Raw genomic sequence first — 137,536 nt, forward strand, 5'->3', positions numbered from 1 at the left:
GTATATTAAAACCTATACATACTATACTATGCATTCCTTCTTTTATTACGAATTTTTGAACTTTGCACGAATTTATGACGCACCCGATATTTACAGACGTGGGTATAAACAAGGTATATTTAATCTATAATAAGGCTTGTTTGAGCGCTTCACTTTTTACTTGGAAAACTGAATTATGTGTATTCAACTTAAACATTTAGTAAAAAACAACATAGTAAAAAACAACAAAGAACAACAAACAACATAGTAAAAAACAAACATAGTAAAAAACAACATAGTAAACAACAAACAACAACAAACAACATAGTAAAAAACAACAAAGGTAGCTCTGCTATTTTCTCACATTTTGTTATAGGGTGGCGCAGGAAAACAGAAAATTTCGAAATACAGTAAGACCCCGCTTAACGCGAGGGATACGTTCCATCAAAGTAGAGCGTAATGCGAAACAGCGCTAAACGACGCTATCTTTACATGTAAATATTGGGGTTAGAGGAAGATGGCTAGGAAATTGGTTAGGTATTAAATTTAAAAAGTATGTTTTTTTAATAAAAATAAAAGCAAACATTTATTTATTAAAGCCCAAATTAATACCACATTATTATTTCTTGCAAAAATAAAAACAAAATATAAATAACAAAACGAATATTCTTAAAAAAAACAAATAAAATTCTCAGTCAGTCATATTTAGTTAGCCTTCCGCGTTTTCAGTGTTCTGCCTTTTTGTGACAAAAGCATCTAATGTTGTTTGCCTTTTTCTTTTGCGTTGTTCTCTTAAAAGTTCTTCATAAACGGATAGAGCATCTCTAACACCACGCCTTACTTTTGAGCTCCTGTCAAAATTCGGATCATTTTCAATGAATTGATCCATTATTTCAGTTATGGTAGACAAACTCCTTTTTACAAACGCCATCGAAAGTTCTTTTTGCTCTTCTTCTGAATCACTGCTGTCAACATTTTTGTTTTCTTCTTGTTCAGTTAATTCCTTGAGCTCATCATTAGAAAGACTAGCCGCTGCTTCTTGAATTATTTCTTTGACATCTTCCACATTTACCCCTTCAAAATATGTCTGTACAATACCGCACCAAACAAGAAATACAAGTACACTCTTTCGGATATGTATTTGAAACCTATCGCTGCATAATATTTCGGGGAATCCCCGTATGCTGCGAGCGATTTCGTGGAATCCCCGGGTTGAAATAATAGAGCGCTAAACCGAAACAGCGCTAAACGAAACAGCGTTAAGCGGGGTCTTACTGTAACGTCATTTTCCCGAATAAATTCATAAAAATAGTAATTTACTAACGAAAGTACATGTATTCAGCATGCCATTTATGTTTTTACAATCAAAATGTCCAAAAGTGTCTCTTTACTTTTTAAAGATGACATCGGAAAGATGTGCTCCCATTCGGCGTTCACGCTCTAACAGCCTGTTATGAAAACTCTGGAATGTGCGGTGTAGCAAATCTTTGGGAATGGCAGTGATTTCTTTTTCAATGTTCTCCTTCAGTTCATGGATTGCTGCAGGACGTGTACGGTACACTTTGCCTTTAAGATATCTTCACAGTAAGAAGTCGCACCACTAAGATGTCACCGTTACGTAACATCTTATGCATGCTGTCCGTTCGACAGCATGCATCTTCGCTAGGGATTACCGCCAGCTGTTTGGAAGACGCATTATTTCACGTAACGGTGACATTGAATGGCCTGGGTAACATCTTAGTGGTGATGATCCACTAAGATGTCACCGTTACGTAACATCTTAGTGGATCATCACCACTAAGATGTTACCCAGGCCATTCAATGTCACCGTTACGTGAAATAATGCGTCTTCCAAACAGCTGGCGGTAATCCCTAGCGAAGATGCATGCTGTCGAACGGAGCGGCGAGGACTTCTCTCGATTGCAGCTCTAAACAGCTGCAATGTTCTCTGGGGTACGTACCGGTGGAATGCCACCTGGTGGTTTCGTTTTCAAGGCAGATCCTGTTTCTTCAAATTAAGCACCCACATTGCAATCGCATGCGCAGATGAGACACGTTCATGACGTCCAAGCTGGTAATACTGTTAACATCTCTGCGCGGCAGTCGCGCTATCACCATTTTTATAAAACGCTCCCACAGCTACTGCACGTTCCGCACCAATCCAATGATCCATGATTACTAAATGGCATCGCGCTCAGAACAATTGTGCAAAGTTTCGAACAACTGCCGGCTCTACAGTGCTGCCAACTGTAACGTTCAAAATTTCCCGTTTCCCTGCGCCATCCTGTATTTGTTATTTGGATCTCTCATTTTGCTATTTGTTTTTGAGGGATATATGTTAAAGGTAATATTTTTGTGCTGCTATTGCGGTCTGACCTTTATGAACATAAATCCACATTATCCCCATACCTTCGTATTAATCACTTTCGATACATTTCAGAGTGCATGGACCAAAATGAGCTATTGACTCGATATATGTCACGTGATCTCACATATAACAGTAATTTTGTGTAACAAAAAATACAGATAGTTAAAACCTTTTTTTTATATTTCACACGTATGTAAGTGTGGGTCTTTTGCTGTTTTAGTTCTTGCTGCAGAATTTGTAATTTTTTTCCCTCTAAATGGCAGATTGTAAACAATTACAAATGTAACCCAGTCCATTAATCTACACAAGGCCGGATGCGGTGGTCTCTCAATTATGGAGGCATATAATAGGTAGGCCACCATCGCCTTTCATATGAAGGCAGATGGACAGTTACATGCATGCCTTCTCCGGGATTCGAACCCAGGCCCTACGGCATCGCAGTCGGCTTCCCTGACCACTGTACCGACTGGGCTGCTGCAGAATTTTTAAATAGGATAAACCATTTTGGTATATGCCGAATTTCATAGCAGAATATTTATAATCTGCCTTTCTGTTTGAGACAAACATATATTTTAACAAAATAAAGATTAAAGAGAAGCAAGCTAGTCTTAAAATTCATAATAGGAAAAATTCAACTTCGGATATGTGCTGGTTTTATAGACAAGCTTCTACATTTCGTGGGTAGAAGAAGCGGGTTATTTTTTTGGAATGAAAAAAATGTATTTGATTGGATCACCTTAAATGAAATGCAAAATACTCTTATATTGTTTACCTAGTGACGAAAATCTGGAGATTAAAAATAGTTTATGTACTTGAGATATTAGCGTTATCTTTTGGTCGCACTCTAAAATTAATTTAACCATTACATCGTCTCTCAAAACTCATATTTGCTATCTCTTTCCCCCTCCAAAGCTAAACATTTTGCCCCACGTACCTGGATTTTAATGAACTTGAAACAGTTACTTGCAATGCTTGTGATTTTTCTATGAACTCAGCAAAACATAATTTATGTTATTTATTATAATTAGAACGGAACACTTCTAGATTAGAAACATTCAATGATGAATAGTTAATGCGTAGAAACACCGTTTAATATGTAAACAAAACCAAACCAGAAGCTCGCCTACGACAGCGGCTATGAAAACATGGACTTTATAAGAAATAGACTAACCCAAACGGGTTTTCTCCCTCGTCTGTGGCATTGCCGGCTGTCACCTTGATCACATCCGGAGAAGTAGGGACGACTTGCAGAAATTTAACAGTGGTTGCCTATTGCTGAGTGTATAATTGTCAAGAATAATAATAATAACTTGATTTCGCACTAAATGAATTTAAGATCTTACAATATTATATAAATATTTACATACGTTTGGTGCGGCCGATTACAACCAAAAAGGGATGGGCTCAGTTATATATTATAGCGGTTCTATATACAAAATGTCAACGTTCTGAGGCTGCTCGTTTTTGAGTTATGTGAGATACATACATACGTATATACGTACGTGTATACGTACGTACATACGGCTCAGATGCCACGATAAAATATCTTCTGAATCCATTTTAAATCAGTTATATAATTCGTTTGGGGAAAAAGAGGCCTTTATTCTGCCCTTACGTACAGATGCCATGGGAAAACATCGTTAAATTGCATTAGATAGCGCTCAAAATGTATATTTTCGTTAAAATATAGTACACGGAATTTTTCGTGATTGCAATACTTCCTTTCCTTCGTACAAGGAAGTAAAAGAGATGGAGGGGGAGAGTTCTATGTCTCCCATTCTACTGGGCCTATTAATGAAACTTAACTTGCGTTTTTCATATCCCGAAAGCGGGATTTAGTAAACATATTAGATTTATATATATAAGTGTTTAAACATAAGTATTTTGAAGCAAAATTGGAATTTCTCTGAAATGACATACCAACTTTTTTTTTTCATGTTTCGATTCTACGACTCATATTATGCTCAAATCTTAATTTTTATAAAATTTCCTGAGAAACGTATGGAGAAAATTAAAAATGTATCGCCTTGCACTTAGTATTTTAGTTTGAATCAAGAATAATTCACTTAACGAAATTCTTAATTTATAGTAACCTATTTTCCTTTATCTTTCTTCATGATCAGAAAAAAAAGCGCATCTTTCATTCTTTCAAATAATTTTAACAAAGTGTGTATGGTAGTACAATTTTTGAGACAGATCGTTAATAATACTAACAACAGAATAAATATTACTTTGTTTTTGGTTGCTATGGGTTACCAGTTTGGTTTGGTTTATTAGATTACGACAAAGCACTCCAGGGCTATCTGCCTTAACCTTTTGAAGACGGGATGGCCATTATAGTGGCCATAGAGTCCTCTCTTTGAAAAGACGGGGTTGTCCACTTTAATGGCCACGTCTTTTTCCCCCATTTTACAGGCTGAAAAGTGGGGTGAAATGTCAAATTTGACGTCCCTGGGGTTTTAACCACTTATCTCTTTCAAAGGTCTTCCTTTTGCGACATAGATGCATCCCTCTGAGAATCCATTAAACTACACACAAGAATCTTTGTTGCAAATAGGAGGTGATTTCTTAAAGGGGGAAAAGCATTCGGTTCAAGATTCCCCGTCCTTTGGTAGCTTTTACTGCTACCAAAGCCCCGGCCTCATAAGCTTAAGGGAGGGATGCCTCCGTGGAGGACGTTTCGTATACACGTTACACATGGGGAAAACCACGAAAACACCCATGCAGCCAGCCCGTTCACGGGATTCGAACCTCGGACCGAACTACCAGTGTCAGTGTCGTTACTGCTCGGCCGCTGGTGGGCCCTATGGGTTACCAGACTGGCAGCCTTGAGTTGTAGTAGGCAAGTTGCCACAGTACTCCCCCTCCAGTGCTAACGATAATCTTACAAATACTTTGGATTGATGTGAACTCGACGACCCGAGCATGTTCTTGTCGTAGCATCTGATAAGTCGGAAGCCGTGGGTTTTGTCGAAGGTTTGCTTTGAAGTCCGTTGGAGATAGATGTACGGAATCCCCAGACAAATGGAGATTAGTACCATATACCAGACTGGCAGCGTTGAGTTGTAGTAGGCAAGTTGCCACATTGTGTAAAGCATATTTGGCGTTATTATCGCTTATAACAAACATGCCAAGTTTCAAAACTTGCCAATACATTAATTCCCGTATATCTTAGGAAATTTTATTTAAAAAAACTTCAAATACATCTGCTTTAAGGCGATAGTAAAAACAATTACAGGTTATAATTCAAAAATGTTTTCGAAAAATTTGTAAAAATTACTTAAAACCTACAAATTAAAAAAATATATCATGACATATCTGCGAATGTTATTAGGATTGAACCTGAATTTCGAAACCTGAAAGAAGGAATCAAGTAAATTTAATAAAAAACGGGATATTAATAAATATGTACCAAATTCAATTGATACTGAGGAGCTAAATTTTAGGAACTAATTTTTAAAAAACTACTTGTGCGATTTTTAGAAACATTGGCACTTGGGCATAATCTGAGTCGTAGAATTGAAGTATGGAAAAACTTTTTCTGATGTTAGAACAATGCTATAACTTAAAAACCTTTGAGATTTTCATATAAATGCGTGCTAGAGATGAAGTATGCAAATTTGTTTTATGACGTGGTTATTAGTGGTTACTTTGCACTGATGGAAGACGTCGAATTTGGGCAAGAATCCCAAGAAGCCATGAATCCATCTTGCCTTACTCTTACCGTGTAGGGGTCTGATTGGAGTATCATGATATGGGTAATGTTCTGCTGGCATGGAAGTGTTGCCCTGGTGTACCTCGAGAATAGACAAACATTCATGAGATACCTAGATATACTGGCAGATCAAGTGCACCCTGCCACGATGCATTTTTACCCTGATGGCGACGTATACTTCATAGGCAATAGTGCAACTATGCATCATGCCAGAAGTGTTCAAAATTGGTTAGCTGAACATCTATCTGACTTCCAACACCTACTCTGGCCAGCGCATAGCCCGGATTGTAATCCCATAGAAAATGGTGGAAAGACGCTACCGACAGCACTCTCCTCTTCCATCTGATTTACAAGATCTAAGAAGCTGCATAGCTAATGCATGGTATTCTCTGGACGTAAATGCATTCCAGAAGCATGTAGACTCGATGCCCACACGAATCAGAGCAGTTATCTGTGAAAAAGAGGGTCCAATAAAATATTGATCTTGGTTTCCTAATTCATTGACCAGAGTGTGTATAAATCTAATATAGTGTCTAAGTTGCGCATTAGAGACATAAAAAAACCTCGAGTTAAAAGTTCGTCAATAGGCCCTATAGAACAGGACATATATCCTTTGTCAGAAAAGTTTCAGGATGAAGGTCGTAAAAGGTAGAAAATTGCATTTACCAAGTAATTGTCCTAGCTGGTATCAAAGTCGCTCCCTTGGCTATCTATACACAACTGCTAAATTGATGAAATTAGACGCATAGTTATCTCGAATATCTTCCTCTCCTTTCTTGTACTGGTCCGAGGTTTCGCCCTCGAATCATTTTAGTTGCTGAACAAGTGACCACGATCTGTTAGGAAAGTTTTCAGTGACTGTATAGAGCACTTTCAGCCATGTGGATTACTACGTCCAGGTTTAATTACCCCCGAATGGTAAGTAACGCACTGGTGCTCAAAGTCGTTTATAATATATTATTTGATCTACAATATCCAGCTTTGGTTTAGACTGAAATGTTATCTAGTAAGACTTCCCGCTAGAACTGCAAGGGCGGTTCACGGAATTGCTCCAAGAACTACGCAAATACGCAATAGGAATGGAAGTGGGATTGAGTTAATTATAAATTTTAGATATTGATTTTTTAATCCCATGCATATAAGATATCTCATAAGGTGCCAATACCTAATAGACGCATTGATACCTCCCTCCCACTTAAGGGAAGATATTTGCTGCACTGAGGTTGTGATCAACTGAGATCGTTGTTTAATGTGCAGCAGCCATGAGAGCAATTTCGTGTATTTTAATTATTCCCCACATTTTTAATGCTTTTACCATTAAAGTTAACACAAAGATTGCATTTGATTGGGTCTTTTGGCCAATGACAACGGTCAGATTCGTTTCTGAGGAGACTACAAGTTTATATGGGTATTTGCCGACTCTAAGAATTTATCGATACTTGCTTATACTCTTCTCTGTAGATTGCTAACCATCGCAAACCACCGCGTGTGTCACTACCATCATGAATAGGAACAATATTACAGAGCCTTGGCTCAATCTCTGAGCCCTGGAGGTGGTAGTCTTTCGTTATGTTATGTCTCACTATGGTCATTTGAAAGCTGCTTCAACTTTTCAGTAAATCAACTATTTCCACTGGAGAACTGGTTGTTGCGACTGCTGATTATATGCAGCTACTACAGTGAAGCAAATTCACCTTGAGAATCTTTGATGTGATCCTGATGCGAATATGTTTTGCTGCCTATTCTCAGCTGTAAACTTGACGCAATATTAATATTAATATAATCTTAATATTGCGTTTTATAGCCCAAGCGGTCCTAAGACCGTACAGGTTGGAATACATAATGCCACCGATTTCCAGAAAGTGGTTTCAGCGAGTGGCTATTTATGTTCTAGCAGCTTCTCTATTGCTGGTAGGAAACAAACTGCTGTGATCTTGATGTTGTTCCAGCAGGAGCTGAATTTAGTTTCTTTAATTTGTCTTTCATAAGCTGCGAGTACATTTTAAAAATATTCTATGTGGAATTGGCATAATGTGCCATCTGAGGAAGCTTGCGCCTTGTGTCACAATGCTATCATCACTTTTCCTCAGTTGTAAGAAGAGGAGATCCCCATAATTCACAGCCATATTCTTTGCGAACTTTGAGGGTCCCTCATAGGATATTTTGAATCTTCGTTACAAAATTATTTATAATAAATATATTTATAACAAAGACAATTTATAACAAATATATTTGAATTTTTGTTATAAACTCCTGCCCAGCCAAGTGTCCGGACTAGACAGGGCTATTAGATTGGACTAGGCAGGACGATTAGATTGAGTAGATAAATGTCCGGATTCGTAATGATTGATTTATGGTCACTCTGAGAACGTATATCTCTCACTGACTAGGCCTGAATTTGAGCTTTAATATTGATTTTGACAAGCGTCAGGTGAGGCCAAACTGTAGCCCTTGGAATTTCGAAGGTCAGAGGTGAATCCATGCAGTTGATGATTACCAGCCACCGAGATGCCTCGTAGGCCATTAATGATTCTGCTCGATGGCTTTGGTCTCTCTGCACCCCACAGATGACTTGCTGCTTTGTAATTCTCAGTCAAAATGCTGTAGCGTTGAACTTATTAAGTCTAGTTCAGTTAATTGAGATGCTATATCTGCCTTCACGGGGAAATAAACGGAGATGAATGCGTAGTAGATTATGGAGAGAAGAATTCTCACCATGTGCTCAGTGCTATGGAGAAGAATACAGGTTATTTCCCCACTGCAGAGAATTGCAGCTTTCAGTGATGCGAAGTTTCTGCAGCAAGGGGAAGCATTCCTTTTGCTATATACAGCTTCTGCATCCCAGACATTTCGATATGAGGCTGAGTGACAATATGATATAAATATAAATATTTAGTTTGGCAGCATGTAACCTGACCAGACTACATTGCAGAGTTCTGTGGCGCTCCCGACTGCGCTGCTATGGCTGAAGTAGGAAAATGCATGCTTATTGTTGCTGTCAATGTGTAACGGTCTCCTTTCTGAATGTACGAATATCTCCATAAGTGAGACAAGCACTCGATGTAGCTGAATGACTGGTGCTATAATTATTGCCTTTTGTGCTAGCTAACTGAATTTGTGCAATTGGCCTGCAATCCAGTAAGGGATTTTTTATCTTGCAATTAGTGGCATCTGCTGCACCTAGGATATGCCAGAGTAGATTTGCAAGAGCAACTGTGGTGTTCCAGTTCTTGCCGGTTGTAACACAATTTGACGCTGCTTAAAATACGAAAAGCATAGGAGCTAACGTTGAGGTAGGTCCGAGCATTCGAAATGACCTTTTTTGTACCGGGAAAGGCTACTTACTACCCAATTGCTCGTTGCAGCTTAACTATAATATCGTAAAATATAGGATAGATTGAACAGACTAAGCAACAATGAATACTGAAGACTTTCCTTACGAATTGATATGATTAGCACAGATACAAGTTTTAAACAAAGAAAACTAACCAAAGCTTTCTTTCGTAAAAATATAAAACGGTCTAAGTTCCAGGTGTTATTTTTTGTAGTTGCTATATAAATGATTGCTATATAAATGAAATATTAATGAAAATAAAATATAAATGAAACTTTATTTTCAGCTACGTTTTGAGGTAAATTTTCTATCGGTTATTTACGTCTCTAAAATTCTATTTTATTTCGGTTATCACATCTCTAAATTATCAATGCGATTGTATCAAGCGGCACCATTGACTTGTACATTTGACTTTAAAAGTGAAATTTATTCTTATCATATGCATGCGTGTTATCTTCGCATTTTAATTTATCTATTAAAAATGTTGCATAAAACGATTTTGTTCGATAAAAATACATTCGAACTGAAACCGTAATTCTTTTCTTCCAATTACAGTTCTTGCCCCTCAGTTCGAAGTCTAGTCAGATAAATAGCAGCGGAAAGGGTACAATGGGAACAAATGCACCTGAGAAAATCTGTTGCAATTTAATATTTTCGTGCTATCAAGAAAATTTAGGCTACCTGAAGAGAGCTCTTAAATGTCGGTAAGTTAATATTAATTTCTAATTTTAGAAAGAAAATAATTTAGACGAATTATTATGATCCATTCTTATTCGGAGTAAATGTGTTGTGTTGTTGTGACTAATCTCACTGTCTGATCTCTTCAGAACAAATTCACGAAATTCTTCGTGGTGAAGGGTACACGATTACGCCTGTAGTTGGCAAAAGGTCTAGGCACCATATAGGTGGTAGCAAAATTTGCCAGATCCAACACTATTTTGAGCGACAGCACGCCAGAGGCTGAGTTCGAGTTCTTCCATTCCTCTTACCGTGTTACTAAACCACACGAGAGGATTTTCGGCGAGCCATATTTCGAATACTTTTGGCTCTCATATATTTAGGGTGTCTCCCATGCAGGAAGGACACTGTAGTTTACAAGCATCCATGCCTTTTCAGCGATTTGTACCCGGGCCTTTCGGTATGCCAGTCAGAGTCATTAACCATAATTTCATTTGGCTGGTATTTGGAGCAAATAAAATGCATGGATTGCTTAATTAGTGATGATTTAAGTAGGAATGTTCAACATTGAAGTATCAAACATATCTCATCAAAATAGTTTCCGAATTCTAAGGTAAACTTCTTTGAAGTAGGTATTTTGAATTCTGCGAAGCAAAATATTTTAAAAGTTACTAAATCAATATTCTATATGAATTGTATATATCTATATTTACATGTATTGTAATATTAGAATATTACATTTTATATATATGATATATATATATATAAATTCAAGATGTAATAATGTATGTAAAACAGACAGGATTCTATAATTCAGGATGTAATAATACGTTAATATGTATATATTGCCTTCTTCAAGCGACGGTTTCCTACCCCATTTCCTTCTCTCACGGGGAGTGTTTTTTCAATTTGATGGAACTTTCAAGAAACATTTTCAGTTTAAATCATTATTATTTTTTTAAGTACAAATGCTTTCAAAGAAGCATTTTAAATAAACATATAAAATGTAATATTCTAATATTACAAAAATTTAAACAATGAAGTTTTAAACTTCTTAGAATGTATATTTTTAGTTGTGAGATGCTTGGATCCAACGACTTAAACTGTCAGCATTTTGATGGTGTTTTCCCTTTCTATGTGCAACTTCTTAGTTAAAAGGTTGTAAGATATGCTAATCGTAATAGTCTAGGATTATAGTCCTAGTGTTTTTATCCAACCATACTAGACGATTATGGATCAGTTTGAAGAATAGACTTATGAGTTCGATCTAGGTAGAATTTTAATTTTTGTACTGCAAAGATAATGGCAATACACTCCCTTTCGGTTGTACTGTACTTTTGTTCAGTAGGTGAAAACGTTTTGCTAAGAAATATTATTGGATGTTCTTCGCATTCAGCATTTATCTCTGATAAAACAAGGCCAATGCCAATATTCGAAGCGTCGCACGGAACGATAAATGCCTGAGAAAAGTTTGGACTGTATAAGATTGGATTTTGTGTTAACCGTTTTTTGAGTTCATCAAAAGCGTTTTGGCAGTCATCGGTCCAGTTTATGGTTGAGCTGCAACATTTTCCTTTTAATAAAGCTATCAGTGGTGCAGAAAGCACAAAACATTCAGAAATATACCTTCGATAATACCCAGCAAGTCCTAAAAATGACCAGACCTGTGTTTTCGTGGTACATTTAGGGAAGTCCTTTATGGCTTGGATTTTTATTTATGCTGGTCTTCTTTGACCTTGTCCTACTACATGACCTACATATTTGACAGTCGTATGAGTAAACTGACATTTTGAAGGCTTAATATGCAGTTTAGCAATTTTCATCTTCTCCAAAATAATTTCTAAGTGCTTCAAATGTTCTTCCCAGGTTTGCGAGTATAATGCAACATCGTCAATATAGAGTACAGCAAATTCTTCACAGTTTCTTAATAATTGTACCATCAAGCGGCTAAAATCGTATGGTGCATTTTTTAGCCCGAAAGGTAACCTTAAGGGTTCAAATGTTCCAAAAACTTGTCAAAAAAGCAGCTGGGCTCGTTTAGTTAGTGGGATCTGCCAGTAAACTCGAGTAAGATCTAGAACGGTTATATATCTGGCAGATAACACCTTGTTCCACTAAATGTTCAATGTTTGGTAAGGAAAATATTGTGTCCTAGTTACCTTATTCAAGCGACGGCAATCAATGCATGGTCTTGCCTCTTTTCCAGGGACTTCAATGAGTATGAGTCAGAGGTAAAATCCGATTCACCTGGTTCTATTACTTTGAGTTTTATCATCTTTCCTAAATCAGTTTTTAAAATCTCGGTTTGTCTGGCAGACATCCGATAAGTTTTTGCGCATATTGGTCTTTTTGCTCCGCTATGTTATGTTAGACAAAAGACTATATCATGTTAAGGTCAGTACATCCTGGTTCATTAGAGATAATACAGGAATACGTGTACATCAACTGCTTTAAATGTTTTCGTTGGTTTTAGTGAATTCAACTGGATGCCTTGCAAAACTTCGGACATTTCAGTATCTGCGCTATAATTTAGACTCAGTATTTCATTTTCGTAGCCGTTTATCCTGTCTTCTAAACATAGCAAGTTTATATTTTCTGCTCGTTGAAAATACGGTTTCAGCATATTAATGTGGTACACCTGAGTTTTATTATTGTCGGGAACTCGATTACATAATTTGTCTCTGATAATTGTTGAATTATTTTTCCACGACCTACCCATTTAACTAATAGTTTGTTTGGCTTTGTTGTAAAGAGAGAAGTAGAGGGCGCTGCTTGGCAGTAGCGTAATGCATGTAAGTAGAAACAAAATGTCGTTTGATTAGGCAACATGATTTCTGTGAAGGTAGTCCACCTAACAATAGGACAGTTGTAAATATGTAAATATAATGGATAATAAATAGTATTAGAAAAACTGAACCACCGGATGTTTTGTGATTGCTCTACGGGCCGCCATGGATAAATGCTGTCTCGTCGCAGGCTTCGATGGAGCTACAACTAGAACTAAGTGTCCTTCTTGAAATTTACGTTCTACGGCTTTGCGATCCTACCAGAATTTTTGCCTTTCTTTGGCTTCTTTCATATGCTGGATATATATAATCGAATGAGGAATGTTCTTGACATTTCCTCATTCGATTCATTAGTTCAAAAATATAGTCCACTACTATATTCTCTTCCTCTTCTTTACCAGATAATGTTTCATACAATAGCATAATTGGAGTTCTTAAGTTTCTGCCATGAACAAATTCTGCGGGTGAGAAACCGACTCGAAGAATTTACATAAGACATAAGACTCGAAGAATTCTTTTTAAAGTTCTATGCATCCTCTCTACAGGATTGCTTTGTGGGTAATAAACAGAACTTCGCACAACTTTAATTCCGAATTTTTCTAGGAAATTCGATGTCAGCGTACTCGTAAAAGATGTGGATTGATCGGTTTGGACCTCCTTTGGAAATTCCATTCGACTGAATATTTGAAGAAAACATAAACAATCAGGGTTGAACAAAGATTTGCGACAGAAACTGCATTCGGATATTTTGAAGACATGCAGATTGTCTCAGATTCTCTTAATTCCCAAAAAGGGTGGCTGACCTTAAATGGCCTACGATCACCTTAAATGGCAGTAGACAAAAAATCGCACCACAGCTTAACTACCTGGGGTTAATTTTTGATGAAAAATTAAACTGGATCCACCACGTGATAGAGACGAAAAACGGACTGCAATAATAACTGCCAAGCTCAGACAGATGCAGGGCTATCGTTGGGGACTGAACCCACATATATTAAAAACTATGTATCTAACAGTAATCGAAAAGATTGCAACCTATGCAGCAGTAGTCTGGGCTATTCCAATGCAGGGATGAAAAGTAAAGCACCTGCAAAGCGTGCAACGTCCCTTTACATTGGCCATGACGAGGGCATATCGTACCACCTCAACCAACGCACTCAGCGTCCTTGCCAGCGTCCACTACATCTCAAAGCCCTGCACGAAGCTACCATACAGAAGGTAAAGCAGCTACAGCAAGCCGCCTTTCTGGATGAAATAAATTACTCCCCAACGGATTATGAGAGACTACTGCAACATCTAGAACTACACCCATCTCAGCAGGGACAGGGTGTCAATATCTACCTAAAAGAAGACAGACACCCACCTGCCACTGCTCTCAAGATTTTTACAGACGGTTCCAAATTAGATAACAGCGCGCTGGTAGCTTACAACAACGATGCAAAAAATTTTCAATGGAAGGGACGTATGCACGATAACAATAGTGTGTTCCAGGCCGAAGGTACAGCGCTGGCAAAGGCCATAGCCTACGTCAATACTACTGGAGTCACCACTGCCACTGTTATCACAGACAGCCTCTCTGTTCTACATTCCACCAAAAATGTGAAACAGGCCTCTATGATCATAAACAAGATACAACAAACTCTTCGCGAAAGTTTTCATAAAAAATCCACCTAGTAGGGACAAAAGAACACGCGGGGGATGCAGAAAATGAAGTTGCAGACGCACTGGTTAAGGAAGCAGCGAATAATAAGGATGCTGAACAACTCAATATAGACTGGCCACTCTCCCACTTGAAGCGAGTAATTAACTTACAAATTCTCTCCAAGTGGCAAGAAGAATAGAACACTGATAGAACCGGTAGAAGGACGCACTATCACATGTTTTATGTAAATCCTGCACGACAAGTCACTAGCTCGCAACTATTCAGATTTATCTCAGGGCACGGACCCTTTCCTGTCTTTTTCCAACGCACACGGATATATGCATCTGTGGTGAGACGGGAACGCCCGAACAATATCTAACTACATGCCCTCTGACAAGAGAGTATCACATAAAAATGCCCACAACAAATGTTCAAGCCTTCGTAAAGTATTTAGTTAAGCAAAAACATCTCGTAAGGAAAATTATGAAAATGATGGACTTATTATTCAACAATGGGATTAACTTATGTCAGGTGACATAATTACCCAAGATATCTAATTGCTATAAGTTAAAATAATATCTCCACGGTAGTGACTTAATGTGACGGATGTTGTCTTAACACTTCAGCAAGTACAGTGCTATCCAGTTATAGTATAGACTTGTATACAATAGAATTTCACAAAAGTAAGGGGTAGTGCAGAGGGTATTTTGGCTACACGGGACATTATGTACGTATGGACAGCCAATACAAAGTGTAAATTATGTAATCCAATTTACAACAACGGTAAATGTCTTAAACCATATGTACAGTAAATGCAATGTGCACCTAAAATTTAACAAGAGTATACCATAATCATGCAGTAAGCGCATGTGATGTACTGCACACAGTGGTAATTTAGTATATGTATAATCTTGTGTATGAAATATTGTAATATTAATGAATACACCATATGCCATCTAATGAAATGAATAGTTTATCAATTCTAACAAACGTATATCTAACGTAATGTGGATAGCGCATCTAATGGTCTAACACATGAGTCTTTATTGTCAAATAAATATAAATCTAATGTGAACTGCACACCTAATAGCATTATAAACTAGCATTTCATGTAATCTGTTTGGAATTCTTCTGTAACACAAAATGGATTGTATATGTGTACATAAATTCAGAATACTCAGCATATCTACTATAATGTATAAAAGGATATTAACCATGGCAGTGAACCCCATCGGATGCTCTGGATAATGGTGGACGTGGTGCTGTACTGATTAACCACTATGGTAAAGGAACAGTGTCCACGTTTTCCGTCACTCACTCACTCACTCTCCCTAAGACCGAAGAACTTCGGGGTTAAATACCGCTGTTCTTCATTGTGTATTCAGACGTGATTCTAAAACTACGTTCTGGCTGGAAGTGTAAGTTGAAGTTATAAATCGATAGGAAAGGAACTTTAACTCAAAATGTAACTGTTAATAAAATTACCACAATCCTTACAGCTTCTAATACTCTTTTGATGAAGTATTCACTCTTCACTTTATCTATGATGGCTCTAATTCTTTTGGTACCGTAATAATTTATGAGGGAATTGTAAGAGAAAGATTACGACTGTTGTCGGGAGATGTTTGCTCCTGGAATTCAGGAAGTAGCTCGAGGTATTTATATAAAGTCTGACCCAAGAGGTCATCATTCGTGAATATTGCTGCTTTTCTATCACTTCTCTCGTAAGATTGCCTAACCCTGAAGCGTTTCCTCTTTTTATTGACACTAGAATTCTTCTAATTTCTGAGTTTAAAAAGTGTATGTTAGTTTTGTGGGCCAAGAGGTGTTCTCGGGGTTTCTCGGATTTTTGCCTCTTGTTCTGAGTCTTCTTGTGCGTTATCTTGGTGATATTGTTTACTAAATATTAAATTTTTGATGGAAAAAACGATAACGATATAAGATTTACTTTTCTGTTATAGCAAATAAAATTTGATGCACAGAAAAGAGATAACCGAATTATTCTGGTTTTTTATATATCCGGATCCGCTGTGGTGAAGGCTAATCCTAACATTTGACCTTCTACTCTACATGCATATAAGGAAGAGAAAATTAAAATTAAAAAAATTAAAATTGAAACTGACAAATTCAACTTCATATTGATCATTTATATCTATATATAATGCATCTTAACCTAAGCTTGCATTTCGTCTAGATTTAGACATACGTATATTTGTTTTAGAAAATTAATAAAATTTACTTATATTCTTTTAAATAAAATTATATTTTCTCTTTCAGTGAATAATGTCTGGCAAAAGAGCGAATCACAGTAAAAAGGTAATTTCCGTTTATTTTGGATAAAATATGTGATATTATTAGAAAAAATATCTAAAATCTCGAATAATAATATTTCCCGCATAATTAATTTTAGTTCTTCTAAAATTAGCTATATGTGATATTCTTATTCAACAACATTATTTGTCTTATTTCAGTTTAATAATATGTAATATTTCCGCTTGCAAAGCAAAATCAGGTATTTCTTCCTTACCTGTATGCTGGATCTATGAATTTTATACATTCGCTCAAATTAAGAATTTTTTAAAAACAATTCAAGGAAATTTCAAATTAGGTTTCAGTTATGCAATTAATAAGCATAACTTTACCGTAGTGAAATTGCAAATTTCTCTCCTTCCATAAGTTATTTATAATATTGTAATGAATATTATCTAGGAAATTTAAGAAAATGATATTTAAGCTATTTGCTGAATATTCATTTCACGATTTTCTTTCCAAATTTGCAGTTTTCTGTATAGAATGCAATAGACTTATTATGTCATAATTATAATTAATAATTTTTGTGCGTTGTAATTACTTAAAATAATTTCCAACAGAATTATTTCAGTGTTCAAGTGCAAAATATTTCGAGTGTAGGTATCTATGCATGTGCAGAGGTTCGCCAAAATTTCCTTTTGAATCCATTTTACAATCCGTTTTGGAAAGAAGAATCTTTTAATTTGTCTTTTGTCCGTACGTACGCATATCACCTCCCCAAAAAAGAGTCAAAGGTATTTTGGGAACGGTGAAAATGGATATTTCCATTGAACTATGACACCCAAAACTTTTCGTAATTATAATACTTCTTTGCCTCGTTCAAGGGAGTAAAAAATCGATGTATCAAGCACGCAGTAAACAACGTTTGATTGTTGTTCTTGCATGTAATGCAAACGACAGTGATAAACATCGTCCCTTGGGTGATCGTTACGTGCAAAAACTCTTTTCTTTTAAGAACATAAATATAATTTTACCTTGCATATTTTCTTCTCATAAGAAGTTTCGATCAGGAATTCATCATTTCGTAAATGGTTTTAATGGTCTAAATGTTAAGGTTCATCCGCCCCCCTCCAAATTCAAAAAGTCTTCAACATTTGGATAAAGACATTATTTTTCTTATGAACAAGTGTTATCTCAAGCGATCTGTGAAGGTTGTCTTTCGTGCTGCTGAAACACAGACGGAAATGTCAGTTATCCTGATGACAAGTTAGATGGAAACAACAATACCATTTCACCAGATAAATGGTATACTGTACAAGACATTGAAAGCCTTAGGGCAAGACGATGTTGCCCTGTGTGCTCTAGTGGAATGTGATGTACAAGCAAGTACTGTCTGAGGTGCAAGAAGTCTCATCAGAAGAAATTGTCGAGGACAGTATCATTCTGCCCACCCACCAAGAAGTGTTACACGCCTTGGACACTTTAGAACGTTTTGTTTCAACATCCGATTGACCGCTAATTTTACGAAAGCCATAGGTACGGTTGACCGTGAAGTCTTCAAGCATTTACGTTCCTCTCTGAGACAGAGCAATATATAGAAAAGCTTCTTCAGTAAAACATGTAACATTTTCTTAGCTACAGTACAGTAATGAGATACATTCCGATGACCTCGTTGATCACGTGACTTATGTAAACCTTTTGTAAACAAACAATGCAGATGACCTCAGGTGACTTATGTACAGCTAATGCAAACAAGCAAAGTCATTCTTCCTCTTCTTCTCTTGCGGAATGTATCTCATTAATGTAATATTATAGAGTTTCTGTTCTGACATACGTAATATACCCTACTACGTGTGCATATATATACTGTATGGTTCCTGCGTAGATCAAGCTGTTTTTCAAAATTAAAATTAGAGTCCTCAGTTAACAGGAATTGTTTAAACACCAGCTCTTGATTTTTCGGTCGCTTGGGATTTATATTAACGAGCGTCTATTGTAAATAACCGCTAGTAGTGCATATTCAACGGTCACACAAGTAGAACCTTCTATTTATTTAAGAGTTAAATAAAAGAGTAATTTTAACCTTCTTAAGGCTTGATCATTTCTTTTAGACTAAAGCAATAACTCGCTTCCAGCGTAGTAGGGTCTTCAGGACTTTGACGCAAGCTTATAGACACTGTAGTACTCTACAAATGTTTTACCCCAAATGTACTCTTATGGTCACTGGAGGCTCTACCACAACACGAATTACCCTATACACAATAAGTATAAAAAATAATACTCAAATTAAATGATTTTATTTTTTTAACTGAGTGAGTTATAAAATAAATAAAGTAAGATTAGACAGCCTGTAGAATCATTAGATTATTTTGAAGCAGAAGACATGAAAATGAGCAAATCCGTCGCCGAGACTTGGACCTGGACCTCTCAAATACGCGCCGAGTGTGCTAACCGTTGCACCACAAAGTCATGCGGAAAGAAGGGAGAAAATACCTTATATACTCCCCCTTTTAAAGAGCGACTGGGAATTAGGGGACCCAATCGTCACATCCTGGATTTGAAGAATCATCATCCACCACCTTTAGTTTAGTTCTGGTTAACCTGGTTAATCACCTGTTTAGTTCTGGCGCCATTGTAGAGTCATAAGGCTATTTTGATGCTGGAGTAGTGAAACATGTGCAGTGCCGTCGCCGGGACTCGAACCTGGACCTCTCGAATAAGTACCGAGTGTGCTATCATTACATCACAAAGCCATGCAGAAAGGAGGGAAAACATACCTTCTAAGTCACCTTCAACTTGAAAGGTCAACTTAAGATTAGCTTGCAAATTTATTTAATTCAAGATGGGGAATCTTAATAACACAAGAGCTAGTATTTAAAAAAACAGTCAAATTTCCCCAAGTAACAATTAAATTTGATTTGGTAAAACGTAGGCGCGGATTCGATTGATAAATTTAGGTCAATAATAATCCTAAGAGAACCATTTTGGCTGGACAGATCCTGTAGAATCTAATTTTACTCCAAACTTCTTTTGCTTCCCAATCTTAGTTTCAAGCCTGAGACCTTTTGTTGCTAAATTTATGCATTTCTTGGTAAAGCAGTTGAGGCGAAAGAAGAAAACAGAAGTAATTTTTAACAAATTAATTAAATTGATTAATTTTAGACTAACTTTACAACTCTCATCCACTCATTGTGCATTGGGTTGTCTGAAAGGTCATAGCTATGCTCTTCAGTGCTTATGCTACCTATGCTTCTTCTTCTTTTTCTATGCTTTTCAAAGGTCCTTTATTTATATAAAGAACAATGATCAAACAATAGTATACCCTGTTTTGTTATACAACGTTTTGCTTCTTTTAATGAGCTTCTTAAATCTCTGACCGGAAGGGCCGTATATATGCGGCCTATAATATTTTTGTAATAGCTTTACGAGCGTATATATACGTGTATATTGAAATCGGTCCAAGAAATTAAGACAACATATGAAAAGTACATAAATACAAATTTAAAATAGTAGAGACATTTTGGAATTAAAATAGAGAAATTCTTTCTCGTGGCAGTTATAGAAAATTTGGGCTTTCTTAGTGAAATCCCGTGACTGTTTTAATTCCTTATTTGCAAAAGAATCTAACTTTGTCATCGAAAAGTTGAATAAAGCTCTGATATACGGCCTCACCTGAAATGAAGAAAGAAATTTTATAGACAGCGAAGTGAAAAGCGAAACAAGTGAGGGCTCTGGATCAGGCAAGTATGATTACACGGCAACTCTTTTCATCTAAAATAGAATAATTTTTATCAGTGATCAAAATTTTGTGTGGTCTTGTTTCCAAGCTCCTACCACCAAGCACCAACAAGTCATCAACAAGTCAGTTCCAAGCACCAACAAATCATCAACAAGGTCAGTTCCAAGCACCAACAAGTCATCAACAAGTCAGTTCCAAGCACCAACAAGTCATCAACAAGTCAGTTCCAAACACCAACAAGTCATCAAGTCATCAACAAGTCAGTTCCAAGCACCAACAAGTCATCAACAAGTCAGTTCCAAGCACCAACAAGTCAGTTCGAATGTGAGCTGTTACCAGTTTCAACGATTCCATCTTACAGAAACTTCCAGACCTCACTAATCGCACAGGAACTGCTTTCCTTCCCGATAAATAACGCGAGACCACACACATGTCTGATGACATGACAAAAGTTATTGGATTTTGGGGGAAAAGTGTTGCCACGAGTGTTCTAGTTCCCTGAACTTGCGGCCTTAGATTTTCGCTCTCTTCAGAATTTCGTTTGGGATGAGGCCGTAATTCAGAGATGCCGTAAATCAACACCTTATTCAGTTTTTTGTTGGTAAAGCTAGGTTCTTTTGTGAATGAGAAACCAGGAAGCGAGTTAAAAGAAGGCAAACATTTATGGAACAACTCAGGGCAATATACTATCGTTGTTCTTTATGTAAATAATTGGATCTTTGAAAAACATGGAAAAAATGCGCCATGATTTTTCAGACCATTTATGTTTGTAACTATATCTTTAAGTAATTAACGCTATATATTAAATTCCTCTTAGACGCCGAAATCCGAGATTTTGAAGTATATTATTAACTCTCTGCATACTGGTGAGCATTCCCATATGCTCTATTTCGTGAACAAGGCAGAAGATATATTCGAGATTAAATTCGTCAACAGAAGAAGCTCACAGTGGAAAGAAAAAGATATCAGTCTCTTTAGGGTAAGTTTTTATTATTAGTAATAATCCCAAAATCCGTGGAATGTTTACATAGCACAAAAATGTGCAGTAATGAAATTAGCTTAATTTTATATCAGTCATCAAATTCTAGTTATTCATTAAATTCTAATTGTTTATAGTAGCTTATATATTCGTCGACAAAATGTAAAATAAAAGAAAGTAGTAATCATTTAGAGTATCTACACGCAGATTACTTCTTAAAGTAGTAATCGTTTAGAGCATCTACACGCAGATTACTTCTTAAAGTAGTAATTGTTTAGAGCATCTACACGCAGATTACTTCTTAGCGTATACCATTTTGGATCTTGTAGAGAGATAAGTTACTATGCTAAAATATTTACTTTTGTATAACGTTACTGACTCTTGTATGATGTCAGCACGACACAGCAGGTTTAGTAACAGAACGTAAGAAACTTAAAAGAGGAAATTTATCAATTTATTTAATTGCAATTAATTTTAAAAGCATAAATTGCATTAGATTTTTATAATAAAAATTGAGTATTTACGCCAAAGCTATGTACGCAATATTGACTTTTCAAAACAAAACAAAAGAAAAATTAGATCAGATAAAAAAACATCTGAAAGATTTAAGGTTTTATATTAAGCTCATACGGGCGTTTTTTTCATTGACATGTTTCGAGAGCATTTGGGCTAATGCTACATTCGGCTAAAATATTTAAAAACAGCATATCTTTAGAATTTCCGATAGACATTCTCGCTCGCGGGAGATAAAAATGTTTATTCCCAGTAGTGTTGCCACTGCTCGCTTTAAAAACGCTCTAGTTTTAATCAGAAATTCCTTTCCGAGATTTTTAAATAAAAGGTGTTTTTTTTTAAATATGAAATAGAAAAATAAAACAAATTGAAAATTCGGATTCCAGGTGCCCATGTTCGAGGAGAGGTCTACATTATTTATGTATATTCTTCATTATTTTAGTTTCTTTAAAAATATAATACGAGGCTACACTATTCGGTGGCAACAATCTGAAAAGTGATGCAGCCGAACGATATAATATATATAATGATTCGACGCAAAATGCTGCTTTAAAGATTAATAGCCTTTTTGGGTTAACGCCTATTTGGTCAAAAATTTCCGTGACGAGATAAGCCAAAAACATTCTGCTATTCTGAAAATTGTTGTAACGTTTCGTATTCTATGGAAACATAAAATGTAGGAAGCGGCTGAAGGCTTTATGTGAATCATCACAATGCCTTGTAAGTGTACCACACAAACTGACAAATGGTGTAAAGGACTCTTCAGCTCAAATATAATTTAACAGAAGGAACCCCTCGGGCTTACAGAATATAGCCAGCCGCTCGTGCGTACAGAATATAGCCAGCCGCTCGTGCTTACAGAATATAGCCAGCCGCTCGTCTTTACAGAATATAGCCAGTAGCTCGTGCTTACAGAATATAGCCAGCCACTCCTCTTTACAGAATATAGCCAGCCGCTCGTGCTTACAGAATATAGCAAGCCACTCGTCTTTACAGAATATAGCTAGCCGCTCGTGCTTACAGAATATAACCAGCCGCTCGTGCTTGCAGAATATAGCCAGCCGCTTGTCTTTACAGAATATAGCCAGCCGCTCGTGCTTGCAGAATATAGCCAGTCGCTCATGCTTACAGAATATAGCAAGCCACTCGTCTTTACAGAATATAGCCAACCGCTCGTCTTTAAAGAATATAACCAGCCGCTCGTGCTTGCAGAATATAGCCAGTCGCTTGTCTTTACAGAATATAGCTATCCGCTCGTGCTTACAGAATATAACCAGCCGCTCGTGCTTGCAGAATATAGCCAGCCGCTTGTCTTTACAGAATATAGCCAGCCACTCGTGCTTACAGAATATAGCCAGCCGCTCGTGCTTACAGAATATAGCCAGCCGCTCGTGCTTACAGAATATAGCCAGCTGCTCGTGCTTACAGAATATAACCAGCCGCTCGTGCTTGCAGAATATAGCCAGACGCTTGCCTTTACAGAATATAGCAAGCCACTCGTGCTTACAGAATATAGCCAGCAGTTTATGGCTTAAATCAAAGATATTGGATTGGCTTAAGTAAGCAAACAAAGTTTGCCTAACCGCTACATAATTAAAATCACCCGCAAGTTGGTTCTGACCTAAAGCTCGGCGCGCGCCACCAAATAGCCCCAACTAAATAGCCCTGAAAAATAACTCACGACAAAACAGCATGTGAGAGAATAGAAAAAATGTGATGAGTACACTACACGACTTCCTTGCAAGGTATGTTAAATTATACCCATCTTTTGCTGCATTTCATTTAAACTTATATCCTCGAATTTCATTAGAGATATAGTTAGTTCTCGTTAACTCAGTACTCACTCCACGGCAGGGCAAAAATATATAAAACCTCAAAATACCTTTGTAGTGTTCCTTTCCTTTTATCTAATAACTAAGTGTTGAGGCACCTAATGAAAAGCTAAGCGAATTATCTCTTAAGGGGGCTCATACACATTAAACCCCTTATGATCTTCGAATATAAGACTGTTGCAAGAATTGAGATATTTTATTTATTTTAAAAACAATTACTTTCAGCTTTTTACAGCTGACTACATAACATAGCTGCTTTGGAAAATAATAACCGAAACGTTTCTGTTGCCACAAATATTTTTGAAATTTAAACCGCTTTGTGACATAATTTTTCGTCCTGTTTCCACCTTCAGCTCATGATATTTTAAGAATGTCTAATTGTACATAATTGAAATTTAATGGAATTTTTGTATGGGAATTATTTGCTAACTAAACCAAAAATCTGATAAATATTTTAATATTAAAAAAAAATTATGCACGAAAACATTACAGTTTTTTTAAATAAAATACATTTTATAAACTCAACTCCAAATAAAATAAAAAAAAAAATTAACATGAAATTCTTAGACGTTTTGTTTCACAGTAGTTTCCAAATGTTATAAAAGCTATATATTAAATATGGAATTAAATTATATAACAGAATATTTTAAACTGTGCCCGTAAGGTGGAAACATGACGAAAAAGTTTGTCACAAAGCGGATTAAATTGTAAAAATATTTGTGGCAACACAACCTTTCTGATTACTATTTCAGAAAGCAGCTATATTATGTAGTCAGCTGTAAACGGTTGGTAGTAATTGCTTTTAAAATAAATAAGTTATCCCAATTCTTGCAACAGTCACCTATTCGAACATCTTATGGGTTTTAGGGTGTATCAGTCTCCTTTTTCAGAAATAGAAACGTGAACCCACAAAGTGTTAATTACCCTTTATTGCTGAAAATAAAGATATACAGTCGGTTCAGGACGTACAGCAAAGCCTCCACTGGGGTTTAAACTCAAAAGTGTAAGAAATAAGAACTTAACTAATGACTAACTAAAGAGATTTAGCCGAAGCTAAGACAAGTCTAAACTAGTTTACCTCTAAAATATCGAATTGTCTAACGAAGCTATCAAGGGCCTGCAATATGGCAGAGCATAGTAACTGCTTAGACAGACGTGGCCAAAAGGCAAACGCGAGCTAGTCAAAAACTCTGCTACTCTCTCTTGCAATCAGTGGAACTTTGACTTTAATACTGCTCCTTCTCATTAATTTTAATGCGATTCTAAAAACTTATTCTGGTAAGGAATTTGTAAGCTGAAACTAGGACAGATAGGAAAGGTGCATAAAAATAACTGTTATAAACTGAGGATAAACATTTATCAAAAATTGAAAAATATAGAAATATATAAAACACCAAATATACTTGAAACAATTTAGAAAATAAAACAATTTTTACAATTAAAATTAGAGTTTCTACGCAAAAACAAGCAATTAGGCCAACGGGCAAGAGGGCATACTTTTCGGTGCACAAAACCGAATGCTTACTTTTCGTCCCACTCGGCAAAAAGACACTGAAGCTGCAGAAGCTGACTTAATTCACTATTCTACTAAGTTTTAAATGTAAACAAATATCGCAGCTATGGTAAAAAATATTAGGATTAGCCGCACTTAACCCTCGCACCGCGTACTTTTTTTATATCAAAATAGGTTAAAAAATTGCGTAATTTTTATTACATATTTCAAATCTGCATACATTTTTGAGTTAAAATATATAAAAATTATTTTGTAAAAGAGTTTTTTTTCAATATAGCATTAGCTCATAGAAAAAGGTTGTCAGAATACTGAAATTGAAGAATAATGATATAAAAGGAAAATTTTGAAAATTAATATTGGTTAAATTGTGATTTATTTTATTAAAATACAAAGGTAAAACATATATACTAATGAAAATATTTGCATAATGTAATATTTTGCATATCAATTTTGCACCACTGTCGAACGTTTTCAGTGGTTTCAGTGGTGTCGAATGGTTTCACCACTGTCGAACGTAACTGTCGAAATTGAATTTTTAGATTCATCACTATCTGCAGAGTCATCCGAGAAATTCTCACCAGTTTCGATAATATAACTATCTTCAATATACTTGAAATCAGTGTCAGAACTATTATCAGTGTCGGAAATATCGTCAGGAATATAGGTTAAATCAACTCACGAAACGCTTCCTGCCAGACATCTTTGAGCTCTGAAAAGCGCGCGCAAAATGCTACATTACGTATTCTTGTATATTCGGCAGAAATGTAGACAAGTAACGCCATCTGTTAGCCCACATCTAAATAAACAATTAAACATTACCGAAAAGCCGAAAGGAAACCTTGAACTTGGAAAGAGCGGCAAAAATAGTTAAATAGACGGCAAAAATTCATCCCCGCGGAAATTGCGGGTTGCGCAAATTTTGCCACTTTTACGTTGCCAGTGGACATCGCGGGATGCGCTGCGAGAGGGTTAAACAACTTTTAAATTGTTGATAATCCTACAGCTATTGCATGCAGATTAACTAAAGGCATAAAAACGTAACCAGAAGATAAGAACAACACAGCTGAATCATTTTAAAAGCAAAAATTACACAATTTAATAACAATAAAAAAAACAGAGTATGCATATATATATATATTTACATACTCTTGGTGCGGCCGATTGCAACCAAAAAGGGAGGTGCACAACAACGTTACAGCAGTCCTATATACAGAATTTTAACGCTGAGGACACTCGTTTTTGAGTTATGCGAGATACATACATACACATGTACGTACGTATGTACTCGGCACAAAAAATCTCTTCTGAATCCATTTTATATCAGTTTTATAATTCGTTTTAGATACGACAGTAAATGTACACCATTTTGTCCATTCATCTACTCATTTCTATCCAAATAATTTCTCAAAAATTTAAACACAACCAAACAATTTTATTCTACCGAAATAATTTTATACAGCTGTTGCCACTCAAAGCAAAACTAAAAGGAAATTAATATCACACTGGTTGAATGTATATGAACTATGCTATACTTAACATACTGTCACCTTTTGATAAAGGTTATCAAAACAAATATTTAATTAAACTAAAATTTAACCTAAAAGTCCATTTTGAATTTCACTTAAAAGTCTATTTTAAAGTTCAAAGTCCTTGAATTTAGAAGGCTATAGCTCGACCATTTCTAGTAACTTTCTCTTTCCATATCTCTTGAAGACTCGTAGGGATATTTTCTTTTTCTTTATCTGCCTTTTGACCTTTTGAGGATTTCCTTCAGATTCTGGTTGTACTTCCAGTGGATATAAGCGTTGAATTGGTCTTAGAATCTCTCCATTCGATGGCTTAACTTTAACCAGTCTGACGTTATTGGCTTTAATTATATCTTCTTTTAACGACTCCTCGAACACATTATTATATGGATGATATTTTCCTTCCATTTTTAACTTAGTTGTTGTTTTTTCTAGTCTTCTTTCAGCTATATATTTATACTCAGGAATATTTTTGTCATGTACCCATGGCAATTTCACTTCATATCTTCCCTCCTCATCTTTTCTTAAATTTGCCATAAAATGATCGTTTACGACCTTATCAATTTCACTTCTAGATCTAGGGATCTGTAATGCCAATGGCTTCTAATTCCCAAAGGTTTCTGATATCGTGATTGTGAATTAAGAGGTAACAACAGCAGCGATAGAATTTTCACCTCCAGTTGTTGGCGATTTACCCATAAAAACCCATCCGAGCAGTGTTTCCATGGCAAAAATGCCTATACTTAATTTCTGTATTTTTCCTGTATAAATATTTCCTGCAAAGTCTGAGCCTATCAAAAGATCAATCTGCGGGTTGACACAATCAACACCTGTGATATAAATTCCCTTTTTACCTAATTCTGATATCCAAGGTCCTTTCTGTAGACTAGGTACAGATCCACAAATTATAGGCTGATGTAACACAGGAATCTTGCAGCTATAACCAGTATGCAGATTCTCAACAGTTATTTTATATTTATTATGATTCATATCAGATGTCCTTCCTCCAGGCAAAACATGTGTTAATTTTTATGAGCTTCTGATCTTATTCCTAAGGATTCTACTGTTGATTTTAAAACATAGGAATATTCATATCCAGTATCGATCAACGCTCGAAGATGAAGTTTCTTTCCTTCATGAATGGCAACCACTAAAGTTTAAAGCAAAACTCTTCCTGAATTGCCTGTTGAAGAAAGAGTGCTAATTTCACAATTTTCTTGATTGCACTCGACAGGAACTTTTGATTTCTGCTTAAATTCTGGACAACAAACAATGTATCGCTTCCTACCACAAAACATGCATAGAACTTTACTTTTACAATTTTTAGCTCGATGGTTTGTTTTCAAACACGTAAAGCAACATTTTTTCTGTTTCATAATTTTCAATTTTTCATCATGACTTAAATTTTGTGCTTTATAGCAATCTTTGCTTTGATGAGATTTTTCACAGAAAATACAATTTACAACATTATTGTTATTTATTAACAGTAGTTAATTACTACTGCAATAAATAACAGTTGTTATTTATTGCAGTAGATATAGTAATATCTTCCCTATCCTAATGAACTTTTCTATAGGGATCTCTTTGCTTCATACCTGACTTTTCTAGAGTTATTCTTTCTTCCCCTTCGACCTCAGCCCTTAGAAAATTTAAAAGTTGGCTCAGTCTTACACTATATGATTTCTCTTCATTTACTGAGTTTCTCAACCAAACTCCCAATACGTCTTCTGGAATACACGACTCCACAAGCGTGAAGAGCATTGCAGAACATTTGTCTGAGGTCATCCCAATGGATTGTGATGATCTGAGGTGGGATTCAAGTTTGTCATATAATTGAGTCATACTAAGCCTTGATTTGGTAGCATTTTTAACAACTAAACTCACGAACATAGCATTCCACTAACAATTCCTCACTGCCAAATCTTGCTTTGAGGCTTTCAATCGCTTTTGTACAATTTTCTGCCGTAGGTGGATAGCTATCGATGATCTCTTCCGCTCTTGTACCTGGCTACATACACTGTATTAAATATCGGAATTTGTCTTCCAATTCCATTTCTTTAAGATCGTGAATTCTTTTAAACTGACTCCAGAAACACAATCATTCTTTAACTTCACCACTAAATTTCATTAGTTCAAGTTTGGGAAGTTTTATTCTTGATTTTTCATTACTTAATATATTCCTGTTTGGTTGTAATTTACTTTCTATAAAGAATTGACGCAAACTATAGCTTTATCAAATTTGACTTTATATTCTTTTACAGATTCAAAGGTGCTACTTTGGTAGACGGTTGCACGGATTTTTGGCGATTTACGTTGGCGCAATTGTTGGCGCGATTTTTACAATCGTCAGCCATCTTGAAAAACGCTGTTTTTACGCATAGTAAAGTATTCGAAACTTAAAAAAAAATAAATATCGTTAAAAGTAATGGATTAATTTTTTGTTGAAAATGTCGTTTTTTAAGACGGCAGGCAAGTGTAAATAAATACATTTACTATGAGTATAAAATACTAAAGTAAGGCTATTATTATTTTCATATAGCAAAAAAGAGAATAAAAACACCGCTATAAAACATTATGCCAACGTTTAATTAGATTAAAATATTACTGAAATTGAATATCGAATTAAAAACCATCCTACCAACATTTAAAAGAATTCGAATATTATTAAATTCAAATACTTTAAAATACGTTATATAAAATATAATTAACATTAAAACATATGTGACAATAATTATCTCAGCAATTTTTGAAAATAGTGTATTAATTTTTTTAACAAAAATTGAAGTATACAATTATAAAATAAAAGAAAAATATGTACTTACATTTTTTTGAGTAATTTAACTTCTTGTTTATTGAAAAGTATCACAAAAAAAATCGAAATCATAATTGAATGGGCTCTTTTAACCATCTTCATCTGTTATCGACATATCTCGCACTTCATTGAAGAAGCAATTAGCGAAATTTCCTCCAAAAATTTAAAATAAATTTCCTCTGACGCTATTAACAATTTAAAAATAAATCTTTGATTATGAAAGACAGGTTGGCCAAAATATGGTCTCAAAGGGCAATTTTTTTATTCTAATACCAATAATTCTTGGTAATTACCAATAACAAGATTGATCTTCGAAACGGAGATATCCATTCCATTTGAAATCTGAGGAATTCGAAGAGATGAATAATAAAATTTTAAAATGGCGCGGTAATGCACAAAATATTCAGTAACCAATCAAGGAACTGATTACGTCACGCATAGAATTAAAATTATTTAAATAATCATTCATAATAAAGTCATTTTTAAAACAAATGCAAAATTAAATTGTACTTTAATACTTAACAGCCATAAATAATGTTTAAAACATTAGATTAAATTTATTGATATTAATAAAACCAATTACTTTTTAAGTAAGGTGACGTCATTGATTACATCATCCACAACACAAAATTATATAAAATATTATAAACAACAAAATTTTTATTTCAAATAAAAATATAAAGTTAAATTGATTTTTAATATTTAGAAGCCATAAATAATGTTTGAAACACGGAAGTTATGCATAATAAAACGCATTATTTTGTTAATAAAATGACAAAGTATCGGTTACCCTAAATAACTTATCCAGCAATGGGTTTACCATAAGTTGTATTACTCTCCAAAAGAAAAATCGCCAAAAAAAAACGCCAAAATCCGTGCAACCGTCTACCAAAGTAGCACCACCCTCAGTACGTGATTAAATATAAGAGGTGAGTACTTTATCTAAGAAATACTTAATTGAATTTTTGTGTTTGGTTTGCAATGGAGCATCTTATTAAGAAGTGAGCTCCGTTACGAACATCGGTGCTACTTTGGTAGACAATTGCACGGATTTTTGGCGATTTACGTTGGCGCAATTATTGGCGCGATTTTTACAATCGTCAGCCATCTTGAAAAATGCTGTTTTTACGCATAGTAAAGTATTCGAAACTTAAAAAAAAAAAGTAATATCGTTAAAAGTAATGGATTAATTTTTTGTTGAAAATGTCGTTTTTTAAGATGGCAGGCAAGTGTAAATAAATACATTTACTATGAGTATAAAATACTAAAGTAAGGCTATTATTACTTTCATATAGCAAAAAAGAGAATAAAAACACCGGTATAAAAACATTGTGCCAACGTTTAATTAGATTAAAATATTACTGAAATTGAATATCGAATTAAAAACCATTCTACCAACATTTAAAAGAATTAGAATATCATTAAATTCAAATACTTTAAAATACGTTATATAGAATATAATTAACATTAAAACATATGGACAATATTCTCAGTAATTTTTGAAAATAGTGTATTAATTTTTTAAACAGTATACAATTATAAAATAAAAGAAAAATATGTCCTTAAATTTTTTTTAGTCATTTAACATGCTGTTTATTGATAAGTACCACAAAAAAATCGGAATCATAATTTAGATAACATTTTTGAAGGTATCTTTGAAGGAATTCGAAGATATGAATTAAATTTTAAAACCGCGCAGAAATGCACATATTGTCAGTAACCAATCAGGGAGCTGATTACAGCTCGTTAATGCACAAATATTCTATAACCAGTCAGAGAGCTTATTACATCACGCCTAGAATTAAAAATATTTAAAAATTCATACATAATAAAACCATTTTTTAAAAAAATGCAAAATTAAATTGTATTTTAATATTTAAGAGCCATAAATAATGTTTAAAACATTAGATTAAATTTATACATATTAAAACCAATTACTTTTAAAGTAAGGTGACGTCATTGATTACATCATCCACAACATAAAATTTCATAAAATACGATAAACAATAAAATTTTTATTTCAAATAAAAGTGCAAAATTAAATTGATTTTTAATATTTAGAAGCCATAAATAATATTTAAAACACGGAATTTATGCACAATAAAACACATTATTTTTTAAATAAATTGACAACAAAGTATCGGTTACCATAAATAACAATGCAGCAATGGGTTTACCATAAGTTGTATTACTCGCCAAAAGAAAATCGCCAAAAAATCGCCAAAATCCGTGCAACCGTCTACCAAAGTAGCACCCTGAGGGTCACCAAATATTAGATACAGTAAATGTACACCATTTTGTCCATTCATCAACTCATTTCTACCTAAATAATCTCTCAATTTAAACAAAACCAAACAAGTTTATTCTACCAAAATAATTTTTACAGCTGTTGCCACTCAAAGCAAAACTAAAAGGAAATTAATATTACACTGGTTGAATGTACTACATGAACTATGCTATATTTAACAATTCGGTTGGTTAAAAGAGTCCTTTATTCTGTCCTTGCTCACAGATGTGACGCAAAAACATTTTAAATTTGCATTCGATAGCGGACAAAATGAATATTTTCGTCGTAATATGATACCTGGAATTTTTCGTGATTACAGTACTTCATTTACTTCATACAAGGAAGTAAAAAGATTATGAAATCGAAAACGAATGATTGACGATTTTAAATGATATTGAACTCTTATTAAATTCCATTCAAATTTTTAATTCTATAGAATATATGCTATAGAATGCCATTTTCTGACCCCACTAATTTATTTGATTTAAAGTATTAAATTCTAAATCGGAAAATTATTATATACTGAAATCAAATGGTTTATATTTTTGAATAATATTACATTATTATTAAATCTCTCCTAATTTCTTAATTTGTTAATTAATATTGTTAAATATAATACTTACGAAAATTGTTTGTAATAATAATAACATGCTTTCAGGCACTGGATGCATTATTTGGACGATTCGAAAGGGAACCCAATTACGAAACACAATGTAAAGTCAGAGCGAGGGCAAATTTGAGTGGTTTATGCAAAAGAGGTCTATTAGAATACCGTGGAATACTGCAAGATAAAGCCACTAAGATAAGACGATACAGGATTCTGAAACGCGTTGAAGGAAGTGAGTTCTACTTTAATACACATACATACAAGTATATATATATATAAAGGTAAAAGATATAAAATTCTTTTTTCTTGAATTCTTACTTTAAAAAAAAAAAAAATAAAGCACTCACAAATCATCACATGACGATGACATCGTAGACATGCGTTTTCAGTTTCTAAAAATTCGCGTATTCACATAATGATTTGCGATCGCAAGAAGGGATCAATTAACTAATAGATTTTGCTGAAAAATGAGAAGGAAATTTAAGAATTCAGAAACCGAAAATGGGTCAAAAAATAATGCTAATTACACTGGTGTGCAAAAATTAAGGACGAGACGGTTTTTTTTTCAATATAACTTTGTACAAAAGCTTTCCAAGTCAACACATTTAATACCGTAAGATCCCCAATACGTAAGGACATGAGTAATGTAAGCAACACTTACTGAAAGAGAAATCAGAGGGATAAAAAGAAGCTTTATTGAAAAAGTAGCAGGAAGCGCAATGCGACTGAAGGCCGAAACATCTCTGTGATGGGTGTCCAGCCAGAAATATCCGGTCCTTAATAGGGGATAATGATCTCCCTTGACTGCTAGGCAGGCTTCACAGCGTCTGCCCGTGCTGAGAATGAGGGTGTCAATGAGTTGTTGAGGCATTGCTGCCCATTCGTCTTGCAGCGCCAATCGAAGCTCCGGAATCGTTACTGGTGGTAAGGTACGAGCTGCCAAGCGTTTGCCTAGAAAATCCCATACATGCTCGATGGGATTGAGATCCGGAGATCGTGCCGGCCAATCCATACGTTCAATATCCTCACTCTCTAAGAGCTGTTCGGCAGCTACTGTGCGATTACATGATGCATTGTCGTCCATGAAAAGGAACTGCGGACCCATAGCGCCTCTAAAAAGACGCACATATGGAAGAAGAATCTCGTTACAATAACGGGTCCCGTTGACTGAACCTGCGTCGAAGATGTAAAGGTCTGTACGACTACCAAGCATGATGCCTCCCCAAACGAGAACACCGCCACCTCCCTACCTGTCCCTTTCAATGATGTTCGAGGGATGATTGCGGCTTCCCCACTCTCTCCAGATGAGTATGCGATGAGAATCGCTACTCAGACTGAATCTGCTCTCACCTGTAAAGAGTACTCGTCCCCATTCATTGTCTCTCCAATTCCGGTGTTCCCGGCACCACAGAGAACGCCTTCTCCGATGGGCAGGCGTTAGAGGTACACACCGTACAGGGCGTCGTGCAAACAGACCACCACCGTGCAGTCTTCTGGCCACGGTAAAACGCGATATCGGTCGTCCAGTCGCCTGTGTCGTGTGTCTAGCGATTTCTCCCACTGTCTTCCTCCTGTTTCTTCTGGCCTGTAAGGCAATATACCGGTCATCTGCGGGTGTGGTTCCTCGTGGACGACCACTACTAAACCCCCGGATAGCTGTTCCTGTAGTTTGAAATTGTCCCCAAAGTCGTGAAACGATGCTGTGAGCAATTCCGAACTCTGCAGCCACACTTGTCACACTGCGGCCTTCCTCCAACTTCCCAATGATTTGACCTCGGGTAAAAGCATCCAGATGTCGTCTAACAGATTGATTATTCACCATTTCTCGCTGAGGCAGCAACTCGGTGTGATTTTAACTGCTATACGGCGTGCAATCTCTTTGCCAGAAATACTGATCTTACACCGACAACATGCTTTATACTACTCAGACACTCCCCCATTACGTCTACCTGCATATCTGCGCATGTGCTACCGTACATCACCTTACTTAATCTCCTGATTGGTCTTTCTGTCCGCTCTGCCTCTTCGTTCAGCTGATATGCTAATTTTTCGACTTCGTCCTTAATTTTTGGACACCAGTGTATAATAGCTTATAGAATTTTGAACTTACATAGTGAAAAGTTGTTCATTATAAAGTTTTACTGGTAAATGTTTCGTGAAAAATGTAGTCTAAAAAATTAGAAGAACGAAAATGAGTAATTGCATGTAGTATCAAAATTGTTTAATTTATTATCAAATTATAAAATTCTGTTAACTTCTCAAAGTAGCATCAATTTTCTACTTATTCGCGCGTTTTCGCCCGCGATGGTTTCGTCTGCAACCGTATAAATCAGTAATTACATCTTATACGTAAATGTGTTATTAAAAATATACACGTTTCAAATTTGATGATGTTTACATATTTACATATGTGGGCTGATGTATCCAATTAGCGTCTTTGAATCTCAAAGTTTGCTTCTGAATTTTTCAGCAAAACATTAATAGCTAATTCAAAACATGAAAAAATAAAAATATTCCTTCTTGCTCTCACAAATCATTATGCGAATCTGCATTTTCAACTTTAAAGCCTGAAAAACGCGTGTGTGCGATGTTATCGTCATGCGGTGATTTGTAGATGCTTTTATCTACCATGGTATTTTGGATTACGATGTTCTTAAAATGCGAAGATTTTTAACCGCTTTATTTTCGACGGCGATATGTAAGCACGATTGTAAATTATTTATTGTTATTAGACAAAATATCTATTGAGAAAATGGCAACAGCTAATTTCTGAATGTCGTTCTATTTATAATTTTAAAAATATATATTGAGATGATGTACGCTTGAAATGTTTAACGGTACGATGCAGTAAGTACGTTTGTTATGTTATGTACGTTTACGTTTACGAATACGTTACATGTAAGTTATTAAGATTTATCTTTAAATAAATGTTTGTTTGTCTTCGAATGTAAGCACGACTGTAAATTATTTATTGTTATTAGACAAAATATCTATTGAGAAAATGGCAACAGCTAATTTCTGAATGTCGTTCTATTTATAATTTTAAAAATATATATTGAGATGATGTACGCTTGAAATGTTTAACGGTACAATGCAGTAAGTATGTTTGTTATGTTATGTACTTTTACGAATACGTTACGTGTAAGTTATTAAGATTTATCTTTGAATAAATGTTTGTTTGTCTTCGAATGTAAGCACGATTGTAAATTATTTATTGTTATTAGACAAAATATCTATTGAGAAAATGGCAACAGCTAATTTCTGAATGTCGTTCTATTTATAATTTTAAAAATATATATTGAGATGATGTACGCTTGAAATGTTTAACGGTACAATGCAGTAAGTATGTTTGTTATGTTATGTACTTTTACGAATACGTTACGTGTAAGCTATTAAGATTTATCTTTAAATAAATGTTTGTTTGTCTTTTACAACCATTTTATGAGTGATTAATTTAACTACAAAAGGAAGTTAACAGATGTTACAGAACTGCGATGCTTTCTCCTTGTTTTCTTTTCTCCCAAAATGTTTTGTACGACGACATTTTCGTCTTGCTTTGTTTTCTCCGCGGCGTTTTCATGCGCGACGGTTTCGCCTGCAATCGTATAAATCAGTATTCCATCTTGTATGCAAATGGATTATTAAAAATATGTATGTTGCAAATTTGATGATGTTTACATATTTACGATGTTGGCTGATAGAGGTATTTTACTAGCGTATTATCTTATCTTATTAGGCGTACCTTATGTGCGTTTCGCAATAACGAGTTAATCAGCCACCTTCACTGTTACTATTATTCCACAAACATTTTGACATAAAACGACAGGAATCTAGTTGTCAACACAAAAGTTACATTTAACTGAAAAGTGTAAACTTCTCCTTACTCAAATGAGATTTTTATTTATCACAGGTATAAACTCTAAAACAATGAAAAAAGTGTCTCCTTCTACAACGAGTGGATCTCTTTCTCTAAACGTTGTACGCACTGCGAAATCCAGCTTGCAGGTAAGCTAAAATACTGAAAAAATTATCTTAATTTTAATCACGTATGTATAATGAATTAAAAAAATGGTACTTTTCCGTTTCGCCGGCGCAAATATCGCCAAGCAGACTTTATTGGCGACAACATACATTATACACACAAAAAATATTAAAAAAATGTTAGTCCTAAGAATTCTTTTTTTGAAGGCATAAACATTTTAATATCGCTTAAAATTTTATAAAAAGCCAATAAATAAAGACAATAAATTTATAAAAAGACATTAATTTAAGAATTTACTATGCTTTCATGGTTCAACATCCCGTTTCGCCGGTTCATATCACGTGATCCCAAGCGATCTCATCTCACGTATACTACTCTACAAAAATATAATGCTCTCAGTAATTATCTACATTAATTTCAAGTTAAATCTTAATTTGGAACACAAGTTTAAATGCAAGAAATACTTCAATTCGTACGAATAGCTTACTCAGAAATTATGTAAAACTGCAGTGCTTTACTTCGCTAATGCATTCTCATTAGAATGGATGAATTTAACCCTTGACTTTACCTTTTCTATATTTTCGGTTTCGGGTAAGCGCTGTGATTGCATCCTAATTGATTTAATTGCCGAAAATGGCCTTAGACATAAAACTGAACTATTTGAATGAGGCGTAAAAGGTTACCAGCGAGAATATTCCGTTTGGCATCGGTTGTACCATTATTGGCGACTTTATCGCTTGCGCCGGTAAAACGGAAAAGTACCAAAAAAATTATCACATATTAAACACTGGTTACAATTCTATTTGCTTTGATGGATGACGATACTGAACATGCTGGTTTTTTAATTGCCCGGCGTTTCAAAAGCCCGTTCATTGCGAATTCGTCACAGATTATCATAACTTTAGTCAAAGAGAAAAACCTGAGAAAATCACCTTTCTCGGGTTAATGTTGTAAAGTTATTAGGTTTTTTTATGGTTGGAGACGTGAAAAATGAGCTATGCCTTCATTAAGACTCGAACCTGAGCTTCTCGAATACGTGCTGGGCGTGCTACCGTTATACGACGACAGCTTGCAGGAAGAAGAGAGAAAATACCTTACAGACTCTCTCTTTTAAAGAGTGACTGGAGATTAGGGGATCCAATTTCGAAATCATGTCAGCGGCGAATTATTGTCCACCACCTTTAATTTTCGGCGCAAATGAAGAGTCACTAGGTTATTTTGAAACAGAGGACAGGAAAAATAGCGATGCCTTCACCGGGACTCGAACTTGACTTTTGAATATGTGCCGACTATGCTACCTTTACACCACGAAGACATACTGGAAGGCGGAAGAAAATACCTTACTTCGCCATTAGAGGGCGACTGGGGATTAAAGGACCCTATCGTTAAATCTTGTTGGTGATGAGTTATCGTCCGCCAACTTTTAATTCCTGCGCAACTGTAGAGTCATTATTTTTTTATGCTGGAGACGTGAAAATTTAACAATACCCTTGCCGGGGCTCGAGCCTAGGCCTCTCGAATACGCGCCGAGTGTGCTACCGTTACACCACGAAAGCTTGCTGGAAGGAGGGAGAATATACTTTATAATGTCATATAATGTAATCACAAAATCTGAACCATGATTGCGGTGAATATCTGGATCACAAAATCTGAACCATGATTGTGGATATCTGAATCACAAAAGCTGAACCATGATTGCTGATATCTGGATCCCATAATCTGAACGATGATTGTGGATATCTGAATCACAAAATCTGAACCATGATTGCTGATATCTGGATCACAAAATCTGAACCATGATTGTGGATATCTGAATCACAAAAGCTGACCCATGATTGTGGATATCTGGATCACAAAATCTGAACCATGATTGTAGATATCTGAATCACAAAATCTGAACCATGATTTCTGATATCTGAATCACAAAATCTGAACCATGATTGTGGATAACTGGATAACAAAATCTGACCCATGATTGTGGATATCTGGATCACAAAATCTGAACCATGACTGTGGAAGTTCGTTGACTAAACGTAATTTTTTCCGTTTTTCCCGTATTTTAAACGTGGGGTATACGATATGTTGTAAAAGAGTGTAGAATCACTAGAATTTATTTCGATGTCAGGAAAGGGAAGGCATTCGCAGTGCCCTCACCAGAATGCGAACTCCAGATCTCTCGAAAACGCGTTGAATGTGCTTCCAGTTACACCACGAAGGAATGCGAAAAGGTGCGACCATGGGACATTCCCCCCGAGTGTTCTTCCTCAAAATTGGGGTGGAAATAGAAGTCCAACCTCCTTGAGGCCCTGACAACATGAAATTCTTGGACAAGAAAACAACAACTTAAAAAATTATATCACAGTTTTGGGCTTTGTCATTTGTTTATAGTATTATATAAAGAATAACGATAACATAGTAATTGCAGTAATAGATATTTTCTTACGGAAAGAAACCTGGAACCATTTTCCCGTTAGTTGAATTTTAACTTGAGGCCGCTATTTCACTGATGATGGAAAAAGTTGCAATAAGATAAAATAGCCACTTGACTCATATTTTTTTTACATGTAACCGCGTTGAAGAAAATACCCAGAAAGTCTAATTATGTTTTAAACTAATCATGTTATGAACTGTATAGAGTTGGCTCTTTGACTTTTGGGAAACATTTCGAGACTCTGAAAGGAGCTAAACGATTTACTGCTCTGTCCAGTAAGAAACAGGTATCCTAAGAAGGGAGTAAAAGACACTTTTATTAAAAAATCAAGTAGTTTAACATGAGGCACTTCTTGTGCTTTGAAAACTAACCAGGATTTATGGCGTCGGAAATGTAAATTTTTGAGTTGTACATTTCAAATTCCAAAAGAATAAGTACAGGGTTTAGCAAACTCATAACTGTAGATTGAGTATTATAATCCTTTTAACTTATACTCAGAAGTTACTAAAATGTGGACTTTTGAATAAAGTTTTGAGCCGTACATTCCATTTTCCAAAAGATTGAGCAGAGAATCTATCAAACTCATAATTGTAGATCAATTAAGTATTATATTCTTTTTTAACTTACAAATAGAAGTTACTCAAAATTGTGATACTTTTGAGCAAATGTTTTAGTTGTACATTTCGCATTCCAAAGGATTAAGCAGAGAATTTAGCAAACTTATTACTATAGATTAATTGAGTATTATATTCATTTTAACTTACCTTTATAGATTTCATTGCTTCTTTCATGAATACGTAGTTTACGAATCTACTAATCCAAACATTTCATGTATCACTGAGAAACTATTAATTATATGTAGAATTAATTTAAATTATGCCTTTATGTTACAAAATAAAATTGATGATGCTACAGGAATATGGGAACTTTCGGATTGTTTGCACTTCCATAAAACGTCACCACTACATTGCTGACTTTGTGTATTGGAGGAAAACGTTTGTCAGCTGTCGTGTGAACTCACGATTATATTGTTACGAATTTAGTATTTAAAAAGCTAATGTTAGTTCAATTATAAATTAAATGGTTTTATTTCTCGCGCAGTGCAGCGCGTGACGAATATTAAAAGAAAGCTAAGCCGGAAAATTGAAAATACAAGAGCGCGTGCATTAAATAAATAAATATCTCTTTTTGATTTCGAGAAAGTACTGGAAAGTTCTAGCGCGTGATTTTAAAATCTTATAAAAGGAGGAAAACATCTCAGTTTGTAGTTAGTTGCTTAGTTTGTTGTGGTTTAGAAAACTGCTCTTGTTGATTGTAGCGAATTCGCGGATTAGCGTTCTTTAGCTGTTTTGAATTATGTTCTATTGGACATTTGAGTAGTTAAAAGATAACTACTGTGAGATATTGTAATACTGCATGATAATTTGAGAAAATTTAAGCATTTTTGTTGTGATAATAATAAATTTTTGTTCATTTTTCATCAGACTTGTGCATTCATTTCATAACGAACCCGTACGCACGCAACAATATTTTCTTTAATAAATAGCAACAAAGAGCATTTCCTAATAAACAAGAGATTTTATGACGAAAGATAAAATTATAGAGCCGACATTTGCATTTTTAAACCCAGTGAAAAAAACAACTTCCCCTCGGGGGGGGGGCACTGACTACAGTTGCAATTTATATAAGTTGTAGGCACGTTTTGAGATTAGGTTTTCGAAAGCAGTGGTTTTAATAGATATTTATTAGCAATATTAAGCTTAAACAACAAGATATTATAATTTCAACCTAACTCCTAGAGGGAAACTGCAAAATGAGTTATATAAGGAGATTAATTTTATCATCAATTATACTTCTTTTTGCAGCAACCAGTCGGTCATCCATGTGTTTACATCTATCAAGCTGAGAGTGAAATGCAGAAGAGTGAAAGTCAATCAAGCGAAATAACAGAAAATGTAAGTCTTACCTCGTATATTCTGAAGCTAAATTTATAGCAACTATTGAATTTTTATACAAAGACATCCCTTAAAGTGAATTTTTCACATAGCCATTAGCTTTAAACATTTTAACAGCCTCTAAAATTAAGCAAACACACCAACCATGTTTTTGAAATGAGACTCTATCGATTTTGAGAGCGATCAGACACAGGTCACCGTTTTACTACAGCAGTGGTATTCAAACTTTATAGACTCTCAGAACCCTTAGAACTATAAATTTTTGTTTTCGTAGAATCCCACAATACCATTAGAAACATATATCTTAAAATAATATTTGAAGTCGATCAATATATTATATGGTAAGTGAGTATGTGATAGGTGTAAGCTCACGACTTTGAAACGCGTAGTCACTGCAAGATAGATTTTTTAATATGGTAAATAGCAACAAAAAGATAAATTTTTCAACACAGTTGGAATGTGTCTGACTGGGGCTGGGGCAATATCATGTTTACTGATGAGTCGAGATTTGCTCTGGAGCCAGATGACAAGCGTATAACGATATGGCGTGAACAACGAACACGCAATCAATCCCAGAACATCACCGAACATCACGCATTCCGAGGCGGAAGCATTATGGTGTGGGCAGGGATTTCATTAGGATACCGCACCGACCTGCACATTTTTAAACGGGGCTCTTTGACGGCTGTCCGGTATCGAGATGAAGTCCTAGAAACCATTGTGAAATTGTACGCTGGAGCAGTTGGCCTTACTTTTGTTTTAATGGACGATAACGCACATCCCCATAGAGCTGACATCGGCGATGACTACCTGGAGAGTGAAGGGATTGCGCGTATGGCATGGCCAGCATATTCGTCCGACCTTAATCCCATTGAAAATCTTTGGGATGCTCTCGGCCGGGCTGTATCTTTACGTTTCCCACCTCCAGCCACTCTTATTGAGCTGGAAACTACTCTACAAGAAGAATGGCGATTGCTTAATTCTGCGGTGGTTGACCACCTAATTGAAAGCATGGTCACAAGATGTAAACTTTGTATACAGATGAGGGGGGATCACATCCCTATTAATGTCCTTTTTTTCACTTTATACATAATTCTGTTTAAGTCTCCAGTATGTCATTATCTGATAACTACAAAAATTAATTATTGTTTTTATTTCTGTATATAATTATTGATTTTGTTTTATGCATAAGTATATATGCTACTTTCCTGCCGAATTTTGTGTCAGTCAAAGCAGTATTTGTTGGTTTTTTTTTGCATTTTACATCTTTGTGCTTAACTTTTGGAAGTGAGTGTATATTAGATTCATTTATAGCATTGTTCTAGCATAAGTACGTATTTTGACACAAAATCGGACTTTTACTGAAACAACATACCAATTTCTTTCAATATTTGGATTCTACGACTCGAATTATGCCAAAGTGTCAAGTTTTGTAAAAATCGTCCGAGAAGTTTTTAAAAAATTAACTCTCAAAATTTTAGCACCTCCATGTTAATTGAATTTGGTATATATTTATTAATGTCTGATTTTTAATTAAACTTATTTGATTCTTCCTTTCAGATTTCGAAATTTAGGGTCATTCCAAATAAAATTCGCCCATTTTTTATGAACTGACGTCATATACGAGCATTTTAACTAACGAGCTCTTTCACAGAACGAATTAAATTTGTATCTCAAAGTGCCATTGCATACGTTTTGCTGCAACAGTTCTGTAAATTTGGGGACATTTTTGTGTGAATGAACATTTGTGCGGTTGAGCATAATGTAAAATGGATCTCGTTTAGTAATGTAAATTCTAAGGAAAAACTATACTTTACTGTACTTGTTTTCTTTTAATGAAAGGCTAGAATAAAAAAATTATTATATGTGATTAGCTCGTTAAGTGAGTACTCGTTAAAGTCATGCATGATTCAAAAGCAAATGAACTAAAAATACAGGAGGGAAAAGAAATATACTGTTGACAAACAATCTTAGGTGACAAACATCAATTATTCTGAATGCTTTTGACAAACCGTCCGTTCTCCTCTGCGTAATGAGACCTGTTTAACGTTTTTCATAAATACTATTTCTTTAAAACGTAAGCAAATTTAATGGTAGCTGCAATAAACGTTTTGATGCAAATGTGTGGCATCTCGTTTATGCATTAATAAGTAACAGTATTGAAGAAATTCTCAGATTTGTTGTCTAATGTTCCAATATTTATTGTTCCGCGAAATAAATGGTCAAGAACGTGTCTTAGTATACTGGAGCAAATGTCTATATAAACCGGAGTGCCAGTGTCAACAGGACAGAGTTGTTCACAATAGTTAAAGTCGTAGAACATTTCCATCGTTATCCCTCCGACAGAAAATTCCTGCCCCGCTTAGATCATACATCCTTGACTTGGCTTTTAAATTTCCAAGATACTGAATGCCCAAACAGCCAGATGGATACAGAGACTCCAAGAATATCACATAAATATCTGTCTTGGGAAAGGATCGTTGCATGGAAACATCAAACTCTTTCCAGAAGACCCTGTCCGGAAAGTTTCTGATATTGTTCGAGGGACATTATACAAATGTTCCAGAGCAAAATACAAGCTGGTAAAATTAGTGGTCGTATGTCAAGTTATGAATTCAACGTCGTCGGACCAAGGCCTATGGAGTGACTAAGAAGTCGGGAAAGACTAATTGGAAGACGGCGACATTAACCCATAACAGATTTAATGAAATCTTAAATTTAACATCAAACAGGAACATCAAACAGGAAATCATCAAACAGGAAATCTACATGGCAGAACATTTCGATCTATGGTCCTACGACGAAACAACATTGCGCTCTCTGGCATTTATTCTATATTCGAAACATCGTCTTGTGCCGAATGTTTGAGTTTGATGATGGAAAGGCATTCCGAAGGCACCTGACACTTCCAAGATTCTACATCCCTGCCGTCCTTAAAGAATTACACAGCAGTCCAAAAGGACGTCACTTCGGAATAATGACGATGCTACACAGAGTTCGAGAGAGTTTCTGCCGGAGTAATGTAAGGGATGACGTGCAAAAGTGGTGCCGATCTTGCGATGCCTGTGCGAGTCGGAAAGGTCCGAAGAAACATAGCCAAGGGAAGCTGCAACGTTACAATATAGGACGCCTTTTGAAAGTATTGCTTTTGACATCCTGGGACTTCTGCCACAAACAAAATGCTAGTGGCAACAAATACATCCTCTTTGTCATTGATTACTTCGCCAAGTGGCCTGAAGGTATCCTAGAGTGTTAGCTACCAAGAGGTATCCTAGAGCCTGAAGCTACCAAGAGGCTGTATCTGTAGCACAGGCGATGATGCAACATTGGATTTCTAGGTTCGAAGCGTCTCTTCAGTTATATTCCTAGGAAGAAAGAAATTTTTTCTCGGCTGTAATTAAAGAGCTCTGCAAGGCTACTCGGAATCGACAAAACTCACATATCCTGATTCAGACGGCATGGTAGAGATATTTAATAGAACCATCCTTAACAACCTCTCGCTGCTGATTTTCAAAAACCAAAAGCACTGGGACAAGAAATTATCAATATTTTTGCTGTCCTGTGGCAGTGCTGTCCACAAGACTACTGGGTATTCCTATCGCAGATGATCTTTGGTTGTATAGTACGTCTGAATGGCGAATTCTTGTTTGGTTATTCTCCGGATGCACTTTCATCTCCTGAAGCGTACATCCAAGATCTCTAGGCAAGTTTTGAAGCGATACAGAATTTTGCAAGAGAGCGAGTCAACTTGACCTTTCGGCGGAGAAGATGAAGACCCGCTATGACACTGGAGCTACAGGACATCGAATTAACCAACGTGGCAAGGTGTGGTTATGAAGTCCGATTCGAAGGAAAGGATTCTGTCCTAAATTACATCCCCCCGAGGGGTTGACTCAGGAGAATGCCTGGGAAGTACTAGTTAGGATCTGTACCTAGGCAGTTTCAACCAATGGGGTATATAATTTGGCTTCACAGGACTAGAACCCGAGTATTGTACTCAGGTTGGTTCAGGCTTGGCAGGGACCGTACTGGTACTGTCGTGTCTGTTCCTTCGGCTGCGGTGGGGCTAGATCAGAGATCGTTGACCTAATTTTCAGGGGGGTTTGACCCCATTCAGTTCTCGTGACGGGGAGTGACTGAGTGGACAGAGCACTCATATCTACGATTGTTTGGCCGATGGAGTGGTGCCCGGAGGCAAACTAAGTTCTTTTCATATCTGCTGCTTTCATATCATGCTTCGTTCTGTCCACTGCTTTGTATAAAGCCGGGCGGCGACTGCAAGGGTTGCGCCCGCGAGGATGAGGGACCATAGATATCTGTATGTGTCCGCAAGTCAGACCTGGGCCGAAGGTCTATGTTGTCTGGTGCGTCTGTCTGTCTTAAACTACAGTCACCGCGAGGCTGAAAACAAACAGGCTGAACGACGTCGTAGTTTGGAACCGTACGTCATCGAATTCTAAGCCTAAAGTCGTTCGTTACGATAGGCTAGATCATTACTATGGCCATAGTACATAGTGTACATAATGTAAATAGTATAAGAGCATGTGTGTACTCCTTTATTGAATTAGTGTTTAATGTGTTTTATGTTATTTAGTGAAATTATTGTTTTAGTCTTGCATTAATTTTCCCTGGTTGAAACTATGGCTTTCTATCCAGCCATTGTACTCAGCGGAACAGAGAGACCTTGGGAAGAGGAAAACATTACGAATTTCGTACATGGATAGACAATTTTTGCGAAATTACATGTAAAATTGCTGTATTTTTCTGTATAATGTAACATGAAAAGCTTGAGAGAGAAGATGATCTGCCGGAAAAGTATGCATACAGAGGGAAGACTTTTTTAACATTGAGTAAATGGCTATATCGGCAAGATATCTCCAAGCTACGGAGGATTTTACGAGCAGATTTTGTCTTCAAATTTGGCGACAGATTGCCAAAAGTCGCCGAACTTGCAATCATTTGCGACCATTTTTTGTCCGGTCCCCGTATAACATTATGAGTACTGTAACTGAATAACTGTAATTGATCCCCTATGTAACTGTAACCGTAATTCAGAGAGTGCATCAGTAGGATTTGTTTAGTTCAGCTTGAGTTCGGAATAATTAGACATCTCTGTGAAAGCTTTGCCCTTTGAATGAGCTTTGCTTTGGTTTATGTTTTAACGTTCTTAGTAGTTTGAATGGCCATTATTATTTTTGAATAGATTTCTGGATTAAAAAAATATATATCATATTCATTAATTCAGTATTTAAAATTTGATGATAATAATGTGAACGTGTTTTAAAAACCTCTTAGTATTTAATGCGAAATCCTCAAATGGCTTAATAATTAATATGCTTAATATTCACACATTCAAAATTTCAGAATTGCTGAAATTTCCTTAACACTTTAAAATATATCTTTCAGTACTCATTGCAATACCCTCAAATGGCTTGCGCCAGTTCACCTTCTGGAAGTGACATCCCAACCTCTCTAGTATCTGACCACACCAGAGAGGCACCAAACGTAAGTATTAATTATGTATTTATACAAAGTTATAAAATGACATTATGGTTTGTGGATAATATTCTGGTTTCATAATTCTGTATGGTATTCATTCATTCAACATTTAATACTTGCTTTCAAAAGATTCGAATGTTTATTAAGAAATATTTTTTAGTATTCATTGGAATTCTCTCAAATGGCTTGGGACACTTCTCCTTTTAGAAGTGAAATCGTAACCTCTCTAGTACCTGACCACACCAGAGAGGCAGCCAACGTAAGTTTTAATTATGTATTTATATAAAGCTGTAGGGTTTATATTTATTTTAACTAACATTTATTTTAAGTTTAAACTATCTTTCCTGTCAAGCCTTACTTTCCCCTGGAATTGCCAATGCCAGAGTATGTAAATTTTAGTAGAACGCGCAAAGATTCAAATTATCAGCGGAAGTATTCTGAGTTAAATAGAAAGGAAACGAGTTCGAAAGTGGGCTTTCTTGCTTCACGAGTGTGGAGGTGGCTAGTTAGAAATTGAAGAATCACGCGTTTCGGCCCGTGTGCTTGCCTCGACAAATTGTTAATCTTTCAACGTAATATTCAGAGTTTGCTGAATTATCAGCGGTATTTTAGAACGCGGTGAGGTTAGTTACGTTTAGAGAGCCTCGTAGTTAGTCACTTGTTAGTATCTCTTTTTAGTTTCTTATTTTTATTTTATCGCCGGGTCGGCGTAGTTTATGAGCGTCAAGAGCACGCATTTGTAACTTCTAAAGTTGAATAAAAGGGATTTAAACCCTTCTCAAGACTTTGGTCTATTTCCTGTTCTCAGCCGTCACCACTTTGTTGCGTGCAGGTTGGAAGCGCGCAACTTTACAAAGTTATAAAATGACATTATGGTTTTTGGATAATATTCCGGTTTAATAGTTCTGTATGGTACTCATTCATTCAACATTTAATACTTGCTTTCAAAAGATTCGAATGTTTATTAAGAAATATTTTTTAGTATTCACTGGAATCCTCTCAAACGGCTTGGGACACTTCTCCTTTTAGAAGTGAAATCGTAACCTCTCTAGTACCTGACCACACCAGAGAGGCACCCAACGTAAGTTTTAATTATTTATTTATAAAGTTATAAAATGACATTATGATTTTTGGATAGTATTCTGGTTTAATAATTCTGTACGGTATTCATTCATTCAACATTTAATACTTGCTGAAAATGTTTTCAAAAGATTCGAATGTTTATTAAGAACTATTTTTTAGTACCTATTGGGATCCTCTCAAACGGCTTGGGGCAGTTCTCCTTCCAGAAGTGATATCCTAACCTCTCTCGTGTCTGACCATACCAGAGACGCATTCAACGTAAGTTTCAATTATTTATTTATATAAAGTTATAAAATGACTATTAAGGTTTCTGGATAGCTTTGTGGTTTTATATTTATGAGTGGCATTAATTATTTAACATTCAAATCTTTCTAAAAATGTATTCAACAATTAAAATAAATTTTAGAATTCATTGGGATGCGCTCAAACGGATTTGGCCAGTTCTCCTTCTGGCAGTGAATTCCTACAACAAAATACTGATTTTGACCAGTTTTTACCCTCTCCATTATCTGACGGAACCAGGGAGGCATTCAATGTAAGTGTCAAATTTGTATTTAGATAACGTTATAAGATGACCATTATGGTTTCTGGATAGGTTTGTGGTTTAATAATTATGCATGGATTTCTTTAAGTGAACATTTAAAACTGCCGCCCAAAAGAGATAGCACTTAGTTACTCTGACTGCCGTTTCATTGGGCCTGGATTCGAATCCCGGAGAAGGCATGTGTTTTTGTAAGTGGATAGTGTCTTTCGGTCATGGGGACGCTTTTAATAATTGGCGAACCGAAACATCTCGCCTGGACTGGTGTTAGGGGATGAGGCATAAGAGAACTTCAAATCCGCCATCCGGTGTGTACTTCCTTAAAATTGCGGGAGAGGGAATTGGGCAGAATCGCATTGGCACCTATATGGCGCGCAAGTGTCTTTATATATTTTTCCTCAGACGATTTGTTGACATTTATAAATCTAAAAATGATTATTCATAAATTAATAACTATGTACTTGCATATATAAAATACTTTTGAAAGCTATAAGAATAATTTTCTCCTCATTAATTGCTACGATATACCAACGGTTATGAAATTATTACTTTGCTTGGAAAATATTACTTATAGAAACCAGTATCTTAAAATTGCCTCTGGTATAAGAAATCACAGGTTCTTTAGGTACCAGTTTTTAAATAACAGTGGGATGGGACCGATCAGTAGCACATCAAAGTGAGTTTCACAATTGATGTTCCAAATTCAAATGATTTGAACTTTCTTTTGAAAATGAAGTCATTTGATTTTCCAAATTATGTTATTTTGGAATTCTTGGGTCCATGAACGATGTACTTATGTATCGTTTAATGATATCAGTGTAAAGGAAGTATTTGACGAATAATAAAAAAAAAAGAACTGATGTCATTTTTTTTCAATTTAAATTGATCCTGATTAAACAAGTGCCTTCACATTTGCTGTCGCAACTTAAATCGCATTTGTACAGTACATAAAAACTGTGTTCCGTTAAGTTAACTTTCAACGAAAAAGATTAGTTAGGTAAAACTCAGATTAAGAAAATTTGTGCAAGTTAAACAAACTTAAATGGCGTCCAGAGTAAAAGGATAAAATGAAACTAATGTTAATTGAAAGGAATTTTATTAGTGCTTAATAAGTGTATAACGCCATTATTTTTTTTAAAACAAATTGGTGATTTTTTACTTGGGACAATGACTGATAAAACTCTTTAAAAGTTTCGCGGTGAGAAGCCCGGAGTTTTTCAATGTCGCTCATAAGTGTCCTCTGCTTTCTTCACTTGAGTCAATCTCCATCTTAAAGTCAAGCAGTTCATTTAGCTTCCTGTAGTTTAAAAGCGTTTTTCCTTCTTCTTCAGTAGCGTTGTCACCCTGTCGGTTGGTTTGAAAGATAATCCAGATCTTCAGTCGTCATTTCACTATCATTATCATTCTCGATTAATTCTTTGACTTCAACTTCTTGCATATCTGAAAATCCTTCGCCGAAAATTGCTTTTACAATTCGTATGATTTCTTTAACTTCATTTTTAGTCGATAGAAGTCCTTTAAAATTATTGATAACTTTTGGCCAGAGTTGGTGGCAGTAAACATTCAATACTGATGAATGAACGTTGAAACGCGTATGAATGAAAGTCTAGCTTTGGATAAATTAAATGGAAGCAATTAAGATAACGTATATAAACGAAATCGCGCCATGCTCGGTAAGGGTTACTGTAGTATCTAAAAATCAAGCACGCTAAGTTAATAGTTATTATAATCACGGATGCTCATTGTAGATGCGCATTTATTGTATTTACAAATGGATTTCTTAATATTTGTCTTTATTTTTATTTTTTTTTTTTTTTCAGATTTCACCATTACCAGATCTGGAAGATTTTGGTAAGTAAACTTTTAATATTTTAGTGTGAATTTGAATTTAAATAAAATTTAGTTTCGCATGTGAAACCTTTGTCCTTTCTAATGTCTCAGCTAATTCAGATAGTCGTGCATTGATAAATGATTTAACACATTAGTCACCATGGAGGTCACCGGTAACCGATGACTGGTTATTTCAGTAGCGTCGGTCATAGGTGACCGGTAGTAGTAGATTGATCATTGAACTGTAGTTCAGGACTGCCAACAACATTCTGTGCGTTTTACTATATAAAGAGGACGTGATCTTTTCGCCTCTGAATATTACTTGAAAGAATATAATATGTGCACATTTATGAAAGAATGAGTGTGAAAAGAATTGCGAATATTTGAAATAAATATATAAATAATTATAATACAAAAGATCAATATAATAAAAAAATTGCAAAATTTTAGATTTTTAACTGTTGCCAAAAGTGTTTGTTAAGGTTTTTTACGTTCTCGTTGGGCACGCAGTCTACCAGGCTGTTGTTACACTCGCTCCTACTAACCAATTTTTTTTGGCTTTTTAACTTTTTTCAAGCTTCATTTTCTTTACACTTACCCTATATGCAATTCAAGAGCAAAATTACAAAAATTTTAAAAATAGCATAGCAATATACATTTAGAATAGCTGCAGGACTGGGAATGTCGGAGAAGGCCCACCACCGTCGAAATATCTATCTCGAACATGGAGTTAAGAAAGGAAGGAGTGGTCAAATCGGCATTAGATGTGAAGCACTGTTCCGAAGCTTCGGTCACCAGATGGGGTGTTATTTGTTTACATTCAGAAGCTCGCTTGACAGCGCTCTGATAGAATTTCGACACACGACAGTTCCATACAAATCGAAAAACCTGACAATTCCGCATAAAAGAAACATTCCTAGTATGATGGATAATAACAATTTGTATAGTTTAGCGACATTTACGCAAAAACCACATCTTGGTTATTTTTCGATAACTAACAATAGCGATTTTGATTATGAATTTGTTTCATAAAATTCTCAGCTATTGAACTATAAAAATATAGATTTTAGCAAAAAAGTTATGCTTAAAGAATGAAAAATACCTCACCGTACTTTTAAAATTGTATACATTTTTCGATACCCTTAATACGGTATTCGCTACTTTTATTTTATGTTTCAAATAAAATTAATTTTTTTTTCATATCCACATATTATTGTAACATGTACTTTTTAAATTTAGTGTAAATTAGTTTACTCGAAAAATATAGTGAATGCACAGAAATTAAAGATTTCCACATGCCGGAAATGAAAAATATGAAATATGTATGCGTATTTATGCATGTGCTTCCAAAAAGCATGTATCTGCCTTTAACAAAATAAGTAAATATTTATTAAATTATTTATAAATGTATTTGAAATGAAGGATTTATTCATTCATAAATAACTGTGAAAGTTACTGTGAAGAAATCTAATTATTAAATGTATCTAAATTTATAATGATTATAAATATTATCTAAATATATAATAACCTTAACATTGAATTGTAAACATAAATTGACATCCTGTTGACAAATACATTATAAAACTAGTTAAGCAAGAATTGTTCGTAATGGAAAGCAATCTGTTAAAAGGTATTGTAAAGCAAATGCTATGAGATGCGTATTTAAAAAAGTAATAAAGAAGAGTTTTGGAATATGTATTGTTGAAATTAAGGGTAAAAAAATCTAATAAGTATAATTAAAAGAATTATTCCCCTTACATTTTATAATAAGTCAGTTACAAGTTTTAAGTAATATTTAAAAAATAATCCTTACTGTATTCCCTTTCAGAAATATTCAGAGAAAATTAAGTACTATTTAAAGTATTTCGTTATTAAATTAACAGGTGCTCTAATTTGAAATGGACCGAATAGAGCATTAATTATAAACTGACTTATAGTTTTCGATTTAAAAGATACCTGAGAAGCTAAAAAATCATGTCATATTTGAGAAAGCATTTTAGGAAGAATCTCTATAAATAAAAAAGAAATAATGCATAATTTTAAATATGCAATAAACTTTGATCTTAATTTTTGTAATCCTTAACCGAATCAAATCGAATTACCTTAATTTTTTTTTCTAATGTAATTAACGAAAACTTGTGAAAATATTTCAAATTAAACCATTCTGAGCAAACTGTTCTGTGAAAAGTATAGCATTTAATTCAGTTCAGAATGAAATGTTGTTTAAAAATGTATTCTTTTCATATACTTAGGACTCTGAAGTATTATAGGAAAAGAAAATATATACATTTATATGCATATTTACGAAGTATTTACAAAATATTTACATCCGATCGTGTCAAAACCCATTGAACTCAATGGTAAATTACCCAATGTTTTGGTCACCAAAGAAATGATCGCCAGTGCTTCAAATCAGGGTATGGGGAAACCGGTTTAGGGCCACGCCATCTAACTTTCTACCTCCATGATCTCGAAATAGTAGTGGAAGGGGCTGTACTTGCGTGAAAACAACAGGTAGGAAAGCTCCTGGCGCCATCTGTTGACAAAATGTGCAAAAAAAACTATGAAAAATTTCCTTAAAACTGAAGGCAAAATACAGCTTAGAATTGAGTTCGTTTGCAAATTTATGCAAACTACGCTAACTTTCGTTACGTCATTATCTCCAATATTTGTTCTTCAGTTTGCTGTTTTAGTTAATATTACTTCTTCAATACGTAGTTATCTTGAATGTGTACGGAGCTTTCTTAATTTTTAGGCTATTAGTCTAAAAAAAAAAAGATTTTGCGTTATTTGGCTTTATTTTACTAATTCTCTTTTCACTTAGTACGTTGCCATTCGGGAGAATGTAAGATATTTATCTTTCAAATTTAATCTGCCTGTTACTGATGAACAAACTAAGCTATTTAAAAGTAATAGATGTAGATCCTGAATATAGTATAGCATAAAATAATATTTTTCCACTTTGTAATATGATTGATTTAAGCAAAATGCATTTAGTTTATGATATAGCTATAGAATACTATTAGGCATTTTTATAAAATTACATTGCATATATTTTCACTTTTTAAATATATCGAAGATATATAACGTTCCTATAGTCTAAATGCCCATAGTCATTTAATGTCCTATAACATGTTTCTTTATTCCAAGTCACCATCCCTATCGATAATCTCTACTGATGAATTACAATAAAATTTAAATGTGTCCTTTTGAGCGATCATTAAAATCTGATGATCTGAAAAAGTTTCTGTAATACCTTACAAAATTCCCCTTTCTTTAACTTCTTAGTTTACTTCTGTTTTGCTGCTGTTCGCCGCAGGCATTGCTACAAAATCATCGCGGACAAAATCGTCGTGGAGAAAACAACACAAAGAAAAAACACCGTAGAACAAAATATCGTGGAAGAAAAGTCAGAAAGAAGAAAACATCGTCGTCGAATATCAAACTATTCAAAAACATCTCGATTTTAAAACATCGTCGTAAAATACAGCGTGTCTCAAAAGTTCGGTGCTAAGCTTACCATGCTGGTCTGTCATATCATACGACAGTCAAGATTTACATAGGAACTCGTGTCCGAAAATGCGAACGGCGACAGCTAGAGGGCATTGTTCGCAAGCATAGAGGGGAAGAAAGAAAGATATCGAAAGCGGTATTAATATGACATTTATTGCAGAACACGGTTAAATCATATAAAAGATCTTCAACATTCCTTCCATTCGCCAAATTCCATGTTTCCTAACATCGACGCATGGGTTCACAGACCCGTTCAAAGTGGACAGGTGTGTCACGGACAGCTGCCGCGATCCTGGCGGCGAGATCCATGTCCGATGTTGTGGTCATGAGCAGCACAATTTCCGATCAATGAGCAGCACGATTTCCGATCAATGAGCAGCACGGTTTCCGAAGGAAACACTCCACTGTTCACCAATTGCACCGTATTCCGGAGTTAATTTCCAAGGGCATGCAAGAAAATTCTATCACCGCTGCTCTGTTTCTCGATGTGGCCAAAGGTCGTGTCTGGCTTGGGGGTTCACTCCACAAACTCATTAACCTGGGAATACCAGGTTACCTCGCCAACATCTTAAGTTCTTACCTTATAGGTCGGCAATTTGTCGTTCGTGTCAACAACACAATATCCACCCCCAGACCTACCCAGGCTGGCGTCCCCCAGGGATCTCTTCTCGGGCCCCTTTTATTCAATCTTTATACGAGCGACATCCCACAGACACCATACACCACATTCGCACTCTATGCAGATGACACTGCGATTCTTTCACAAAGTGCATATTTTAGCTCAGTCATTACAACACTACAAAACCACATTCATGCACTGTAATCTTGGCTAATGGCCTGGAAGATACAAATTAATGTACAAAAATCGGATGCCATTCTGTTCACCAGAAGAAAAAAGGGCATCAACATGGATGTTTAGCTCCAAATGTTTGGAGAATCAATCCCCTGGACCAAGCACACCCACTACCTTGGCGTTATTTTAGATGACCAACTCACATGGACCCCAATCATTACACATATTATCTCTACGTTTCGAGTACGTAAGAGTACACTTTCCCCCTTAATTGCTCGGAACTCGGCGTTATCTCTAGAATGCAAGTTGCTGATCTATAAGACCATTTTGCGGCTTGTGCTTACTTATGCCTGCCCTGTTTGTGGATATGCCTGCCCTACGGCTATTAAAAAGATTCAAGTGTTACAAAATGTTGTTCTCCGTGAAGTGGCTAAAAACCGTTGGTTCATAAGAAACACGGCCATACACCGTGAGCTCAAAGTTTCTGAAATTCAAGTGTATTTTGCCAAACTGGCAAAAAAATTTATGATACCATTAGCAATGTGCATAATCCTGCTATCCCTATTCTTTACTATGACTTTGTAAGCAATGTAAATAAGAAACGGCCTCGTTCGGTACTCAGGCACCTCCCTTAAATTTTGTAAATAGTGTATATATTTACTTAAAAAAAAAAAAAAAAAAAAAAAAAAAAAACCTTAAAATATGCCAAAAAATAAAAAAAAAAAAAAAAATTCTTTACTCTTATTTTTTGTATTGTGCATTATTCTGTGTACCTATATTTAGCAGTACTTTTGTGTCTAGTATATATTATCTGTTGTACTCATGTGTCTATGTTTATAATACATGTTAACTGTGAAGCACTGATTTTGGTGATAAAAGGCATTACTTTTGCGCACTTACCTTGTACATCTCTTCACTTCCAAGCGTCTCGACCGGCTTAGCTATTGGATTCGTTCGGCTACAAAGACTGTTTCAGATTTTCTTTCACATCTTTACTGAACTCTTATGTGATTTTTATTGTCACTCATCCCCAAGTACTTTTGTGGACCGTGTTAAAAAAAATTTCGAACTTTCATGTGTTAGAAAATCGGCTACAATGTTATTCACGGGGTAGCGCCCTGCGCGGGAACCAGCATTGCAAGACGACGCCTTGCCTGAGCCGATGTTGTGGTCATCTCTATACCATAGACTTCATGTATCCCCGAAGGCATAAATCCAGGGGAGTCAGATCGTGGGAGCGTGGTGGCCATGCAGATGGTGCGCTTCTGCCAATCCATCAATCAAAATATGTTCTACCGAGGTGTTCCCGCATAGTGCTGCTAAAATGTGCAGGTGCTCCATCATGCTGAAACTAGATATTTCGGCGAGTAGCTGCTGGAATGTCAACGATCAGATCTGGCAAACATCGTTTCCACAAAATGTCCATAAAGAACTAAGTTAGTGAACAGGTTCATATTTCTTCTGCAACGCCCTCGCCTGAAGCGATCACACTTGCCCCACTCTCCCATAAGCCAGCAAACATTGCCCTCTGGCGGTTGTTGTTTGCATTTTCAGACACAAGCTCCTATGTAAATCTTGTTTGTCATGGTATGGCAGTGCGCCGCGAGCTGAACTTCCGTCCTTAGGATTACTATCGGAATAATATTCAGCCCGCGGAGAAATCTACCACCAGCGACCCACCGCCTCAGGAGAGGCCGGCAGATCATGCGAGCATTTATTGAACGAAATTCAAGATTACAAATACATATGTTCCATAATTAATACAATGTCATCTTTTGCCTTCCGGCTACATTAGGTTCATATTTATACAAAACTAATATACTAAATTTATGTACATGATTAAAAAGGGTGAGCATCCTTGCGGGTATACAACAATTGAAACAGACAAATTAAGCTGGCATTCACAAAGAGAATACAATGAGAATGAAAAACTAAATAATCAATCAATGTTAAAAATCAGAATGTCAAATCACAAAACATTGTACAGAGTTGCATGTACGACAGCATTATAATATAAATCAACGAGTTACACTGAGTGTTACTATAGTATTATCATCAAAAGACAGACAGTAAAAGAAAAACTATATGACCATGACAAGAGTTAAATTTGTAGTAATGTTAAATTTGTACAAAAGTTAAATTTATACTAGAAAATACATGATGAATATGCATAGTATAATGATGACACGCTGATTCATACAAACTGACAGAGGTAAAACAATGACATATCAAAACGTAGCAACTTATATAAATAGTCAGTGCCATATGACATACAGAATACAGAATGATGCATGAGCTATGTGATGCAATTCTGAAGAAGATAATGATTTACAATCAATTTGACGCAGAATGTTGCCATAGTACTATCAACTGAAACCAGTTAATAAAAGAATTCTTTATGTCTATACAAGGGTTCAAGTTGTGCAGAATATAACAATATATTATCAATGGACTTTTAATAAAATTGGCACTACATATGTAAGGATCTTAAGTTTTACTAACGTTTATTTTATTTTAAATCTTTACTACCACTTCTTATTTTCTACTTCCGGCCAGAATTATAAGCGTTAAGGTTTTTATGCAAAGTTTGTCTGGCGAACGCCAAGTATTTAAGTTGTGGCTTTTTGCCAAGCGAGAGAGAGGAAGCAGTGAGTCGAAGCAGGCCGCTTACCTTAGAAGTTACGCAGTTGCTGGTTGCCTTCCAGGCCAGAGGTTTTAATCCTCTTGATAAATTTTGAACGTATTGTAGTGTTCACAGTTCTCTGTACTACATACGCTTCCTGTTAATATAAGGCCAATCTTCCACGTTTATTATTTTAAAGTTAAATTAGAGTTTAGTTCTATTTTTATATTTTACGTTAGACCCCAAGTAGCGGGTCAGTGTATTCCGAAGTACGGAAGTTATTGTAAATAGAGAAAATAAAGGGTTTTGTATACACTTCTTGTGTATCCTGTTTACTTCCAACAGTTTTGAACATAGCTTTAGTAAGCTCTCTGTTCCGAGTCAGGTCCTTGCATGTTCCTGAAGAAGGTAAGAAGGAACATTGACCCTGATACATAAAGTAACATACTAATACAGATGAACTTTCATGAAAATGACTGAGTCACATTGAGATTTACCATTTGTTATTTATAGTCAGTGCTATGTAACACACGGGAATTGAAATAAAACATGAGTTCTGTTATATATTTCTGATTAACAACAGAGTAAAGCAGTGAAACATAAGTTTTATAAATCAGGCAGATCAAGAAAATACTTCATTCTATAAAGGTTTTGCCATGGTATGACAGACCAGCATGTTAAGTCAGGCAAAGATCTTTTGAGACACTATGTATATCGTGGTAACAAATGAAGCACGTACAAGTCATTGCATGACGATGACATCGCAGACAAATATTTTTTTTGTTTTAAAAGTTGAAAATGTACATTTGCATAATGATTTGTGAGCGCAAGAGGGAAGGAGTAATATTTTTACTTTGAATTAATTATTTTTTGCTTTAAACGCAAGAAGGAAACAAGCATTCAGAAACTGAAAATGAGAAGGAAAATTATTGTTAGGCATAGAATTTAAAGAATTATTTTAAACTTATAGAATTAACCATTATTTAATTAAGCTTTTTTATTAAGTTCTAGTGGTAGTTTTCATGAAAAATATAGCCTTAAAAAGATTAGAAAATTAAAGAGGAGCAACTACATAAAGTTACTTATATTAAAATTGTTTTAATTAATTTGTTCAGTTCAATTAAAATTGTTTAATTAATTAGTTCATTTCACGGTTTTGAGAGCAAAAGCTTCTTTTTTACGTTCTCAGCAAAAATTATTAATTAATTCAAAAATAGGAAAAATAGTGATAAAAATATTCCTCATTCCCTCTTGCGCTCACAAATCATTATACGAATATACATTTACAACTTTTAAAGCTTCAAAACCACATGTCTGCGATGTCGTCCCACGATGTTTTAAAACTCCGATGTTTTTGAACTGTTTTGTTTTCGACGAAGATGTTTTATACCGCCATGTTTTAAAACTGCGATGCTTTCTCCTTGCTTCCCTTTCTCCCACGATGCTTTCGTGGACTTCTTCACGACGATTTGTTGCGATAGTTTCCTTCGTAACCCTTTTTTTGTATGTTGATTTCTTATTTATGAGAACTTAATGATCCTTTCAGTAGACTCTTTATCAATAAAAATGGTGAGGGTTTCAGCATTATATTCAGTGTGCCTGCTTAATAAATTATCAACAACACTTATAATTTAAGTTTGAATTTTTCAAGATTTTGGTCTTTTGTTTCATTATCAAAGAATGTATTTATTTCTTTTTGGAACTGGAAAAATCAGTCATGATTTTAGGCAAAAAGTATTAATGGAATGCTTCGTTCTAAAAATTGTCAGAACGATAGAAAGATAATGGACTACCATGTTAAGAAATGTATAAGATCATCGACACATGTAATATCGATAAAAATAATAGTATTTTATCCATCCATCCATTTCTAGTTGAAAAAATAGATTTTGTTCCCTAAAAAATGATTTAATTTTTATAATTTTTTCTCCATTTTCGTCCAATTAAGCACCCAAAGTGTGCCCAGCTTACAAATTGTTGTTGCGATGATTTAAACTGTGTTAAGCGGTTTTCTTCAAATTCATTTTTGAGTTTATAATAAGAGAAACATTTCTTTTTTCTCTATATAAATATAACTTGATGGGTGGTTTTATGATTATTAAATCACAAACTGAAGATTACAGCAGTATTCATGAATATAGCAATTAAATTTTTAAACGTATCATTCACATTACTTACGAAGCTTTTTCCTTTAATAACGTCTTTCTAAATTGGAAAATTATTTTAATGAAGCACATACTTTTTTAATTATGATAGAAATAATTATTTTGAAAAACGTGCTGAAACTAAAAATGTTAGCAGTTTCTATAAATTTAAATCTACGTTTATTAGTTGTATAAAAAGAATTAAAAAAAAACAGTATTTTAAAAAGTAATATTTTCTTTCCTTTCAGGTGAATTAGAGATTCCAAGGCTGTGGGAGTTTATTTCAGAGACAGAGTTCCTGGAACACCCACAGCAATAAATTTGAAAATTTGAAACTGCAATTAAATCATTAATAATGTTATAGTAGATGCGAATTTTGAGAGTTAATCAATATGCTTAAAAATATGAAATAAAAATTGCGAAAGAGAAATGATGTTAACTTGGAGGACTCATGCTTTAATTTTCCTCATAGATTAAAAATATTATCATATTTGTTTTCGTTTTTACATCACAAATTAATGAAAATCTAACGAATCATGTCCTGAGACTGGACAAGACATAAGATGTTCTGAAGCATTGGATGACTTTTCCCGCAGGGTGCCGGCTAACAGAAATCAGTTAAAAACGACAGAAGTTGGCTGACACTTGCTATGCTAAGTTCATCGGATGACTGTTCCCGTAGGGTGCCGGCTAACAGAAATCAGTTAAAAACGACAGAAGTTGGCTGACATGTGCGATGCTAAGTTCATCGGATGACTGTTCCCGCAGGGTGCCGGCTAACAGAAATTAGTTAAAAACGACAGAAGTTGGCTGACACTTGCTATGCTAAGTTCATCGGATGACTGTTCCCGCAGGGTGCCGGCTAACAGAAATCAGTTAAAAACGACAGAAGTTGGCTGACATGTGCGATGCTAAGTTCATCGGATGACTGTTCCCGCAGGGTGCCGGCTAACAGAAATTAGTTAAAAACGACAGAAGTTGGCTGACACTTGCTATGCTAAGTTCATCGGATGACTGTTCCCGCAGGGTGCCGGCTAACAGAAATCAGTTAAAAACGACAGAAGTTGGCTGACACTTGCTATGCTAAGTTCATCGGATGACTGTTCCCGCAGGGTGCCGGCTAACAGAAATCAGTTAAAAACGACAGAAGGTGGCTGACACTTGCTATGCTAAGTTCATCGGATGACTGTTCCCGCTGGGTGCCGGCTAACAGAAATCAGTTAAAAACGACAGAAGTTGGCTGGCACGTGCGATGCTAAGTTGCCATGGAAACCAGCATCTGAAGAGTAAAGAAATAAAGTTATATAAAGGAATGACATTCCCTGCAAGATGCCAGCTAACAGAAGTCTGTGAAAAACGACCAGAAGTTGGCTGGAACATGCTGGAAACGAGCAGGCAAGCTGGTTGCTGCCGTGATTGAAAAAAACGTCAATACCTTTTCTCGGAGAAAGGTAGAGTAATCTCACTTTTCTCGAGAAAGTTGCCGGCTAGTTCAAGACTGTGAAAAATGTCCAGAAGTTGCTTGGGATGCGCGGTGCAGGGTTGCCATGGAAACGAGATGCACAATTGATTGCCACGTTGATTGAAGAATGGAACATTGACTTTTCTCGAGAAAAGTAGATTAATGTCACTTTTCTCGGGAAAGGTAGGGTAATCAGTAATCTGAGCGAAAATTGTTAAAGAGCCTTGAGCCTTGATCAATGATCGCTAAAATGAAGGGTCAATGACCGAAAAACAGAGGGGTGGAAGATGTCCGATCAGAAGACACTTGAGGGAGACCAATTCGTTATTCAAAAGGAGAAAGTGTTTAAATGGCTTTAAAACAATTACAAAGGTGAAAATCGAAAGTTTTTAGTTAGCTACAATTATGTTAATCTGATGATTAAGAAGAAAAAGTAAAGTACGCGAAGAGAAGTTAAGGAGACACACCGTCAGACTGGAGACAGATGAGACACACATGAAGGGCCACCTTCAAGCATAAGCACACATGAAGGGTCACCTTCAAGCATCTTCAAGCATAAGTATTAACTTTATGCTTTCGAGACAATGTATGAATCGGACTTCTTGTTCTTTTGAGATTAAGGATGAAAGTTTTGATTTTCGAAACTAATGGAGAAAAACAAGAAGATAATTGTGTTGTTGTATCTAAAACTTAATTAAATCGTTTATTTTATACATGAAGACCTCGCATTGAATATGCTAGGAAATGCTTAGTTATGGTAAAAATGATATAGGATCAGAATGAGAGAAGTTTGATATCTTTTAAAATTAACACTATAGTGTATTTTAAACTAAATTTCTTTGGAATTTTATTCAATCAATTCTTTTTTCAAGTGTTTGTTCTTGTTGTTGCGTGAATTCTTTTTTGGTCTGTTTTACGAAAGTTTGCTCTGGTTGTCTCACTTGTACTGCTTCTTTATGAAGTGACTTTATTGCAGTTGAAGCCAATTCCCCTTAAACTGGTTTAAGTAATCTTGACTCAGTTCAAGAATTGGATTGAAAATCTTATCCCGGATGTTCTTTACTCTTTTTAATTATATTATTTTATGGTACAGTGATATTTCATCTTCTCATAAACTAACATGTTCAGATTTATTTAAGTAACTATGAAAAAGATTTGTAACTATATTATTTACTATATTTTATATAAATAGGTATTTTCTGTCATCATATAGGCATAAATTAATACGACTGTAACGTGTTGAACTTTGATAGTCTAGTCAAAATTTCGATATTATTTTGTGATTGTTTTTATTTCAGAAAATGATAAAGAAGACAAATATGTAAATTATAAATATAGGAAACTTTGTATGGTATTTTGTAAACTAATAAAATAAATTTCATAACAGAAATACGGTTTGTTTTCTTTAGTTACTTTAACTGAAAACAGGTTTTACTGAACATAAAAATGTAGAGTTGAATGCTAACATACATTATTGTATAAGATAATATAACAAAGTCACCATGAAAGAAATTATGTCTGATTATATCAAAGTATTAACACATTAATGCATAGTTTTTCTAATCATTACAAATTTTGTGGCACGTTACGAGGTGTTTTTGAAGCATACATTAAAACATCATAAGATTTAAAAACAAATTAAGCCAAAATATTATTCAAAATTTGTTTAATTTATTGAAAAGTATAAATTTAGCTGTGTTGTTGCACATATAGAAAATTGCAGCTAGATTTGATAATCGATAATTCTCATATATTAAAATTTTATTTACTTTGATATCAACTTTGAAAGAAATATTGTCTACATTGCTTTCCCATAACAACTTATTAATTCACAAGAAATTATATTCTATAAGTCAGAATAATCATGCATTATAATCTGCGATTTGAGAATGCTATTGACCTACATATTGTTGCGTTTATCCCACTTCTGATACCAATTGTTACGTTATTTCTATACTCTTCTGACACCAATTTTTACGTTATTTTCTTCGTTCACGTTCGTACGGGGTTCGTAGATTTCGAGTGAATAACGACGACACTTGATGAAGTATCGAAACACACTTTATTTATCAATATTAATCATATAGCTTCAAAATCACTTTTACAGTCATCGAACTGTTATAAACACGCTGACACGTTCAGCGACACAGCCTTCACACTGTCAGGCAATAACTGTGGAGACAGCTTCACTGCAAAGCACCCGAGTACAGCTCTCAACTCTGCTTGGTCGTTCTCGGAACTCCACGTACTCTCGAGACTCTCGACGCGATGCACTCAACGATACACAAGAGTATAGGTCTGGACTCAGCACAGTCTAAGACAAAACTCGATGATGCACTAATTTGCGATGCACTAAAAGACTCTCTCGATGCACTCGACGACTAACTCAGCGCTAGACTTCGAGACACTCGCTCAATGACTGACTCGCTCAATGACTGACTATCACTAGACGAGGCACACACTCTGAGACACTCTTCCTGACTGCAGACCAGCACGGTTTATATAGCTTTCGGCTTGTATTCGGGAACATTCTGGACTAAACCGGTAAAAATTCGTTCCAGAAGGTTCTCCAATCATCCATGGTATATCGCCAATTTTGTCGCCAAATGTGGCAATCCTGCCTTTCCTTGCTATTTTATGGCAACCCTAAAACTGCTTAAAAAAGAACACTCATAGAGGCTATGATCCCAACTAGTAATTACACAGCTCTCTCAATATGACTGCATTCTGGAAATGATTGTGTGTCCTTGTGGCCGTCGTTCATACTCCTGTAACAAAACTTTCTCATATTCCATATAGACATGAGCAAAACTGCTCCTTTAAGGAATTAGATTGGAATCGTTCGCTCACTAAAGTGAACCAGTTCTTTTTAACGATTTACCGCTCATTAACAATGACTTTGATGAATGCGTTCGGAACAGGCATCAAGAGCATGAATCAAGAGCGGTGTGGAAATATGGGGAGAAAGCAGAAAGAATTGAACAAGGAGTGGGATCGCTGGAATCAACTCAAACAAACCGGTCTCTCCCCGGACGGTTTTCTTTCAACTGTCCTTTTGAGATTCCTTAAGGGATGTTGGAACCCAAAAATCTTAAAAAAATTGTGATTTCGGATTTCTGCACTTTCAGATTCTCTACACTTTTATCTTTCTAAAAACACCATTCTTTAATCTCTATGAAAATTAGAACTGTAAAAAATCTGGTTTTAATTTATCATCGACTGCTTTGATCAATGAGGATTTTTACATAAAAACGCGTTTTTCTCCAAACGTGGTTTTTTTTATACTCGATGTACCTTTTCTCAGGAATTAATGCTCACAGGTATCTAAGATTTTTATGGCTTATTTATTAGGTTTCCTAATATTTACTAAAATGTGCTTTTTATGAAAGCACATTTTAGTAAATATTACTAAGTATTTTACTATATTTTAGTAAATTAGTAATTACTATATTTTAGTAAATATTTACTAAGAAAAAAAAATTTAACCTTTTTTTTTGTGTGAGAAAGGTGCTAAATTTTACCATGTTTAACAAAACATTCTGTAAATTAGTCTAAAATTCAAAATTTTTCAAAAGCTCATTTCAGTATAATCAGATAGGTATACTTTAATTACACAAAAAAATTTCAAGCGTGTATCTACAGCAGATTTGAGAAAAGTTACATCGAAAATGGCCAATTTAACATTGTCGGTATAGGGGTTGCTGATAGTACTCCTTAAAAACCTTTCTGCATGGAACAACAATACAATTCTGCAATAAAAAGATGCTAAAGGTTAAAAAATAATGAAAACTAAACTCACTTTTGTTAAAGATTATTCTATTTTATTAAACACACACACACACACATAAACGCATACACATAAAAAATAGGTTAGAGACATTTCCGCTAAAATATTAAAGGAACGACTGCTAGGATTTACATTAACAGAAGTCAAATTTTTAGCATGCTTCCCATTCCAAATTTTTAGCATTCCCATGTTTTATTTTCTGGTAGACATGGGAGTTTCGTCCATATTCCCTATTTGGGAAAGTTCAAAAGAAGTCCTTTTTCTTACATCGATAATGTATTTTTGAAACTCCACAACCTTTGCTTCCAAATCAGATAGTAACTTTTGCACCAGTTTGGTGCGTTGGCCTAAACACAAACCACGGCGATTCATAAATTTAGTGCACCAATGTGTTGATGCACGAAACGTGTTTGGAACACCATACTTTTCTTCTTTTGCAAGCTTCATTGCTCGTAAACGTATGCCAGTTCTAGTGACAATGAAACCATTCTGCCAGCACTCTAAAACCCAAGCATACAAGTCATTTTCGAGTTCTGGAAAAGGAGCTTTTCCATGTCGCGACGCCTTTTTCTATTTCGGGATTTTTTATGGCCCCGCGTATAAGTCGACCTCCCACTTTGAAGTCTTTTTTTTTGTCCAAAATATCTCGACTTATACGCGGGTATATACGGTACTTAATTCAACCAAGTATTTATTATTTATGTCGATAAAACATTTCTTAAATCTACAACCTAATTCGAGAGTATTCGAAGGAACCACGTTACATCGAGTCCAACTTTAATCCAGACTAAAAGGCTGACGAAGAATTAAAACCTCGAGTGGAACAGAATCGCTTCAAGAAGAACGTCAACATCCTGTCCCCATTATAATGACGAATAGACATTAGAGGAGGTAGAAAATCATTAATACGTTTTCAAGTTAAACAAGCTTTACAAAAGCCTATATACACTGATGCAATATCACTTATGAAACAACAATATACAGATATAATGTACATGTAAAATCCATGTAAATAACATAATATTTAAGATACTAATCAATAATTACATCCATTTACAAACGACGATGTATTTTGTTACCGAAAGCTAATATGTTTCAGTTCTATTCCTAATTGTAACATCCTGACCACATAATCCAGAACCGAATCGACATTGTTAACAGATGTTATTATGGAATACGAAACCAAATTAAATAAAAATACTCAAGTAGTAAAACTAAAATACAGTCGTTGGAGATTTTATTACCACTTATAGTGTTGTATAGAAATGAATAATATAATAATGAATAATGCAAATATAGATAGAATATTGACATTTGAACGAAAGATTTTGAGAAGAGTTTTTGGAAGAGTAAGAGAAAATGTAGGATGGGGAATAAGATGTAAGTTTTAGCTACAGCAAAAATTTAGGGAACGAAATACTATAAAAATCACTAAAGCCTCTTAACTAAGATGCCTTCTAAAATTCCAATTAATAGACTTAATATACAGATATAGAGATTAATACCCAGGGAAGAAATTGACATTCCAAAAGCCTAAGGGAAACAGAAGCTTACGGACGAGGTGGCTAGACAATGTGGAAAAGTGATTAGAGAGCGTTGATGTCAATAGGTGGAAGACTGCAGTGTTGAATATGTCAAGATGACGGAAACTGACTGAGACAGCCTTGACCGAAAATTGACTGCAGATCGTAAGAAGAAGAATAAGACTACATTATCCTTCCCCTGGTGCATTTTGGTAATTCTTGCAAGATGGCATTTTAGATGTCCTGCGTCATCAGATTCTTGAGCTAAGCAACATCACCTCCTTAAAACTATACTAGTCCTCTGGGCATTTCGGTCTTCGTCTATTTAAACATTCACTTTCCAAATTAATTTCATCGATTTTGGAATAAATTGGCATCTACTAAGTCTATTAATTGGAATTTTAGAAGGCTTTCTTACCTCTACCCGATACGAAGCTTTTTAACGCACCAAGGCAGGCTTCACTAGCTAATCCATGAACGATATCAAAATGAACAGCTTTAACAGCAACATATATAAAAATACAAAGAAAACACCTATTAAAATTATTTGTTCTACCCAAAAAGGTTTTTGTGCTAAAAGGCCCATCAAAATCAACCGCTGTTTTATCAAATACCCTTGAAAGAGTCATTTGAGCTCATGGTTAAACCTACGATTATTTGCTAGATATAATTTGCATTTACCTTTAGACCAGTTACACATTTATGCAACAATTTTCTTATAACACTTCTTGTCCTGACCATCCGTAATCTTTGTTCTAATGAAAGAAAGAGTTCCTTTTGCACCTATGTAAAAATACAAAACACAATAATGATTAACAAGATATAAGAACATATGATTATTAGGTAGTAATATGGGCTGTTTCTGATGAAACCTCAGCGAAGAGTTTTTTAAGCGTCCACCAATTCTTAATATTCCTTCAGAGTCTGGAAATAGGCAAAAATTTACCAAGTTACTAGCATGTGGCAAGGGTTTCCCTTTTTTAAGCACTTTTCTTCAGGAAAGGCCTTTGCTTGAACTTTTTCTACATTGCGCATCAAGGCACGGGAAAATTCTTTATTTGAAAAACACAAACTTTTTCACAATGTTCTGCATTTTATACACGGCGTAAACAACAGGTAATCACTTTTTGAATTTAAAATTTGATGAATGATGAATATTTAATATATCAAAACTATTTAATCGTTGTACAAATTCATTAAATACAATGGCCACGTCACCACCTTCAACTGTTAATATGGAAATCAGACAATGCAGCAGCTGCAGCCAATGGATAATATTCTTTCTCAAACAGGCCTAATTGTTTTAATACTCTAGTGGCCATGCGTGAACTTCTACGTTTTGTGATTACTGGACCTAACAGATACAAAGAGTAAAAAACTCGAGCAATTTCGGGCAAAAACAACCGTTCCCTGGTATGCTTCTTGATCTTCATCACGGAACAACCGGTAAACACTTAAAAATCCATCGCGATTCTAATTATAACCGTGTGCAAACAACTAATTAAGAAAAGCAGAATTAGCAAACTATACAGAAATGGGTAATTTTATGAAATTTATTCCCTCGTTTTTTTGCAGAATATTTTTAACTTTGTAAAAAGAGTTAAAATACGTTAAAAAAACGATTTGGTCAGTAAAAATTGCAGTTCGAAATCTGCAATAATGTTAGCAAGAAAATGCCATTTCGAAGAAAAGCATGCAATACTGAAAGAAGAATTTACTGTAATAAGTAGAGTATTTTTATTTCCTTGTACTATGTAAAGGAACTATTGTAACTGCGAAAACCTTTGCCTATATTTCAAAGGAAATATCCACTTAAACTGATTTTTTTTAGCTTGACGTTTGTATTTACTCACAGTATAAAGGACGTTTTCCCCAAAACGGATTGCAAAATGGATTCAAAAGAGATTTTTTTTGGATATTTGTATGTCCGTATGCCGTACGTATGTATGTACCTCGCATAACTCAGAAACGATTAGCCGATGAACGTTGAAATTTTGTATTTGGGACTACTACAACATCCAGTTGCGCAACTCTGTCTTCAATTCCAATCGCCCATATCAATGTATATGTTACCGTGAAAGACCGAAATTGGAGAATGTCGACTTTCACTGGAGAATGTCAACATTCATCAAATACGTCTGTGAAAGATCGAATATTTCTTTACATTCTTGTACATTCAGACCCTCACCGGTGTATGTCGACAATCACAGATATGCTCTGGTTAAGTCGAAAAGAGAGGAATATATGTACACGCTGCCATTCCAAAAGGAAGTGTTCCACAAATAAATGCAGTTGTAAAAGCAAGGGCCTCTTGTGCAATTCAAAATGCCATAATAGTTTAAGTTGTTGCAATAAATAAGATTTGAATCACATAATTTGGTAAGTTTATAACTTCTATTATTTTCCTTTCTCATTTTGAATGTACTGTGTGTTTTAAGTTCTTATATTCTTAAGTTCTTATTCTGAGTCTCAAGTGCGTTTTTTCGTGAATGAATTACGGAGAAGGAAATATAATATTCTTATATGTTCAACATTCACTATTAGTACATGGTGAATGTCGACATTCACCGGTGTAAGTCAGAAATGAGAGTATTTGGAAAATATTTCGGACATACACCAAGCGACTATGTGAATGTTGACATTCACCGGTGAAAGTCGACATTCTCCAGATTTCGGTGTTTCACCGTAACATATATATGTAATAAATTCAAGAGCAGAAGCAATGACCAGGAAATTGGGGGCGAATGCAGATTAAATCTTCAGTTTTATTTTGAGCAACATGTTGCGGCGACAATCAAGTTGGCATATTAATTGGGCTTATTCCAAGAGATTTTACATTTTAGATAAATTTGCAATAAGAAAGAAAGAGCAGACAGACTTCAGTGCGGCCAGGCCAAAGCATATAAAGCAAGTTCAGGATGATTGTTGTTGAACTGTATTTTATGGTTTAAGTGACAAGAACTTGATATTAATAAATAAAGGTAACACACAAAATGCTAAAAAGACGCCCTTTGGACGTAATTAAAAATCTGAAGCATTTCAGTTTTTTTTTTTTTTTTTTTTTTTTTTTTTTAAAGGGGGACTTTGTCCCTGAAGGATTATTGTTTTCGTTTTGCGATTTTGCGTTGAATCACTATAAATGTCCTTTTCACTTTTTAAACTGTTGCCACCAAGTATTAGAGTCCTGCATCATTTTTGAAGAAATTAAATAATGAAAACTCTGCATAAGTGTATGTCTATTTCTCGCATTGTGATAAAACAACGGTACATAGAGCCATCGAATTTTGAATGACGTAATCCTACTGAGTATATGGAATGCGGAAGACCAAATTTGGAATTTGCTTTATTATCGATTTCATATTTTGTAAAACCTTAACGAAATTTTGAGTAACAAACTCAACGATTTCAAAGCGAGCAATGGCAACACTCTACGGGAGAAAAAGACCGTTTTATCTCCAGCGCGCGGAACTGTGTATCGGAAATTCTAAAGATAGGTTCATTTTAAAATTATTTTGCGACATTGCTATTGAGCTGAATTTTATAGTTTAAGTGCGAAGAACATGATACTTGATAAATAAAGGTAACACACAAAACGTTAAAAAAACTTTCCTTTGGACGTAATTCTTCTTGTGTTGGGTTTGATCTGCTACCAAAAAAGGAACCGACGCCTGGTTTAGGATAAATGAATATAAAAAATCTGAATTTTAGTGTTTCAACTAATTCTTTGAAAGAACCGCATTACAACTAGAACGCGACATCGTGAGAAGCAACGCAGATTCTTTCTCAATTTTCTTTCATAATTACTAATGCGACTTGCTGAAAACGTACAACCACGAAATGGTTTTTAGTTGAAATATATTTCCCTGATGTAGAACATCTGAGAGCTCACCATTAAACGAGTGGATCAAACTACAAAACACTGATAGTTCGACCTAAGTTCAAATCTCAACAAACAGGCTGCCTTAGTGGCATCTCTTTTTTTTTTCTACTTGTAGTGTGAATATGAACCAGCTTCCCTGCGAAAATCCTTCATGAAGGCATCTTGCACATTAAGCAAGCAACACTAACGTGCTTTGCTTTAATCAGTTAATAAACTGACTAGTGGGATACCTCAACTGCACAGCTAAAATAACTGTAAAATTCAAAATCTGAAGATACTGTACGGAATTCTTTTGTATCAATTACATTTAAGACTCGTCATTCTGTGCTCTTTTTCTCTAAATATCTTTTACATTGATTTAGTTACTACATTGGCATTAGTTACTAGATAGGCACTTATTTATTTCTAAACTCCGTATCCATAACAGACGAGTGAAAGCAAGTTCGAGCGGTGACCAGTTACCACATCGATATGAATAAGGAAAATGATAGTTTATAGATAGCTTCACCCTCAAATTATTATCGTTTTGGCTAATTATTCATACTGATAACTAACAACAGTTTGATTATTTCATATTTAAATTTAGAGCTATTAATTAAAATGGAATGAAGTCTGTGTCTTTATAAAACTCAGATTTAGATAAACTTGGTAAACATGTAAATTTACAGTATTTTAAAATAAAATTCTATTGTATTATTAGCCCAAAGGGAGGGGGGCATTTGCCCAGATGGAATATGAATTTCGTTTTGGCATTTTGCATTGGTTCACTATGAATGTCGGTTCACTTTCTAAACTGTTGCCACAAAATGTTAGAGTCCTGCATTATATTTAAAGAAATTAAATAATGAAGAATCTGCATAAATCTATGTCTGTTTCTCGCATTGTGATAAAACAACGGTACCTAGAGCCCTCAAATTTTGAATAAGGTACGTTTCCACCCGAATATGGGCATCTGGAAGTCCAAATTTGGAATTTGCTTTATTATCTATTTCATATTTTGTAAAACTTCAACGAGTTTTTGATTAACAAACTCAACGATTTAAAAGCGAGCAATGGCAACACTCTTACGGAGGGGAAAAAACCTTTTTATCTCCAGCGCGCGGGACGCATATTCACAAAGTCTACAGACCGTTTCTTCTACTGTTTGCTCGGATTGGTTAAAACAGGAAACGTAGGGTTACAGTATCTTGTACTTGGCGCCTTTTACTTCATCGCCTATATTATTTGTATATCAGCCTCGTGTACCGAAAAGAGTGCGAAAGCTAACGGCGAAACCGCAGCTCAACGGTAATGAGGATGGAAGTATTTCTGGGACTTCTAGATCGCCGGTTCTATACCCGCTTGTGAACTTTTACGAACTCTGCCCTGGACGGATTTGTTTTTATCCTCACTTTATTGAATGACTTTGTCATTATTGGTCTTTTTGCCTTCGGGTGCGGTGTTAAAAAACTTAACACCTTCATTTTCTCTATTTTTGTTAATGCTAATTTTTCTTATTTTTATCTACTGGTTTGTACTCTTTGTAGTAGGTACTAGTAGCAAGATTATGATCCAAGATTCCGACAAGCGTTTCAATAGAAACAGTGCATAATGGAATAAAATATAATTTTAGTTATACTTACTCATAATTTAGGCTAAACAAATAGGTATCCGACGCCCTTAAATGTTTATTGAATTGATTGATTGTATTGATTGTAAACACATTTTCTTGCAAAACAATTATTGTACTTTTAACAGTTTAAATTCAAATACAAATAAACTATTAATAAGATCAGTAGGTTATTTAAAATATATTCCACACGATTCCCCTCAGCTTTCATTCATAAAATAAAAAAATTATCGAATGATATAAAAGCTGTTTCTTCTCGCTGTAATGAAAACCTACAAGGTTTGTTTGGCGTTAATTACGACGCCTACAAGGCGATAACTCGCCAATATGACCGACAAGCAGATGTTTCATCCAATGAGAGCAGACCGTAGAAGAAATGGTCTGTAGGCTTTGTGAATATGCGTGCAGGACTGTGTATCGGAAATTCTAAAGATATGCACATTTTAAAATTATTTTGCGATATTGCTATTGAACTGAATTTTATGATTTAAGTGCGAAGAACATGATATTTAGTAAATAAAGGTAACACACAAAACGCTAAAAATCTCCTTTGGTCTTAATGTGAAATCTGAAAGCTTTTTAAATTTTCATTTATTATTATTATTATTTGAGTGAGAAGAAATATAAAAATCTTTTAAGCTGTACTAGCAAACGTTTTTACAAAAAATATTATATTTCTAAATAAATTGTTAAAATTTATACAGAAGTAGCCAACTAAATTTGCAATGAAGTACCATTGAAAAACTATGCAAATTTTGCTTACGTCATCGTCTGTCTTAACGGACTGTTGCATTTGCTGGGTAAAATAAAATGAACCACCTTTATTTTGTGAGGGATGTTTCCGATATTGAATAGAAGCAATCGGTTTAATTTGGATTAACAGGGGAGAAATTTTTACGTTTGAACGCTTGGAATCGCTTCGTTTATTGTAGTCGCCATTGATGACGTGAGTATTTTTTTATACTGGCAGTATTAGCTTTAGAAATTTGTACAAAATTTTGTGTTTTGAAAAGCCAAGCTTTGTTTATCCTACAACAATGTAGTTAATATAATTTTAAAGAAATTTTCGAAAGATTTAAAACGAAATGTTCTTCAACGCATAGTATTGAGTAAATAAATAATAGCACGTAATTAGTAATTATTATAATTATCTTAGATATATTGATTTGTAGTTTTACTTTCAATGCGACACGGGTTTTTTGTAAATTGATTTTATAATCTTGTTTAAGAGCTGTAAATTCTACCTGCAGTTGTTCGCTTATACTGCGCATATATTTCGTTATGCCTGTAAATTCAGAGTGATATCTCTGCCTTAAAGTGGCTTAAAACATTTTTCAGTCAGAAAATGTAGAAATCCATTCTTTCGAGAAACTGATTTTGCTTAAGTTTTAAGAATTTCTTTTCAAAATGGTTCTATTGCTAGATTTCTACCTGAACTTTCTCAATTCTTATATCGCTTTAAAACAGCATTTGGCGGTGAAAGTTAAAAAAAAAAAAAAAAAAAAAAAAAAAAAAAAAAAAAACCTTAAATATGGAACAATTCTGTAATGGTAAAAGCTTCTTTCTCTTTCACGTTCTTTCTAAAAATACGCGCATCAGAACATTAAATTAATGTCTACATTTTTGTAGCTATTTAATTTCTTGAAAGACTTCTTTGACAGTTTTTGAAATTTTTCAATTACGAGTATTACAAAATAGAAGTTTCTTAAAGCAAAACATGCAATCTGCGTTTACTGAAGCAGATTCTAAAACATCGTTTATGAAACATACTAGCATTGAGATCAAATTTAACGGTATAATTAAGACTTTAAATTTGAAGTTAATTTTTCAAATATAGTTTGGCAAAATAATAGAGTAATGCATCAAATATTCCGAATATCTTTCTGGAATCTTTAAATTAAAGCAAATATGCGCGGGTAACATAGATTAACATTAGCCATAGAATACGGCGTTTATACGTTAGAATAGTTTGTACGTTAGGCGTATATACGTTAGAATACGTATTTTGTTTTCTAGAAAATATGGCTTAATTTGATAGTCGTGTCCTAGGCGTACAGAAGTTACAACAAATGAGTTTTTTGTTTGTTAAATGAATCTTCTATTCATCGATCAAACTAAACTTTCGATATTTTTCAAATAAAATTTTTTAATTTTAAATATTAACATTCGAATGCAGCAAACTCTCCAAGATTTAGATGTCCCATCCGTGTTTTTATTAAATGCCTATACTTTTACTAATAAAACAAACCATTTTCTTTCAGCCCGCAATGCTTTCCTTGATTGCTTTATGTGCCCTCTTCTACCTTGCAGAAGGGAAGGCTTTACGTCAAAGGTTTGGTGAACCTGCAGGTAAATTACATTTTGTATCAGTCCATTGTCAAGTTAACTTTCTTAAAATACTGTTGCAATGAAATATTTAACAATACTCTAAATTTTATAAACATTCATAGTTTCCAACGCAATCTATCGTTTGCATAGGAATTTGATCTAGCTCCATATTTTTTCTCCTGAAACTAAAGTTAGCCTTTGTAATGGTTTGAAGTGTATCAACAATAGTTTTAATGCAATCGTTATTTCTCACGTTTTCGTTCTAAATAAAGTAAAAGAGCAAAAGTCGTAACTTTGTGTCTGATTATAATTATTGAAATTTATATTTGCGTACATATGTAATAAGCATCAAAACTGGGTATAATTAGACACTCGTTATCTTTCACCATTTAATAAAACGTTTAATATACTGCTTTCATAACCTATAGAGACAAATGAAAAATTTATCTGTTAATAATAAAATAACATCTTGGTTTCGATTAAGTTTGGGGGAAAAAAACCTATATACGTATAGAAAGAATTTGGGACGCACGTTAGCCAACCAGTGGCCAAGTACTGAATGCTAATAATTCATATGGGCTCAAATCTCGGCGAGTGGTTTGGTTTTTGGGGTTTCCTTTATGTGTCACTTGAATAAGAGTTGGTATCCTTTAGTCTGTGGTTTCCTCATGTGTAACGTGTATACTACCCAGTTCTCTTAGAAAGTCCTCTACGAAGGCATCTCCCCTCGTGTGCTTTCCCGTAATCTCAATGAATCAAGACCAAGCTTTTAAAGGTCTTGCACTCAGATATTCTCCCCTTAAGTAGATAGTTTTCTAGCTTTTGCCGTAGATAATCCTAATCTTGAAACTCATCTCTTCGAAGACTTAACAAGGTTTTAAGTATTCATTTGGAAATTTATTCAGCTTCTGTCTAAAATACCTCCTAGATTTAGTTTTATCTAATTATATCGAATACCAATGCTTTGAGATCTGTTTGTCATAGATATGTACATTTTAAATAAGTCAACGTCTGTAATATATCGCTTGTTAACCTAAACTACGAAACTTTTTTAAATATAATGTTCTGAGCTAAAAATAAACTATTGCTTTATGCGCGAGAAAACTGTACAGTTCTGAAGTACTTACTTTAATAGATCTTTTCACGAGAGTTTCTGCACAACAGAAATTTATCAACTGATAAAGGAATTCAATCAACTATTCACTGCCTAATAAAATGTTAAATTTGCACTATTTTCGAAGTTGGCGTGGTTTTTGATATTTCATGTTCTGTCTACGCTTACATGTCGTAGTATTAAGCGCTGTTCATGTGAAGTTTTGTAAGAATTTCGTTTTTCCAAAATTATTAGTTACCAGTGGCTTTAATATTTTCAGATGAGCCTTAATGTTTTATAAAATAACTTCGCTTTTCTAATGCAATTGAAGAAATCGTGTTCTTATGGTAAGGGAGTTTTTTGTCCTATAAACGTAAGCTGTAGTGTACAGTAGGAAACCTTATTTTATTTACAACCTCCTGAACGAATTATACTTCAAATTCGGTTATATCGCCTCGGAGAAAATGTTTTCCCTTCAAATGGAGAATATTACTCGTGAGTCTTCACGAAATATTCGCCAAAGGGTACTTACTACCCGTATTTGCATTGCTATGATATTATGCCACTAGCAGCATAATTTGTTTGCTGCGGCCGAGCGGTAAAGTCTCTGAACACTGGTAGTTCGGTTGAGGTTCGAATCCCGCGAAAGGGCTGGCTGCATTGGCATTTGCGTGTTTTTCCATGTGTAACGTGTATACGTGTCAGTTTTCCTTAAAAAGGTCTCCACGAAGGCATCTCTCTTCTTGGGCAGATAGCCCTCGAGCTTTTACCGTATAATACATATTAAACCAACCCAAAACATTTGTTTCGCCGTCCAAATCCTGTGCTTTATTTACCTGAATTTTTGTTCATTACCTATTCAAGACGGTGTAATAGAAATTGTATTATAATAGAAACTGTAAATCTTCGTAGAAATGACTACATATTCTACAAAATTGTACTAATCTCCCCTCTTGAATTCTGAAGGAATTAAATAAGCAGTTTTCGACACCCTTTGCTTTCGTGCTTCGTAAGCAGGTTTTTGTCCATTTCTGGCTTGTTAGGCCCTAGCATGTTACCGGAAGCTCTGTTTGGAACGCTAGGAATAAAAACTTCTCTTGAGTATTGTTTCAATCTATTTTTTTCGTTACGTGCAACTGAGTATATCTTATTAATACACTCACGTTTTATGGTAGAAAGCAAAAACTTTAAATTTCATGCACTGTTTGTTATGTATAAAGCAGGTCCCAAAAGTTAATCAGTGTTTTCAGAAGGATTAGAAAATTGATATCTTTAATTCATAAAATTAAAATTCGACTATAGTGAATGGGAAGCCCTACATCAAAGAAAGGCGCACGTGTTAAGAGTTGCTATGTCAGGATTATCTAGAATTCATGCTAAATCGCATGCCTCGCCCAGGGTCACGGGCTTATTCACAAAGCCTACAGACCGTTTCTTCTGCTGTTTGCTCCGATTGGTTAAAAGAGGTAGGGTTACAGAATCTAGTGCTTGGCGAGTTTTGGTTCATCCATTTTACAATTTGTATCTGAGCGTCGTGTACCAAAAAGTGAGCATAACTTACCGGAGAAACCGCAGCCCAGTGGTAACGAGCGCAAGAATAATTCAGACTTCTAGGTCGCTGGTTCTATCCCCGATCGTAGCTTTCATAAACTCTGCTCTATACGAATTTATCTTTATTTTAACTTTATTGAATGACTTTGTCATTATTTGTCTTTTCGCCTTCGGGTACGGTGTAAAAAATTAAACGCCTTTAATTTCTCAATTTTTGTTAATGTTAATTTTTCTTATTTTTATTTACTGGTTTGTACTCTTTGTAGTAGGTACCAGTAAGCAAGATTACGATCCAAGATCCCGAAAAGCGTTTCAATAGATATAGCGCATAATGGAATAAAATATAATTTTAGTTATACTTACTCGTAAAAAGAATAGGTATCCGACACCCTTAAATGTTTACTGAATGTTTTCATTTGGTTAATTTTTTAATATTTCTTTATTTGTATAAATTAATGCGCTATGAAAATTTACACGACACTCTTCCTAAGTGAAATAACGAAAAAGTGCATATGCTGTCTCGATATAAACACCTTTTCTTGTAAAACAATTACGTACTTTTGAAAGTTTAAATTCAAATACAAATAAACTATTAATAAGATCAGTAGGTTATTTAAGATATATTCCACACAATTCCTCTAAGCTTTCATTTATAAACTTAAAAAAATATTGAATGAAATAAACGCTGTTTCCGTTTGTTTGGCGTTAATTACCACGCCTACAGGGTGATAACTCGCCATTCCAAATATGACCGCCAAGCAGATGTTCCTCCAATGAGAGCAGCCCGTAGCGAAATTGTCTGTAGGTTTTGTGAATATGCGGGTCACGGTCAGCGGAATAATACAAATACAAACAAAATGCAATAGGCCCACCAGCGGCCGAGTGTTAAAGACTCTGAGCACTGGTAGTTCGGTCCGAGGTTCGAATCCCGCGAACGGGCTGGCTGCATGGGCATTTCCGTGGTTTTACCCATGTGTAACGTGGATACGAGCCAGTTTCCCTTAAAAAGACCTCCACGGGGCACCCCTCCCTTTCCGTGTAGTACCCAAGGGCGGAGCACGTAATAAGGAAATAAAACAAAATGCAATTAGTCTTTCTTTGCCTGCAGTGCACTTGAAAATTCTGCTCAGCACTAACTAATGTTAAGAATTTGAATTTTTGCATTTTTATTGAAGCATGCATCTTTACTGTTTAATATTGTATTTTATGCTTTCCTTTTCGTATTTCATTGTATGAAATGTTAGTCTTGCATAAAAAAATTAACAATCTAAATTTCATTCATTTTTAGTTAGCTTCATATATGTATATGAATAGCAGTATTTTAAAGAAATTCATATTCTTGTTTAAATTCTGACCATCTGACAAACTGCTCACCAGAAGTGTTTACGTTCTAATTATAGCAAATAAAAAGTAAAATTGTTAAAAATTATAAACCTTGTAAGGATTTACTTCGGATGTTTGAACCTTTTTAGATTTTTCCATTTGCTTTAATTTGCAACCCATTCTTTAAAACTAAATGTGTTCTTTCAAAATTACTGTTTACCTAAACCGTAAGCGAAACGGATGTTCCTTTAGTACCTTAGTTTCGTTAAAAATTTGTGCTCAAGTTAAAATTACAGCTTAGTTTCCATAGACCAAGCTCAAATACTTTAATTATACTTCCTTAGATGATCCTGGAATTGCTGCCTATAACGTGAATGATGGAATGAATTTCCTCTCTTCGTATTACCAAAATCAACACTTCCAGGATGCTTACTCCAATTCTGCTTCAAGACCACAGCATACATTTGAGCAGTATACTCCTCTTTTTAAAGGAAAACCTATAGTTATATCACCGCCTGAAGTGATGGCAAATACGCAAGGAATTAAGCCCGGACGGAAACCTAATAATTACGGTGGTATAATTGCAATCGAGACCAAAGATAAGACTAAACCCAGTAAATATGAAGATATAAGTCCATCTGAAGAATATTATGAAACCCCAATGATAATTGGTGGAAAAACGGATGAAAAACCTAGCAAATCTGCATATAGCGAACATTCTGAACTGAAAGAAAATCCAACCGGGAATGAAGTGAAATTCCATGACAATGAAGACGATGCTCATGTGATAATTGGATTTACCAAAACAAAGCCTATCAAACCCGAATTGGACGACTATAAAAAGGTTTCAGTCCCTCAGTCTTCCCACGAAGTGACTGATTACAGTAAGCCTGTTGTGGAAAAGAAACCTCTGAAAGTTCATAATGATCAGATTGTAGCTGAATTATCTAAAGATAAGGCAAAACCCAGTACGCTTGAGTATGGGAATCCATTTGAAGATTATGAAACCCCAGTCATAATCGGAAGCAAAAATAAAGAAAAACCTAACAAAGAGTATAATTATCAACAGCTCGAGTCGATGGAAACTCTAACAAAAAATAAAGAGGATGACTATGATGATGTGTCAGTCATAGATGCACTGACCAAAATAAAGAGTAGCAAACCCGAGAAAGACAACTATAAAGAGATCACGATCCCTGTTAAAACAGACTCTGACAAAAAGACTGGAAAGCCTAAATATGATGCGAAACCCAATGCGCTTGACTATGAAAGCCCATTTGAAGATTATGAAACCCCAGTCATAATCGGAAGCAAAAATAAAGAAAAACCTAACAAATCTGAGTATAATTATCAACAGCTCGCGTCAATGGAAACTCTAACAAAAAATAAAGAAAAAGAGGTTGACTATGATGTGTCTGTGATAGATGCACTGACCAAGATAAAGAGTAGCAAACCTCAGAAAAACAACTATAAAGAGATCACCGTGCCTGTTAAAACGGAATCTAACAAAAAGACTAAAAAGCCTAAACATGGCGTGGAACCCAATGCGCTTGATTATCAAAGCCCATTTGAAGATTATGAAACTCGAACTATTGTAGGCAAAGGTAAAGAAAAACCTAACTTATCTCAGTATAATTTTGAACAGCTTGCGGCGATGGAAACTTTAACCAAAAATAAAGCAAAAGATGAAAACTATGAGGATGTGTCTGTGATAGATGCACTTACCAAAATAAACAACGGTAAACCCGATAAAGATGACTACAAAAAGATCCCCGTTCATATTGAAGGTGGTTTCAATAAAAAAACCGAAAAGGGCAAAATTAAAGTGAAACCAACTACTCGTGATAACCAATATACTTTACTGCCGGCTGAAGTTCTGACCAAGGATAAGTCGAAAGATAAGACCAGCCCAATAAGAGATAAATCCAGCAATTACGAAGTTAAAGCAACTGATAAAAATATGGGATATGAAAACCCAACAGTTAATGCTGACGCCAAGACTAATAAAAATGCTGAAGAGAACTTTGAAAGTCCAGTAGTAGTTGAGGTTTTAAGTAAAAAGGAAGCAAAACCAATCAAATCAAACAGCTATGACTATGAATCTCCTGTGGTAGTTGAAGTATTGAAAAAGCAAAAAACGGACAAAACTGAAGTGATGAAAGATAAGGATAAGTTGAAGGAGGAAGATTATGAAAATTCTGCTGAGATGGTAAAGGATAAAACTTCTAACAAACCCGATGACGCCAAATACAAGAACTCGAAGCAGACAGAAACTCTAAATTTTAATGCAGAAAGAACCACCTTGGACAGGGAACGTAACGAAAGTCCAGTTGCATTAACTCCCGTTAAAAATAAAAAGCCTGAAAAAACCGACAAAAGTGAATACTACGAAAGACCCGCAATGGTAGAAGCTTTAACTAAAAAGGAAAAGCCTGACAAGCCCACGGACTACAACCAGAATCCCAATGTTGCAGAATCGTTTACCAAGAAGAAGCCGGATAACCTGGATGATAAATATGCTGAAAAATCCACACCAGGCAAAAGTAAGGTTAAAATTACGAAACCGGGAAGCACAGAGTACCGTTCAAATCTGCAGTTTTCAAGGGATCTGATCAAAGATGAGGAAAATGACCAAACACTAGGCAGCGAACACACGCCTGATGAAACGGAACTCGCGTTAAATCAGCTGAGTGACAGTGACGATACGAACTTGAATGTCTGGACTGCAGATGAAGACTCTAAGTTTACAGAATGTCTGGAGCAAAATGATCCTGAACTTAAAAATTTGTGCAGAGAAAACGAAAAGCTGTCAATACAAGAGAAAACTACCGAAGGATACAAAGATGTCTCGAGTTCAGCGCAGTTCTTGTCGAGAAGTTTCGTTTCCTCCCTTGATTCCGGTCTATGGTCCCTCTTGCCCAATTCCAAACCACCGAATAGGCGAAAGTTTAAGCAGTGCTTGACTCGAAAAAACGAAACCGGAAATTGCATGCCTGTTCAGTTCTGCTCTTCTCTAAACACTGCTGGCAATCTGGAAGAACTTTTTGGCAATGTCTGCATCATCGACGACATGTTTCTTGGTGTCTGCTGTCCTGCGTTTCCTGTAGAAAGGGTTGCTGTCCAGTGGGATGACTCTGAAGAACTGCAAAGCGACGACGAAGATCAATTCAACACATCCCAAGGTAAGTTTCTGAGCAAGAAGCATAAAATTTTGGTGCATAATAACCTGCTCTGATGAACTTCCAACTAATTAATGATATCTTTCAGAGTGTGGGGAAATATCTCGAGACGCTAAAAGGAAAGGGGCATGGCCATGGATGGTGAGTATCTGATCTAATTTACTGCTGTGCTGTTAGCCTACAATGATATTGGGGGAACTGAAAGTTATTGGTACTGGTAAAGACTTGCTAATATACCAATTTTGCTTTATTTCCCAGGCTCCTCTTATATCTGTTTCAACTGGTAAAATGTTTTGCGGCGGTGCTCTTATCAATGAGAAGTACATCCTTACTGCTGCCCACTGCACCACAAAGTAAGATTTTTATTTTATCCAAAGAATGGCTTAATGTTTAAGTACCTTTTTAATAAATTAAATCCTCTATGATACGCCTTCAGTGACTTTGAATAAAATATGCATTTGGACTTTGAATAAAATTGCTCTTACATTTATAATATCCCTGCTGGAGAGAAATTCGAGTGCAGAAAATTGCACTCGTGGGCATAATGAATTAAGACTTCCCACAGTTTGTGCTGTACGTGTTTTAAATTGCTCTGCTGCTTTTCTAGATTGAAATAAATTTTAGGCCTACTTAACAGGTAAGGCAGCGCTTTTAAAACCTTAAAGGTGAAATGTAAAACATTCAAATTACTTTGTACTGAATTTAAAATCGATATTCTCTTATCCCATTATTAACCGCGAGTAGGAAGACTAAATACTGGTAGGTGGATCTGAATTCAAATCGAGCGTACCAGAGACCGAGCGATAAAGTAGCTGAACAATGTTATTTCGATCTGGTTAGAATTCTGTATGGATATTTTCGTACTTTTCCCCATGTGTAAGATGGATACGAATCGGGTATCCTTAGAAAGTCTCCATGAAAACATGCCTTAGGCGGCTAGCCGTGGAGTGTTTTGCCAAAATTAAATAAGCCAGACTCGAAATCGCATTCGACAACCGAGCTGACTGCATAGTGGAGGGGGAACCACGAAAATGTCTATCCATAACATGAATAAGAGACCTTTGCCCCCCAAAGGCATCCCTTCCTTAAGCAGATGAACTTTGAGTGGTTTGCATAGTCTTGTAAATCAAATTCACTTACTAAAGTACTTTTAAATAGAATTATTTCATTGTTCACAGCTGCTCAATTTCTTAATTTTAAGTAAATTCTAATCAAGGAGCTTTGCAGTTGGAACCTTATGAACGTTCGTAACGAATTTTCAGCATTTCTCGGAACTGAAAACCCATCATTAGCATTTATGTTCAGTTTAAATTTTTCGTAAAATTGCTTTACTAGGAAATAGTAATTTATTACTCGAATAGCAATTTATTTCTTCGTGGTTGTAGTAAAATTGATAAGCCATTCGCTGAATGTGCTGATTATTAAGTAAAGCGTTTTAAATTAAATGTCCCTTTGGTACAGAAAAATGAACTGGTAATCTGCACAACAGAGGATACGTTCCTGCCAGCGGCCGACCGGTAAAATCACTGAACACTGGTAGTTCCTGGCTTCAAATCTAGGCGAACGGGCCAATTTCAATTAGAAAGTCCTCCACTAAGGCATATCTACCCTTTGGCACATAGCCTTGGTGTTCTTTGCCATAATAAAACTAAACCAAGCCTTAACCTTTCAGCAGACTATTTTGCCTGCTTTTCCCATGATGGCAATTTCATTATTGGAATATGCAAATTTGCGTCTATTTTCATCGCTTGTCTCGGACTCTAACGATGTCTGCTGTTCAATCAATCTGTTCTTCAGTCACTCGCTACACTGTCATTATATCGTTTAGGTACTGATGTATTTATTCGCATTTCGAATGCAACTTGGCCCACTAGTGGCCGAGCGGTAAAGTCACTGAACACTGGTAGGTCGGTCCGAGGTTCGAATCCCGCGAACGGGCTGGCTGCATGGGCGTTTTCGTGGTTTCCCCCATGTGTAACGTGTATACGAGCCAGTTTCCGTTAGAAAGTCCTCCACGAAGGCATCCCTCCCCTTAGGCAGATAGCCCTAGTGTGCTTTGCCATAAATAAACCAAACCTTAGAAATAAGAATGTTATCAGTTATGGAGCAGGTTTTTAAATTTTAAAATTTAAATGTCTTGCGTAAGCCAAGTAAAATTCCCAGTGACGTGATTAATATAGCGGAATTTAGAAGAACATTACTTATCTATTTTCAAGATGTTAAATTTCCTTTGGTACATCTTGACTTGAATCTTTTGCGTCATACTGATTGCTGATAATTTTAAAATTGTCCAAGATTGGAAGGCAGTTGTAAAGAACTAAATTTTTATTTTTTAAAATTACTAATTTTCGAATCTGATCTTGATAGAAGTATACCTTACTTTACATCTGTGACCACTTGGTTCGAAGGTGTATCTATCGTGAAGTCTCCGAGATTCGAATCTCGGCGAAGGAGCTGGCTGCATAAGCATTTTCATGGGTATCGCCATGTGTAACGTGGTTACGGGACTGTTCTTTGGAAATCTTCCACGAAGGCATCCCTTTCCTTAAAAAGGTAAGCCCTCGAATGCTTTGCCGTAATCAAATCAATCGAAGCGGTATCGTGTTAAAGAAACAAGTCTCTATAAAGAAGGACCGGTCCTTCTTTACTCCCTAGGAGTAAATTAAATTACTCCCTAGGAGTAAATTGTATAGAGGTGAAGTTCGGGAAATGGTAAATCTCTTGATAGCAAAAATCTTAACATTATCTACTTTTTATGTAGTTAACTTGAAATTTCTGCAGCTTTGGATTTTTCAGAAATTGAAACCCTTATCTTAACTTCTTACATATGCAAAATATAATGGTGTTTTTCGTATAAAATTTCTCAAAGCAAAATTTCTAGCAGGAGTTTTATATTGAAAAGTTCGTATTATTCGAGCATTGATTAAATGTTGGACAAATGCAATTGTGTATTTGAGTACTAATTAATATTTAATCAGTCTGGCAAATACAAAATATCTAGCTTGAGTCCTGTAGAATAACCTGCACACAAGTTGCTATTTAGTCACTTTAGTGATACTTATTCAACTTTTTTCAGAATTCCTCGGAACCAGATTCTGATAAGACTAGGACAGCGTGACTCCAATGATCATAGGTCCGCCGTTGATTTCAAAGTTGTGGAAATCAAGAGACATGCTGGTTATAATCCAAGAACACTCGAAAACGATATCGCTCTCCTGAAATTATCTCGACGCGTACCACTTGGACAGTTCAAAGGTATTGTGTGTCTTCCTCAAGAGGACAGTGAAAGTGATTACAGTGATCAGAGAGCAGTTCTTATCGGCTGGAATGGATTCTTCAGTAAGTTCGTTGATCTCTCACGTGTTTCAGCAGTTTAAAATGTTCGCTCGTAAGCGAATTATTTTCTCCAAAATGATCTTCAATTTTTTGCTAGTGTAATAACATTTAAAATGGTTCACGTAATTAAATTTAGTACTTGTTCTGTAAATGACATTGACTTTCAGATTTGTACCTTATTTTACTTCTAATTCTTGGTTACAATTTAGGTTACTTCTTTTTTATAACGGCCCCTAACCGTATTTGGCGATTTTACACTTGCGCCAAGCACGCTTGAAGCGCGAATGTTAAAATAACATAATATATAAATAACCCATGTCGTTTTCTAAGAATATTTTTAGATAATCCTCATTTTATCCAAGTTTTTAGTGAACTGCAGCATTTTGGTACACGTTTAGCTGTTTGTTACACCATTTCATGGACGTCAACTTCTCTGCCCAAGAATGCATAAATCTAACCAGCAGTAACTAACGATATTCCGGAGCCGCTGAACCAATTTTCAACATGAAGGCTCTTTTTTGTAATTTATGACATCAAAATGGTGTCTTCGTTAACACAGATATAACATGATAGTTCCACATCGTGGCCATTTTGGCATATTCGTGTGTCAGGTAAAGGAGCTCTTTCTAGAAAAAATGGCGTTCATTTCATTACTTGGTAAATTAGATTGTTAACGTCATATTCACAAGAAAAGCAATGAACGTTTTTAAATAAACTATGCAAATTCGAAAATTGTCAAAAATGAATATAACACGCGGAGAGAGCAAAATTACAATATACGATTACGTGGCGAGATACAAGAACGCGTAAAATATTTTGGCGAGATATCTCCTTTGATTGGCGATCCAGTCTCAAGAGCCGCTGCATCAAAGTACTCGAATTGGTCTTAAATTTCTGCAAAGAATTTTTGGTACTTTTCCGTTTCGCCGGCGCAAATCTCGCCAAGCAGACTTTATTGGCGACAACATACAGTATACACATAAAAAAATTTTAGTTCTAAGAATTCTTTTTTTTAAAGGCATAAACATTTTAATATCGCTTAAAACTTTAAAAGCCAATAAAGACGATAAATTTGTAAAAAGACTAATTTAAGAATTTTCTGTTTTCATGGTTCAACATCCTAATTCGCCGGTTCATATCACGTGACCCCAAGCGATCTCATCTCACGTAAACTACTCGACAAAAATCTAATGCTCTCAGTAATTATCTACATTAATTTCAAGTTAAATCTTAATTTGAAACACAAATTTAAATGAAAGAAATATTTCAATGCGTACGAATAGCTTACTCAGAAAATATGTAAAACTGCAGTGCTTTACTTCACTAATGCATTCTCATTAGAATTGGTGAATTTAACCCTTGACTTTCCTTTTCTATATTTTCGGCTTCGGGTAAGAACTGTGATAGCATCCTAATTGACCTAATTACCGAAAATGGCCTTAGACATAAAACTGAACTATCTGATAAAAATTCTATGTAATTATATGCCAGTATTGAAAGAAACAATCTGATAAGAAAAAGCTGCGACTTGTTTTGAAAATGAGGCGTAAAAGATTACCAGCGAGAATAATCCGTTTGGCATCGGTTGTACCATTATTGGCGACTTTATCGCTTGCGCCGGCAAAACGGAAAAGTACCGAATTTTTTCAATTCGTTAAATTTTCATTCGGATATAAATGCTTCACAATCTGAAATCTTCATCTGGTTAGAATTTTCATAATTGGTATTTAAATAATTTTGTTTACTGTTGTTAATGAGGAAAACTTAACAGCCGCTTTTGAAACAGAACGAGTTTTATATATGAATCCAGAGTATATCTGAATATTAATTTTCCATTGAAATTGTCACTAATCTAAAACATGAACCGGTGGAACGTTTAGCTCGATGTTAAACTGCTATAAGAGTTTGCTTAACAAATCTCGTGTAAGTAATCAAATCTTAAATCAGAGTCACGAAAAGGGTACGTTTTTAAAAGTCCATAATGTTAAATATTCAACCTTCATAAAATCTTCAGTAATATCAAACTCTTTAATTATCTTCAGCAAATGTTCCCGAGTTGCAATTATTTAACTGACATCTCATATCAACAGTATTTTAAATTATCGCTATACTCCAGCTAAAGACTGAAGCTAGGGCACACAGCCAGTTTATTGTAAAGAGAATAATTAAGATCCATGACTTGTGAATACACATGGCTGCAAACTAAAGTTCTTCTATAAGAGCACAATCCTAAGATTTGCAATAATCTGTTAATAATTGTTTTGGACATAAGTTTTGGGTCATTGATAGATATGTTAAAGTAATTATCATTATTTTCCAGATGAAAAGGCAAGGAAGACTGAGTTTTTGACGGTGATGTCGCAGAAGGCTTGCGCAGAAAAGCTGGGTTTTAGCGTTGCTGATTCTATTTTATGCACAGAAGCCCGAGAAGAAGATGAAAGAACATGCAACGTACGTAATTTTAACTAGTAATTTTCAAGTGCTAGTTAATTTAAACTTTTGTTAGGCACTTCCATTTAAAAATTTTTAAGAATTCGATTGTTAGTTTTCTCAATTACTTGATCATCAAAGGTTTTACATATGCTGCGCATTCTTAATTTAGTTTTCCTATTATGCAATGTCTGAGTAAGCAGCAAAAGAATTGTTTACAATTCTTGAACACTTCCTGTAGCAATACTGTACACATTCAAAATGAATGTTTCTGGTATTTTTGTCTCTGTCCATAGTTGTACGATTTTAAAAATCATTCAAATTGTTGATATGCTTTATCGAATCTCCTGAGGACTCCGCTTTAAATTTAAAATAAGAAATGTCTGTAATGTGCGTTAAGTCTCAATTCCCATAACATTATCTCCAGTTTGGAGACCATGAATATTCCAAATCTCCGTGAATTTCCTGTTTTTTCCAGTAAAATGGTATATAAAGTAGAATATCGCCTGTAAGTCTAGAAAATGAAAGATCTTTACTAGAAGTAAAATAACATCCTTAAAGTAACCATGAGTTTTACAATAAGATTTTAGTTAATCATATGCAGTAATATTTCTTAACACATTTGTAGAATGATGTATAACATTTCCTGACAAATTAATGTTGATAACTATTCTGGAGTTAAACTATGTTCCGATATACTGTGGGTAAAAAAAGTATTTTCACACCTACATTTTTGTTTGCAATTCATAAAAAGAAGCGTTAAGAAATAAAAATTGGTATTGCCAAATCAGAATAAGTTTAATCATCCAAAACAGAAAAATTACAATATAAATAACAATGCTTTTTTGTAACAAAATTAAAATATCTATCAAAAAAAGTATTTGCACACCTGCATGAATACAAAAGAAATAAAATATGTAAGCAAATTTCAAATAACTAATATTTAGTATGCATGCCTTTAGCATCCATTACTGCTTGTAATCTTGCTGGCATTGATTTAAATTTTCTGTAACAGTAGGATCAGTATTCGACCACTCTTCAATAAGGGCTTGTTTAAGGACAGATTTGCTTGAAATCTTCCTTTTTCTTATTTTTAAATCCAAAGAATTCCACAAATTTTCCAAAGGATTTAAGTCTGATTGTGGTAGAGTGGCAAATTTTCTGGATACATTATAAAGCAACCACACACGTGTTATACCGGCAGTGTGCTTAGTATTATTGTCTTGCTGAAAATAGTAAGAATTACTAATACCCAATTTTATTGCACTTTGTGGCAAATTATCTCGCAACACTTCTATATAGGTTCGAGCTGTCATATTCCCATCAATAAAACACAAATTACCAACTCCTTTGCTAGCCATGCACCCCCAAATCAACAGAACCTCCTCCATGTTTAACTATAGGTAACATATTTTTGGTATGAAAATCATTACAAGGTTTTCTCCAAACTAATTTCCTGCCATCTGATTTAAAGATGTTGAACTTACTCTCGTCGGAGAATGACATTTTTCCAGAAATCAATTGGCTTATTGATATATTCTTTAGCGAATTCATGTCTCTTCAGTCTGTTTCGTTCAGTTATGAAAGGTGTTTTCCTTGGTGATCTCTCATAAATGTGTGCATCGTGCAGGACATTTCGAACACTTTGGGCACAGATTTGAACTCCAGATGTTGAAGCGACATCGTTGGCTAAAGTAATTGCACTAACAAATGGATTTTTTATGCTTCTCTTATGATTTTTCGCTTCATTCGCAATGAAAGTTTCTTTGGGCGTCCAGAGCGGAAATTACTTGATGTAGATCCTCTTTCTTTATAACATACCAAATAGTAGAGAAGCAAACATTTACTTTTTTACCTATTTCTTGATAACTTAGGCCGTTTTCACGTAGAGAATTTTTTCTCGCAATGAAATCGACAATTCGGATTTCTTAGGTGTCATTACAATTTGAATCGGCAATCAACTGATAACGTTTTGACACCTCCTTTTATAGTCGACTTAAGTATGTTATTTACTGCGAGATTACTGTCAAATGATAGCATAAAAATGCAAATTTGCTAAAGTTGAGTTGAGTGTGCAAATACTTTTTGACATAAGCTATTTTAGTATTGTAGCAAAAATTGCTTTTATTAATATTATTGAATTTTTTGTAAGTAACTTAAATGAGTAGGCTGTTATTTTTTAAATGCCAATTTTTGTATTTCTTAATACATTTTCTTATAAATTGTAAACAAAAATGTATGTTTGCAAATACTTTTTGTACCCACTGTACGCTTAAGTAGCTTTTGTTCACAGATCAAATTCAGTTTTGGAGATGGGAATCGGCAAATGGTAAATCAAAACTTCTTCCAAACCTCTTCGTAAAAAAAGTAGTTAAACTTCAATTTTTAAAGAAACTTATAAATTTTAACTTCCTGTTAAAGGAATCGCCATCAGGGTGGTAAATTTTACTTTCCTTCATGTAAGATTAGTTCAAAAGCTACCCTGGATCTTAAAAGGGTAATTATTCTTGACTCCAGTGTTCGTTAGCATTGAATAAAATTAAAATGCTTTACATGATTTGGATGCAATAGTTAAAACTCTTGTTAAAAAAAAAAACACAACCAACTTGAAAAGAAAATGCTTGACATGGGTGAACTCAAATGTACAACATAAAACATCAAAAAGAGTTTTTTGTTTGAAATAGTTTTAACTTATGCTTTACTACTACTCTAAAAGCAGTTATTTGTATTGCTTAGTATTTAAGGGACTGGTTTCGGTGTCAAATTCGTGTCGAACATTTTCTTCAGTACTGCAGCATCAGGTGAGGAGAATCAGTGGTACATGTATACTATCCTGTCGACTCTGAAAGTTGATTGGCCCACCAGCGGCCGAGCGGTAAAGTCACTGAACACTGGTAGTTCGGTCCGAGGTTCGAATCCCGCGAACGGGCTGGCTGCATGAGTGTTTTCGTGGTTTTCCTCATGTGTAACGTGTATACGAGCCAGTTTCCCTTAGAAAGTCCTCCACGAAGGCCTCCCTCCTCTTAGGCAGATAGCCCTCGAGGCTTTGCCGTAATTAAATAACCTAACCTAACCTGAAAGTTGATTACCATCCGAATGATGAAAGCTGGGGGAGATCCTGCTGAATCCTGAAGGAACTAAAATCTCTTTAAACAATCTGTATTTGACAGTCTTATTTTTTCGAGTTTCGTAAAATGGCTTTGGTCGATCTTTCCTATTTTGTTAGGCACTTCCACTTTAAATTTGTTTTAGAATGCAATGAATACAAACTTTCCTTTAGGTAATTGTTTCAAACTATTGATGTTCTGTGTGCCATATTCAGCTGAACATATCGCGTCCATAACTTTAAAAATATACTGCTTGATGCTTTGTGGAAGACGGGTCTTAAAATTTTAAGGGAATTTCTCTTGAGGTTTGAAAAACCTTTTTGTTTACTGTTCATAAAAACAAAAATCAACCTAGTGAGAATCGGTCGTGGTTACATAACCGAAAGCGTTGACGTTTTGAATGTTTTTCTCGATTATCCATTATTGGCGACAGTTTAAAGATCGACGGTATAATATCCAAATAATGAGTTATTCATTTTTGTTTTTCCAGGTGGACTCTGGAGCTCCTCTTATCATAAACCCTGACGATGAGGATTATAAAGTGATCGGCGTTCTTTCGTGGAACAGAAATGATTGCGATCAGAAGTTTCCTTCAACATTTACCAGAGTATCTCACTACCGCGAGTGGATTAAACAACATGCTTCTTGAGGTGACTTTCGTATCGGATGCTTAAATTCAGAACCCATACACAGCTGAGCTGTTTTAAATTTTATCCAACTTTTAAGTTTTTGTCCCTGTTTTTAATAAAGTTTTTATGACTAAAATCTGTGCTCTGTAATTTACTTCACACTTTCTTTTGAGATAACATATCACTTTCCAGAGTTTTTCTCAATTACAAGCGAAAATTGAATACATTTTAGCAACGTTTATTGAACCACAGAAGCTTTAAAGAACTTCTACCTGCAACACTATTCCTTGAATGCTTAATTTTTAAATGTTTCTTATTTAAACTTTTTCTCATGTTTTGTAATATTTTGTGAGGATTGAAATGTGTTACCTATTGGATTGTTCCATTCACCATTTAACAATGAAGAGTATGAAGTACTGTTTAGCAGTTAACATGGCATTTAAAACTGCAATTTGCACGCTTTTCGCAGAATTCCACGACAATGTTTTTTTAATTTTATTCAAACTTTCAGCCAGAGAAACTTGTAACTCTTCACCATATATTTACTAGAATGTGCTAACTGATTCGAAATCGACTTCTCAGACAAAAGTTTGAAACGCAGGAACTCTTTTTCGTTATCTTCAAAATGCTGTTCGATTTAGGCTCTGTTCTGCGGATTTAAAACAAATTTCTGAATCTGTTGCCATCGGTCAGGTGTGAAATGATAGACTAAATTTCCACTCGTAAAACAGTTTCTGAACGCTTCACTTAACTTTATATTATACTATGTATATAGAATAAAATAAATTGCAACATTTAGTAGCTTAAAATTAATTTCAATTTCATAGATCTCTAATAAACTTGATTTAACCCTATAGTAACAAAAAAGAAAGCTGAACTTCAAAACCTAAAGCATGCCACTAATGAGTAATTTGGGTTCAGAATTATGAACTTGTTTTATCTTACTTTAAAGACCAGACTCTAATTTCGTTTAACTTTACACTGACGCCAGTTTATGCAGCCAAGTATCCTGAGGGTAATTACGCGATTTTAGCGCCTTGGCTAACGGTGTATTCCTAAAACTAAAATACCCATAACTTCATCTTCATCTTTTAGTTATAAATTTGAAACTTCTCGAGGATACCTGTCGCACTCCCAGTAGTTGAACTCTTTAATAAAACAGTTTGAAATGTCATTTTGCTTAATTATACAAGATGAAATTCGCGTAGAAAGTGGATAGACGGTGTAGAACAACTGCTTATAACGGTATGTTTTGAAACCTCGATGCAAAATTATATTAAACTTCTGTGTAATATGCTAAAAGGATAAATTTGTTTCATTACAGTAACCGATCTCTCATATAAATTCAACAAAGCCAGCCCTCGAATTCATTGTGGCAAAGAGTAAAAGATTGCGTGTGCCGTTAGCAATAGCCTTGTCCACCATATAGTAGGTGTCTGTACGAATTTGACAGTTCTAATCGTATTTTAAGAGATAGCAGCCATTTCCCGGAATGTGTCCGAGGATCTCGCTGCTCTTTCCCTGATACCCCCAATCCCTCCCCACGAGGATATATTTAGAGAGCCATTATTGATGCAAACGCGCTATACATTAACAAAGATCTATGCCTTCTCCGGGATTCAAACACGGGCTTTCGTTACGGTAGTCTGTCGTTAATCGTTTTCGAACGGCAAGTATAAAGTTATAATAAATAACAGCCAGTTTTATTCTCCCGACACAAAGGGATCCTTTGTCATAGGCCGATAGCCTTCAAGTGATTTCCCGCAATCTGACAAACCAAGCCAGAGCGGACATGAAATCTGAAGAGATGTCTGAAGACAGCGTTTGAATCTTGGTGCTTAAATTTCTGTGAATATACCCAAGAGTACCATTAACACAAGTCGAATTTTCCCGAAAAAACTCCACAGAAAGGTACCCTTCCCTGTAGTCAATTATCCTTCAGGTGATTTATCACATCCAGTTATCACTAATGGATGTGACACATCTGTAACTGTGCAGACTAAAGTAAAATTAAGCAAAAAAAGATTTTGGTCATGACTATCGATTTCAAGGGCTGAGAGGTGAAGTCTCTTTATCAGGATCAAAGAAATCTGCAGATTTAGAGGAATCTGTACGTGTTGGCCTTTGAAATAGTCATAACTAAACTCCACACTTGGCGAGAAGTTGTTTTTGCTTAATCTTGTTTTACTTTGGAGTTTTTATCTTGACGCAGGCAAACTAGAGATTAGCTTCTAGGTTGATGGCAAAGTATTTTTTCACGAAAATAAATTCCGCCCTTTTCATATTTGGCTGTTTGCAGCGTAATCGATAGCGATATTTTCCATAAGAAGATTCACTTGAGAAACTGCATTAACGCGAGTAAATATTTTAAATATATCAGCCTTATTCTATTAGTTTATAAATACTTTATCTTGCATCGGGTCTTGACTTTCTTTTAACCATTGCACTTTTCTAAAATGTACGAAATTACTGAAGATCTTAGCATGTGTATTTTAAAGAGTTACGTAAGCAACGTTTTAACACTTTTAATCTTCGCTTTAACCACTGGTTTCACGCAGATAACCTTGCATGATTTTATGCTAGAAATTGCAGTACAAATGGGTTGTTTTGTGAGATTTTTCTAATTACAATGCCGTTAAACGTACTCTTTGCTTTCCTAGCATTAAGATAAACAAATTCTTTCCGAAAGTTACATGCTCAGTTAATACATACAGCGGAGCACGAACTCAATTCTACACTGGCCATAGTCCCTTCTCACATTATCTTAGGAGATTCGGCAAACGAGCATCAGAATTGTGTGAATGTGATGCAGATCACTTCATTTTCAACTGCCCACAAACCAATAAACTGCATTTACAAATGTCAAGCAGTGAGTGAATACTGGCCGCAATGGGCGAAGAATACCTGCGTCAACAAGCAGACGAAAACTAAAATAGAGGAGGTAATCAGGCTATGCTCAGCAAGGTACTAAGAAATTCTGCCCCACCTATGAGAACTGTTATCTTCGCAGCATAATTTTAATAGCAATTCTAAATACTACAACAAAAAATCAACACTAGAAAAGTAGCTCACCCCGTAGAATAGTAACAGGACTGCAAGAGCAAAACTATTGTAAGCATATTACTATCCAGTTTGTATGTACTTGATAAAAATATTGTAAAGCAGTTCAAATGATATTGAAAATCCAGTCAATGTGTAAATGAATTACAAGTTTACTTTGATTATCTCAGTAAAAGTATTGTAAATATGAATTCAGATAATGTTTAAATGTACACACAGCTGTCCTGATTTTATGTAATTATCATATGTAACTTGTACAAGACAATGTTTTGTAATCAACATATCTATGCTTATACACAGGCCTTGTATGCCCATGTGATATTTATATTTTTACACGGAGGAAATTTTCCCTTCTGACAGGATGACTATTAACGCTGTAAGACTTTTACGACAAAGTCAGGTCAGTGGTTTATCTCAGGCGGCGCTCAGCATTAAGATAAGGAGGAACTGAATAGGAAATGCGTTAGCTATTTGCGATTTAATCATTTGTAAAGCAAAAATCGCTAATATATACCAAAGCTATTAACATGTAAGGGAGGAGGACACTTGGTAAAACCTTCCTATCGAAACTTACTCGCGTTCACGTTAAAACTCGAGACGATCACAAGAACCTAATGCAGTATCCACTCAACCACCGAGTCTGAGATTAATTACCGGTATATAGTATAGCGGCTTTGCCTACTCAACCAAGTGGTCAAAAACTAGTGGTTCTAAAACTACATTCTTCTGAAGGAATGCCTGAAACATTTATAGAATTTGGATATTTAAATACTAAGCTGGGTACTTTTCCATTTCGCCGGCGCAAATCTCGCCAAGCCGACTTTGTTGGCGATAACATACAGTATACACATAAAAAAATGTTAATTCTAAACATTTTTTATTTTGAAGGCATAATCATTTTAATATGGTTTAAAATTTTGTAAAAAGCTAATAAATAAAGACGATAAATTTGTAAAAAGACATAATTTAAGAATTTACTGTGCTTTCATGGTTCAAATTCCTGATTCGTAGGTTCGTATCACATGACCCCAAGCGATCTCATCTCACGTAAACTATGCTATAAAAATCTAATTCTCTCGATAATTATGTACAGTAATTTCAAGTTAAATTTTAATTTGGAATACAATTTTAAATGCAAGAGTTATTTCAGTTCTTACGAATAGCTTACTGAGAAATTATGTAAAACCGCAGTGCTTTACTTCGCTAGTGCATTCTCATTATAATTGATGGATCTAACACTTGATTTTGCCTTTTCTATATTTTTGCCTTCGTGTGAACGGTGTGATTGCATTCTAATTGACTTAATTACCGCGAATGGTCTTAGGGCATACAATTTAACTATCTTGTAAAAATTCTATGTAATTGTATGCCAGCATTCAAAGAAACAATCATTCAAAGAAACAAACAAGAAATGGCTGCGATTTGTTTTGAAAATGAGGCGTAAAAGGTTACCAGCGAATATATTCCTTTTGGCATCCAGTTGTACCATTATTGGCGACTTTATCGTTTGCGCCGGCAAAACGGAAAAGTACCCTAAGCTGTTCATTTTCAAAATACTTAAATCCAATGACATTAATTTTTTATCAGTTAGAAACAGAAAATCGGACGTTATTTAATTTTTTATACCGCTATTTTATTGGAAATACTGAGTCAACAAGATTCAGAGTAATATTCATACATTTTCGGGGCTAGTTTCAAAGGCTTAATCATCGAACCTCCTTCGGCTGCAGGAATGCACGCCTGAAGAAAGTTCTATATTTAAACCTTCGAAACCAGTCTTGTAAATGTACGAATATTGTACTGATTCTTGTTGTCTTAAAGTATCTCCAATAATTGTTATTTAGTGTTATTTAACTCTCATTTCTATTATAATTACAAAATTAAAATATCTTCAATTGTTTCTTTTCGACTATGAAATAATATTTTTCTCACAAAATTAGTTCTTATATCAGTTATTAACAATCTGATTTAATATCCCGTTTTTACTTAGGCCCATCAGCGGTGAAGTTACTAAACACTAATAATTCGAACTGGGACCGAATCGCAGCGAAGATCTCGGGTTCGAATCTCTGACTAGCTGCATGGTTGGCTTTCGTGGTTTTCCTTATGTGAAATGTGGATACGACCCAGTTTATCTTGAAACGTCCTCCACAAAGGCCTCCTCGTAGGCAGATAGCCCTCGAGTTGCTTTGCGTCAATCATTTAATCTAATCTATCTGCTTTTACTTTTCAAATTCTGTTGATATATTCACGTTTAAAGCTGAATTTGTGCGTTTCACAAGATTATTTTCTTTCATTTCTTTTAAAGAAAAAGATGTTCCTTCTATTACATTCGTTTATTGTTGTTGTAACTTAGCTCACTTGTACGAGAGTAGCATCAGAACAAGCCCACGAAATTTATCGTGGCAAGGAGTGCTACATTCCGCCTGTCCTTGGCAAGAGCTTTGAGCACCATACGGGTGACAGTAGGACGCTGCTCAGTTTCGCCCCCCCCCCAGTTTTGATGAACAGCACCCCGAAGGACGCGTCCGAGAGTCTCCCACTCCTCTTCGCCTACTCCCAACGTATCGAGAGGACCTTCGGCTCACCACATATTTAGAGTGCCCTCATACCGCACAGACACTATACATTTACAAACATCCATACCTTCTCGGGGATTCGAACCCGAGCCCTTCGGTACGGCAGTCAGCTTCGCTAACCGGTATTCCAGTTGGGCGGCATGTTCGTTTGTTTACTTCAATATGGAAAGGACACTAAGGCTTTTTTGTCCAAGGAGAGGGATATCTTCGTTAAGGATTTTCTAGCGGAAAGTGTCTTGTGTTTACTTTACACACGGAGGTAAGCGACGAAATCATTCATGTAGCCAACTGATTCGTAGGGACTCGATATTATGCTGATTCCTCTGTTATGTATGTAATTAGTTTTTGACTTAGGATGATTTAATTCCGTTTTTAAATACGAATTTTAAACAAGTGTTTCTATAGAAATCTAGTGGGAGCATATTACCAGATGTTAAAAAGTAGAATAGGTAATAGCCACCAAAAGAAGTCGGTTTTATCGTTATCAAATTTGCAAAATCCTGATAATGTATTGCTTTGGTTTTGGGTTTTGTATAGTATATATATATAGTATATATATAGCATGTATAGTAAGCGTGGAAATTCTCATATCTTTCTTGACTACAGCTTTATTTACCTTTTCTTTTTCTTGAAGTATTAAATTCTACGAAGACATATGTAAAACTTTAAATTGGTTTACTTAAAAAAGTTATTAGTTTCAATCCATTATTTGACGCCTTATAAAATTTCAACTTTAGATAAACAAAAAGTAATAATAACGAACTAAAAATTACATAAATTATGCGATAAGGACTTTCCCGTCTTACCTTAAGTATTTAATCGTTAATAGTTATTAAGTTTTTGATTTGTTTCGATTAATTGATGAAGGAAAGGCACGTGAACACGCAAGCGCTGAAGAATGTAGCCTCAAATGTGCCATTTAAAAATGGCGCTAATTTAGCGCTTTGTTTACCGGTTCACCTGAGGGAAGTGTTTAACTTTTCGTATACTTTTGCTGGTTCTGTAAGCAAGAAATGCTAAAAGATTAACTATATTTTTACTTATAATTTATTATTCGTTGTTAATTACAAATTTAAAAGTAAGTTACTGTAGAAATATGTTCTAGCAGCTGCATATTCTCAGATAATAGCATTATTGTGGGAATAGTCACTAAAGTAAACAGTTTTATCATTATCAAATTTGCAAAGTCCTGATAATGTACTGTTATCATTTAATTGCCCAGTCAAAGTTCTTGCCCAGTCAAAAGACGAAATAATGATACGGCTACAGGACGAGGAAAATCTGGAATAACTTGCTTTGAACTAGTGAGAGACACTGGCAAGCCTTGCCCTTAGCTTCATTTAATGAGGCAAACCTCCTCTTAAATTATAATTTAATTATGAGATTTGTAGAATTAAAAATTATATGGGTCTTAGTGGTTTGTAGAATAGTCATTCCTTTCTTTGCCAAGAAATCGGCTCTTTCTCCGTCGATGCCACAATGAGCAGGAATACACTTGAGACAGCTAGACTGTTAAGAATCTTCCCACATTCGTAAATTGGTCCGGAAGTGCAACATTTATTGCTGGAGATAGCCTGCAAGGCGGCTTTGCTATCAGGCAATGATAAATAATGTAAAAAGTGGAATCTGAACTCTCCGGCATTTCAAAAGTAGTGCACACGACCAGTGCCGTCTTCGGCCTTATCGGCACCTGGCCAACCCAGTGTGCTGGTATCCATGATACGATAACCATTCACAGAAATGAAAAGTAGATGGATTAGCATGTGCCCTTTATGTTCGTGCCCCCCCGGGTAAGTGCCAAGCGGGCTCATGCGCTATGACGGCCATGAAATATGATTTGAAAGAAATAGATTCTGATTAGTTTAAGGAAATTATAAGGATATGACACGTGTGCATTAATGTTTACTGATAATCTTTCTGCTATGTGTTTCAGATATATTACCTTCCACCTGCTCCTGTTTATGTACCTGTTAACGTGTATAGTGGCAGAGAGTGTGCAATTCCGTCTGTAGTGGAAATGACCCTTCAACATCATATAAATGGCAGTACGACTTTGTTCACTTCCGCCCGTTTTGAAGGACTTCGCCCCGGGAGGCGCATCCGAGGGTCTCCCATCTCTTTCCTCTGCTACCAAATCACTCGAGAAGGCCCGGCAGTCAGCATTACTAACCACTAAACCGTCGGCAGTGTAAGAAATAATGTGGAAACTGGGGGGGGGGGAATTGTATTAAAGGCAACAGCGTAATACTTGTTGCCGTTTTGTCCATGTATTTCATGGAAGAATGGTTGCCAGAGCCTCGAGGAGGTTGGACTTCTCTTCCACCCCAATTTTGGAGAGCCTTCCCGGGGGTGGTCAGAGGGTTTCCATCTGTCTTCCCTACCACCAAACCACACGAGAGGACTTTCGGCTTACCGTATATTTGGAGTGCTGCAAAGACATGTCGCAAATACCCATGCCGCAAATTTACCCATGCCGCACAGACACTATACATTTACAAACATCCATATCCTACTACTTCGGTACCGCAATAAGCTGCCCTAACCACTATACCGTCTGGGCGGCAGCGTTTTACTTCCCTTTCCATAAATGGTATATTTAAATTGCTCAAGAAGAATTCCTTAGCCCTAGAAATTTTTTATAGAGTTTTTGTTCCAGTTTGGCCTTAATGATCTATCGCCATTTTGTTGCAACATTCTGTGGGTTATGCTATACCATGAATGCATGCTAAAGTCGCATTATATGTAATGCAGTTCTAAATTACATTTTTCAGCTTTAAAGTTAGGTAGCAAATATGACCAATATTATAGTATTAATCTTATTTGGTCATGTAGTTGGAATTTCGACCTTCCTTAAAATTATTGCCATTTCGATAAGAATATAACAAATGCAATTTTAGAACAAGTCTTAGTTCTATTAGCCCTTGTTTTCTGAAGTTGTTTACAGGATTACAGCTATAGGTTGAGCCGTAAAGTAATTTTCAATCCTAGTATAATATGATAAATCACATTTACTTTTTTTTTTTTCATCCCGAAATGCATTGCATTTCATATTACTATGAATACATATGTGTATCCCGCTTTTGCTTACAATTATTCTTATTGATAATATTTCGCATAATTTTAGACCATTATTTTTTTGAAAAAAATGATGCATCAACTAACACAAAAGGAAGAGAATAAGACACCAACTGCTTGCTTGTAACTGTAAACCGTGGCGCTAAAATGTTTTAAGCATTTTACAAATTAATTCTCTTATTCAGAGTAAGAAAGCTAAGCCAGCTAAGTGTGTACTTCCCTAATCGCCTAATACCCTAACGTGGATTTTAGCAGTAAGTTTTTTTGCTATTTATATTTATTATACAATACCTTCTATAAGTGTTATATAATTACTTTTCGCCATATATTTGAATTCTCGAAGCAGTAGGAACCAAATAAAATCGAGCAGTAACGATGTAAAATACCTAAATCCTACATTCGTTTTTTAATAAAAATGATTAGTAGTTATTATAAAAATGCAATCAAATTATTACGCATTTTTAAGCGAGAATCCTAATCGAGAAAGCCTTTAATTATTTTCATTGCATTTTTATTAAATTTTTGAAACTTGTTTAAACCTCTTGCAAGCTCTATTCCAGTATTTAATGCGGTTTATATTTCAGTTCTTAAGAATATATTCCGATATGAAGTTATTACCTGTTTTAAGGAATAATGAGTTCTTATATTTAATGAAAATTTTGCTTTTAAGATTAAGTGAATAATTATTACATTAGTATTGATGAACAGTACACGTCTGAAGTTACCTTCTTTTTGTGAAAGAGAATGAACTAGCAAATCTAATTGCTAAGTCTACTACAATGTCCAACCTTCTTGTCCTCCTCGTAGGTATCAGGGCATTGATCAAACCAAAAATTCTCAATAAATAGCAGATGTATTGGGATCATCAAGCAAAAAAGTAAGCTGAGAATTGTTAAATTTAGTACAGAGTGCTGGCCGTCTGTGTGGAATAGAACCGAAATATTCTCTTAACTCCTTTGAGGATCAGCCACTGTTGACTGACTCGTAAGCATAATCTCAAAAGCGAAAGCCATCCACTTCGTGTTAACTGCAATGGCATTCTGATATTCGCCATATTTTTCTGGAATGTCAATCTTTTAAATATTTCCGCTTAAAGCATTTTAATTGCTTCAATCTGTATTTAGGAAACTTAATATATACGCAAATGTTTAAAAGAAACTGGTTTTACCATAAATTGCAATCAGGTTTTTTTGTCAATTTCATCAAGTCTGATACTGTATTGTAACTGTGCACATGCGGTATTTTAATATACATTTTAAGCTGTTCGTTTCCTTACTTTCTCCTTCCTTTCATTACAGTTGGTGCTTTTTGTTTTCTACAGTTCTGTAAACGTTTGTTTTATTTTTCTGATGTGGGATAGTCTTGATGTTTACGATGTAGAATTCTCCATTTCTGCTAGCTCCTGTTTTACATGCAGCTTTATAGATTATTTGGTACTTGCGTGTTATCGCAACCACCTTAGTCGAAAAGTTGACAAATTTTCGGAATGTGCCAAATGTTGGCAACCATGCGCTTAACAACAATCCTTCAGTCAAACAACGGCGCTATTTTTGCATGTGTTCTTTTTGTTGTATTCCATAGACTACTATAACAAATCGCGATATTTTAAGCCTTAAAATCAATTTTAAAATATGTACCTGTGGAATTTGCCAGCAATGGTCAAATTTCTTCAGGAGACATAATTTTGACGCAAAACCTTTAAAGGGAACTACGAGAAGTTGCATTTGGTAGATAGCCGATGTTACTGGAGTTTGCGCGATGCCATATCTCTCCAATTCTCTGATGTCCTTTAAATGTAAACACATCTTTGTATAATTGGGGACAAGAATAACATAAAATTACAGAAATATTTGGATAAAAAGGTGTTTCATTTTAATATATCAGGTAATAATTAAAATTTGTATTTGAAATTATTAAAGTATGCTTCTCTTTCATATACACATAACGTCTGCCAACTTACAATAAATATCCATTTCCAATATTGTCTGGGAATCTTTTTATAGAAAAATCGCAAAAAGCACTCGACAAGTAGCTTTTATTTTTTCATCTATAAAAAATCGCCAAACTGTGCTAAGTTGGTTGCGGCAATAGTTAAGTACCAGTTATTTTAGCATTACTTGTTGGATTACTGGATTCTTTTCAATTGTCGACTTTAACTATTGGTTTGTGCAGGTAACCTCGCTAGGTTTTGGGGCCGCAATTGCAGTACAAACAAACAGACATTCTTTTTGCGAAATATCTGCTCAGTGAACTAATTATTTGAGAGCTATTTTAATGAACTATTACACAATAATTATTCTATTTACACAAGCTTTGCTTCTTAGCATTGTAGCAAAATGCTAAGAAGAAAAGTGTTTCTTAGCATTTTATAATACTCTTGTCTGTGAATCGAATTAAAATACTCAGCCCTAAATGGGGCCCACCAGCGGCCGAGCGGTAAAGTCGCTGAACACTGGTAGTTCGGTCCGAGGTTCGAATCCCGCGAACGGGCTGGCTGCATGGGCGTTTTCGTGGTTTTCCCCATGTGTAACGTGTATACGAGCCAGTTTCCCTTAGAAAGTCCTCCACGAAAGGCATCCCTCCCCTTAGGCAGATAGCCCTCGTGTGCTTTGCCATAATTAAATACACATACACAGCCCTAAATGGGATTATAAATGAGAATCGTAGCGAAGTGCATGTAAATTATGTATAGACGTTCTTTTTCACATTATGTGCACATTCTTGATAAACATTACGTAAAATTTAAAGGCTGTGGAGCTGTACACTTAGGCATTTCTTATACGACTATAGGAGCATAATTTAGGAATTCTTTTTAATTCATTTATTGTTTAAAAGCTGTTCCAAACGTTTTTTAGTTGTTTCATAAAGCGACCTTTTAGATAATACGCAAAAGTATTTGCGATTCAGAACTTAGATTCTATTTTTATTTTACTTTGTATTTCCTATTTAAACATTAACTCTTTTATTCTTGAAATAGAATTAACTTGGATCCTAATGTATTCTAAAAGAAGCACACTTCTTAAACTAATAAAATTAAAGGAACTATTCCATTTTGCCGGCTCAAGCGATAAAGTCGCCAGAAATGGTACAACCGATGCCAAAAGGAATATCCTCGCTGGTAACCTTTTACGCCTCATTTTCAAAACAAGTCGCAGCTTTTTCTTATCAGATTGATTATTTCTTTCAATACTGGCATACAATTACACAGAATTTTTACCAGATAGTTCAATTTTATGCCCTAGGGCCATTCACGGTAATTAAGTCAATTAGGAGGCAATCACACTGCTCACCCGAAGCCGAAAATATAGAAAAGGCAAAGTCAAGGGTTAAATTCATCAATTGTAATGAGAAATGCACTAGCGAAGAAAACCACTGCGGTTTTACATAATTTCTGAGTAAACTACTCGTACGAATTGAAATAATTCTTGCATTTAAACTTGTATTTCAAATTAAGATTTAACTTGAAATTAATGTATATAATTACTGAGAGAATTGGATTTTTGAAGCGTAGTTTAAGTGAGCTGAGGTCACTTGGGGTCACATGATATGAAACGGCGAATCAGGATCTTGTACCATGAAAGCATAGTAAATTCTTAATGTCTTTTTACAAATTTATCGTCTTTATTTATTGTCTTTTTACAAAATTTTAAACGATATTAAAATGTTTATGCCTTCAATATAAAAATTTCTTAGAACTAAACCTTTGTTAACCTTTTTTGGTTAATCTTTAGATTATGGTAACTTGGCGATTTTTTGGCGAAATTTTGGCGACTAACCCTGCTACAGCAACCTGCTAGTTTTTGTTTGGACGCCATTTTGTTTTCACGAAGTAAAGGCATGTTTTTTTTAATCAACATTTTTTTTCCAACAATCTGCTAGCCGAATTACGCTTATGCTAGAACTTTTATGGAACAAAAGTGCTTAATCATGACGAAGATTAGGTGCGAAATTGGGAGAAAGTGCAGAATCGCAAACTGCTTGCCGCGTTTTTAAGAATTGCACATACATGGTATCCATGTAAACGTCGACCTATTTTCACTTAAAAAAACATCCCAGAATTGCACAAAAATGGCATTGCGCACACTCTTGACTTTATCCGTGTACACTGCTAAAGTCCTAGCTAGTAACCTTTATCGCCTTACCAAAATGTTGCCAAACTACCTGTTACCATATTCCAAAGATTAGCCCATTTTTTATGTGTATACTGTGTGTTGTCGCCAATAAAGTCTGCTTGGCGAGATTTGCGCCGGCGAAACGGAAAAGTACTAAATTAAACATAAGCATTTCTTAGATTAATAAATAGCGTTTGAGCATTTGTGAAAACAGTGGTATAAATTTTTTCATAATTTTCTAAAATTATTTTTCAATAGAAATTCTTGTGCAACAAAATGTTTAGCATATCAATTTTATTTACTTAGTAATGCTAATAATTTAAACGTTTTCTTTAGCAAAAAATAATTCAATAGAATATGATTACATATTGTAAGATTGGCATCCAAAGTCTGTCTTTAACGTGTTTGGTATGTTTTTCAGAAAAAAATGTGGCTTCCTGAGATTATACTTCTTTCATTAACGTTCTCTCATCTACATGCAAAAGCTTTAGATACAGAATTAGGATTATCTGACGGTAAGTGTTCTTTAAAAAAAATTAGTAAAATTTTAATGTATGAATTTCATAAATATAACTCCATACATCATAAGAAAATTCCAAAAATTATTTATATCGAAAGAAATGATAGTTCAAATTTTGCTTGAAACTTTTTTACATTCTCATTTGTAATAATCGAGAAATTAAACTAAACCTGGTACTTTCCGTTTAACGGGGACGCCAGTTGTAATTGCACGATAAAGCTCCAAATGTAGTAGCTTGCTTTTATTACGTCATACTATATGCTATAGCTGTTCAGCAAACTCTTGTTCAGCAAATTGTAGTGATATCAGAAAAAGTAGCAAAATGAATTCTCTGATTGTTAGAAAACGTATAAAAAGGATGAGTTAACAGCTGCCTGATGGGAAAGTCTAGGAGATGAATGTCGTACGTACACTGGGGAAAGATGCAAAATGGCGAAATAAATGTCAGCTTTGTATTATAAACCACCAGCTAGAATTTCTGTTTAATTGAATTTATGTGAGGTCGTGGTAATGTTGGCAGAAATCACGGCTTTGTGCCTTCTGCGTAATATGATTTAATCTGGTAAATTCCATTTTGTATTCGCCTTTTATTGGTGAACTTTGGTTTTGTTTTTATTTTGAATTTAATATGGTAATAATTCTTTTCATGAAGCTGTGTATATCATTGGGACTGATTTAAAGTAGATTTTGCGACAACATTTACATTTGGTGCCAAGTGGCGTAACATTAACCGGAAAGTACTTCGAATTTTAATTATTTAACTTTATGCTTGAAATTCGAATTGAAATTTTTTGGTACTATTCCGTTTTGAGGACCGTAAAAAAATTACAGCGAAAATGTATCGCAAAAGCGCCAAATCTAGCAAACGCGCCCATTTAACAGCACGCCAAATCTAGCGTACGCGCTGATTTCAGATTGCGTAAGTTTATAAAGTTCTATATTTCTTAAGACGCCATTGAAATAATAGTTTAATTTTTAAATCCTTTTTTGATATCCTATGCATTTAACAATTTGGGAATTGCCCACGACGAAAAGTCTGCAATAGAATTTTGGGTAAAGTGCAGAATCACCCACTGTTTGACGCCTTTTTAAGAACTGTACATATTCCGTATCCATGTACACAGCAACTATTAACAATTAGCAGGAATTAAAATTATTCAGTAGTTAAATCATATCTCTTCATGAGTATCATATATTTTGGCATTAAATAATCTGAACTACTTGGAAAGTCCGCATACAAAACTATAGTATAAACTGAAGGTCATAATAATTGGCTCGAAAAAATACACAGTGGTAAAACGAACAAATAGCTAAAGTTCTGAATTTAAATATATTGGTAAATTTAGAAGCAGACGAATATAACTGTAATAAGAATTTTATGACGGCAATTATTTTGAACGCAAAATCAGTATTAGGATATAGGTCTACTGTGACGCATTTGAAATTATTTTGGTTGATCTTTACATTACGGTAACTGGTAGTTTGGCGACATTTTGGAGGCGATAAAGGTTACTACCTGGGACTTTGGTAATAATGTGAGCAGTACTGAGTTCCGATTACGCATTATTTTGTGTGGGGGAAATGAGAGATCATGGGATATGTCATGTGATATTAATGGACGAATTACGGTTCTTTAATCGGAAGAGATGATGGGATATGTCATGTGATTTTAATGGACGAATTACTGTTCTTTAATGGGGAAAAATCTGGGAATTTTGTATTTGGCTTTATTCTGTGTTGTGTGAAATAGTGTTTGTGAATTTTTGGATCCCATGGCCGTAAGTAAAGTGAATTCGAAATGGGTATTTAGTGGTATTGAAAAGGATAGTAAGAAATGTTTTTTAAGGTTGTGTGAGAGAGAAATAAACATGTTTTATTATGTTATTTATTTTACGTGGTATCTTGCTTTGAAAGATAAGTATGATTTTAAAGATTCTGAAAGAGAATGAAGAAAAGTGTATCCGCCACGTAATGAAGATTCTGAAGGAGATTAGGTAAGTTAGTATTTTTAATTATTTTTATGCATTGTTGGAAATGTAAGAAGGAAAGGAATTTGGTATTATTGGGAAAATTGTTATTAGCAATGATTTAGTTTAAAGTAATTAGGATTGTAAGGTAATTTTTATTAATTGAATGTATGTGCTCATGTATATTTTAAGTGGTGTTTTTGAATTTAATTATATTTTAATGAAATGATAGTTATTTTGTGAATTTTATACTTGTAGGAATTTGGTGTATGTTTAAGTTGAAATAAATGTGCATGGAAATAATTTAAATATTTGATACTAAATATTTGTAATGCTTCATGTATGAATTCGTTGGTGACGTGTATAATGTAATAGATGATTTAGAGGTAAAAGTTTTTGGATATTTTATTTATTTTATATGTGGAAATGTTCATATTTGTAAAGGGTAAATACTTTTTCGCGATCATGTAATTTCATATATGTTCTTTTTACCGGGTTTAAAGATTGAGAAAATTGTCATGTATTTTCGTGAAATTTTTTTAATTTATGAGATAAAAGCAGTGTACATGGATATAGTGAAGAGTGTGCGCAATGCCATTTTTGTGCAATTCTGGGATGTTTTTTTAAGTAAAAATAAGTCGACGTGTACATGGTTCAGTGATATTTTAATGAAATGATAGTTATTTTGTGAATTTTATGCTTGTAGGAATTTGGTTTACGTTTAAGTTGAAATAAACGTGCATGGAAATAATTTAAATATTTGATACTAAATATTTGTAATGCTTCATGTATGAATTCGTTGGTGACGTGTATAATGTAATAGATGATTTAGAGGTAAAAGTTTTTGGATATTTTATTTATTTTATATGTGGAAATGTTCATATTTGTAAAGGGTAAATACTTTTTCGCGATCAGGTAATTTCATATATGTTCTTTTTACCGGGTTTAAAGATTGAGAAAATTGTCATGCATTTTCGTGAAATTTTTCGAATTTATGAGAAAAAAGCAGTGTACATGGATATAGTGAAGAGTGTGCGCAATGCCATTTTTGTGCAATTCTGGGATGTTTTTTTAAGTAAAAATAAGTCGGCGTGTACATGGTTTATGTGTATGTGTTATTTTGAAAAACGCGTAAGGTGTATGGTATTGTGCACTTTTTCCGAATTTTGCAGTGAATATTTGTCATGATTAAGCAGTTTTGTTTGATAAAATTTCTAGCATAAGTGTAATTCGGTTAGTAGATTGTTGGAAGAAGTGTTCAGTAGATAAGAAGAAAAGAAACATGTCTTTATTTCGTGAAGACAAAATGGCGGCGGGGAAAAAAAAAATAAAGGGTTGCTGTAGGGGAGTTGGTCGCCAAATTTTCGCCAAAAAATCGCCAAGTTACCGTAATGTAAAGATCAACCATTATTTTTAGTCCAAGTTACTCAGTGAAGAGTTACTTTACAATGTTTTTATCGCCCGATACGTTTTAAGAGGTTAAAACGAGACTATCCGAGTTTTTGGAGCTTCTGAATGACAAAGCATAATAAAGATGAACTAAAGGCGCACTGCCCTGCAAAAATATCTTACGGACAGCATTTGAAGTTTAATAATAATAACCACAAAATAACCTGCATTACTTCTGAGGCTGATAAAATTTAATTTTAATTCCGAAGTTGTTCAAAAATATTTTTCCTCGCTTACAATATAAATACAAGTCAATTTTCTTTAGAATGCCTTCCAAGAAAAAAGTGGCAAAACGGTAAAATCGCTGAACACTGGTATTTCAAATTGGGTTGGATTTCAGGCGAACGGGCTGACTGCATGGGTGTTTTCCCCATGTGTAAGCTAGTTTCTCTTGAAAAATCCTCCATGAAGGCATCCCTTCGCTTAGGTGCTAGTATGCTTTGCCATAATCAACCAAGAAGACTTGCTCAAATAAACTTAGTAAGCTTTGACGTCTTCAATTAAACATACTAAGGAAACATAAGCACAATGCTTTATTAACTTGTTTTTAAATATGAATGCATTTTTATAACATACTAGGAAAATAAACAGTTGCGAAAGAGATGTTAACATTTTGGTACTTGCATATTATCGCAACCACCTGGGCGCAGTTTGAAACATTTTACAAAAGAAAAAGAAAATTATTTTTATTGTAAAGAAATTATAAATTACTTGCATACATATTTTACGTTTCAACCCTATAGTTACCACAAAAGTCAACTCAGTAAACGCAGTTATGTACGGGTTTTTGATGTGAAAATTTCCTAACGATCCTTTTCAGAAAAAACTTGAATCATTATTTAGCGATTTTACTGCAAAATGCTGTTTTTTCCGCAGAAATTCACCTCCTTCTTCTACTAGAGGAAAATTCTAGTACGAGCATGAATTTTAAATCGTGTTTAAGACTAAAAAAAACAGCATAATTTTTATATAAAAGCAGTTGCAATAATTTGTTCTGAAGGTCGTAATCGCCGTACTAATATTTTAACTTTTTTAATTTTGATCATAACATCGTAGGCTCGATTCAGTAGTGTTACTTAATTTTTAATACCTGTGTTAATAATCAATGTACCTATTTTCCCATCTTGCTCCTTAAATTCATAATTTCCCTCTTTCACCTCCCCAACTTGGAATTAAAAATTGAAAAAAAAAAAAAAAAAAAAAAAAAAAATTGGGCACTTAGTGACATTTTTCAGCTTCATATTAAAAAACGTCTAACGCGGATACCAGATGAGTTCATTTTACAGCCTATTAAATTTCACACACATTTTGCTTCACTTCATTAAACTTACTTATTCGAATGATTCTAATTTAATTAACCAGATCCTCGAAGCAAATATACAGTTGAAAATTACATCAAAAATTAAAAATATCCCGGTTAATTTTGTCATAGTTGAGTCAAGCTTCTTATACTTTTAGTTTTTACATAATGAGCATAAAACTTTCTCAAATTTAAATAGAGGAACAGGCAGATCGCATTATAAGTTCCATTTCGTTATTTGTCCAAAATTAATTTTATTTGTAATTTGACATTGCCCAAACATGAATATTTTCGTCATTTAAAATACTTGTGTAACTGGAAATATGACAACGATAGCCAAAATAAAAGTCAAACAGGGACTTTTACACCTGGATAAGTGGATATATATATATATATATATATATATAGGTATACGCCTGGTATTATTATTATTTAAGTGTTCCCAGATGTATTTAAGGCACTGCACGGAAGGGAGGGATGCCTTCATGAATGACTTTCGCCCACCAGCGAGCGAGCGGTAAAGTCGCTGAACACTGGTAGTTCGGTCCGAGGTTCGAATCCCGCGAACGGGCTGGCTGCATGTGTGTTTTCCCCATGCGTAACGTGTATACGAGCCAGTTTCCCTTAGAAAGTCCTCCACGAAGGCATCCCTCCCCTTAGGCAGATAGCCCTCGTGTGCTTTGCCATAATTAAATACACCAACACCATGTATGACTTTCTAAGGGAAACTGGCTCGTATACACGTTACGCATGGGGAAACCACGGAAACGTCCATGCAGCCAGTCCGTTCACGATATTAGAACTTCTGACCGAACTACCAGTGTTCAGGGAATTTACCGATCGGCCGCTAGTGGGCCCATGCTTTTTGGTACTGCCGATTGAAATAAAAAAAGGGAGGGGCCAAATTAGATGTTATAGTAGTCCCATGCACAAAATTTCAGCGTTGTCCAGCTAATCGTTTTTGAGTTAAACGAGATACGTACGTAAAAACACCAAAAAAAAAAAAAAAAAAAAAAAAAAAAAAAACCATTCTTAATCCATTTTAAAATCAGTTTTGGTAATTTGGTAAAATGAGCCCTAGTTTTTGTCCGCGTCCGCTCGTAGAGACATCATGCAAAAAAAAAGAAAAATCGTCAAAGTATTTCTATTAAAATATGATGCTCGAAATTTTACTTCGTGCAAGGAAGAAAAAAATAAATTTTGCAATAAATTCTATGCAAACTTTCTTAAATAAACTATTCCTCCTATTGAGAATTTTTTTAAATTTTTGTTTCTTCTTTTCGGTAAATATTTAGGTACTTTAAAATTATTTCTGAAATATTTGTACAAAATACTTTAAATACAAGCATAAGCTTAAATCCTCTATGCCCAACTTTAATGAATTGAGAAAATGATAACGAAATTAAAAATATCTACTGATATAAATTCGCAGATTTAAATGTTTTTAATTAGCTTTTCAGAAATGTTCATTAAGTTTTTATGCTCAAATTTTGAGTTAATTAAAAAAAAAGTAAAAAGTGCGTGGCTAAGAGTTTGAACTTGTTTTTTTATTTTGCATAAACTGATATGCAGAACTTCGTAAAGACGTTTTCTTTATCAAAATATCTTATGAGTCGTTGCTTTGGTTTGACTTGATTATGAAATACTAGCATCAGTTTAAATCTTTCTATTGATTTCAGAGGTGCTTTTCCGTTTTGCCGGCGCAGGCGATAAAGTCGCCAATAATGGTACAAAAGATGCCAAACGGAATATCCTCGCTGGTAACCTTTTACGCCTCATCTTCAAAACAAGTCGCAGCCATTTCTTATCGAATTGATTGTTTCTTTCAATACTGGCATACAATTACATACAAGTTTTACCAGATAGCTCAATTTTATGCGCTAAGGCCATTCGCTGTAATTATGTCAATTAGAATGCAATCCGATAGATATAGAAAAGTCAATGTCAAGGGTTAAATTCATCGATTCTAATGAGAATGCACTAACGATGTACAGCACTGCTGTTTTACATAATTTCTGAGTAAGCTATTCGTACGAATTGAAATAATTCTTGCGTAAACTGGTATTCCATATTAAGATTTAACTTGAAATTAATGTAGATAATTACTGAGAGAATTAGGTTTTTGTAGCGTAGTTTACGTGAAATGAGATCACTTGGGGTCACGTGATACGAACCTGCGAATCAGGATGTTGAACCATGAAAGCATAGTAAATTCTTAATGTCTTTTTACAAATTTATTGTCTTTATCTAATGGCTTTTTTACAAAATTTTAAACGATATTAAAATGTTTATGCCTTCAAAATGAAAAATTCTTAAAACTAACATTTGTTAAAATTGTTTATGTGTATACTTGTATAATACACCAATGAAGTTTATGTTGTCGCCAATACAGTCTGCTTGGCGAGATTTGCGCCGGCGAAACGGAAAAGTACCATTTTAAATTAATATTTTGTTTCCTAAATCCATGAGATAAAGAAATAAGACATGTTTCATGTAACTGCTTTTACTTGGTTATTACCAATAGCAATTTTTGATATTGAAGCAGATCAATATTCGGTACTTTTCTGTTTCGCCGGAGCAAATCTCGCCAAGCAGACTTTGTTGGCGACAGCAAAATAGAAGAGTACCCGATATTTTAATCTGAAGAAAACGCCCGTTTTCAAACCAGAACTTAAGATAATTATAATAAAAACTGTATATTTTATTAGACGGTTAATTTTAATCAGATGAAATGCAGTTTAATTTATAGCAGTTTTTAATGCACCAAAAGAATAAATAAGATCCTCTTCATGGCAGTAATAAATTCATGTGACTTGAATTCTTACGCCATCGACTGCAGGTAAACGAAAAAGCGTTGACTGTTACGTTAACTCGTGTATATAATCGCATATCTGTATATCATTACTTCTATTATTTCTATTATCTATATCTTATTATTTAGAGATGAGAAAATAAAGATTCGAAATTTCTTTCTGAGCTACTGTAAGAGGCTGGTTTTCCCCCCACTATTTAAAAGCTTTTCCAATGTTTTTTTTAATATTCATAATTCTGCTCATTTTTAGAAAATTTTTCGGTACTTTTCCGTTTTGCCGGCGCAAACGATAAAGTCGCCAATAATGTTACAACCGATGCCAAACGGAATATCTTCGCTGGTAACCTTTTAGGCCTCATTTTCAAAACAAGTCGCAGCCATTTCTTAACAGATTGATTGTTTGTTTCAATACTGACCTACAATTATACTATAAAAAGATAATTAAATTTTATGCCCTAAGACCATTCGCGGAAATTAAGTCAATTAGGATGCAATCACACCGTTCACCCGATGGCGAAAATATAGAGAAGGCAAAATCAAGGGTTAAATTCATCCATTCTAATAAGAATGCACTAGCGAAGTAAACAATGCGGTTTTACATAATTTCGGAGTAAGCTATTCGTACGAATTGAAATAATTCTTGCATTTAAACTTGTATTCCAAATTAAGATTTAACTTCAAATTAATGCAGGTAATTACTGAGAGAATTATATTTTTGTAGCGTAGTTTACGTGAGATGAGATCACTTGGAGTCACGTGATACGAACCGGCGAATCAGGATGTTGAACCAGGATAGCAAAATAAATTCTTAAATTAATGACTTTTTATAAATTTATTACCTTTATTTACTGGCTTTTTACAAAATTTTAAACCATATTAAAATGTTTATGCCTTCAAAATAAAAAATTCTTAGAACTAACATTTGTTAACATTTTTTTGTGTATACTGTATGTTGTCGCCAACAAAGTCTGCTTGGCGAGATTTGCGCCGGCGAAACGGAAAAGTACCAATTTTTCATATTTTAGAACATTATGTTAACGAGTTCTTTAATTTTCAGATACAAATCAAGATGTTGTCAATATTTTCTCACGAGTGTTAAGCAAGCTTATATTCCAACGCAATCTGAAGGCAAATAAAGGCAGTAATCGTTTGTCGCTTGTCGAAAGTAAACCAGAATACATGTCTAGGCTATTGTCAAGTGGGCATTCATCTTCTACTGCAAATAATCCAAAAGCCGAAGACAGTTCCAAAGACTTTTCTTCTGATATAACGAAACCAGGTGACGTAAATGAAGAAATCCAAATACCTTTAGAACCGTCTTGCTTTCACATGGACTCCTCACTTGATGGAATATGTGCTAGCGATAAAACACGTGAGGATGATCTGCATGAAGGTAAAATATTAAATGAAGAAAGCACTGAAAAGAACGCTGAAGTGGTGTTTACAGAAAATGAGCATCCTTCTATTGAAAAACTTGAAACGGACAGTTCTGACTTAACTGACAACAAGGAATCAAAGAACCGAGATGATGAAAATAAACAGACTAGTTCTAAAATAACACCAAACGATTTAGATGGAGAATTATTTAAAGCTACAGAGGTTTCACATCTCAACAAATTTATGGAAAAGGAAACTCTAGCGATATCTTCTAAATGTTTACTAAAGGCTTCTGAAGGAAATACGATTCCAGAAGATGAATTAGATCATAAGACTTGCCAAGTTGAAGAATTTGAAAACGAAATCACAGTAAGCAATGATTTAGAAGTTGCTTTAGATAAAAATGCAAATTTGGGAAATCATTTAACAGCAGGTTCTGAACCAAGTAAAACTTCTGAAACTCGAAAGGAAATTCTAGATTCAAACGAAGACTCGGAAAGGTTACTTCCCCCGCAGATTGAAAGTACAGGCGTTGACTTGCCACATTCATTGCAAATGGAGGTGATGGATATATTTAATAAAGACGAACGATCGTATGTTTTCAATCCATTAGCTCAACCGCAGGAAGTATTCCAAGATTGCATTACGCCAAAAAATGAATCTGGCCATTGCCGTTATGTACAACATTGCCTAGTTCCAAGCCTTTTAAGTTCATTGGATTCTTTCATGGATTATGTCTGTATAATTGATGAGAGGTACATAGGCATCTGCTGCCCTGAATTACCTGTCTCGACAATAAAAGTGAAGTGGGAAAATTCGGAAAATTTTAGCATTTCCAATGATTCTGCGAGAACAGCCCCAGGTAAGATACAATTGTTTAGGAAATTTTTCATAATCGTCATTTTTTGTAAGCATGCACTTTAAATTCTGCAATTAACTATATTATCTAAAGCATAATATTTTCGTATAGTAATTAGCTATACCGTGCACTGATTCTTTCACAATATTAAGGGAATAATGTTAATACAGATTCATTCTAACTCAGACGTAACAGTTCCTTTGCAATATAAAAATTAATAATAGATTAATTATGAATTTTTTTGGAACTGATTTTAAGTGAAAGGCTTATTTTTATTATCAGATCAAATTTTAATGTCCCTTTTGGGCTAATTATGTTGTCTAAATTTCAATTTATGTAATAGTAAACTTTAAAATGGTTCTCTTAAAACAGTAATGGTTTACCTTAAATTAAAAAATCTGATGTGTACACCACATGACTTCCTTGCACGGAATATTAAATTATACGCATTTTTTCTTGCATTTCGTTTAAACTTATTGGATTGAATTAAATCTACTTCGCCGACAGCGCATAAATCACAATAGAATAAATTCATTCTTTAAAATTCACTCTATTTGTTTACCATAGCGACATTCTGGCCTAGGTTCATAACAGTATTATATTTCGTTCATATTATAACTCAGAATACACAAAATTTATATCATTTAAAGAATTATCTAATCGTTGCCACATGTTCTATTCAAATACTATAATAAAGCTAGAACGATGTATAAATAAAAATTAAGCAAAAAAAAAAAAAAAAAAAAAAAAGAAACAGTTTTTCACAGACGATTGAGCCTTTCTCACTTCGCGACCAGGCAGAAATACATAAAAACTCAAAACATCTGTATTAAAAATTACGAAGTAAATCTTAAAAACTTATTTCCTCGAAAAAATTCCAGAAAGGATTAAGCATGATTTAATTCGCAATAATAAATGAAGGCGTTATCTTTGTTGTTGCGAAGCTAATTTTTCCTAGATTGACAAGAAATCCACTATCCTGCTGTTTCAAATGTAAACAAGCAAGGGCCGCCATCAAGAAAACTATTAAACTAACTTAAACAACTTTAAAATTGTTTATAATTCTAAAAATATTGCATACAGATTTACTAAAGACATAAAAACCTTAATCGGAAAATAAGAAGAACAGAATTCAATCATTTTTAAAACAAAATATGTACAATTTACAAACATATAAGAGTAAAGAAACTGAGATCACTGAGCCGGGTAACAGAGTGGATATATATATATATGTTACGGTGAAACACCGAAATCTGGAGAATGTCGACTTTCACTGGTGAATGTCAACATTTACCTAGTCGCTTGGTGTATGTCCAAAATATTTTCCAAATTCTCTTATTTCTGACTTACACCGGTCAATGTCGACATTCACCATGGTGAATGTTGAACATATAAGAATATTATATTTTCTTCTCCGTAATTCAGTCGCGAAAAAACGCACTCGAGACTTAAAATAAGAACTTAAGAATATAAGAACATAAAACACATTCAAAATGAGAAAGGAAAATAATAGAAGCTAAAAACTTACTAAATTATGTGATTCAAATCTTATTTATTGCAACAACTTAAACTATTATGGCATTTTGTATTGCACAAGAGGCACTTGCTTTTACAACTGCATTTATTTGTGAAACGCTTCCTTTTGCAATGACAGGCGTGCACATAGACTTCTCTCTTTTCGACCTACACCAGAGCATATCTGTGATTGTCGACATACACCAGTAAGAGTCGAATGTAATGCAATATTCGATCTTTAACCGACGTATTTGGTGAATGTTGACATTCTCCGGTGAAAGTCGACATTATCTAATTTCGGTCTTTCACGGTAACATATATAAATATATTTATATACGTTTGGTGCGGCCGATTGCAACCAAAATACGAGGTGCACATCTACATGTTATAGCAGTCCTATATACAAAATTTCAACGTTCTGAGGCTACTCGTTTTTGAGTTATGCGAGATACGTACATACGTATGTACATATGTTCGTACAGACGCCACGAAAAATTCTCTTCAGAATTCCTTTTGACGCAGTTTTATAATTTCTTTGGAGGAAAAGAGTCTTTTATTCTGTCCTTACGCACAGATATCACGCAAAAACATCGTTAAATTGCATTCAAAAGCGGTCAAAATGGATATTTTCGTTGAAATATGCTGCCTGAAACTTTTCGCGATTACAATACTTCCTTTTTACTTCGTACAAGGAAGTAAAAATGTAAGATTTTTATTTGCTCAATTGATAATTTGTATTCATATTGTACTTTCCGTCATGAGAGATGATTTCAATACCTGCATTTTTAAAGTCTCCAGCAATTGTGAGAAATGATAGTTTTGATCAAAATTGCATAAAATGACTTACTGTTTTAAAACACTTTTTCTTAATTATTAATATCTCTTCTTCAGACGTTTTAAAAGGTAATTTTAAATAATTATTAAACATTTCAATTTACAGAAGCAAATACATTTTTAACGTTGACAAACTTATGCGAGGCCCACAATTTTGTGTATACATTAGCACTTTAATTCATTAACGCAGACTGCCTATTTGTCATTTTCTAAATTAAGATTTCTCATTATTTTATACAAAAAATTCAATAATAACGAATGCCCTCTCTCTTCAAATGCGTATTTCGAGAAAGTTACTTCAGACAAATGTCGAAGTATTGAATATTTTTTCGTCAAAAAACAGTTATATCTTGAATGATCCATTAAGATGCTCTGCAGTTGGCAATAAATTATCGAATTTAGAGTTCCGTGTTTTTCTTCTTTGATAGAAAAACTAGTGATTTTGGTAGAAATAGTTTATACAAATAGATTACTAAAATGATTTAGGATTTTATCTAAACTTCGTTTATAAGGAAACGTTCGCAACAATATATAAAAATGCAAAAACGCTTGTTCTTAAGCATGTTTTAGCTCTGCTTTTCTGTTAGGGTTCTTATATGTTATGCAACTTCTTGTGTAAATATTATTACGTATTTAGTGAACTTTGTACTATTAGCAACATGGTCTATACATACACTCTACTGCAAAATGTGTTATGAAATTTGTACTTAAGTTTTCTGTGTGTACCACATGTATCATTTGCTTTCCTGTATATCTTTTACGTTTGCACAGGCAAGCTACCTTCCTGTCATCTCCCCTCTTCGCCTTATGAGACTCAAACCTCAGGACTACAGTCAGGCCAGCCAATTGAGACTTAAATTTAGTTGCTAGAAAATGCCAGCATACACCGTCTGTTCAAAAGGTTCCGAGACTGAATGAAAAGCAGAGCTGGAAATTAAGGTTTTAGTACTTCAAGTACTCTAGGTCTAGATAGTTTCCACTTGAGTACGACGTACACTACGTCCATACAGCCAATATGAAGCTGTCAGAAAAGTCATTGCTTGGGTTGTTATTCAACTTGCTTGTTACTGTGGCTTGAATGTTGGTTACGTCACGATAGCGTTGGCTATTCGTGTGAAGTCCAATTTTCGGGAATAAACAAAAGTCGCTCATCGCCAAATCGGATGAATATGAAGAGTGGTTAAGAAATGGCACATGCTTTATCGCTATAAACTACACCTCAACTTCAACCGTGTAAGCGTGCTCATTGTGGTGTAGAAGAAAAGAAATCCTCCTTTTTATCGTTTCAGATAACCTGCTGGATTCTCTTGCACAACCGATCCATAAATTCTCAGTTTTATCCCAGTTAAGATTATACAGCAGGAAGAAAATCTGTCTTGAAATTTTTCGGGCAAACAATCCAAGATACCATTCCATTTTGAGGACCGTTAAAAATAGGCAAACTATTGTTGATGCTAGTGCTGCCAAAAATAATTGTGGCAACCCTAACGCGAGAAAGGAAGTATAATAGGAAATAACTATCTAAAGATTATTGTTGAAAATTATTTTAATTTATATGAAAGGTTAATTTCTTGTAATACTTTTTTATTATTATAATTTACAACAACAACAACAACAACAAAAAAAAAAAAAAAAAAAAAAAAAAAAACCTGAAATGTTTGATTTTAAATTACGTCCAAAGGGGCGTTTTTTTAACATTTTGTGTGTTACCTTTCTTTATTAAATATCATGTTCCTCGCACTTAAACCATAAGATCCAGTGCAACAGCAATATCGCAAAATAGTTTTAAAACGAGCCTATCTTTAGAATTTCCGATACAGAGACTCACGCGCTGGAGATAAAAATGTTTTTTCTGCACAACGTTGCCATTGCTCGCTTTGAAATCCTTGAGTTTGTTAATCGAAAATTCGTCAAAGTTTTAAAAAATAGGAAATCGATCATAAAACAAATTTCAAATTTGGTCTTCCACATGCTCATATTCGTTGGAGGATTACGTTATTCAAAATTCGATGACTTTATGTACCGTTGTTTTATCACAATACGAGAAATATACATACATTTATGCAGATTTTTCATTATTTAATTTCTTCAAATATAATGCAGGACTCTAACATTTTGTGGCAACAGTTTGAAAAGTGAATCGACATTTGAGTCCGACGCAAAATACCAAAACGAAACTAATAGTCCTTCGGGATTCAAATCCCTTTGGACTAAAAAAAGGCTAAACATAACTGAATGGAAGCAAAAGAGTAAATAACTATTTCAGATCATTATTAAAATTTATATAAGAAAAGGCTAAACATAACTGAATGGATTCCTGCATATCGCTGTTTCCCTACCGAGTCATCGCTAAAGCATAATTTCATCTCGTTGGTTGTTCAAGCATAATTTTCTGTAATGAATGATGCCTTTTCTTTGAAAAAATTCTATTGGACTTTTCATCATGGGCAATTCCCAAATTGTTAAATCCATAGGATATCAAAAAACGATTTAAAAGTTAAACTAGTATTTCAATGACGTGTTAAGAAATATAGAACTATCTAAATTTACGCAATTTGAAATTTGCGCGTACGCTAGATTTGGAGCGCTGTTAAATGGGTGCGTTTGCTAGATTTGGCGCTTTTGCGCATATATTTTCGCTGCAATTTTTTACGGTCCTCAAAACGGAATAGTACCCAATCCAGCGTGTAACCTTAATGTCCAAGTTTTTCATGCGTACCAAGTTCATAAATTAAAGTTTTAATTATAACTCTGCAATAAAATATTAATAATTATATTGTGATAAAATACTAATACAGAATTTTATTACAGAATGTGGTATAGGAACGAATACCAGAATTGTTGGAGGCACGAAAGCGGATCCGAAAGCTTGGCCATGGATGGTAGGCAGAGTTTCAAGCCCTTCTATAAAAGAAGAAAGAATTTTGAATAGTGAATATTTCATAGTTCATAAAATATTTGTTGCCAGTTTCACAAAAGGCTTTGTTTGCAGGTCGCTTTGCTGTCAAAGCCAAAAAGGAAATTCTTTTGTGGTGGAGCTCTAATCAATGACCGTTATGTTTTGACAGCTGCTCACTGCACTTTTGGGTAAGTGAATATTTAAAGGTACACGTTATTTTGATAGAACCTGACTATACTTTTTGTGAATGAATTTATTAGTTTGAAATTTTTGTTCATAAGAAATTAATTTATTAAAATAATAAGCGATACTTAACGTATTATCCCGTCGACCAGCCAAATTTCACGATTTAACATTTGCAGCGCAGGTTAACATTTTAAAGAAAGATGAAAGTCAAGCAATCGGTTAAATCTTGTGACTAATTTGCCTTTCTGGCACTCGTAAGATTAATACAATGTCTTTTAAATTTGACTACATGCAATATTCGCCTTTAACCTGTTGTCATCAGAAATTGGTTGCATTTCTACATTTGTCAGACTTGGAGACTGATTTCATATTTAAAAAAATTAAATTGGGTACTTGGTATTATAGCAATCGCCTTAGTAAAAGTAACCAGATTATCAAAATGTGCCGCAGCCATGCTCATAGAATTTTACAGATAAGCAACGTCAATCGGTTGTCGTCGTATACGTTCTTATTGTATTCAAAGTTCTAACGGTTTTTATAAATAAATCTTGATAATGTTTGGCTTATGCATTTGTTGAATTTTCCAGCAATAGAAGAAACTGTTTCTAAAACTTCTGTAGGCGTACAGTATTTTCGGCAAAATCGCTAAAAGCAACAATGCCGAGAAACATTTAGTGGATAGCCGTGACGTAATGTCTAGGTTATTCTCCTAATTTTTAAATTCCCCTATTTTTTTAAAGCTAAAACAGATCGCTGTGTACAAGAGGGAGAACAGCAGAAAAATGTATTTTTAATGTAGCATTTAGTTCTTACTTTATTAATTTAAAATACTGATTTTAATTATTAAATAATGCTTTCTTTTAACAGCTTGATAATGTTTGTCAACTTAAGATAAATATCTATAGTTTGATAAAGTTCCTTAAAAAAGTAGTGAAAATCTTCAGCTTGCACTCGATAAGAAACTTTTACCTTTTTATCTGTAAAATAATTTTTATTAGGTTAAGGGATATCTTGAAAAATAAGATTTAAGGGGACTCGTATACCTTAAAACCCATAACATGTTCGAATAGGTGACTGTTGCAAGAATTGGGATAACTTATTTAAAGCAATTACTACCAACATTTTACAGCTGGCTACATAACATAGCTGCTTTCTGAAATAGTAATCAGAAAGTTTGTGTCGCCAAAAATATTTTTATAATTTAATCCGCTTTGTGACAACATTTTTCGTCATGTTTCCAACTTGCGCTCACAGTTTAAAACATTCTGTTTCATAATTTAATTCCATATTTAATATATAGCTTTTATAACATTTGGAAACTATTGTGAACCTAAAATTCTAAAAATTTCATTTTAAATTTTTATTTTATTTTGAGTCGAGTTTATAAAATGTATTTTATTAAAAAAATTTAATGTTTTCGTCCATAAAATTTTACAAAATTAAAATATTCATCAGATTGTTGGTTCATTAGTGAATAGTGCCCATATAAAGAATTCCATCTAATTTCAAGTATGTACCATTAGCCATTTTTAAAATATCATGCACGCAAGGTGGAAACATGGCGAAATATTTTGTCACAAAGAGGATTAAATTACAAAAATATTTGTGGCAACACAAACTTTCTGGTTACTAGTTTCCAAAGCAGCTATACTTTGTAGTCAGCTGTAAAAAGTTGGAAGTAATTGCTTTTAAAATAAATAAAATATCCCAATTCTTGCAACATTCACATATTCGAAAATCATGAGGGGTTTAAGGTGTATGAGTTCCCTTAAATGCAACGGTTAAAACTTGCTTTAGAAGATGAAACACATTGAGTGGATTGCTAGAAATCCTTTGCATGAATTCTACTTGATGAAAATTATAAAATTTTAGTTTTCTTCCGTTTTTCATTATTTATTTGCAATATGCATAGTTCTTTTGTCTGTTTTCCCTAAATCATGTATTTCGAATTATTGCTTTTATAAATTAAGGCATCCAGTTTATACGTCATTAATTTCTCGGGTATACAAAAGTGGCAAACATTTTTCCTTACGTGAAGGATAGAAATAATTTACAGCATTGTAGTTACTTCTGTCAAATATAGAACAGTATAATAAAGAAAAGTGACATATATATGAAAATTTGGTATTCAGAGGAAAAGAATAATATTCTGGATAGCTAATATTTTGATTTTAGTACTTATTTTTGCATTTGGAGCTAAAACGCGAGCTTCTCTGAAATTAATTTACCTCTTTTTTCCAATTTTAATCACGATTTTTGGAAAAACGCCAATTTAATTTTTTATTTAATTAAGAAATTACTAATTACGTAAATTACGATTGTTTCTGTGAAACGAAGAGAACAAAATAGATGATTTAGAAAAAAAAAAAAAAAAAAAAAAACAATGACCGTAAACATAATGTAAACCTGAGAAGGGCGCAAAAATAAAAAAACTTGCTTTAAAGTCATAATATTTTTATCGCAAGAATGCATTTTAAGGACCCCCATTTCCATTTAAATGTTGTCTAGGTTACATGCTCTAGATCAGTGGTGTCCAACCTTTGGCTTCTCGCAAGCACATTTTGGCTATCGCGAGCACATTTCCAAAACATCAACATTTTTGTTAAACATATTTCCAATCTTATGTGATACATCTGAAATATTAATTTCGGCAAGTGGGTTTTAGATGAATAATAATGGTTGAACTTTATGGAAATCAGAGAAGCGGAGTCCAAAACTATTTTTCAGTGCATTTAGGTTTTCCGAGTGTTTCTCTGTTTCAATTGCCTTGTGGTTATTAATATGGCTTGATAAAATCTGAAATTGGGTGAAATTTGTTTTTTTATCTGATTTATCCACAAATTTTATCTGAAAAGCAGGTACAATCCCAGTCAACCATTAACAGTTAAAAAGGGTTTTTCTTTTCCCTGGACATCAGTTTCGCTGTTATATCTGTGAAAAAATACAAATCAGATAAGCAATTGTTACTGTCCAATTCTTTAACTTTCGTTTGCGGATTCTATAAACTTCTTTATTGACGAAAGAAGTTCTACGGATCGTTGAAGTAAATTTCCCCTGCTGAGCCATCTAACATCGGAATGCATTAATAAGATTCCATGTTCGCTATCAAGTTCATCAGTCAGCAAGCAATTGTTTTATAACGTCTTGCAAGATATCTACTATAAATGCTTACCATATTTTAACAATTAAGAAATAAAAAGTGTGCCAAAATTAACGCAAGATTTAAATTCAATATAAAAGAGTTTTTAGTCTTTAGATATTTATTATTTAAGTGAATCATAAAGTACGTAGGATAGCGTTATTTATGGAATAACACATCGGGAAAATGGCCTCCACGGCTTTGCTGGCACATAAGCACCCTTCCGCCGAAATGTTTCATGATCTTTTCTGCATAACTGTGGCTGAATTTCGTTGATGCAGCGTCTAATTTTCTATTGTAATGCACTTGGGGTTGTGGGATTGTTGACATAGACTTTTGACTTCAAAGATCCCTATAAGAAAAAATCTAATGGTGTTAAATCACATGATCTAGGGGGCCAATCCTGATCACCGAAACGAGAGATTACACGATCAGGAAATGTCTCATGCAGTAATTGACTTGCTTCATTGGCTTATGGCACGTGGCACCGTCTTGTTGAAACCACATATTGGCCACACAAATATCATCCAATTTCGGCAGAAAGAACTGTGTATGTCGCGATATCGAGCACCATTAACAGTTGCTGCTTGACCAGCCTCATTCTCAAAAAAGTATGGTCCGACGATGCCTCCTGCCCAAAATCCGCACCAAACAGTGACAATGTGGGTGCATTTGGTTTTCGCTAATCATACGTGGGTTCTTCGAATCCCAAACACGACAATTTTGGCGATTAACAAAGCCATCGAGGTGAAAATGTGCTTCATCGCTTAGGATTATTTTGCTCGAAAAACCAGCATCCACTTTTTGATGATTAATAATCCATTCCACGAACTGTCTTCGCTGTTCATAGGCTTCAGTTGTTGTGTTGATTGAATTTTGTAAGCATGAAGACACAGATCTTTTGTGAGTATACGCTATAGAGAGCTTCTTGAAATTTGCAATTCTTGTCCAGGACAATTGAAATTCTTGTCCACGACATTGATGTTCCTGGGTTTTCACTAACACTCTCACTCACTGCTTCAATATTGATATTTGAACGGCTTGTTTTTGGACGACCGGTGTGTTTAGCGTCTCCAACTCATCCAGTCTCCACGAATTTTTTAATTAATCTTTTCACAGTTGACGAGGTTAAAGCACTATTTTTACCACATTTTGTATAAAATTTTCGAAATGTGGCCGCCAAACTTTCATTATTTTAAAAATATTGTTCAATAATGAAGACACGTTGTTGTATCGTATAACGCTCCATTTTCACTAACCCTAAACTCTCGGCTTTCAAACTGTTCTTTTTTCAGGGTTTCCAACAACTTAATGCAAAAATGGCCTCAAATTCAAATCTTCCGTTAATTTTGGGACACCCTTTGTAAATGACTGGATATTTTAAAAATATTTTTTGTTCATAATACCTAATCGGGTTGGCAAGCATATACAAAACGAAACTCGAGAGCACAAGGTTGGGCACCGCTGCTCTAGATCCTTGTTATTTAGATTATAAAATTAGAATTTTCGATATTTTTCAGTTATGCATCTATCACGCATTTTGCAAGTGCTATTGTATTGTAACAATACGTGTGTGCTAATTCCCGTTTGCAAATTAAAAACTAGTCCCCAGGTGGTGCTATCATGTGTCTTAACTTTTCCTTCACAAGGCACCCAAAAAAATGGCAGATGCCCAATGGAAAACTTACAAATTCTTCATTTGCATAAAATAAGTTTGCAAAATATGTGCTTATCTAAATTTCGTTTCGTGTAGTGTACCGAGGAATGAAATCATTGCCAGAGTTGGAGAGTATGACTTCAAAGATGATGATGATACTCACGAGGAGTTTATGGTTGTCAAAATCAAGCGACACGGCCGTTATAGTCAAATGACGCTAAGTCACGATATTGCCCTTTTGAAGTTAGACAGGCCAGTGATCTTCAGAAAGCTTGTCAAGACCATATGCCTTCCAGAGGCGAAGAAAGACTACGTGGGAGAAATAGCTACACTTGTTGGATGGGGAAATTTGGAAGGAGGTAAAGTATACGAAATAATATTTATGGAAATACAGTTTTAATTTAGCTTAGAACGTTTTTTAATAAAAATTTATATATTCTTTACATAGATATATGTATAATATAAAGAAAAATATTATAAATATCAGGTCTTTGAACTAATATGATAAATGCTTTTCTTATTAGGTTCGCAAGAAAGTAATTTCGATTTGCACAAATGGATAGGGTTATGTCCGTTTCGATAGTTTTCTGCCAATCTTATAATATTTTTTTTCTTTTGGGATTTTGCAGTGGACACTTTTAGGCTGCTATAGAAATCTGTGTATTTTTGCTTGCAACTGTTAGTTTGCGATCAATATTTGCATTGGCGGTAAATTAAACATTTTCGACATATATTACTTTTCCATTTTCATAAAAAAAACCGCTGAGGATTGCAAAGATATCTGTGAAGTTTATGGTGTTGATTGCTTAACAGAATGCAAGTGTCAGAATTGGTTTAAAAAACTGTGTTCTGGATATTTTTAACTTGAAGACGACCAAAGTTCTGGTCGAGATTCTGAAGCTGATGACGACAAAATTAAAGCCGTAATTTAATCGAGTCTTAATGCAACTGTGAAAGAAATTGCAAACAGATTAAATTCATTACAAACGACGGCTGAAAATGACATAAGATATCTTGGACTCGTTAAGAAGCTTGATATTTTGGTTTCGCATGAATTAAAGGATCATGGTCCAAATACGATGAATCAGTACAAATAATATCGAAAGTCAATTTGCATTCGGAAAAAGGTTATGCTGTCAGTTTGGTGGATTTACAAAGGTGTTGTGTATTTTAAGCTGTTTCCAAGCTAACAACGATCAACTCAGATGTTTACTGCCAACAACTTATGAAACTGGATGAGTCAAAGAGAAAGGGCCAGAATTGGCAAATCGCAAAGGAATTTTGGATCCAGAAATGCATGAATGCATGCCCGTGTGTATTTTGTATGTATGTGTGTGTATATGTATACATACACATACATTCGTGCTTACATATACACATGAATACATGAACATATACATTTCTGGATCCGGTCCTGATAACAGAACAGTAGCTATTGTTCCACCAAGATAGTGCGAAGCCTCATGCATCTTTAGCAACACATACGAAATTATTGCAACTTCGTTGGAAAGTGATGTCGCATTCCCCATATAGCTCCGACCTTTTACCATCGGATTATCATTTTTATTTGGAAGTTTACAAAACTTCTTAAACGGTAAAAGTGTCAGTAATAACGATGACCTCAAATGGCACTTAGTTGAGTTTTTGCAGATAAAGACCAGAAATTCTACGAGCTCGGAATCATGAAGTTACCAGAAAGCTAGCAAAAGGTCATCAAACAGAATGAAAGTATTTGAAAAAAAAGTTGATATTTTATATGGGAAAAATTGAGTTTTATTTCATATTAAGAAACCCAAATTACTTTCATGCTAACCCTATACGATGAACACACGCTTAGATTAACAGAAACGCTTTATCTCGTACCAACGACATAAAACTTGTACACGAAATTAACGGTTATATCTTAAGAATTCTCTCGTCGCTGTCAGTTTAAAAAAGGCATTCTTTAAAAATAAGCGGTAATGCATTTTACCGGCAGACGATGAATTGTTTTATTATCCTAAAGATAGTAACAATAACGAATAAAAAATAAATTCAAATGAATAAACATAAAGAAGAAAAATATACATACAGTGTACTCTAAATTATTCGAGTGCAGATTATCCGTTTTGTGGATATCCATTTGCGGATCACGCACATTCAAGGCTATGCACGTGAGTATGTTATAAAACAACGTACAGTGTAATGATAATTAAAGGCTCAACCGTCGTAACAACTAGACTTAACCCTCTTAGTTACCAGGTTAATTTAGCCGATGGACTTACGTATAATACCATCATTGAAACGACTGCTCTGTTCTCATAAATCTTGTTGAGAGATATGATTTAAAAAACGTTCTGGAAAATGTTGACTGTTTGGATATCATATACGGAGTAGCAAAACCGTCGGTTGAAAGTAAAAATACGAACGCTGGTTCCATGTAGCCAGATTCTTCCTAATATAGAAATCGGAGATTTATCTAATTGTGAAGAAGTTGATGCAATAACTAAATTTGCATGCCGAAAAATTGAAAATGTAAATTCTTCAAAATATTGATCGCGAAAACATCCAAGATATCTTGGATGTTTTACCGATCAATATTTTCAATATTTATCAATATTTTTTCGCGATCAAAACCCAGGATGGACGTATTACATTTATATTTATAAAAGTTCAATTTTTTCCTGAAAACTTTGAAATTGCTAATATCTCAAAGAAAGGGCTACTAGAATAAGCTAAATTTGAAAGCAGTAAGACTGTTATCAGATCTTGAAAGAAGACTCGGGGAAATATTTAAGAATGCTAACCGTGAGATTCAGCTCGTTTTTATTTTCAATAAATTGGTTGGGTGAGATTTTTTTTTGGGGGGAGGGGGTAATCCAGGACACCATTTTCTTTTGTAAAATCAGTAACTGGGTTGACACTATGAGTTGCGAATTTGATTACCAAGCATGCTGCATGTTAGATTTCCACGTGTAACGTATTTAGTGAGCCTTTTTTAAATAGTCAAGAATTGAGTCCTTTCAATCACAAATTACTTTTGTATGTTTTCCCAAATTCATTTAACTTTGATCATCAACAACTTGCTTGATATATAGCCAGACAAATATTTTCTTACTTTGACGAACTTAAACCGTGAATGTTTTCTATAGTTATAGAATTAAGTTAAATTATTGTGACCAACAGTAAAATGCTTCTCCAAAAATCTTCCATAGCTTCATAGGCGAAAACCTACATTTCAAATCTTTTCGCAAAGCATCTTGGATGTTAAAACAGTTATTTGAAACGCAAATAATGTTTTTAATGAAAACTTTCTACCCTAAATGTCAGAAAATCTGATTGTGGTCACCACATGAATTCCTTGTACGACCTATTAAATTACACATTTTTTGCTGCACTTCATTTGAGCTGATTTCCCTGAGTTATTGCGATTTAATTAACCAAGCCCTCAAGGCAAGGCAAGTTGAAAATGACATCAAAAATTTCAAATTTTGAAATTTAATATTTCGGATATTTTTTGCCGAACGGAAGTCAATAACGAGTATAAAACTTACACAAATGTAAACTTTGGAACCGGAAGACCGAGAAAAAAAATTCCTTTGGAATCCATTTCAAATACATTTTACAATCCGTTTGAAAAAAATTGTCCTTTAATCTGTGCATGTGTAAGACATCAGGCAAAACAAATCGGTCTAATTGTATTCATGAGTGGTTAAAATGGATATTTTTTGAAATATCCATAAATACCCGTAAAGTACCCCAAAAGAAAAAGATGAAATTATGAGAAAAGTAGGACAGTTTTGCCATTAAAATGAAATTTTACTCTCCTTAAAAAGCGTACTGTAGTCATGTTTGTTAAGAAAACATAACCGAATTACCAATTTTAATTCAGAACACATTTTAAAGTACTTTGAACTACAGACAAGATCTGAAACTAGTACCATTGGTTCTAAATACAGACCCGGTGATAAATTCAAAAGGAGTAATACCAGAAAATTACAGTTCAATTAAATGTTTATTCCTCTTTCTTACTTTTATTTTAATACAATTATTTTGAATTTTATGATGATTAATATAAACATTTTCATTCTTTTTGTGAACAGGTGGTGCCACAAGTGATATACTACAAATAGCAACATTTCCCGTCTTAAATAATACAGACTGCGAAAGAATTCACGGTCTACCTATAAGTCCATCTCTAATTTGCACCAAATCAAACGAAAAGGATAAAGGTGCCTGTAACGTAAGTCTATCTTTGTAAAACTTAAAACCTGGATGACTTATAAGTTACGTTTTAGCATTTGTATACAATGAGTTTATTTTAAACATTTGTCACTGTTACGAATTAATAAGTTTCAATGCTGTAAAGAATGTGATTGTAATTTTACATATGCTAATACTGCATATTTCAAGACGAGCTAGGCCGAATTGAACGGAGATACCCAGTAACTTCAGTAATATACCTGACTGAATTGTTTTCATGTTAAGAGAATTTTTCTCGAGAAACATAAATATAGGGCTGGTTTCACTTAAAATCCTTAATAAATGCATTTGTTCGAAAGCAATGAAACCTCGAATACTTCTTGGTGGAGTGAATGTGTGCAATTTTCTTAATTTGGTACTTACGCGTTATCCCGTCGACCGGCCAAGTAGCGCGATTTAGCGCCAATTATGGATGACCGTGCCCTTTAGAAATCTGCAGTGACGATTGGCGACCGTTGCCGAAATTTCCGCTAACGGTCGAGGGAATAGATGTAAATACCTTTAATTTTTTCCCCAAGTCCAATGTAAATACAAACTAGTTTCGGCTGATCTTTGGAATATGGTAACAGGTAGTTTGGCGACATTTTGGCAAGGCGATAAAGGTTACTAGCTAGGACTTACTAGTTACTAGTTACTAGCAATAATGTGAGAAGTACACAGTTCGAATCACAGATTATTTTGTCTCGGAGAAACGAGAGATCATGAGACATGTCATGTGACATTTTCCGGAAAATTCCGATCGGGATTTTAGCTAATAAGCACTTAGAAACAATTTCGCTGCTAAAGTGCAGAATCGCCCACTTATTTGTTTGGCGCTTTTTACAAGAGTAAGAAGAATTGGATTTTTGTCAATTTTCTTTGACTTTTTAAGTGAAAATAGGTCGATGTGTACATGGATAAAGTCACGAGTGTGCGTAATGCCATTTTTGTGCAATTCTGGGATGTTTTTTTAAGTGAAAAATAGGTCGACGTGTACATGGATACCGTGTATATGCAATTCTTAAAAACGCCGCAAGCAGTGGACGATTCTACACTTTCTCCTAATTTCGCACCTAATCTTTGTCATGATTAAGCACTTTTGTTCCATAAAAGTTCGAGCATAAGCGTAATTCGGCTAGCAGATTATTGGAAAAAATGTTGAGAGAAGAAAAAAAAAAAAAAAAAAAAAAAAAAACTAGCAGGTTCCTGTAGAAGGGCTTGTCGCCAAAGTTTCGCCAAAAAATTGCCAAGTTACTATAATCCGAAGATTTACCCCAGTTTCTCTAAGAATGCCCTCCAAGAAGGTATCCTTAGTAGCTGATAGTATAATTAATATAAAAAAGTATGGCAGCACTAATCTGTAAATACGATCATAGATCAGCTCACTGCACACAACATTTGCCTTTTCTAATGTATGATAAACATCTGGCTCTGGAGTTTATTCCCCCGTGTAACTCGTGTACCAGTCAGTTTCCCTAAGAAAGTCCTCTACGAAGGCATCACTTCCTTTAGACAGCCCTCTAGTGCTTTGCCATAATCAAATAAACCAAATCAAAGCAAATCAGAGTTATACAGCGAAGTTTAAACTGTTAATGGTGAACTGAAAGTGATAACTCAAATGTCGCTGATAATCATCAGAAATGTTTCTAGTGAAGAACAATAGTTGCCATTTTCAAATGAAGCCAATGATTAGCTTTTGCATCTCTTAGATATGTAGTGACAAATGTAAGGTGCTTTGGAATTTTAACTTTTTAAAATTCATTGCCTCTAGTAAATGTTTATTTAAACAGTACTGCGAATGCCGACAAGGTAGTTTCTAAATTTCCTATTAAAATAAATTTAGTGATTCATTTTTAAATATCTTAAGCGAGTTAAAATTTAACCTTATTCTTTAATTTCTGCGCTAACAAATCCTTAATTTGTGATTTGTTAGCTCCAAATTCTTTAATTTGTGAGCTAACAAATCCGAGATCTGAGGGTTTTATTACAGTAGGCGGAGCTTAATATGATTTCGTGTGTAGGATTCGTATTTCTGTTTTGGCAACACTGACAAAATGATAATACAAATACAACAAGAAACTTATCGTTACGTGCGTACTGGTTCCTAATGGATTAAAAGCAAGCAGAACCCCTGATAGCTCGATTCAATTTATTTTCTCAAACTTTAAAGTTCTGGAACTTTCCGAAAAAGCACCCGTACAGCTCTCTTCGGTATCGCAGAACACGATCACTGCTAAACACAACTATTAACAACGTTAACTTTAAATTGCTATGAACTTTAAACAGAGCTCAGTGCAAAGCGCATTTGACAGAGCGAAGCTCGCACGGAGATATCTCATAACTCCGTAGTCAACTAAGAATTGAAAAACTGACAACTAAGGTTCTCTCCATTCGTACATAGTTTTCCTCCAGCGGCCGAGAAATTTCCATTACCCTTAATTTTACGAAATTGCTTATACAGTTAGATATAGGCTCGGATAAAGTTACATATAAGAATCTGACCAAAATGTCGCCAAAACCATCGCTAGCTTGGATTTTGATTAGTCATTTACCTCAGTCTTAAATGGACTTGCCCCTGTAACATTTGTTTTAGCAAAGATTCACTCTCTTGAGGCCTTTCGTTACATTATGCAAGAGATATTACAACATAAGATATGATTTCATTAAAATTATGCGAATTATTTACGTACATACAAAATTCGTAACAATATAAGTACTTTCATAGAATTTTTATTAGCAAATTGCAAAAAATTGTTTGTTAACTATTCATAATGTCTTTAAAGCAGTAGTTCATTTATGGATTCTTCATAACACTTCTGGAAATTATTTGTCCTATGCTATGACCCCTAATCTTGATACTTGAAAGCCATTTCTTGGTTAATCGAAGAGAAAACGTAAATATAAAATTCTAAAAATTCAAAAAAGCAACATTAGTTTGGCCTTGTTTTGAAGGGAAATAGAATTCTTTAGAAATGTTTTTGTTCCTGAAGAACAGGGACCTGTGTCTGATTATCCTCAAAATCCATAGAGATAATCAAAATCTAAGCCAAATTAATGCATTTTTTGCCGAATTTCGAATGCTTGGCGACATAATCTCTTACTTGGTTACACTTTACTCATACTTGTCAAATTCTTATGATCTATTTTGACCTTATTTGGCAAATTTATCCCTTATTTGGCGACTTTACTTCTTTAAAAAATATTATATAATACTGATCACATTAAACGAATTGCTGATCACAATAAGCAAATTATATCTCATGTTTTCGTATACACAAATGAGAGAGACTTCGAAAATTCAGTAGTAATATCCGAAAGATATTAACCGGTGCCACACTGGTTGGACTTTACTGTAATATCTGTTTGGCAAAATATTTATTTCTATTTCCGCAGAAGGAGAATTTAATTGAGAATTTCATTTCAGGGTGATTCTGGTGGTCCCTTAATGCTGTTGGATAATGAAAATCACTGGAAAACTATTGGTGTTGTTTCTTGGGGAAGAAGAGGCTGTGATGCGAAATTTCCCACTGTCTATACAAGAGTGTCTCACTATCTGGACTGGATTAAGCAGCATTCAAAATGAAATTTTATTCAAAAACTGCATAATATAGTTCCTGCATCATATTTCTTGTGAAATAATTTCATGCCTAGCTAATTTTTAACATTTTTAAAATGTATAAAAGAGTGACGTTTTTAATAATTTTGAATTTGTTATTAAGTGAAATTAAAAGTTAATATAATTTATTTTATTTCATTTCGCCTAAGTTATTTATTGCGTATGCAATGTTTGAGATAAAGGTTACAAAAGATTTATTTCTTTTAAGTGCTTCTCAAACATATATTTTCAATCTCAAAATTTCTTAATGCAAACAATCTTATGAAAATGTTTAACATTCTGGTACGAGATTTTCTGGGCAGAAAAAAGTATCACATTTTTATAATTTCCGTAGAATAAAGTTCTCAATTATTAAAATAGTGTTAACCATATGCTTAAATGAATTAAAATCAAGAAATTGTGCAACTTTACAAGGGAAAATTCTACGAGATACTCCACTTAACTAATTATGGTACTTACGTATTCCGTTGATCTTGAAACTATCGCCAAGTTGTGCGATTTAGCGCCAATTATGCATACGCTTGACGCCATAGCACACTAATTTGCGCTTTCGTTTGATGCCACTTCGATTAACTCTCGGTAAATCACCTCTCTTTAGAAGGCCTAACAAAATAGTAGAAATAGACGAGAGCCTTTTACGAAGAATAAAAAGGAATCGTATCGAATACTAATTGTTTAATAAATAAAGCATCAGTTTCTACAGAATTTCGCAGGAATAATTAGTATTGAAAGTTGGCGAGATATTCGCCGACTTTCACATTTCAAAAGTCGCCAACTTTTACGGTTGACGGGATGATATGTAAGTGCCCTATTTATAAGCTAATTATTGAAAGAAAACAATGTTACTTAATGTTGGTTTATCCGATATGCGAGAAGAACACTCCAGGCCTAACCATGAAGACCACTGAACACTGGCATTTTGACTCAGGTCGGAGTTCTGGCAGACTGGCCAACTGCGTGATTGTTTTCGCCGCAAGTAACGTACGCTAGTCTCCTAAACGATGACAGAAATAAAACGTAACTGATAATTAACGAACAATTTATTGACCCTTTCGCCGTCCTTTCCTGTCCGCGAAAATTCCCCCCAGCGGCCGTCTGTTCTTCGTAGCGTATAATGTTTTCTCTGTACATCATAACTTTCCATACATAACTTTCGCAGTGGATGAATGTCAATGAATATTAAGTAAAATTATAAGGAAATAAAGCATAATGGAAAAATAATATCTCTGCTTATTTCTAACAGCAGGATAATTTGATAACATCTGATCCAAGCCAAAGAATATGTATTGTTAAGAAAGAAAGCTTCGCAGCAGTAGGAGTGGCTCCCTCCGAACGAAAAGGGACACAACTGCACCTGCGTGAAACATCTGTCGCCAAAATGCGTCGAAGTTCGAACAGGTTCGCCGGTCACGTTTATCAAGAGTTTAAAGCTGTGTGACTCCATTTTTGCCCCCTACATATTGACAGATATAAAATCAGACATCAAACTGCGATATGGATAATACAAGTTCAACTAGTAAAGCAAAAAAGCACGAAAATTCGAGCTTAAATTATCGCGAAAAGTCGAAGAACGATTCATCTTAACCCGCCTTCCTCAATTTCCTGTACACGTGGCGGAGATGAAAAATCTCGGCCAGGTACATCACAAAGGGGGAAATTCTCGCCAACAGGTTCCGTCGCCAAATCCCTTGGCGAATAGTCCCTCTTCTTTGCAGCGGCGTAAAAGACAAACTGGTTTACATTACGTCTATGGAGCCTTTCCTTCTTTACATAGACTTTCTTTGTCCATTTGTTGTAACTCCTCCCATTTTGTTGTAATCTTTTACAATTATTGGCTTTTTTGCAGTTCTTTTCCGTGTTCCAACATCCATCATCGAGTTATTATGGACTGTACTCATCAAACGTATATCCTTCTCTTTCCAATTCGCAAACTTATTTTTTCTCTTTTTCTGCTGAGTAGACGTTGAAGAAATCTCTCACTGTCTTGTATCTTATGTAAAATGGCGCGAATATACATAAAATCCGGGACAAATTCAATTACAGAATGCCTGATTAGTGCTACCCTATAGAAGGTATTAGAACAAACAAAAATAAACTCAAAGAAGTAAACATTTAGAAAGCGTTCTAAACGTTTAAAAGTTTTAAAATGTAGAAGAACGCTTGAGGCGCGTTACGGCGGCCCTGCGGAAGTTTCACTTGAAAACGCTAGACGCGTTACGGACGACGAAGAGGTTAATGGAAATGTGTACAAAAGCTAACATAAATTACTATGTGTGGCAGTTGATTATTGGCAAAATGTTGAAATTAAAACCAAATTTATGGAAACTGAAAAATGATGCAAAATTAAATCGCTTTTGTGGAAAACATTTTCCTTCAATATGGTGTATGGTCACCTCGGACAGATATGCATACCGCGCATCTTGATTTCATAGACTTTATGAAAGTTTTGATAAAGTCTTGTGGAATTGCACGCCACTCTTCTAAAACTACACTATTCAGCTGCAGGAGAGTGCGGGGGGGGGAAATCTGGCCCTGGGCATCCCACGCATGCTCAATTGGGTTCAATTCAACTCTGGGTTCTAATACCTCGCCCACATATCTCCGAGCGGTTACAGAACTTTCCTAAAAGATAATGCAGCTCGGTGAGATCATTTATCACGGTTCTTTCGAAACAACCGAACCGCGGTGGCGGAAACGATTCCAGAGGTTTCGGAGGTGGCGGAAACGATTTGGCGGAAAATATTTCACGGGAAAAGGTAGACGCGTTTCTCTTTCCAGGTCAAAACACGTCTAGAAGCACTGTTCAGACTATACCTGCACTCGTAAGTAATCCCCGTATACTCGGGCCCAGTGGTTTTGACACCATTGCACCAGTTTAACCGGGCCCCTCTGGACGTTGAAGTGAGTGAGACATAAACTATTGGTTTTCTCGCATACAGTTCAACCTCCTCAAGCCTTCGTGCAATAGTAGAACGGTTAATTCGAGTTACACATGGGGAAAACTATGAAAATGCCATGCAACCAGCCCGTTCTCCAGGATTCGAACCCCGGAACAAACTACCAGTGCTCAGCGAATTTACCGTTCGGTCGCTCTTGGGCATATTTGAATAAAATGTTGTTTATTGTTCGCATTACGTATTAAGATACAGGGTACTCCTTTTACTCTCAGTTTCTAGTTTTCTTATAGCGTGTAATATAATGGATATACTTTTTAACAAAGGCAAATGCCGCCCGCATGCGAGGGCAATTAGTGAGTCAACTCCGTACTGAAGGACTAGGTTCGAATTCCGGAGAAGGCATGGATATTTGTGGATATATAGTGTCTTTGCTGCATGCGGGCAATCTAAATATGGCGAGCTGAAAGTTCTCTGGCGTTTTTGGTTGTAGTGAAGTTAGATGGAAGGCCCTCGAACCACCCACCGGAATGCTACTTCAAAACTAAAAGCGAAAATAGGAAATCCACCTCTTTGACGTTCTGGCAACCATTCTTAGCACACAAGTGCTAGCTGTTTAAGAGAAGGGATGCCTTCTCTTGTGGAGGACTCTCTAAGGGAAACTGGGTCGAACACACGTTAGGCATGACGAAAGCCACCCTGTAGCCAGTTCGGAGCGTTTGGCGGCATTATGTTCATCTACTAGTAGGTACCTAGGTGTATGAGAAATGTGAACTGTTGAAAGTGCTCGCAATTAATATTAATGTTTGCCAGCGCACTGTACATAACTACTACAAAAAATCTGATGTGTACACCACATGACTTCCTTGTACGGAATATTAAATTATACGCATTTTTTCTTGCATTTCGTTTAAACTTATTGGATTCAATTAAATCTACTTCGCCGACAGCGCATAAACCACAATAGAATAAATGCTTCTTTAAAATTCACTCTATTTGTTTGCCATAGTGACACTCTGGCGCTAGTTTCACTTAACAGTATTATATTTCGTTCATATTATAACTCAGAATGCACAAAATTTATATAATTTAAAGAATTATCTAATCGTTGCCACATGTTCTATAGAAATACTTTAATAAAGCTAGAGCGATGTATAAAAGAAATTAAACAAAACAAAAAAGAAACAGTTTTTCACAGACGATTGAGTATTTCTCATTCAATTAATTCAGTTCTCACTTCGCGACAATGCAAAAGTACATAAAAACTCAATTAAAAGTTAAGAAGTAAATCTTAAACACTTATTTCCTCGAAAAAATTCCAGAAAGGATTAAGCATGATAAATTCGCAATAATAAATGAAGGCGTTATCTTTGTTGTTGCGAAGCTACGTTTCTCTAGATTGACAACAAATCCAGTAATCTGCTGTTTCAAATGTAAACAAGCAATGGCCGTCATCAAAAAAATATTAGGCTTGGCTGCACTTAAACAACTTTAAAATTGTTGATAATTCTAAAAATATTGCATACAGATTTACTAAAGGCATAGGAACCTTAACCGAAAGATAAGAGCAACATAATTCAATCATTTTAAATCAAAAAATGTACAATTTACAAACATATAAGAGTAAAGAAACTGAGATCACTGAGCCGGGTAGCAAAGTGAGCATATATAGTATATAAATATATTTATATACATTTGGCGCGGCCAATTGCAACCAAAATACGAGGTGCACATCTACATGTTATAGTAGTCCTATATACAAAATTTCAGCGTTCTGAGACTACTCGTTTTTGAGTTATGCGAGATACGTCCGTACGTATATACGTTCGTACAGACGCCACGAAAAATTCTTTTAAGAATTTATTTTAAAGCAGTTTTATAATTTTTTTGGAGGAAAAGAGTCTTTTATTCTGTCCTTACGTACAGATATTACGCAAAAACCTTTGTATATCTCTTCTATCTTCGGGAGGTTTTAATTCCTTCTCAGCAGAAATATAATTTGTAAGTAGATTTGCCTTTGAAGCTTGTCTACACGTGCATTTCGAAACTCCAGTTTCTATGAAAGTCTATGTTATCACAGCAAGTCTGCTATGTGAGGAAACCCTTTACTGTGTTTAACTTCCTGCACTTGTGCGTTTAGCAGTTTTAGGACTCTTGAATGCCCGTTCAAAAATATTTCCGTTGTTTTTACATTTTGTGAACCAGACGTTCAATGGAGGATTTTGTCAATGGCTTCCATACTCCAAACTGCACAGTGAAGTGCTGTAACACATCTTTGTTGATTAAATTTTTTAGTACTTGGAAATCATGAATACGTCCTTTTCCATTATGTACCTTGCAATGTTGATAAACAAAATATATTCACGAAACAGAATAGCCACAAACTTATAAACACTTGCACGATGGCGTGCCGTCGACGAGGCGCATAGTAGGCTTGCTCTTCGTCAGAAAGGCAACACGCGAGCTAGAAAGTCGTCGCTCTTATCTTTTTATAACATTTTCAATATTTATTGCGTGATGATCTCGATTCGCGCAGCAACGTACGCTAAACACCTGTGTTTAACTTCATTAAAAAATCTGATGTGGACACCACATGACTTCCTTGTACGGAATATTAAATTATATGCATTTTTTTCTTGAATTTCATTTAATTGATTGGATTGAATTAAATCTACTTCGTCGACAGCGCATAAACTACAATAGAATAAATGCACTCTTTAAAATTCACTATATTTGTTTACTATAACGACACTCTGAATGTACAAAATTTATATCATTTGAAGAATTATCTTATCGTTGCCACATGTTCTATTCAAATGCTATAATAAAGCTAGAACGATGTATGAAAGAAATTAAGCAAACAAAATAAAAAAGAAACAGTTTTTCACAGACGATTTAGTATTTCTCATTCAATTAATTCAGTTCTCACTTCGCGACAAGGCAAAAATACATAAAAACTCAAAATATCCGTATTAAAAATTACAAAGTAAATCTGAAACACTTATTTCCTCGAAAAAATTCCAGAAAGGATTAAGCATGATTTAATTCGCAATAATAAATGAAGGCGTTATTTTTATTGTTGCGAAGCTTAGTCTCTCTAGATTGGCAACAAATCTACAATTCTGCTGTTTCAAATGTAAACAAATATGTCCGCCATGTTATTTAAAACTTAACCACACTTAAACAGCTTTTAAATTGTTGATAATTTTACAAATATTGCTTCCAGAATTACGAAAGGCATAAATACCTTAACCGGAAGATAAGAACAACATAA

The 137,536-nt window shown here is 34.7% G+C and overlaps 3 protein-coding genes across 5 annotated transcripts; all 3 read left to right on the forward strand.

The window, feature by feature from the left end:
* The first annotated feature begins 9,968 nt into the window (after positions 1-9,968).
* On the forward strand, positions 9,969-61,800 carry LOC118195936 (uncharacterized). Its single transcript, XM_085812098.1, has 13 exons — positions 9,969-10,100; positions 16,780-16,818; positions 21,309-21,470; positions 32,612-32,792; positions 36,471-36,565; positions 40,839-40,928; positions 46,335-46,433; positions 46,588-46,686; positions 47,410-47,508; positions 47,670-47,768; positions 47,917-48,045; positions 49,872-49,902; positions 59,203-61,800. Exons 2-13 carry the CDS (start codon positions 16,786-16,788, stop codon positions 59,271-59,273), a joined length of 1,188 nt encoding a protein of 395 aa, XP_085668224.1. The 5' UTR covers positions 9,969-10,100; positions 16,780-16,785; the 3' UTR covers positions 59,274-61,800.
* A 10,202-nt stretch (positions 61,801-72,002) lies between these two features.
* LOC118195937 (uncharacterized) lies at positions 72,003-90,327 on the forward strand. The gene is made up of 8 exons (XM_035367278.2): positions 72,003-72,161; positions 73,477-73,564; positions 77,855-80,692; positions 80,778-80,830; positions 80,948-81,042; positions 83,766-84,028; positions 86,346-86,476; positions 90,053-90,327. The coding sequence occupies exons 2-8, from the start codon at positions 73,483-73,485 to the stop codon at positions 90,209-90,211; spliced, it is 3,621 nt and encodes a 1,206-aa protein (XP_035223169.2). The 5' UTR covers positions 72,003-72,161; positions 73,477-73,482; the 3' UTR covers positions 90,212-90,327.
* Positions 90,328-99,047: 8,720 nt separating this feature from the next.
* On the forward strand, positions 99,048-131,515 carry LOC146998965 (proclotting enzyme-like). Of its 3 annotated transcripts, XM_085812100.1 has the most exons (8): positions 99,048-99,159; positions 103,439-103,532; positions 112,123-113,304; positions 118,462-118,532; positions 118,643-118,737; positions 123,628-123,890; positions 127,614-127,753; positions 131,177-131,515. In XM_085812100.1, the coding sequence occupies exons 2-8, from the start codon at positions 103,445-103,447 to the stop codon at positions 131,333-131,335; spliced, it is 1,998 nt and encodes a 665-aa protein (XP_085668226.1). In that variant the 5' UTR covers positions 99,048-99,159; positions 103,439-103,444; the 3' UTR covers positions 131,336-131,515. The 3 variants fall into 3 exon arrangements, with proteins under 3 accessions (XP_085668226.1, XP_085668228.1, XP_085668227.1); XM_085812102.1 differs by lacking the exons at positions 99,048-99,159; positions 103,439-103,532 and adding an exon at positions 103,991-104,099 and having other exon boundaries at positions 131,177-131,514; XM_085812101.1 differs by lacking the exons at positions 99,048-99,159; positions 103,439-103,532 and adding an exon at positions 105,119-105,531 and having other exon boundaries at positions 131,177-131,514.
* Positions 131,516-137,536: the final 6,021 nt, after the last annotated feature.

Source organism: Stegodyphus dumicola, chromosome 2 (assembly GCF_044657685.1).
Source record: "Stegodyphus dumicola isolate Sdum_Otavi_A_Nest chromosome 2, ASM4465768v1".
Lineage (NCBI taxonomy): Eukaryota > Metazoa > Arthropoda > Arachnida > Araneae > Eresidae > Stegodyphus > Stegodyphus dumicola.

What these genes read in the sequence shown, in the direction of transcription:
- LOC118195936 (XM_085812098.1), top strand. Translation starts at nt 16,786, where the DNA reads ATGTCTGGCAAAAGAGCGAATCACAGTAAAAAG. An exon ending in AAGATATCAGTCTCTTTAGG is followed by an intron (nt 21,471 to 32,611) that starts GTAAGTTTTTAT and finishes ACATGCTTTCAG; the next exon opens with GCACTGGATGCATTATTTGG. An exon ending in ACACCAGAGAGGCACCAAAC is followed by an intron (nt 46,434 to 46,587) that starts GTAAGTATTAAT and finishes AATATTTTTTAG; the next exon opens with TATTCATTGGAATTCTCTCA.
- LOC118195937 (XM_035367278.2), top strand. Translation starts at nt 73,483, where the DNA reads ATGCTTTCCTTGATTGCTTTATGTGCCCTCTTCTACCTTGCAGAAGGG. An exon ending in AAGGTTTGGTGAACCTGCAG is followed by an intron (nt 73,565 to 77,854) that starts GTAAATTACATT and finishes ATACTTCCTTAG; the next exon opens with ATGATCCTGGAATTGCTGCC. An exon ending in CGGCTGGAATGGATTCTTCA is followed by an intron (nt 84,029 to 86,345) that starts GTAAGTTCGTTG and finishes ATTATTTTCCAG; the next exon opens with ATGAAAAGGCAAGGAAGACT.
- LOC146998965 (XM_085812100.1), top strand. Translation starts at nt 103,445, where the DNA reads ATGTGGCTTCCTGAGATTATACTTCTTTCATTAACGTTCTCTCATCTA. An exon ending in CGAAAGCTTGGCCATGGATG is followed by an intron (nt 118,533 to 118,642) that starts GTAGGCAGAGTT and finishes CTTTGTTTGCAG; the next exon opens with GTCGCTTTGCTGTCAAAGCC. An exon ending in GCTGCTCACTGCACTTTTGG is followed by an intron (nt 118,738 to 123,627) that starts GTAAGTGAATAT and finishes CGTTTCGTGTAG; the next exon opens with TGTACCGAGGAATGAAATCA.